Source organism: Mustela erminea, chromosome 5, assembly GCF_009829155.1.
Source record: "Mustela erminea isolate mMusErm1 chromosome 5, mMusErm1.Pri, whole genome shotgun sequence".
Lineage (NCBI taxonomy): Eukaryota > Metazoa > Chordata > Mammalia > Carnivora > Mustelidae > Mustela > Mustela erminea.
In genome coordinates, this window is record NC_045618.1 from 71,805,941 (window position 1) to 71,907,313 (window position 101,373).

The 101,373-nt window shown below is 45.8% G+C and overlaps 1 protein-coding gene across 1 annotated transcript; it reads right to left on the bottom strand.

The window, feature by feature from the left end:
* Positions 1-6,417: 6,417 nt before the first annotated feature.
* Positions 6,418-99,594, bottom strand: MYO5C (myosin VC). Its single transcript, XM_032343752.1, has 41 exons — positions 99,362-99,594; positions 87,660-87,770; positions 82,484-82,649; positions 81,754-81,898; positions 78,638-78,794; positions 76,915-77,058; positions 75,659-75,740; positions 74,172-74,279; positions 70,233-70,339; positions 66,927-67,192; positions 63,102-63,183; positions 61,379-61,519; positions 59,360-59,485; positions 57,056-57,139; positions 54,991-55,125; positions 54,455-54,552; positions 53,232-53,318; positions 52,705-52,816; positions 51,716-51,927; positions 49,595-49,760; positions 49,159-49,305; positions 47,595-47,759; positions 46,271-46,364; positions 43,459-43,522; positions 41,015-41,195; positions 39,111-39,204; positions 38,737-38,800; positions 38,571-38,651; positions 37,310-37,490; positions 35,602-35,695; positions 35,089-35,152; positions 33,856-34,024; positions 30,172-30,259; positions 27,284-27,382; positions 25,678-25,832; positions 24,154-24,243; positions 20,869-21,019; positions 19,540-19,822; positions 10,358-10,532; positions 9,858-9,938; positions 6,418-7,849 (listed from the first exon to the last, which is right to left on the bottom strand). Exons 1-41 carry the CDS (start codon positions 99,386-99,388, stop codon positions 7,697-7,699), a joined length of 5,229 nt encoding a protein of 1,742 aa, XP_032199643.1. The 5' UTR covers positions 99,389-99,594; the 3' UTR covers positions 6,418-7,696.
* Positions 99,595-101,373: the final 1,779 nt, after the last annotated feature.

Consider the following 101,373-nt stretch of genomic DNA (forward strand, 5'->3'; position numbering starts at 1 on the left):
ACTTGAGCTTCTGTGGATCTTTGCTAATCATTCACATGGGGATCTTAACATCTACCGTAACAGGAGAAATCACCAGGGGATTTATGAAAGGCAGTGCATAAAGCTTAGCTCAAGGCTGGAATATAATGGCTGTGAAGCTGCGCTGTGAGTGGCTGTGGGGGCAGCAGCAGCAGCAGCAGCGGGAAGGAGGGGCGGGGGATGAGGCTGGAGATGTGGGAAATGCAGAAGTGAGCCTATGGCCACATTTAAGGCAGAACGGGATGAAGGCCTTACATAAAGCAATGGTGTAGGATGGTTTCGGGCCATGCTTGAGAAGAGGGAGCTAGACTTGCTGACGTGGGGGGATAAGGAGAGGGAGAGGTCCATGAAGCCTGCTGGGTTTCTGTTTGGGAGGCTAGGTGTTGCGGTGTCACTGCTGGAGATGAGGACGAGGACCTTAAGGGCGGCAGGGGACAACCATCACAGCCGAGCCAATTTAAGAGATGTTTCAAAGAGTGGACCACATCAAGGTTCAAAGAAATGAGCCCCTGAGTATAAGGAGGTTTGGGCCACTGGTCTGAACATTTCAACAAAGCCAAATTGGAGAGGAATGTATTTGTAGGGCAGGTGGCAGTGGGGACACCTCAAAGGGGAAATGTCTGCCATGCAGAGGTCACCCTGGGACTGGATGAAGAATGGGGAGAATGAACTGGGGTGAACTCCTACGGCAAAGGGGCAGCTGATAGTAGTTCTTGAGATCTCTATGTGACAGAGAAGGAGAGGGCCATCCCGTAAGGATGAGAGATCAGAAGAGAGCCAGCCACCGACCACCACGGAGCGCTTGGCCCTGACTGCTCACAGCCACCCCAGGAAGGAAGCAGATATCCGTGTGGTAGCTGAGGAAATAACTCGGGATTAAGTAAATTCGAGGTCAGCAGTGGAGCCTGAATCTGTGTGTAGCAGGACTCCACAACCCTTCTCGTGAAGCTGGCGCAGTCAGGATGCTCTGCCTTTTCATAAAATATGAGTTAAAGAAGGCTGCCCCTTGGAGCCTAGCCTTTGGTGAGGATGCAGTAATGCTGTCCCCCACTGCCCAGGCCTGCCAGTCCCAAGGTCATGCTGAGGACTCCAAGTAATAGCATTAGGAACGTGAGCCATGGTTTTTTCAACAAGGGAGCAACGTCATGCAAGCGGATTATTCCAGCATTTGTGCTTTCAGAAGTAGGTCAGAGAGAGAATGCACAGCAGGAAAATCAACTAGGGTAAGAGGTTGTTATCGTGATCTGGGGAAGAGGAAATGAGCTCTGGATAGAGCTGGGGGAATGGAAGATGAGAGGAACTGTGGGAACTGAGTGGAGAAGGAATCCCAGGATGGCTAGGAGTTGCGAGAGAGCAAGAAGAAGGGAAGGAAAGAAAATGCCAGTATTCCAAATCTGGGGAGAGACACTGTTCTCCTTCCCAGACTGAATTTTAAACTTTTTCAAATGATAAGGCTATACATGTTTATTAGAACTGGAAACAGAAGGACAGGAAGAAGGAAAATTAATCACATGCCTGCCCTATACTAACAAACTGATTGCTGTTAACATTTTGTTTTCTTCTAGTGTTTTCATGAACATATGTTTACACTTTAAAAAAATCAGAATTGTATGCAATACATAATTTTGAACTTTAGTTGTTTGCTTACTAGTGTTTTTGTCTACATGTGCCATCGCGTATTCTTAGAAAACATCATTTTCTCACGGAGACCATAAGCTTTGAGACATATCAACCCTAAATCATTTCACATGGCTAGCATTTTGGATCTGATTGGTTAAGCATGGGCAAGCTACAAACTACATTTGATATATTACAGTATTGAAAACTATAAATATTATACATGGGCATTGTGAGTCTGGAAAAATCAAAAAGGCATAAGGAAGAAGACAATCACCTATAATTCCACTGCCCGGAAAGACTCCTGGTCCGTATTTTGGCATATGCAAGAGTAGATTTTATATTTTTTATATACTGATGTTTTTCATTTAGCATTTATATCATGGCCAGATTTAATTGTAGTGCGTTCTACCATCCTTATTGTCAATAATCCTTTTTATAATTAGGGAACTTTTAACAGCTAGAACAAATGCTTCACTGAGCATTTGACAAGATAAAAATGTCCCATTTTAACAAGCCTTGGCATGAAGTTGTTCTGCAGTAGTCCACAGAACTTCTCAGACCTACCCCTAAGCCCAAGCCAAACACAAAATTTCCTTGATATGTTTCATCTAAATAAATAATTTAAAAATTACCCCCCAAAAATCCACCACCTCATATTTATTTTTAAGAGTTCAGACCTTGGGGCACCTGAGTGGCTCAGTTGGTTAAGCGTCCGCCTTTGGATCAGGTCATGATCCCAGGGTTGTGGATTGAGGCCAGTGTTGGGCTCCATGCTCTGCAGGAAGCCTGCTTCTCCCTCTCTCACTCCCCCTGCTTGTGTTCCCTCTCTCACTGTGTCTCTTTCTGTCAGATAAGAAAATAAAATCTTAACAAATAAATAAAAGTAAAAGACTGCAAACCAAAGACAGAAAGACAGGCGTGAAAGTCCCTACGACTTGCTCTGTGTTCTCTCCCCATATTTAGAATTGCTGCATATTCTTCTAGACTTTTTTGACATCATAGTTAAAACTTGTGAGTTACACAAATATGGCTATTAGCTATTTGCTTTTTTAATCCAATTTATTCTGTTAGTCCTTACAGATCTGTTTTTTGATAATAGTTTTAATATTACTCTATACCATGTAGTATCATGATTTATTAAACCAACCTCTTATTATTGGATATATAAGATATCTCCAGTTTTTACTTTTAGAATAATGCTTCACTGACCCAGTTGAAAATGGGTAAAGAGCCCCACATGCTTTGCTGCTGGGAATGTAAAATGGTGCGGCTGCTGAGGAAACCGGTTGGCAGTTACATAAAGGGTTGAACATAGTAGTCACTGTATCACCTAGCAAATCCACTCGTAGGTTCATGTGCCCATGATAACTGAAAATACATGCTCACATGAAAACTTACACATGAATGTTTATAGCAGCATTTAAGCTCAAAGTGCAAACAACTCAAATCCGTCAACCGATAAATGGGTAAACAAAATGTGGTATATCCATACAGTAGAATGTTATCTGACAATAGGAAAGAATGAAATTCTGATCCATATTACAACATGGATGAACCTTGAGCCCATTCTGCTAAGTGAAATAAGTCAGACACAAAAGGCCACTAACTGCCACTCAATTTCTATGAAATGTCCAGGATAGGCAAATCTGTACAGACGGAAGGTAAGTGAGAGGTTGCCCGTAAGTAGAAGAATGGGGTGTGATTGCCTAGTGGGTATGGCGTTTCTTGTCTGGGGTGAGGGAAGTGCTGTAGAATTAGATAATGCATATCATTGTGTATATACTAAAAACCACTGAAATGTATGCTTTAAAATGCTAAGTTTTGGGGTGTCTGGGTGGCTCAGTCAGTTAAGCATCTGACTTTTGATTTCAGCTCAGGTTCTGATCTCAGGGTGGTGGAATCAAGCCCCACATCAGACTCTGTGCTCAGTAGGGAGTCTACTTGAGATTCTCTGTCCCTCTCCTTCTGACCTTCCCCACTGTGTGCCCCCTTTCTCAATCCCTTTAAAATAAATAAAAATTTAAAATAGATAAAATGCTGAGTTTTATGTTATGTGCATTATCTCCTTAAAAATTAGTTTTTAAATACAAGACTCTGAACAGATATTTCACAAATGCAGACATTCATATGCTCACTAAACATATAATGCTCAATATCATTAGTCATGTAAGAAATGTAAATGAGAACCACATTGCTATACCAATGTTTATGTACTGGAATACCTAAAATGCAAAAGACTGACCATTTGAAGTGTGGGCAAGGTGTGGTGAAGTGGTCTTGTCGACGGGAATATAAATTGGTATGTCCACTTTGGAAAACTGGTTGATAAGACCTACTAAAGCTACACATATATATAACCTGGGAGCTGGCACTTCCACTCCTGGATGTATACTCATCAGAAACAAATACTTCTATTCTCAAAGAAAAAAAAAAGAAAAGAAAAGAAAAGAAAAACTAATTTCATAGCAGCTTTATTCACAATAACTCCAAACTGGAAAAACCCAAATGTTCATCAACAGATTAGATAACCTGTGATGTGTAATAAAAAGAATAAACTTTTGACACACATGACAATGTAGATAAATTACACAGACTTATGACTATATGATGTTTGTATCAAAACATCTTCCTATTTCAGGAGCACTGGGTGGCTTGGTTGGTTGCTCAACCAACTCTTGGTTTTGGCTCAGGACATGGTTTCGGGGTCTTGGGATCCAACCCAGTAAAGAGCTCCAAGCTCAGCAGGTGGGGACGCTGAGGGGGGTGGGTCTGCTTGGGATTCTCTTTCTCTCTCTCTCCCTCTGCACCTCTTCCCCACTACTCCTCCCCATGGCTCATGTGCCCACGTGTTTTCGCTAAAATGAATAAATTTTTTTTAAAGATTTTTAAAAAGATTTTATTTATTTATTTGACAGAGAGAGAGAGCACAAGCAGAGGGAGTGACAGGAAGAGGGAGAGGGAGAAGCAGTCTCCCCCACTAAGCAGGAAACCCGATGTGGGGCTTGATGCCAGGACTCTGGGATCGTGACCTGGGACGAAGGCAGATGCTTGACTGACTGACCCACCCAGGTGCCCTTTAAAAGATTTTATTTATTTGGCAGACGGAGATCACAGGTAGGCAGAGCGGCAGGCAGAGGCAGAGAGAGAAGCAGGCTCGTCACTAAGCAGAGAGCCCGAAGCGGGCCTCAGTCCCATGGCCCTGAGATCACGACCCAAATCAAAGGCAGATGCTTAGTCGACGGAGCCAGGCAGGCGCCTGAAAATGAACAAATCTTTAAAACAACAACAACAACAGTCTTCCTCTTCCATAAGCTGCATTCTGAGGCTTATACTGACATGTAAAGTGTTACCTGGATCAATTTTTAAAGCTGATTGTATGACTTTACAGATGCCTGGTTTTTTCCACCCGAATCCAACACTAAATATATTTTTAAAACAAAACACCTTTCTATTATTTCAAAAGAAACGCATATGGGTCGTAGAACAATTAGAAGATGCAGATTACCCACCACTACCGCAGTTCACCTGCGCTCCCTCCTCATGAACGCCCAGTCAACACCTTGGTGCGTGCACACAGAACACGTACGTGAACATGCAGGAAAACCCGAGTATGCTAATATATGGTTAGCACATACCTACCTTCCACAGAGTCAGCACTCGGAGCGCCCAGCTGAGAAGTCAGAGTTGTAGCTCCAAGGTGAAGGCGAGAAAGCAGAAGCTGTACCTCTAATCTCCTTATCTGGGTGTCGTGGCTCAGAGGCTTTGACCCTTCCCACGGGCAGTCACTGCCCGTGGCAAACTTCTGCCCATCCACAGCAGATGCCCTTGAAACTTCTGCTGACCTGCTTCTTGAGCCCAGTTCTCTGACCTCTGCAGGAGGCAGCCTGGGCAGGCTGGAGCCTCATGAATGCATGGTCTGCTCCACCGAGCCATGCTGACATTCGCCCCAACTGTCATCAGCAACTTCCGCCTGCTTGGTCCTCATCCCACCAGCTCCTCTCATCTCGGAAGTTCTGCCCACCATCAGATTTGTGGGACGGATGGAGAGGTGGGAGGTGTGCCCTTCCCCTCCCCCATGCATACATTTCTCAGCCCTGCAGGCCCCCTTGTCTTGTTCCCAGACAAGATCTGCTCCTTCCCAAGGCTGACCCCCAGTCCTGCTCTGTAATAGGACCTTGCTCCTGCAGCTCTGTCCCATCTTGCCAGCATTAACATGAGCGCGGGGAAGAATAAGATGTGGACCTGCTCTCCAGGAGCTTCCTGGACACTGTCACTGGCCGATAGCCCAGGGGGAGTGTTGCAAAACAGTCACAAACCCTGACCTATGGGAACCAAAAGGGAAGGGTGATGAGGAGCAGAGAAAGGCACGGAGAAGGGCACAGGTACTGATCAGAAACCCAGCCAAGTGTCTGCCAATGGCTCCTCAATTCCCTCACCATTTGGGAGCCCATGGAGACAGCCTGAGCCAGGATTTAGGGCATATTTGCTTTCCCTCTAAAAATGTTTATATATATTTTACAGGGTATTATGAATCCATAAAAAGATATCAACATCTTCAAGTATACAATCCTTAAAAAAAGGCACAAACCTTGTGCACCTAAGAAAAATGTAGTCTCCTAGCAATTGAAAGAACCTGACCCGGGACGCCTGGGTGGCTCAGTCCTGTAAGTGCCCGACTCTCAGCCTCACCTCAGGTCTTGATCTCAGGGTTGTGAGTCTGGGCCCCAAGCTGGGTGTGGAGCCTCAAAACAAAACAAAAACCAAACCTGACCCAATTCATTTGGTAATTTATTTTATTGATTAAAATACTTAAAAGTTCTACTTTTCATTTCTTCCTATACAATGTATCTAAATGAACTAAATCATTTATAATATGAAAAGACATAATCACCTATCAGGGCGACATTGCTTCATCATCATATATTATTTCCACCCCTAAGATATATGTCCGTGTTAAAGAATCACAGCCACAGCCTGGGAATCTGTCAGAAGCCGAGGGCTGGTTAGGATCCTCGGAACGGCGCCCAGGAGCACTGGGGCCACTGGCCATATAGGCTAGCAGGGCTGGTCAAATGACATTGTGTGCTCTGAAAGGAAGGAAAGAAAAGGTTTGGGGGAGGTGTGTGTGTGTGGGGGTGGGGTGGACAAGGGATAGTCCGTTTCCACAAAACTTGGGAAATGCTGGTTTCTCCTAAGGAGGAACTGACATAATTCTTCAGTTATTTTTATGGGAAAATTTTTAAGAACATATTTGAATGCTGAAAAGATAGAGAAAATCATTTAAGTTGCCTTTTAAGCTTAGTTTTTAAAAACGTTAAATGAACTATGAGAAAGTATGGCAAGTGTGTTGGCAGATAATAGTTAAAGAAATGTTCTTTCAGAAGAGATGATAAATGGGCATGAATTAATTTTACTAATAGATTCGTTTTAGAATATATGTATATAAAATACTTCATATGATTCATCTCAGATTGAATATTCTCTTACAAACTAGAGGAACCTGAAATTACAAATGTTTTTGCGTGCAGGATCATTTTTAATAAAAAGTGAATGAACCCCAACCCCCCGACCTCGGGGCAGGAGGCCTGGGGTCAGAGGACTTTTGACAGGATCTTGTGGCCAAATGGGATTATTTCCTGGAGGACGCAGCCCTGGACCCCAGCTGCGGCTTCATAAATGTACCAGGGCCTCACAAAAACATTAGAAAACTTAGGAGACACAGGGCTCCCGGATCCTATGGCCTCTGGGCGGGGGAGCCCTGTCCCAAGACAGATCTAGAAAATACGGGCCTTCCGGGAATCCTAGTAAAAGCTGGCTGTGCTTCTGAAGGTAGACGTGGCCTTTCCAACCCCAGCTAGTGTGTGTTAATTCTTACAGAATGACAGTGGTGACACCATCACCGGGAGCAAGAGAAGATGTGGCCCATCTTGGAGAATTCTTACGTTCTTCCTTACATCACATTCCAAAGCATTTCCAGTTCCAATAATAAACCACATCCCTCATATTCGCTCTTCATGTAGCCTCTGAGGGAAAAGTACACTTACTCTCTTTTCTCCTGCTATAACCTATTGAGAAAGCCTAGCTTAAAACTGCTGGGGATCTGGATCATTTCCAGAGCATGTGGAGAGGGGGTAAAAGGAAATGTAACTTGAAAGAGATATTTTGTATCCAACATCAGCTGGGATGAATCCGCCCGGTTATTTAGGAGAGCCTGAAATTAAAACCAGAGGAAAAATGAATAAAGAAACCAGTGCATTCTGCTTTATGATTGTCTAGAAGTCTAGAGAGAGGAAAACACAACTCCACCATCGCTGAAAAGCTCCTTTCAAAATCATGTCAGCGAATGCACAAAAAAGCCTTTTAACAACACATTCCCTTGGTGAAATGATCTATGCAGGATTTCCAATCAGCTCTCATGAATATTTACTTACGTGCTCTGTTTCACCTCAGAAGTTAATTTCCCACAGGATGGACTGACTGTAAATGGATCTGTTTTCTATTCTTACTCATTCTTGTGGCATAATTCTAAGGCCAGACAAGAGTAGATCTATAGTATTAAATCTTTCTAACAGTTACCCTTTTTTATAATTCAGTAGTTTGTAAACTTTTTTTTTTATCTCAACACCCCTTTATACTCTTTAAAGATTACTGAAGACCCCAAAGAGTTTTGTGCATATGGGTAGAACTATTGATATTTACTATATTAGTAATTAAAACAACAATTTAAAATATTAATTCATTAGAGTAACAAGAACAAACCCAATGCATGTAAACATTTATTGAAAAGTAACTATTTTTTAAAACAAAAAAAATAGTAGGAAGTTGTATTGTATTGTATTTTTGTAAATCTTTTTAATGTCTGACTTAATGATAGGTAAAATCTCTCACATCCGCTTCTGCATTCAACCTACAGTGAATAGAGGTTGAAAGTAGAGGAAAGTAGAGGTTGAAGTAGAGAAAGAAAAGTCTGCTTCACACATACATACTTGGAAAAAGGAAGCCTTTGCAGATCCCCTGAAAAGGTCTCAAGGACCTACAGGATCCTTGAATCAAACTTTGAGAAATGATACCTTAGTTGATTGGGGAAGACACTTTAGGGATTAAAATAAGAAAAGTGGGTATACATTATTCCATTCAGCCTCTGCTCCCTTGCACAGCACTGATAAGAAGACTGATAATAAGCCAGACATGTTGAAGGAACACAGCAGGTAAATCATGGTTTTAGAGGCTAAAATGTGCCTGGGTGCCTCAGTTGGCTAAGCGTCTGCCTTCAGCTCAGGTCATGAACACAGGGTCCTGGGATTGAGCCCCACATTGGGCTTCCTGTTCAGTGGGAAGCCTCCTTCTCCCTCTCTCTCTGCTGCTCCCCTTGCTTGTGCTTTCTCAAATAAATAAATTAAATATTTTAAAATAAAATTTTAAAAAATTCAAAAATTAAAAAAAAGAATAAAATGGGTATTTGACAGGGAAAATTCCTGCTGCTTTAAAAGTTTTTTTTAATTATTATTAACATATAATGTATTATTTGCTTCAGGGGTACAGGACTGTGAATCGTTAGTCTTACACAATTCACAGCACTCGCCATAGCACATACCCTCCCCAGTGTCCATCACCCGGCCACCCCATCCCTTCCACCCCCTCCCCTCCTGCAACCCTCAGTTTGTTTCCTGAGATTGAGAGTCTCTTACGGTTTGTCTCTCTCCCTGGTCCCATCTTCTTCATTTTCCCCTCCTTTCCCCCCTATGATACCCTGCTCTGCCTCTCAAATTCCTCATATCAAAGATATCATGATAATTGTCTTTCTTTGATTTACTCATTTTGCTTAGCATAATACCCTCTAGTTCCATCCACGTTGTTGCAAATGGTAAGATTTTGGGTTTTTGATGGCTGCATAATATTCCATTATATATATACATCACATCTTCTTTATCCATTCCTGCTGCTTTTGCTAAGTGCCTTTTGTTTGCATGTTTGGTAAATGTGCTTTAATCTTAGATTTCTATAACATTAATTCAATATTCAATATTCAATTATTCATTCATTCATTTAATGTATATACTCCATGCCCACTGTGGATCCAATGTGGGGCCTGAACTCACAACCCTCAGATCAAGACCTGAGCTGAGATCAAGAGTTGGACATTTAACTGACTGAGCCACCCGGGTGTCCCCTCAATTTCTTATACTGAAAATTAAAAGGTACATCCTTAAGGATCTTACCTGTACTTTACGAACAAAAGATGGAGTCACTCTTTTTTCAAAGTCATCTATAGGTGTGTATGAATTAAGGATCTTTATGATCTGCAAACAGCACATAAGATGGTGTTAGACCATGAAAAAGGACAAGACTGTCCACGAAATAACGATTCTGATGGCTTGGGAACTGTTGGGAACCACATGTAGTTCTTCGATACTGTAAAGTGCCTCTAAGAACCATGTGTTCTGGCCTCCTTCCTTAACCCCTCCCCTCCCCCCATACATACACGTTTGTGAGTTCAGAGGGCAGGGAATGTATCATAGGCACTTTTCTGTTTTTAAGTCCTAAGTTAGTATTAAATAAATGCATATTAGATAAGAGGGTGAACCTTGGAGATAAGTGTGCACCCCAAAGAGCACACCGAGACTCAGACACACCCTGTGGCTGGCTAAGCCAGAAAGGGTGACACCAATCACACAATCTGTTTTTGAAGATCAGGGACACACTCAGCAAGCTTGGTCACCTGCACAGCAGACAGTGAGGTACAGCGTTCATAGATCTCCTTGGCATCGCTGTCTGTGGTCTTCTTGACCTGAAGCAACCAGGCTGCCTGAGAGAGAGGTTCCAAAGTTTCCTTGGCCAAGCTGTTCTGCAAATTCTTATCTTTAAGCCATTCTTCTAAGTAGCTGATGTTGCACCTGGAGTAAAAGCCAGAAAAACAGTGAATAGTGGGTGATCTGTTGAGAACACTTCAGGGGAGGATGCCAAATCCCACAGTGTGTCCTGAGAAGGTATCTGAGTTCACTGAGAGCTTTAGGACCATGGTCCAGCCGTTTCTTCATTTGTAACATGAGGGGGTTGGACCAAATGATTAGCTCTCATGATCCGTGGTTCTAAGGATCTTGATGGTCTGGGGTGAGGGCCATAGCAGCTCTAAACTTTGGGGGAAATCTGAGCAAAAAGTGGTGACGGCAATAATTTACAAAATGATCTATTAAAATAAGCTTAATAATGGATTTGAAAATCTACTAAAGGAAAAAATCATAGTGATATTTGAAGACCTTGCACTGGTATAAAAAACTGCTTTCTTTTCCTAAATTGGCAGAAAATTTTCAATTGGTAGAACGCTTTCATTCGGTCCACTGGGGTTTTTATTCTTGTTTCTGTCACTAATTATCATAAGTTTATAAGGTAAGAGGTATGGGTTTTAGTCCCACCAGTCTACTTTGTGAGTTTGGAAAGTTACTCAACCTCTATGGGTGAGTGAGAGTGTTGAGAACCCCCATTTATTGCTAGTGGGAATGTAAAATGGTAGAGCTGCTAAGAAAAACAGGTTGACAGTTCCCCAAAGTGTTAAACATAGAACTGCCATATGACCCAGCAATTCCACTCTTGGATATATACTCAAGAGAACTGAGAGCATGTCCACATAAAATATCGTGCATACATGTTCACTGCAGCGTAGCCAAAAAATCAAAACAACCCAAAACAACCCACAAATTGTGGTATGTCCATACAGTGGGATGTTATTCAGCAATAAAAAGGAATGAGGTATTGATACATGCTACCACATGGATGATCTTTGAGAATATTATGCTAAGGGAAAGAAGTCAGTCACAAAAGACAACACATTTTATGGTTCCATTTATAAAAGTGTCCAGAACAAGCAAACCTACAGAGAAAGAAAATATATTTGTGCTTGCCTTGCCTGAGGGAGAGGGGACTATGGAGGTGGGATATGGTAGCAGATGAGTGCTGGTGCTAATGGGTATAAGAATTCTTTTTAGAGTGATGGAAATGTTTTAAAATTACATTATGGTGATTGTACAACTCTGTAAATATACCAAAACCCATTGAACTATACAAATATAGTTTATAGAGTAGATAAAATTTACAATATGTAAATTATCTATCAATGAAGCTGGTTTTAAAAATTGAATTTGGGGGCTCCTGGCTGGCTCTACTGGAAGAGCGTGCAACTTTTGATCTTGGGATCATGGGTTCAAGTTCCACGTTGGGTATGGAAATTACTTAAATAAATAAACCTTTAAAAAAATGAGTGTTGAGGGCGCCTGGGTGCTCAGTGGGTTAAGCCGATGCCTTCGGCTCAGGTCATGATCTCAGGGTCCTGGGGTCAAGCCCCACATCGATCTCTCTGCTCAGCGGGAGCCTGCTACCTCCTCTCTCTCTGCCTGCCTCTCTGCCTACTTGTGATCTCTCTCTGTCAAATAAATAATAAAATCTTAAAAAAAAAAATGAGTGTTGAACCAGGTGATCTCTAAGGGCATTCCTAGCTTGCACCTTCTAAATTAGCAACTCCCTACGTGGGTCTTCTCTTGACTATAACACTGCGACAATAATGCGGAGTCGGTATATTCCAAAGGGATGTAATGAGTGTGAGATACTATTTCTTGTACTGGTTTCCTGCCTTTTTTCCACTGGCAATTTGGTTCCACTAGTTTGAGTTCTCATTACAATGGATTCCTATTGGGCTTCCCATCTTATCCCTTCTAATTCGTCCTACTTAATCCTGCCACAGTCCCTCCTTAATATGGATGTTGAGCATGTTAATTCTCCCACTAAAAAATCAGTGGTGGAACATAATCCAGTAATTATACCCAAAGTATTGGGTAAATACAGGGTATTTACCCAAAGAAAATGAAAATGCTAATTCAAAAAGATATATGTACCCCTATGTTTATTGTAGCATTATTTATAATAGTCAAGATATGGAAGCAACCCTGGTGTCTATCAATAGAGGAAGAGATGAGGAAGGTGTGGTGTAGCTATACAATAGACTACTACTCAGCCATAAAAAAGAATGAGGTCTTGCCATTTGCAATAACATGGATTGCCCTAGAGGGTATAGGCTGAGTGAAATAAGTCTGTTGAGGAAAGACCAGTAACGTATGATTTCATTCACATGTGAAACTTAAGAAACTAGACAAAGGGAAAAAGAAACCAAAAACCAGATTCTTAAATACAGAGAACAACCTGGTGGTTGCCAGAGGGAGACTGGTGGGAGGATGGGTGAAATAGATAAAAGGAATTATGAGCACACTTATCCTGATGAGCACTGACTGATGTACAGAATTGCTGAATCATGCTTTTGTGTACCTGAAACTAACATAACACCGTATGTTGATTATTCATCAGGTTTTGAGAAAAGCGGAAAAATCAGTGGTGGAGTTCTTGTTCTAAGCAAGAACATACTCCACTTTGCCCTCCCATTGAATGCAGCTGTAAAAGCTTGATGGAATGCCTGAAGCAGCTACTTGAGGACTCTGGAAAGTAAATAGTACTAGGTAGGTTGGGGAAGAAGACCAGGATTTGAAGTATTGACAAATGGGTAGTGAATTTACTAGTTTTTTTCTGTCTACTATTCATTAGCCTGACCTCAAAGGAGCCTGAAACTCAGCAGTGGGTACTGATGGCAATAAAGTCTTCCAGTCAGAGGCCTCTAGGTCTGTGTTGAGGAGCTGAAAAAAATGGTCTTAAAGCTCTTTAGAAAGGATAGAAGTCCTCTGCTTTTCTTCTTTCTACTTTTTCTTTCTTCTTTTTGTGCTTCAGCCCCAAACAATTTCATTGTGGTAGCAGTGTGGCCATGGGGTCCAGTAGGAAGCTAAAACTCTGAGGGAGGAAAACCTTCTCCAAATGGAGCAACTGTGGTTCAAGAGAATGGGGTGAACCCCCATTATTCATTTCTGCCACCACTTGGTCTCAGACGAAGATATTTGTAGCAAGTACACCACACAGTGAGTTAAGTAAACCCCCAGTTTTCTGTCTAGAGGACCAAAGAGGGGATTCTCGGGGATCTGGAAAGTATCAGGGGTGTTTTGGAGATGGAGGAGCTTGGGAAAACAACCCTTTAAAGTTGTTCATGAACTCCTTGGTGCAACCTTGGGCCCATGCACGGATCTGACCCTCAACAGCACACATAGGCTTTGAGGACTAAACAATGGGACAGAGCACCACCCAAGTTTCAGACTGACCATGGCGTGTCACACGTGAGACAGAACCAAACAGCATAACAAAAGCTTTGAGAACTGACACAGGGGTCACAAGTTACAAATGATGGTCAGAACTCGCAGCCTGAACTCAAATGGGTTATCTGATAAAAATATCAACATTCTCCATAAGACTGAAAGACCCAAAGTCTCAGTATAATACTAGAAGTGTCCAGGAGATGATTCAAAATTACTTGGCATATGAAGAACCAAGAAAGTCTCAATTTACATCAAACAAGAAAATCAATAGATGTTAATTCTGAAATGACACAGAGATTTAAAGAAGCTATCATAAAAATGCTCCAAAAAGTAAAGACAAACTCTCTTGAAATAAATGAAACAATAGAAAGTCTCAGAAAAGAAAAGGATGATACAAAGAAAAACCAAACAAAAACTTTACAACTGAAAAATATAATAACAAAAATAAAAGAATTCTTCTAATGGGTTCAACAGCAGAATAGAGATGCCAGAGGAAACAGTCAGTCAAGAGAGAGAATTCGGGGGTGCCTGGGTGGCTCAGTGGGTTAAAGCCTCTGCCTTCGGCTCAGGTCATGATCCCAGGGTCCTGGGATTGAGCCCCACATCGGGCTCTCTGCTCAGCAGGGAGCCTGCTTCTTCCTCTCTCTTTGCCTGCCTCTCTGCCTGCCCCTCTGCCTACTTGTGATCTCTGTCTGTCAAATAAATAAAATCTTAAAAAAAGAGAGAGAGAGAGAGAATTCGATCTAAAGAATGAAAACAGAGGGAAAATAAATTAAATAAACAACTTTAGGGACCCATGGGACCATAATGAAAGGCTTAGCATTCATGTTATTGAAGTTCCAGGGGAAAGGAGAAATTATGATGCAGACAAAATATTTGAAGAAATGGCTGAAAAGGGGGCACCTGGCTGCCTCAGTTGGTTAAGCATCTGCCTTCAGCTCAGGTCATGATCCCAGGGTCCTGGGATTGAGTTCCACATAGGGCTTCCTGCTCAGTGGGGAGCCTGCTTCTCTCTCTCCCTCTTCCTCTGCTGTTCTTTCGCTTTCTCTGTCTCTTTCAAATAAAAAAATAAAATCTTAAAAAAAAAAAAAGGAAAGAAATGACTGAAAAGGTCCCAGATTTAGTGAGATGTGCAAGCTTACAGATTCAAAAAGCTCAGGGAATTTCAAAGAGGTTAAACTCAAAGAAATCCACACCCAGACACATCCTAATTAAACTGTGGAAAATCAAAGACCAAAAAATCTTGAACGCAATCTGAGAAAAACTGTGCATTACTTGTAGGGAAAAGCAATTCAAATATCCTTGCATTTCTCGTCAGAAACCATGGAAAAATGTTTCACATTTTTAAAGTGATGAAAAAAAATGGAATGCAAACAAAAATTCTATATCTCACCAAAATATACTTCAGGAATGAAAGTGAAATGAAGACATTTTCAGGTGAAAGAAAACTAAGTATTGGCACTGAACTTGCTGTGTAAGGATTACCAAAAGAATGCCTTCAGGCAGAAAGGAAATGGAATCAAAATGAGATTTGGGGGAAAAAATAAGACTTGCTACATTAGGAATGAAGGAGTAACAGAAACGGAGTAAACATGTGGGCAAATATAATAGACAGTTCTTCTATTGAGTTTCTTAAAATATATTAGCTGGTTTAAAATGAAAATTATAACATTATCTGGCAGAGTTTTTGATGTCCGTAGATACAATACATAAGACAACTATAACATAAAGGGGAAAGGTGCCTATGTGATGGTAAGCATCTTATATTTCACTTGACATGGTTAAGATAATGATTCTAAATAGACTAAAAGGGGCACCTGCGTGGCTCAGTCAGTTAAGCATCTGAATCTTGATTTCACTCAGGTCTTGATCTCAGGGTGGTGAGTTCAAGCCCCATGTTGGGCATGGAGCTTACTTCGAAATAACTAACTAAATAGACTGATAATTCAGTATATATTCTTTAATTCCTAGAACAAACACTAAAAAATACAAAGATAGAGTAAAAACACAGTAGATAAATGTTTTAGAGGGGGGAGGGGCAGAAGGAGAGAGAGAGATAGAATGTTTTAAGCAGACTCCATGCCCAGCATAGAATAGAACCTGAATACCTGAATACCCGAAACTCTGTATCTACTGAACAACGCCTCCCTCTTCCTCTCTCTCCTCAGTCCTGGGCAACAATCATTCTATATTCTGTTTCCAAGGGTGTGACTGACAGAATACATTTGAAAGGATCATATGGAATTAAACCAAAAGTCAGTAATAGAAAGGGAGCAAGAAAGTCTCTGAAAGCTTGTAACTTTTTTTTTTTTAAAGATTTTATTTATTTGCTGAGAGAGAGGGATAGAGAGAGCATGAATGGTAGGGAGGGGGAGAGGGAGAGACAGAAATAGACACACAGGGCTTGATCCCAGGACCCCAAGATCATGACCTGGGCTGAAGGCAGAGGCTTAACTGACTGGGCCACCCAGATGCCCTTGAACAACATACTTCTAAGTAGTCCACAGGTCAAAGAGTAAGACTCCAAGAAAACTAGAAACTATTTTCAATTTAAAAAAAAAAATGAAAAACAACGTCTCGGAATTTGTGGGATAAAGTTAGTGCTTAAAGAGAAATTTTTGGCATTAAATGCTTATGTTAGAAAAGAGAGGTCTCGAAGTCAATAACCAATGCTTCTACCTTAAGAAACAAGAAAAAAAAAGAGCAAAAATACATCCAAAGCAAGCAGAAGGAATGATATAATAAAGACAGTAACAGAAATCAATTAAATTTTCTAAAAAAGAGAAAAATCAATGAAAGCCAAAGCTGGTTATTTGAAAGGATCAGTAAAATTGATAAACAACCCCTGGCAAGACAGATCAAGATAAAAAGAGAAGACACAGATCACCAATTCAGGAATGGAAGTGGGGGGATATCACTCCAAATTCTGCAGAAAGTAAAATAATATGGAAATATTATTTGTAGCTCCATGCACATAAACTCAACAACTTAGATGAAGGGCACTGATTCCTTAAAGAAGCTCATCGAAGATGAGATATATAACCTGAATACTCCTACGGCTATTGAAGAATTTGAATTCAGAGTTTAAAGCCTTCTGGGAAAAAAAAAAAGCCAAAAAGCCTGTCGTGGCTGCGACCACTGAGGGACTGACACGTGCGTTGCTCAGGCCCGCGTTCCACTTTCTTGATGTAACCAACCTGGCCCTCCATTCGAAGGGAGCTATTAATACCCTACCAGCAGTTTTCTGTCATGAAGCTTGTGGTCATTCCTCTAAGCCTGGGTCTGCTGAAATTCTGCCTGTGCTTTCAGACCCAAACCAATGCCTTTCCCGTTCTTCCCCAGGTCCCTTAGTCCAGCAAGCCATGCATGTCCTTGGGCACATTACTCTGGTCCCTGACAGAACTGTCTGTCTCCACGTGCCCTGTGAAGGCTTTCACCGAAGATCGCTGGACAAAGCAGCCACAGCGAAACTCGCTGCAAAAATGCTACTGCAGAGACTGTGGGATAAAGTTCCATGTGAAACCTTATTTTTTATAACTCATGACTAGGAACAAAAAAATAATTGGGAAAATATTTACCTCTTCCCTGGGAACACCTGGCTTACCATACTCATGAGACCAGACAGCTGACCATGTTTGGCTTTTTGTCCCATCAGCCAGGAAGCCCAGAAACAGTTTTCAGGCGACTCTGTCCAATGTTTATGGTTTTTCCCCTTTGTTCTTGATCTTCTACTTGTATTCAGGCTTTATTATTTTGTGGCTTGTGTGTTTTCATTGTAAAGCCACCTCAAATCCTCATGGGCCTTGCTCATGGCAGGAGCTTAATAAATACCTGAATAAACGAGCCTCTGTGAAATGCATGTGTTCCTTAGAGCACTACACCATAAGGGAATTACTTCTCAGATGGTCGCTGTCAACTGGTGAACCAAGAAAGCACTGAGCACCTATGGGGACAGATGTGGCCTCTCCTCTGAGCAGCTGTCATGGGATCCAGGCGCATCCATCTTGCTTATGACTGTCCTCACTCGTGGAGAACCCACAGAAGGAAAGAGAATTGCTTAGCCAGGGCTCTAATGACACGTTTAAGTTTATGGGTTTCCTCTAAATAGGGTTGAATCCTACCTCAGAGGCCCACAGGGCTTCTGCCTGGAGCTTGGGAAAAAAATAGAACCTTTTCCTTTCCCAAGGAAGAGAAGAAGATCCACAAAGCCCTTCAGAATCCTCTTTCTTATCTGAAAACCACAATCTGGTGTCATAGGAATCTGCCAGCCTGGTTTGTGGGAATGTCTAAGTTCAAGTTTCATTAATGCTAACACGGTTTAATAGATGCCTTGTTTACTTCTTGGCTCAAGAGGCTTCCTTTGCTCCCTACCCTGACATCACTGTCGTCAACACGATCTCAGCTTCTCATGCCACATATATGTATCAAATCCCTGTGCAAATCATAGAAATCGTAACTATATACCCTATTTCTAGTCACTCGATAGTGCTAACTCTAACAAGAGTTCAGGGTTTGTGTTTCCTCAACTAAGAGATCAGGAAAAGTTGACACACCTCAAAACTGTGTCTCACCATGTCCTCAGAACATTGGTCCTGCTGCTCCCCAAACAAACCCCTGCTGAATCTAGACAGAGCTTCCTCCTAGAGCCTGAGGGAGGCTCCTCATTCAGCTCTCCCTCTGTGCCTTTGCCTGCCTCATTTCCCCTGCCTGGAATGTTCTTCTCCCTGTTGGATCACTCAGTGCATAGCTCTCGGGTCTCACTTGTCTATCCACCACGATCTCTCTTCTCTGCATCCTTGTTTGTGACTTCACCATAATTGCCTTGAATGGTTATTTGACTATTTTGAGGTTCTGGAGGGCAGGGATCTAGCTGCTCTTTCCTTCATTTCCCGTGTCCTCAGCTGCCAACACTGCGAGTCACAGAGGTGGCAGTCAGTAAACGCCAGTTGAGTGTCTGACAAGCACCCAGTGCCAGGATTTAAAATACACAGTTACTAGTTACTAGTCTTTAACCACCAAAGGAAGGCCCTGGGCCTGACTGCCAAGCTAGCTTGGTGCAGAGTGATGACCGGGGGTTGGGGCTACCACCAGACCACAGACCTCCTCAAGTTTCTAAGAGTCCTCTTGCTCACCCCTACCCCAGCAGCACAGCTCACACGGAGGGGCAGCAGACATTAAGAATGTAAGGGCCTACTTAGCCAGAGGGAGCCATTTTGTGTTTATGCAGTGAACTTAGATTGACCCTGCACCTCCCAGAGGAACTTACTTGCAAAGCCCAGATACAAGGGTGGGTCAGGCCAGGTGGAGACATTCAATCAGTGGGGCATGCATATATCTACTAGGGTAAATTGAAATTCAATTGGCCACCTGTGTGTGACCTAATATGACTGTGCAGTTTATTCTGTGTGTTGCTGATGTAGCATGACTATGCAGGTTTTTTTGTGTGTTGCAATCTCATTGGCCACTTGTGTATAGCCAGGCTCAACCACCTCTATAAAAGTTAGTCTGTGAGGCTGGGAGGGGTCGCCTCTTTGTAAGAGACAGCCCCGACCCGTTGGTTTGGCCCCAACCGGTTGGTTTGATTCTCGATGCTTGGTACGAAATAAAGCTTTGCTTGACCTTCGCTTTGTTATCAGTCTCGCTCCTTTGATTATGGACCCTAACAAAGGGCATTCTTTCCAGCTGCCTCTGGGTACGGGTAAAGGCTTATGGATTTTACCTGATCTGCATCCCTTTTCTGCAGGAGCACATGTCTTTGCGCAGGAAGAGGCTGTTCAGGGTGACGGCCCCAATCAAGAAGAAGAGCTGCTTCACGGCCTGCCTCACCAGCTCAGGGTCCAGGCCATTCTGGCACATGGTGCTGTAGAAGTAGCTCAGCTGCTGCAGGACGGAGGTCATCGTGTAGGCGTCCGTGTCATCTATGCTGGAGGACCGCTTCCGGAAGCCGGTGGGCTTCAGGCCGGAAATGCCCTGCAGGCTCTCGTATTCCAGCATGCCCTGCACTAGAGAGAACACAAGCATGTCTCGCTCACACAGTGGGCACGACCAGAGAACGTTTTCCATGGCTCTCCTGGGTCTGTTCCAGGAGGTGGCACATTTTCTGCAGGAGTTAGCAGTGGACACAGCTGTGATAGGGGAAGCGAGAAGATCAAGGACTGGGGAGCCCCAGAGGGAGGAGGTGCATGGCTCTTTACAACAGCTTGGAGTCCTTCTTCTTTCAACTTCACAGGAGAGGGAGCAGGTTAACATGATAACTGATGGTCTGGAACCATTTAAAGTCAGAGTATTTAAATTTCAGAAAACTGAAGAAAATATACAAGAATTTGAGTGGGACTTTAGGATTTCAAAAATGCTTAGTGATGACCTAGGATTAGCTACATAAGTAGTAGCAGGTCTCCCTAGTCTTATCCTTCAGGGTGAATCACCATTATAGGCAGGAAACTAAGAACTATGTACTTTTTTTTAAAGATTTTTAAAATTTATTTGACAGAGAGATCACAAGCAGGCAGAGAGGCAGACAGAGAGGGAGAAGCAGGCTCCCCGCTGAGCAGAGAGCCCGATGCGGGGCTCGATCCCAGGACCCTGAGATCATGACCTGAGCCAAAGGCAGTGGCTTAACCCACTGAGCCACCCAGGCACCCCAAGAACTATGTACTTTTATATAGGTCATCATTTCAAGAAATTAAAAAGAATTAAAAAGTAGACATTTACATAATTAAATTTTTCTGGGTTTAAAATTATATTCTTTGTCATTGCATAGCTTATACTGGATTTATTTCATTATTTTATTTTTTAAAAAGATTTTATTTCTATATTACAGAGAGAGATAGTGAAAGAAGGAACACAAGCAAGGGAGAGCCAGAGAGGGAGAAGCAGGCTCCCTGCTGAGTGGAGAGCCCGACACAGGGCTCGATCCCAGGACCCTGGGATCATGACCTGAGCCAAAGGCAGAGGCTTAACAACTGAGCCACCCAGGCACCCCTGGATTTCTTTTTTTAAGGTCTCAGGGTGACCATAAATATTTTTTGGTCATTGATTCTTTTCTTACCTATTATTGGTTGAATGTTGTTTTCCATTACAACAATGAACTGATGATAGATTCGTATCGCCACATCACTAAGAATCTGCCTGTATTCTGAGAGGTCAAAATTGTTCAAGCAATTCTTATTCTGATGTGGACTATTAAGCTTCATGAATTCCTGAAAGTAATGTGAGCATATAAATATTAGAATGATACAGACATGTAGGAAATTAAATCACTACCTCTATTAGGGACAGTCCAATAAGCGTCTATACTTTAAAACCCAGCGTCTGATTGTATGAAATGAGCTCTGCATGTCTGTGGTGCCGCTTACTCTCTATAACTGTCGCCATATTGCCTCCTCACCCTACAAATAGGCACCCCCCACCCCCTGCCCTGCACCTATACCATACAGTGCAGAACAAATCCCATGGAAGCTCATCAAAAAAGACGGCAAAGCCACAAAGGAAACACACACCTGTAAGAGGCCAGGAGATGCAATACAAGAGATTTATGACTTAATTATTATAGAGCACAGATCAACCTGAAATATTTTAAAATGTGTGTTATGGACTAAATATTTATGATGTCGGAGCCCTCTCCTCCAGTGTGGCTATATTTGAAGATGGAGCCTGTGACCAGGTTATTCAGATCAAATGAGGTCCTTAGTATGAGGCCCTAATCTGATAGGGTTAGTGTCCCTTTAAGAAGAGACATTAGGGGGCACCTGGGTGGCTCAGTCAGTTAAGCATCTGCCTTAGGCTAGGGTCATGATCCCAGGGTTCCAGGATCCATATGGGGGGGGGGGGTCCCTGCTCAGCAGGGAGCCTGCTTCTCCCTCTCCAGCTCCCCTGTGCTTGTGTTCCCTCTCTCACTGTCTTTGTCATAAATAAATAAAATATTAAAAAAAAAATAAAAGAAGAAGAAGAAGAGACACTAGGAAGCTCAATCTGTCTTCTTCCACACCTCGTGCCCCAAGGAGAGGCTGTGGGAGGGCGCAGCAGTGAGAAGAAGCCATCCACACGCCAGAACAGAGCTCTCAGCAGGAACTAGCCATGCTGGTAGGCTGGTTGAGGGTCAGACTTTGGGCCCCTAGAACTGTGAGAAAGTACATTTCTGTGGTTTAAAAGCCTTCTAGTCTGTGGTATTTTGTGATAACAGCCCAACCAGATTAATATGATATATCCAACATGTTCAAAGAGGTAAAAGAAAAAGAAAGCATTAAGAAGAGGATATAATGATAAGAGGCAGAGGTGAAAAAGAACCATTGAAATAGAAATGAAAATATGGCAATTAAAAAAACATTCAAACAGGGAAAAGAATGCTGTATACATGGCGGAGGGGGCAAAGAAAGGGTCAAAAGATAAATGGTGTCGAATAATATCCTCTTCCATTAATGTCTCATACATGCCAGTTTGTCTTAAATGGACTGGGCTGTGCCCCCAGCTCCTTTTGTTATTCATTTTAGTCAGAGATTGGATTATCTTTACTTACTTTTCTTCTTGTTCTATAGTACTAGTAGAGTTACTTTTATATTTTATTTTACTCTTCCTTCATTGGGACAATTAGTTATCCACCCAGAAGAAGGTATAAGGTAATTATCTCACACATCATGGGATAAATAATCACACCAGTTCTAGATAGATAAAAGCATAACTGTGAGCTCTAAATTTGAATTATAGAAGTTTAGAAGAAAGTAAGAGAAGTTCATGGTCTCAGGCAGGGAAGAATTTCCTGAAGACACTAAAACACATATCATAAAAGAGTAGGATTGGTATACCAAAATTCAGAAATTGTGTATAATGGACTCCATAAAAAAAATTATAAGACAAACCATGGTTTATTCATGATATATAAAGATCTCCTACAAATCAGTCAGAAAAAAAATTGTCTCTAAAGAAAATGGAGACTTGATGTCAGTAGACAATTTGAACAGAAACCCAAATGACCAATGAGCACATGGAGTGACTCCTTTTTTTTTTCTTAAGATTTTATTTACTTATTTGACAGACGGAGCTCACAATTAGGCAGAGAGGCAGACAGAGAGAGAGAGAGAGGAGGAAGCAAGCTTCCTGCTGAGCAGAGAGCCCGACACAGGGCTCGATCCCAGGACCCCAGGATCATGACCCAAGCCAAAGGCTGAGGCTTTTTAACCCACTGAGCCACCCAGGTGCCCCTCTCTCTTTTTTTTTTTTTTAAAGAAAAGATTTATTTTATTAAAATATTTATTTTACTTATTTTAGAGAACATGGGAGTAGGGAAAAGGGCAGGAGAGAGAAAGAAAATCTCCAACAGACTCCCGGTTGAGCATGGAGCCCTACGTGGGCTTCATCTCTTAACTCGGAGATCATGACCTGAGTGGAAACCAAGAGTCAGACGCTCAACAACTGAGCTACCCAGGTGCCCCTCCATGGAGTGAGTCCTCACCTCACTAGTGATCAAGTAATTGCAAATTAAGTCAACAAGGTATTATTTTATACCAATGAGATTGGTAAATAATTAAAATGCCTGTCAATATCAAGTGTTGGTGAAGGGATGACACTGGAAACTTCATACACAGCTGCTGGGACCATTAATGGTACAAACATCTGAGAGAGCAGTGAAAACCCTAAAAACTACCTTATTATTTTAGGTCAGTGACATTTTAGTCTGTGAACACTTGAAGGTGGAGAATTCCTTTCTGTTGGGAGCAGAGCTGGAATGGCAAAGAATGTACATACAGATTGTGGAGGAATGATCAGAATCCTGCAGAGAAAAGAGCTCCAAAGAAATAGTCATGTTAGTCTAAAGATTGGATTTTAGAGCCATGATACTGAAAACTTCAGAATGTCACAACCAGAAACAAACTTAAAAATCATCTTACTTTATTATTATGATGATGCTTTTATTAATTATTATTATTTTTAGGATTTTATTTATTTGAGAGAAGGGGGGGGGGCAGAGGAGAGGGAGAAGCAGACTCCCTGCTGAACAGGGCTCATTCCAGGACTGAGGGATGGTGACCTAAGCCGAAAGCTTATCTGACTGAACTACCCAGGGACCCTGGCCTCATTAATTTAAAACTCAAGGAAAACTGAGACCTAGTATCATGCCCAAGGTCCAGGCCTCTTGCTAAGTCTTTCTGACTGTGACTTCTGTCTGACCAGTGATGTGAAGTTGGCCTCCTGGTTGAGAAGGAGACTGGGAAGCCATCTGGAGCAGAGGCTACCCCTGGAGCTGGGGATGTCCCCAATTGCTGTGGTGAGCTCTTGCTCATGAGGAAGTTAGAGACCAGCAGTCTGCACAGAACACAGAACAGGCAAGTGTCCCTACCTCTTCTCCACTGTACTGCTTCAGGCAGTTGAGGAAATGACACGTATTGGAAAGCCAAAAAGACAGCATCTCAAAATCGTTTACATGTTCCTTAAAAACAAAAACAAACAAACAAACCAACCAAGAAAGACAAAGTTGGATCTGGTGACTCCTGGTGCCTTTGAGCCAAGATCACATGAATCTTACCAATTTGGTCAATCCATGGCTTTTGATCAGAATGAATTCTTCTTTTATTCACCAAAGACTTTACTCAATTTATACTATAATGATAAGCTTTTATGTTTATTTAGCAGGTTCTGGTTTGCAAAGTATTTCTGATGAGGAAACTTCCTGGTAAAGTTAAGTCGGGATCCTCGCTTTCCAGAGCTCACGTTCTGACTGGGAAGAACGTTCGTAACATCACATACGCAAGACATAATTAAATGGGTGCTGAGCTCCTGCACAGTGGCCCCAGACTAGACTCCAAACGCTCAGGATGCAAGGATGCTGGTGAAAAGAGGGCAGCTGAGAAAGTCTCCTACGAGCGGGGAAAATGCTGTCCTTGAAAGAAAGGGCTGGAGAGACAAGAGCTCAGGATTGAGGACTCTGCTGGGGAGAGTAGCTCTGCTTGTGGGGCAGCGGGAAGAGGCACAGAGAAGGTTAAGAGGTACCGTGGTCAGAGGTAAGTGGAAAACTGGGGAAGTCCCGGGATTTGAAGGACAAAGTAGGAGTGTTTCAGAGAGGAGGGCCTAGTGGTTCCATCCACGGGAGGAGGATAGAAAAGAAGGGAAAACCATTGGATTTAGCAAGAGCAATCATTGGTGATCTTTCTGTGGAGTGACAGGAGCAGAAGCCAGACTGCCGGAACCGGGGGAGCCTGCTAGTGTGAGCACCTCGGCAGTCGGGGCGGGGGTGGATGGAAAAGCATAGAGACTGTGGGGTATGTGGGCAGGTCCTGGCCACTCACAAAGGCAGAGGCCAGGGAGTCACTGGGGAAACGGAGACAGGAGATGCTGGTGGGAAAGGATTTATACTCTTCATGCCTGCATCTTTTAGTTTCTAAATATTTAAATATTCCAGAGCAGCACAATGAGGCAAATACTGTGTGCCTATAGCCTAGAAATGCACATGTGCCCTAAAACCCATGGGTGCCCCTTCCAAGAGCCCTCTGGTGGCTCTCGTGAATACAGCGACCAGGAAGCACTCAACAACAGACAAGTGTTAATTCTCTACTCCTAACTCCTGCTGAATGATGAATCCTCACAGCAGGGGAATCTCACCTCCTGAGCAGGTAGTGGTGATGGGGCTGGTGATTATCAGGTTGTAGCCTCGGAGGTAAGGCCTTAAGGTCTATGTGCTAATCTTTAGCCTTGGGGATCCCTGACCGAGCTTGTCTTTTCCAGACAGCTTGGCTTCTTTCCTTGGGTGGGCCTCGGACTTGTCTGAGGAATCCCGTGGCTCACCAAACACGAGAGGTGAAGGACGGCCCAAGGATGAATCCCTAAAATATTCTTAAAGTAACCAAAATACCAAGGCAGTTCCTACCTTAACCACCTGCTTGATGCCATTGATGGTGCTGTTCATGAGGGACTTGACCATACCGGCATCATTCCGAGAGTCCGCGTAGCGCACACACATGAACAGGATGTGAGCCGGCAGCCCTGGGATCATGTTCACCACCACGCCACGGGGCTTCAAGTCTGGAACAGACAGAGCTGATGAGGACTATGGCTGATAGTCAGCTCTCCCCATCAGCTCTCCCCATACAGCCCAGGCCTTGTTTGCTTTTCTGTACTGGATACAGTGCCTGAATGCATGAGGAATTCAGTCTAACAAAAATATACAGGTACCACCTGTTCCTCTTACTTCTCATTTGCTAAGTACTTTCTCTTTCTTAAAAGGCTGAAATTCAGACAGAATTTGCGCTTCTCCCTGGCCTGGAGACCCTAGACTTCAGACCTCCAATATAAGGGAGGAGACCCACGTCCGTACCCCCGACTCCAGCCCCTAATGAGGAGGTGGGATATGATCTCAGGGACCACATGCACCCCTTGAATCGGGAAAATAGACACACAATAATCCTGCAGAGAAGGCTTTGCTGGCCTTAAGCAGAAGAGAATGGCAGGGGGAGAGAGGGGGGAGTAAAGGGAAGAGAGAAACTTTATAGAATGAACTCAGGTGAGCAAACAAGAACCTTCCCATGGCTGCATTAAGACAGGGAACGAAGAGGCCCTATAGCTGTGCACCTGTGAGGGTAGAAAGGAAAGGGTCCTGGGGCTCATGCGCTCTCTGTGGGGATGGGGGTGTCACTTAGAAGAGGAAGTTAGGCTACACATCAGTTTTCTACTTTAAGATCTGAGATCAGCTGATAGAAAGTCAGTTTTCTCCCTCCCACTGGAAAACCATGTGATTTTCTTGGTGAAGACAGTCTATTAAGATTGGTTCTAAGACCACCAGCCCTTGAGTATGTATGCTGGCATATTCCTGTAACAGAGGTGGGCTGGGAAGCCTGTATCACATTGCCTACAAATAAAATTCTCAGTGGAAATCAAAAGGAACAGGGAGCCACATTACTTTCCCCATACCTCCTGTACTAAGACACAAAAATGAGAGGCTGTGTCTTCTATCTGGATACTATGATTAGACTTTGGAAGGGGTAATGGCAGCACTTCTTCTTCTTCTTCTTCTTCTTCTTCTTCTTCTTCTTCTTCTTTTTTTCACAAGTAGGCAGAGAGGCAGGCGGGGGTGGGGTGGGGAAAGCAGGCTCCCTGCCAAGCAGAGAGCCCGATGTGGGACTCGATCCCAGGACCCTGAGATCATGACCTGAGCCAAAGGCAGAGGCTTAACCCACTGAACCACCCAGGTGCCAGGGAAGCACTTCTTAACTGAGGGCAATTCTGGCTCCCTTGGGATGTTTGGCAATGTCTGGAGATGTTTTCATTGTCATGACTAGGGGTTGTTACTGGTTTCCAGAGGGTAGGAATCAAGGATGCTACTTAATATCCTATAGTGCACAGCCCCCCACAACGACCAATTATCTGGTTGCCAGTGTGGAGGTTGAAAAACCCTGGGCTAGGAGAAGCAGCGGCCCCCACCCAGGATGGGAGCAATGAGTGAAGGAGTGGACATTCAGAGTTCCAGGTCTCACTACCAAGAATGAGATTTTGGATGAGCTTGTCCTCATCTTCCGTCTTGTACTCCAGCATTCCAAGGTACTCCCTGGGTCCTGAGGACAAGTGGCCATCATTGCCTATAGGCAGAGGCAAACAATCAGTTAAATTCACAGAAACAGCTTCTACTGTCTTTATATATAGCCTACTCTGTCTCTCTCCACCCCATTCTGACTGGCTGGCACATGAACACGTGTGGCTTTCAGATAAATGAAACTTGACTAATCCTGAAGAGCTCCTCTGGTAGTGAGTCATGTCTGCGAGTCTATCCATGAGTACTGCTGCTGCTGAGAAGCTGGAGTTATCCTTGAAGAGAGCCTCATGAGAGCCAGCATGAATCCAGCACCATGCAGATAAGAAAGCCAACCAAAATATTGCTTCTCTCACAGCCACAGTCAAGAAAACAAGATTCATGGAACAGTTGGTGAGCAAAGTACCGAACGGCATGATCCCAAGGGGATCTGTATTGGTTTTCTATGTGCTGTAACAATTTACCACAAAGTTAGTGACTTAAAATACCACAGATTTTCCCAGAAGACTGAAATGGACCTCTCCTATAGGACTGAAATCAAAGTGTCAGCAGAATTGAGTTCTGGAAGCTCTGGGGGAGAATCCGTTTCGTACCTTTTTCAGTTTCTGGAGGCTGTCTATACCCCCCAGCTTATGGCTGTAACACTCTGACCTCTGCTTCTGTTACCACGTCCCCCTCTTTCTCTGCTTCCATTGTCATATCACCTTCTTTCACTCTGGCATGCCTGCCACCCTCTTATAAGGTCTCTTGTGATTGCACTGGGTCCCCTAGATAACCCAGGGTAATCTCCCCATTGCAAGATCCTTAATTTAATCACGTTGGCAAAACCCCTTTTGCCTTGTAAGTAACACAGTTACAGGCCCTGGGCTTTGGGGTGTTGACATCTTTGTGTGTGCCAGAGTCTGCCCTCTGGTCACCAAAGATTCATGTCCATTCTGAGAGGAGATGTGATGACAGAAACAGAGGTTAGAGAGTCAGAAAGAGTCTGACGATGCTATGCTGTTGAATTTGAAGATGGAGGAAGGGACCCATGAGCCAAGAAATGTGGGTGGCCTCCAAAAGCTGAGAAGGCAAGGGAAAATCTTCTCCCCTAAAGCCTCAAGAAGAAACATAGCCCTGATGACATATTGATTGTAACTCTCTGAAAACCATTTTGGACTTCTAACTTCCAAAACCTTAAGATGATAAATTTGTGTTGTGTTAAGCCGCTAATCTGATGCTGACTTGTTACAGCAGCTGTAGGAAATACAGGGGCTATAAGAACTCTTATAGAAGGGGATGGAACAAATGAAGGAGGCAGCACAGCAGTTAGGCCAAGAAGAAGGAGAAGGGTCCGGTGGGTGGAAAACAAGGTGGTGCAGGTAACAAGTCACCAGAACTTTCTTATTATTGTATGAGACTTTCTCCTGCTAATATACTAGCCCTGTTTCCTTGGATACTAATCAAGGTAGAATGTCAACAGTCTTACTAAGCAATACTGTTTATGTTAAGAATGGCGTCTGATTGGTACCCTGCATCTGGACCTGGAAGAATAAGAAAGGAAGCCGAACTATCCGATAAGCCCATTATACTCTGGGTATTCTTGAGTGTGCTGACTTGTATCTGGGCATGTTCCTTGCAGGGACTCTGGAAGCAAATGGCACCGATGGAGCGTTCAGAAGATGTTGGCTTCCTACCAAGAGTCATGTGGCCGAGCCTAGAAGCAGATGCTACAGCCCATTAGGCCCTCAGGTGACTAGACCTCTGCTGACGACTTGATGGCCCTCAGAGCCCTAGAGCTAAGTTGCTCCTGCATTCTTGACTCTCAGAAACTCTGCATTGCTATGTGTGTGTTGTTTAAAGTTCCTAAATTTGGGGATAAGTTTGTTGTATGACAATAGATAACTAATACAGGAAGGGAAGCTAATGTACTCCACTTTAGCCCCATGGATTTGGAGGAGGTAGTAGAAAGGCCAAGGAAGTAGTCTTGGAGGCAAAGAGGGGCCGGGACTCAGGAGCAGAAGTGAGGAGTGGGAGGTGGATTTTGGAAATCCTGGTGTTGAGGTGGTAGTTTATTCATTCTTTCCAACAACAGGGACTTGGGAAGGGCAGACATGGTCCCTGCCCTCATGGGGCAGACTGACATTTACCATTAATGACTGAAGGAGAAAGATCCTCATGTTGGTGGTGGGAATTTTGAGACTGAGGTGAGAGTGGGGTAAATAACAGTGAAGGAGGTCTTCAAAGAAATGAATAGAGAAAAAAGAACAGACAGTTAGAGATACAGCCTTTGCTATCCAGGTTGGGAGGAAGAGGAAGCAATATGGAAGCAGGATCAAGAGAGCAGAAGAGAGAAGTCAGAAAAGTTCAGTGTTCAGAAGCAGACGGAAGGTCATGAGGGCATTCAAAGTGAGAAGTTCAGTCAATGTTCGGGACTCCTGTCTAGCTTCTCAATTCTCTACTTCTTTCTTGTAACAGAAATGGAGGTCTTGATCCTGTATAACTGGGAGAGGAAGAGAATTTCAAAGCAGTTATACTGGAAACTTGTTCACAGTTTCATTTTTACCAGGGAAGAGTTAATAGCAGATGAGATTAGAAGTATTCGTTATGGGATGTCCCTTACAATTCCATGAGTGCATCTGCAGTTATCTGCAATTATAGCTGATGAGCTATCCTCTGACCCAAAGGATCTTTCCATTGGCCCATCACTGAGCCCTAAACTGCTCCCTCACAAACTGCCCCATTTGAGAATCGTTCCTTTGACTCTCAAAGACTCTGGACCACTTCAGGAAACAAACAATGCTTGTTGACCTTATCTGAGAGTTCAAAAGGCAGGAAAGGGAATGTTATTTTTCCTACCCTTTTCAATCGTCTTGGTTAGAGTCTTGACTTGATCTTGTAGCTTTTTAATCATTCTGTCCTTCATGTCTAACTCTTCTTCAAGATCCTACAGAAATCAAAAGAAACAAAGACATTTGCTTCGAAGCATTTTAATCTGTGTTTTGGTAACAGCTTCATTAACATACCACCCAATTCACTTTGAAGGACACATCTGGTTGTTTTCTAAAGTCAGCTAGACAACCATCACCATCATCTAATTCTGGAACATTTTTGTCACACCAGAAAGAAACGTGTAACTTGTTCCCCTAGTCCCTTCCAGGCCTTGGCAATCACTGATCTACTTTCTGACTCTGTATTATTTGCCTCTTCTGGACACTTAACATAAGTGGAATCATAAAATGTGTGGCCTTTTGTGTCTGGCTTCTTTCACTTAGCAAATGTGTTCAAGTTTCATCAGTTTCTTTCTTTCTTTCTTTCTTTTTTTTTTTTTTAAGATTTTATTTATTTATTTGACAGACAGAGATCACAAGTAGGCATAGAGGCAGGCAGAGAGAGAGGGAGAAGCAAGCTCCTGGCTGAGCAGAGAGCCCGATGCGGAACTCGATCCAAGTACCCTGAGACCATGACCTGAGCTGAAGACAGAGGTTTTAACCCCCTGAGCCACCCAGGTGCCCCAATTTCATCAGTTTCAAGTATGTATCAGCCCTTCATTCCTTTTTGTGACTGAATAATATCCCAGTGTATAGATAAGGCATATTTATCTTGATCTACTTTTCCCTTAATGAGGTAATGCCCATAGTAAAGAATTGAAAAATACAAATGTGTGAAAACAGGTTCTCTGGATATCAGAAACTGGAGGCAGAAAAATTGTACAGATTTGGGTCCTGGCTTTGCGTTTCCTTCCTGATAAGGAGGTGCCCTTTCTCATGCAGAATTTGGCTCAGGAACCAGCAGAGCCCTGGATGCCTACAGATATTTCTTAGAAAGGACAGAGTGTGGTAGGTTCTTCCTGAATTCTGGGGGTTTTGGCTCGGAAAGGATTCAGGCTTGAGATCCAGCAGTGCCTGGCACGCAGCTGATGGGCCCCTGGGGAGTCTTGGCACTAAGGAAAAATGCTGTTTCTACGCTGTGACCACCTCTCTCCTGCTGCGGTTCTGGGTCTCTGGCTAAACATGTTAGGAACATTTTTTGGCTTTACAAGTGGGGGTGTGGGTACAGTTACCTCCCTCCTGCCTCAGTCCATCCTAAGGTAATTCTAATAATAACAGTCACTAGTCGATGAGAACCAGGAGGAAACCACTGTTCATGTTTTGATTTATTTCATTCCTTTCTTTTGTCCTAATATGGCACAAACAAATTTTATGAAATTGGGGTCATTACTGCATATAAAGTTTTAAACTCTGTATTTTTCTCTCATTATATTGAAGACACTTTCCCATGTCATTGGCCATATATGCCATCTGTCATTTTAACACCTAATTCATAGGATATACAACAATTTGTTCTATCCACTATTGTTGGATATGTATCCGTTTGCTATAATTAATAACATTATGATGAACACTCTGAACAAAAATCTTTATTCACATACCTAATTTCTTAGGATAGTAAGATATTAGAAATTGCATGACTGAGTCAAAAAGAATGTGATTCCCAAGGTTCGTGATACTTCTTTCCAAATCACCCCTGAGAAAGTTGATGCCAATTTCTATTCCCGGAAATCACGTGTGAGGGTGCCCCCTGCAAGGCGTTTTCAGCAGTACCATAAGATCTCTATTACTTGAGGGGCAACAATAACATCTAGTTTTAATTTTTCATTTCTTTGATAAATAGTGAGATGATCACTAAAAGTTTTTTTTCCTTTTTTTAAAGAAGGATTTTTCTTTGACTCAAAAATCATGTCTTGGGCCAAATTGTGTCTCCTCAAAAAATTCATGTCTACTTAGAACCACAGAACATAACCTTATTTAGAAACAAAGTCTTTACAGTTGCAATTACACTAAGGATCAAGATGAGGTAATCTAGATTAGGGTGGGTCCTAAATCCAGTGAGATTCTCCTTCTAATAGAAAAGGACACAGAGAGCTGCATGAAGGCTCAGGCAGAGTTCGGAGTTATGCTGCCCCAAACACAGGAATGCTGGGAGCCACCCGCAGCGGGAAGACACAAGGCGGGATTCTGCCCTAGAGATTTCGGAGGAGCATGGCCCCGTTTCACCCTGAATGGACTTCTGCCCTTCACAACTGTGAGAACAAATTTTTGGTGTTTTAAGCCAGCCATTTTGTGCTAATCTGTTATGGCTGCTCTAGGAAGCTAGTATGATGAAGTTCCTTTGTGAGCAAAATCCACCCCTTTATATAGAAATTACATTCTTTTGTTGTATATGAATACAACACCGAGGTTACTCACTGGCTCCAGCGTACGCGGTTGGAGGGAACGTGCAGCTGTGAGTGTTGCCCGGCTCTGGCACCGTGGCCCGGCACTGCCTGGGAACAGAGCCAGGCACACCGAGGGCTCCTGAGGAGGGGCGCTGATTGGGCTTCACTGCCCCCTCTGATGCTGGAGCATCAGAAACAAACTCCTACAAACCCCACACAGCTCAGGGCCTGAGCTGCACGCCCACAGGGAGGGAGTGGACGGTCACGTGGGGCAAGATGCGCAATACCCACGACCCCCCATCTGCCCTCTCCCTGACTACCGGCTCCGGCTCAGGCCCCAGGGACAGAGGCTCCAGCACAGAAGGCAGGACCACCTCTCCCAAAAGCTCAGCAGCCAGTTGCTTATCTGCCATGACCCGAGGAGGTGACTCTCTGAGAAAGTTGTATCCCCCTCAGAAAAAGACAGATATCGTCTAGGTGCCCAGACTGGAATTTGTTACTTTCTGTTGAATGGTAAGCTCTGTGGATTCCTTTGGATATAATTACTCATCAAAGTTAAATCCTGATCCTGCAAAATAGGGTTTTACCCTATTGTGGTTTTCCTGTGAGATAAGAAATGGGGGGGGGGGGGCTGACAACAGGGTGCGGGGCCTGTGGGCCTGTCCAGGCTGCCGACCACTACCTGGTGAGCCCTTTCCCATTCACTGTCTTGGAGGCTGCCAGGCCAGGAAGGGGCCTGAGCATGTCCACCTCCTAGGAAAGTGCCCCATCTGCCACTATGGTGCTTCCCAGTCCTATGGGTTTCACACACCAATCACATCTCCAGAGAATTGCTGGGGACTGACTTAGAGTTGCCTAATTTCATTTTGACCAGGGCATTTATAATTTGATGAAGATTTGAACAATTTAAAACGTTTGCCATCTACCATCTTGATCATTTCATAGAAGAACATTTTGACTTGAAAAACTGTAGGAAGGCATACCCCCAAAGCAAGCGTGGCCCTTTAATGGGGAAAAGCTTGCTGTAGACCAGAACATCATCATCTCAGATGGGTGCCATCCCTGGGACAGCACTCATCTCTCCTCTTGTTGTCCCTTTACTCTATTGGACACTTTCCTGGTGCGGCCCATGAAAGTCCCCAAGGCTCCCTAGAAGAAGCCCACAACTTGGAGACCACTCGTGTGCTGAGGTAAGGACACAGAGTGCTCTGACGGAAGCGGCTTTTGGTCTGTAGTTGTTCATCATGTGCTTTAGGTGGCATGTCCCCCTACTTTCAGTGACATCTGCACACAGTCCTTTATCAACAAACTGGGAGAATTCTCACTCTGTTTTCCATAGTTAGACGAGACGCTTCCTGCCGGAAGGTACTCCTGACTTCACTCTCAGTTTCAAATCGTTTCTTCAAGTGCTCGCTGGCCTCCTGCATTTCTTGTATCTTACTGATCAGCTTCTCTTTCTCTTTGGTGTGTATTTCATTTTGGGCCTCTAGGGTCCTGAGAAAAAGATAAAGGAAATTTTGGCATCAGTTTGACCGTCATGGAGAAGTCACTTGTCATAGCCAACACTGATTATTTCCAAAGACAGAAAAATACTTGGGCCAATTGATGTGTAAAGTGAGTAGTACCTAAATAGGAAAGTCTTTGAGGTGGGGGTGGGGGTGGGGGTGGGGGTAGGGGTGAAGATCAGGGCTGGCTGGGTGTGGAGCTGCCCACGGTTGCCTCAGTCTCCTTAACTTGATAAGAGATTCCTGCCTCCACTCTGACAAAGGATGCTGATGGCTGCCCCAGGACACCCACATCCACTCACACCCTTATGACCAAAAGTCCAGTGATTAGTTCCTATGTGAATGGCCTGGGGGCCAGACTCTCAAAAACCCAGGGAGAAGAGAAGTAGAGATCCAAGACTGTCTCGCCACTTTCCTACTATTTGGGATCCTCATTTCACCACCATCCTACCAATAAAGTCACATGACTAAAATCCTCCCTAGGACATAGGGCATCCGTGCACGGCTCTGAAAGGTAAGTGTGTCAGCCTGTTGGCGGCAAAACATCCCCCCCCACCCCCCCACCCCCCCTACCCCCCCTGCAAGGCTCCGCCTCAGCACCAGGCCCTCTACGGGTCAATTTGCATATCTGGGGGGATTATCCGTAAAGACTCTCAGTCACATGGATTTCAAGCCTGACCCTGCTCTGAGAAAATCTGTTCTCTCCCACACAATCTTATTTCAGCAGTGTTTTGAACAGACGATCCATGTTCTAAGGGCATAAAAGGTGAAAATTATGTCCCCACTGCTGGGCACCAGCCATCCGGTTACCCACCCTGGAACAAGCAATGTCTTGATTCCTGTATGTTCTGTCAGGTGTGTTTGTGTGTGTGTGTATGTGTGTGGTGTATACATATGTGTTTCTTTCCTTCACATATGAATGGTAATCGATCATCTATCTTAATCAGCACCTTGCTTTTCTGGCTTTATAACATATCTTGGTTTCTCCCACAATTTCAGAAAAGAAAGCATTGCATGAGCATGAGCTCAAAGAGTAGACACGTTAACACTTACTCTCTTTGTGTTCCTTCTTCTTCTCGATTGCGGTTCAACTGATTAGACAATTCTTCCAGTCTGCCTGTAGTGGGAAGAACTGTCTTTACTTTGGGGTCACATTTTGATTTACATTGGGTCTTGCTTTGAAACAGTCCTAAGCTGTTTCCTGCTTGAGATTAGGTTTTGTTTGGTCTGAACAATGTTTAAAAATTTTCAAAGCCATTATTCCAAAATTGTGATATTCCCCATAAAAATCTGGCTTTCTGGCTTTTCTTTAAAGATAGGGATATCAAGCAACACTGGGGCCAGTATTCCCACTTGGCAACAATCAACGGAGCTTGGAAGCCACTGCACCTCTAAATGTCTTGCCCCTTACAGTCCCCTCCACTCAGCCCACTTCTCACATTTATGTCACCTGGCTGGGCCCCTGGAGAACCAGAGTCTGAGATGCTGGGGTACAATGACTTCTCTGTCATTTCCTGGACACAGGAATCCATTTTCTAAAAGCTGTTTCGTGACAGTTTCAGTTACCTTTCATGCTTTCCGTTTGTTCATTCAGGCGGATTTCCAGATCATGCTTCTGTTTCTCCAGTTCTGAAATCTGCTGTTTAAAGTCTGGGATCATCTTTAGAGAAGAATTAGAAATATTTGAATATGAAATGCTTTTGTCTGTGAGCTTCAAAATCTCGGAGCTTCTCGGAAGCAAACTAGACCATGTAGGTGTCTAACCCCAGGGAGCATATGTCGGGTTCGGTTGTGTAGGAGGGCCAGCCAAGGCATTAACCTGGTTTGGCATTACAATTTTTTACCTCAAGATCTAGAGAGTCACAAGCAACACCAGCGTGTCGGAGGGAGTGGCTCTCACACAGCTACACCCGTGATATCACCGAGCTCTCCCGGAGGAGAAGGAAGTACCCTGTCTGGGAGGCCGTGTGGGGGCTCTGCTGTGATGAGTCAGTCTCTTCAGCCCCAGCCCAGAAAGGTCATATCCTCATCTAGGAACACGAAAATCATCTCAAAGAGGTCTGCCTGAGCCCTGTGAATTCTAGGTGGGGTGCCGCTCTGTTAGTGGAGGTCTGGAATGATCTAGTATGTTTCATGATCCTCTGTCCTTGTCTGTCTGTGTATTTCTATAAATGTCACTCACATCCACCCTCGGTCAGGTAAATAGCTTTTCTGTCATCCAAGTGTATGAAAACACGTGTGCCTCTGAAGTACATGTGAAGAATACTGGTTTGTGCATTTGGATGCCTGTTTCTGCAATGTTCCTCAGTAAAGGTTCATCAAAGAATAAACAAAGACATGAAGGCCCTTAACCACTGCTGCACACATCTGCTGTGCCTAGAGCCACATCTCACTTGTGACACAGCCCGGAGATGTCCTAATACTCTCAGGTTAGGCAGAAGAGAAGGAAATGGTAAGAAAGCTGAGACGGGGTAACCTAAGAGGTGGGTTCTTAGGAAAGCAAGGTATCCTGGAAGGTGGCAGAACAAAGAGCAAGGAGGAAGACGGACTGATTAACATCACCTAATGTTGCTGAGAGATAAGATGGGGGTGAAAAGGAACACTTTGGGCTCAGCCGTGTGCAGGCAGACTTGGTCAGTGGTTGGGGCTTAGGACAGAATGGCGTGGCTGTGGGGGAGTTGGGAGGTGAGTGCAATAATCCATTAGGTGACCACTGAGAAGCCTGGCCAGCTCCCCACAGAGAAATGGGGTGGTGGCTACAGATGATGTGGGGTTAAGAAAGGGATATTCTTTGAGTCAGGAGATTCCTCCAGGATTTCTCCAAGGCTGAGGCATGGATGAGACAAACACTGGGGTGGGGTGGGGGCAGGGAACAGGTGTCACGGAAGAGAGAAGTCCTTGAGAAAATGAGATGAGAAGCACAAGCAGAGGGACAGACCTGAACACATGCCCCACTCCAGAGTCATCCCTCTACCTTAGCGTTTTTTGTCACTTTCCAAGAGGTTAGGGCTAGACTTAAAAAACACAGATTTACAAAATACAGGTGTACACCACAGAATTGGGACCCATCCCCTGGTAAATAAATCCACTCTCAAATCAAAGTGCTCTCCAGCCCAGGGTAACTTGATAGTTGTATCTTTGGACCCAGCTATTTCACTTCTAGAAAACATAATTCTGATCCATCGTTTACTGCCAAGAAACTGAATTTTATCCCACTGTTAAATGACATCTCTAGAGTAATGGCCACCCCCGGGGCCCACGGCTAAGCCTGTACCATGTTCTCCGATGTTAGCCTGGTGACTTCATGACGGATACTTTCATTGATGTCAGTCTCTTCTCTAAATAATTTCTGCAGGTGGTTGATCTCTTGACTTAGGTGCACCACTTTGAAGTTCAAAGCTTCGATCTCCTTTTCATAGGAGTCCTTCTGGGACTGGAAATGGCTCTCCAACACGCTGTCGGAGGAGGGGGGCAAGAAGTGAACCACATGGTCCTTGTTCTGCTGGGCTGCTGACTGTGAGCATGGACGTGCGCAGCAGTTAGGAAAATTCACAGTGAGCGCTATGTTAAGGACGCAAAGTTTATGTGTACACACATAGTGACAGGTTACGGAACTTCGTATGGAGAATTATAAAATCCTTCTAGCCAGTTGGGAAGCATTATGTGGCATTAATATACAGCTAATGGTAAAAAAATTTTAGACATTATTAAAATTACATGTTATTAGTTTAAGAATATGTTTGGTATGCAACTATAGTAAATATTCATTAAGTATGCATGTGTCAGACTCAGAATGTACAGCACCAACAGTGAACCCTGACGTAAACTACTGACTCAGGGTGATAATGACGGATCAATGTAAGTTCATCAAGTTTAACAAACGTACCACTCTGGTGGGGGTTACCAACACTGGTGTTGTTGGGGAGGGGAGGGAAATCTCTGAGAAATCTCTATACTTTCTGCTAAACTTTGCCATGGACCTGAAATTGCTTTAAAAGATAAAGTTTGCAGGGCCCCTGGGTGGTTCAGTGAGTTAAAGCCTCTGCCTTCAGCTCAGGTCATGATCTCAGGGTCCTGGGATTGAGCTCCACATTGGGGTCCCTGCTCAGCGGGGAGCCTGCTCCCCCCACCCCCATCTCTGCTTGCCTCTCTGTCTACTTGTGATCTTTGTCTATCAAAAAAATAAAAAATAAATAAATAAATAAAAGATAAAGTTTGCAAATAAAAGATTACAGCAAATTTCTTAAATTTAAACATAGTTATATCTCTATGGCAACACTGGCTACCTTATTTGATATCATCTGTTTTCCCTGTACAGATTATAGGTTTTACGACTCAGGAGTTTATCCTATAAAAAGATTGTTTTTTATTATTAAGCTCATTACTTAATTCTTGAAATACTTCCAGTGATTATTAGATCATTCCACTACTCCACTCCAAATTTCTTTTGTGTCAAATCTATGGAAGGTAAACTTTTGACTTTCTAATATTTATTATCTCTGAAAATCAAAAAGAACTCCGGGAGAGTTTCTTACTGTGTTGCTTTCTTTAGTCCTTCATAAGCAAACCAAAGTTCTCCATCCTCATTTAAATGTTCCAAATCTTCCAACGAGAGCCTGGAAAATAAGGGGAGTAAGAAAAGCAATCATCTCACTCATGTGCAAAGTGATTCTAAAGGTTTGGTAACGCAAAAATGATTACCTGCTTCTAACATCTTCAATGTCATAACTTTCAAGAAGTTGTTTGGTGATCTCGGACATCTTTTCTGAGAGGAAAAGGCAGAGCTGGTATAAATGACATTTCTGCATGATTTCTCTTCTCCCAGTCCCTTTTTTGGTCCCACTTTTCTAGATTTCACACAGCTAACCATACCATCAGCTAACTTAGCAGCTGTTCAGCCAATCAACTAACCAACCTACCAGCTATGACATCAACCAGCTATTCAACTTGCCACTTGTCCAACCAACCAGCAAACCAACTGGGCTCATCATACCAGAGGATACATTTCCTTAGCGGTGACGCCCGTGGTAAACTGGGTCTGCGCCCGTAGGCTCAGTGACTCTTATTTTTCTTACCTCTCATTTCCCGTTTCTGTGACTGCACGTGTTTCTCCACATCTATCTTCTGTGTCTGAAGTAGCTCTATCTCCTTTTCAAACTCAGAGATTGTCTGTATCACGGCAGTGACGGTATCGGGTAAAGAAGAAGTAGACATTATGGCTTATACCAGACAAAGAGAATACGAACACGGTATCGTGCATCTACCCAAGACAGCCTCACCCAGCTAGCATCTTGTTAAATCATCACTGCCCACACATTGTGGCCTTGAAGTATGTTTCACTGCTCAAAATGTGGCTACTTATTCCCAGATGTAGTCAGTTATAGCAATAGAATTGGTTTTCTTACTACATAAACGGAAAAATAGCTTCTTACTTCAAGGTTGGGCTGGGCTGGCCTGGGGAGGAAGGGGGCCCAAGAGGAGTAAAACCTAAGGGGTTAAATTCTCTTTCACTGGTACGATGAACTCTTGGGGCAGAGCCAAGGATACCCGGGAGGCTGGGAGTTGGCCGAGGAGGAGCAGAGGTTGTGGGGAAGAGGCTGTATTCTGTCTTTATTACATTGTGAGGCCAGACTGAGTAAGGGTCACAGGTGTGAGGGATTGTAGCTCTGGGAGATATGCAGCGGGAAATAACCCTGCCTTGATATTTTCTCAGTTTGTCTAAGTGTTTGAGGGCCATAGCCCCAGTTTCCTCAGAGGGTGAGGAGAAAGATCCAACTGACATTTACCAATCACTTCACATACATGACCTCTTCCTTATAATAGGCCCCTCGGTGATGGAGTAATAATTTACAGATGAGAAAACTGGGGTGACAGAGGGGAAATGGCATGCTCAGGGCCACACAGGGAAGCTGATGGGGCCCCAGGACTGTCCAATCCAAAAGCCCTGCTCTTGGTAACGTTTTGACAAATGTTCCAAGTCATAGATGTGCTTACTTCCAGACTGATGATGTTTATTTTCTGTGAAAATCAGATGAATCTTAATATACCACATCAGAGGGTTTGGGCCATGTTTCCTACCAAAGAAGAAGTGAGTGACAAATAGTGGGGTCTCACTCAAGGGCAGCCCTATGATGTCCCAAGATACAGACTAGGCAGAGGACACAACTCCCAGGGATTGATGCGAGCCTCATGTGGCTGCTAAGAGTGAAGCAGTCAGAGCAATACGTGGTCTTCCCCGATCCCACGGTCCAAACTCTTCCTTCTCAACGACAGGAAACTGGGACCCAGAGGATGTGGACAGCTCTCTTGTCAAGAGGTGACCTAGATGGGATTCCTACAGTTTCTTCTAAGCCATGCGTGGCTATTCCACGACCATTACAGCAAACATTTGCATAATCTTAACAACATTCTACCAACACGCATTTCACTTATTTAGTGGAAGCTTAAAAGCTTTCCAAACTCACACTGAGATATTTTGCACTAAAGAACACAGGGGCACTTGGGTATGTGTTTTCTGGTGTAGGGAAGGAATTCAGTTAAGCCTCGACTGTCCAAGCAGGGATCACTGCTTTTGTGGATTTTCTGATAACAATTTAAAACATTCTGATAATAAGGTATTTTAATTTTAAGACAGGTGTTTATAGAACTATAACAACATGATGGAATGTAGAAGAAGGGTTCACATCAATTTATCATTTAATCTGGAAGTGTTCTCTAGGTCAGCATATTTGAATAACTTCACTTAATTTCAAAAGAGTTAGAAAGCTGACTTTTAAAATATGAAAACTAATGACTGGTGAGTCAAAGGCAACTTGGGGGTTCCTCCTTAGAAGAACTGAAGGGATCAGGATCCTTTAGATTTTGGCCTTATTCAGATGCTCTTAGCTACCTGACCCCATGGGACTGTGGAAGTGCCCCCTCCGTGCAGCTCACACGGCACAGCCAGGGAGCTCATCTGCAGGCGGGAAGCCCCTTCTACCTTTGCCTGCTTTCTCAGTTGGGCCACCTCCCCCTTTAAGCCATCGGAGGTGACCCGTTCTTCCTCTAGCTGGTGCTGCAGGTGCGTTTTCTCCGCTCTGAGAGCTTGAATGTCTTCTTTCAAAGACCAGATCTGCTTCTCGTAGTCTTGTGTTTTCAGTTCAAAACTTTTTTCAAGAAGTCTAGACGCCAAAAAAAAAAAAAAAGAAATGAGTAATTGAGAATTTCTCTAAAGTCTTTACCATGAATTAGAACAAGACATCATTTTGAAAGTAATGAGAAGAGACTCGGAAAGGAGACAAGTTAATTAGGATCCACTGTGACCGTTCCAACAGACAATGGCCTTACTTTTAGCTGCCAGTTTCCTGTCCCCTTATGTTAGGGAAGCTTCTTACACCTTCTGATCTGAGAAATGTAGCTCTACTCTGATCACACAGAGGAGACATAGGGTAGGGAGGCTAAACTCCAAGACTCAGCAGTGGTGCGATACTCCATTCCTGAAGCCACCCTAGCTCCGTAGGGTTCCCTGTGGTCTCTTGGAGGGGCCCTTCCCTTCTCAAAGACCTTGGCACAGTCTGCCATGCCCTGGCCCCTGCTGTGTTCCAAGGATCCTGGAACTCAAGGATTCCAAGGATCCTGGCTAGGTCCTAAATAATTTAATACAGCCATTTAACATGTCAGAGGGCCAGCCCTTCAATGTTCTACAATAACCTGCAGCAAATCCAGGTGCCTAAAAGTCCGTGGAAATCCAATTCCTGGGACGCCTGGGTGGCTCAGTGGGTTAAGCATCCACCTTTGGCTCAGATCACAATCTCAAGGTCTTGGGACTGAGTCCCAAATCGGGTTTCTTGTTCAGTGGGGAGCCTGCTTCCCCCTCTGCCCCACCCCCTACTTTTTTCTCTCTCTCTCTCTCTGACAAATAAAATCTTAAAAAAAAAAGAAAGAAAGAAAAAAAAGAAAGAAATCCAATTCCTTGTGAGATGATTGCTCTATTAAATATGGGGTGACTGACCAAGAAAATAACCAAAGAGAGACATGACCTAGACCAGCCCAATGTAGCCCAGAGGGTCCAGTCAGAACGGAAGTAGTCCCAAGGGCTCCACGAGTTTATGAAATCATCGCTCTACTGGCCAAGCTCTCATCTCTGCTTGTTTTATGACCAGCTTCCGTAACACAAAGCGAGAACCCCCAGGAGGAGAATCACATTCCCAGTAGGTTTGTGTTTCATTTCCTTTCACAGATATTAACAAACTTCTTAACTTTGTTCTCCGGTGTTTCAAAAAACCACAGTGCTCCTAAGAAGACAGTAGAGCACTTGTAAAGGAGCAAACAGCAGCCAGACGTCCATGCTGAAAGGATCGCAGACTTGTACCTATGCGGGCTGGGAGCCACCCACAGGCTGCGGGCATCTGGGCGCCCCTCATGGGTTGTGACAGGGGCTAAAATGTCCCCAGTCAGCTGAAAGGACCAGTCCATGCTACCGGTGGGAGCTGATGAAGATGGTGAAGAACTTGAAGTGACCTGGCCTCAGCCTGCCTCTCCAAACCCCCTCTCCAAATGATTGCTCCACCTGCCCTCGTGCACAGTGTAGGCCAAAAACTGAGCTCCTTTCCTGGAGTTGAGTGTTCACAGACAAATAAAATTTTCAAGGTGAAGAACCCAATCTCCCTATTCTAAAACTCACATAGGATTGTGAAACACGTATCTGGTAACTCTTGGAGCTCTTGGGTACGTTCCCGCCACTAACGATTTGGCATCCTGCTCCTTACTAAGACTCAGGCTCCTCTGCCAACCAAGCGGGGAAGGCATATGTCCTTCCACCCAGCTTTGAGCCTTCCAGCCCCCAAATGAAACATGCCAAGGATATTTTGTCTCTCCCCAACACCCTGCCACATATCCCTACTTTAAGATCTAAGAGCTCTGAGTTGACTCTCTAAGAAAGGAAAGTGTAGACTGCAGCCTTTGCAGATTAGCAGGGTGTTTGATACTGAGCTAGGGCAGGTGGGGCTGGCAGAGTACAAGGTCATGGGGACCTGCCTCAACTATTGTGAGGTGGGTTCCACCCCTATTGACTGAGGCAAGAGTCAAGTTAACAGACACAACAGACAGGGGAGGGAGGCAGGCTTATTTCCTAGGCAATAATTTTACTTCTTGGACTTGATGGAAGCTGAAAGGGATGGCCGTGTCTGAACTTCTGTCTTAGCCATGAAGGGAAAGTGGGAAATTCCTGGGGGTCCACTGCCCACCGCTGAAGGACGGGAGATGGGCCTGAAAGGTGCACCCTGGGGGCCTCGGCTCTCACACATCGGAGTCCCTCACTTCCTACAAATATTCACCTCCCCGCTTTCCTGGATCTGTGACCTGCTATCAGCAAGCTGAGAAGCAAAATATAAAACAGGAGAGAGAGAAGGAAGCAGTAACTTGAAGGCAAACCAGATTACATACATTCTCTGTTCTTGCTCTTTTTGCACATCATCAAAGAGCTGCTTGGTGAGGTCGTCCATCTTTTCTGTGAAGAGAGAACGCCCTTGGAAATATGTCTGCACCCAGTACCTCGAAGGCGTCATGTCACACGTAAGAAAGCGTGGCTGTGAGAACAATCATGGGCTACTTGGGATGAGTAGGACTGAAGATGGGAGGGTTACGGCCACTTTTTATAATTTAGAAATTAGAAATGCAGGCAAGAAGGGGAAATAATAATTCTCACAAACTGGTCATGCTGGAAATGTGTGAATAGTTTCATTCATAGTACTTTTTCGGTCTGGGTATTACTTGTTTAAAAAGGCATAATTGGCTTTGAGACGATATATATGACTATTAAAAGCACACAGACACCCTCTGGGAAGGAAAATGGTCAGTTTATGATGGGGTTTCAGTCTTGATACTGTCAACGCTTCAGACTGGAGAATACCTTGTTGTGGAGAGGGGGCCGTCCTGTGCAGTGACCACCCAAACTGTCTCTGACGGAGGCCATATGTCCCCTGGCAGGGAGAGGGGAGCCAAAGTGGTTCTCTTGGCTCACCATAACCAAGAAAACGATTAAGTGTCTGTCTTCATCTGGGGAAGAGGAAGTCTGACAAAGCTGCTGTTGCCTTTCAGCACAAGAGTCTCCAACAACAAACGGTAGGTTGAGGCAACACTGGGCAGCCGGAAGCCACGTACATTCTGAAGCTGTGACAGTCCTGGGTTCGCAACACATCCACACACGACAGGTGCCTTGAAAATGGGGTAACCCATCAAAGCCTGACATCTCTATCTGTACTTCGTTGACATCCCATCTTTGACTTCTACCTCACTTCTGAATCCTGCCCCAGAGGGGAGCCCCAGGAGGAGGTGATGAAAGCTACCCTGAATTATTTGATTAAAAGAAAGAAAGAAAGAAAGAAAGAAAACAAAAAAACAAGGGCGCCTGGGTGGCTCAGTGGGTTAAGCCGCTGCCTTCGGCTCAGGTCATGATCTCAGGGTCCTGGGATCGAGTCCCTCATCGGGCTCTCTGCTCGACGGGGAGCCCGCTTCCTCCTCTCTCTCTCTCTCTGCCTGCCTCTCTGCCTACTTGTGATCTCTCTCTGTCAAATAAATAAATAAAATCTTTTAAAAAAAAACAAACAGTATTCAAATGAGGTATCAAATGTCCCTGAATCAAAAGGACTGCCTCAGAATGTCATGATTCAGCCAGAAGATACTAGAAAAATGTTTAAGCTCTAATTTAGAAGCCAGCATATTTGATATAATTTCAATTTTTACTTCACTCACAGAATCAGCTTTCGTTCTGGTGCTTACTAAAACTTAGACCATTTGCCAAGGGATGAAAAAGCTGCCTGAGCGTGACTTTCTTCCTGGGAGCCATGGATGGTGTCCATGTTGGAATTTCAAAAAGGGGAAATGTGTGGTAACATCCCTTAGTCACAGGTCCCAGGGTAAGCGAAGGCTGGTGCTTTTCACACAACACTGTTTGCCACATGTAGAGAGACCCATAGGATAAGCACTTTATGAACACTGGGTTTGAAAGTTTTCAGGCACTTTTTGGAAGGAAATATAAAATTATGGACCCAAACATGTCAGTGCTGTCAAATATGTACTTCTCAGGACACATTTGTAGGAATTTAAATGTCCTTATGGGAAAAATCACTTAGAGTTAGAAGAAAGAGCAAAATATACCCAGGAGCCGTATATCGTAATTAAAAAAAACAGAGGTAGGCAAGCCCTTCCCTCATTCAGGTTTGCTCTGACCACATGTGCCCATCAACACCTACATCATGGTCCTCAGAGACCTAGTGGACACCACAGGTCATCTGGAGCAGGAGGACACTCCCGGGCTTGGCAGCCCCTTTCTTGCTCAGCTAGTCAGGACTCGGGGTGTTTATTTCCTCCTCCTGACACATGTTTCTCCACACGCTGACCAGCACCCCCGGGCTCCTCTGGACCCTGGTGTATCCACTGCCTGCTAGGCTTCCGGTGTGTGCCAGATCCTCAGGCCTGAGCTACCAAGGCCCTGCTGCCCCGTCAGGGCTCGCAGAGAAGAGCTCTGGACAGTACAGAGAAGCAAGTGTGGTCATTTCCGCCATCTGGACGGGAACCATCAGGTTCCCATTCTCATTGGGATTGTGCAAGTGCCTACAGGTAGCCTCTGAGTGAGACAGAGCTAGGCTCAGGGTGCCTGTTTCATGCCCCTGAATGAAGGGAATACCACTGGTTCCAAGTGGCTGTGTCAGAAATCTCAAGGGGGCTACTCAAGGGCTCAGCAGGGCCTTCCCTCACAGCCAGGGCAGGAGCCGGGGGAAGTGACTGCTTACACCAAGTCATTCAGACAGATCTGAAATCTGACTACAGACTCTCGGCCAGCAGCAGCATTACTGCAGTGTTACCCTGCCTGTGCATCATATCGCCACAAAGGTGTCAAAAAGACCCACGTCTGAACCATCCCGGCCGCACCACGCACAGACACCACCTCCTGATGGAAGGGTTCCAGGCTGACAGCCCAGCCATCTGCATTTTGCAAACGGCCCAGGCGGTTCTGAGACAGGGATTGCTGTGCCATCGGACAAAAGATGGGAATGCAACAGAAGAATCTGTAGGGTAACGTTACCACAACTTAAGTATGGTTGCTCCTTGCCAAGCAAAAAGCATTCTCATTTCACTGGGAATGCATCACAGATTCCTGATTCTACCTAAAACTCAGTTCACGCCAACAGATATTTCCCGAACGCCTGGACAGGTGAGCACGTGAGAGCACGCCTCGGGCTACCGTGGGCTCTACCTTTCAGCTCTTCAGTCTTCTCTTGAAGCTGCAGCTCCATTTGCTCCTTTTGTATTTCCAGTTCTGAGTTATGCTTCTGAAGCTTCGCCAGTTTCTAGGGAAGGGAAGAAAAAAAGCTTTTTTAAAAAACTCACTTTAAGTTTTGTCACCACAGCCTTTCTTGGTGAAAGGCTGCATTTTTGCCCATCCATCCTTCTGTCCATTCATCTGTCTGTCCGTCTCAGCTCCTATCCATGGCTGATAGCTGGCGCCAGCCCCCTGCTGCGTTCCATCTCACACAGGGGACCTGTGTGACTTCAAGCAGACACGGTTCTCAACCTGGCCAGGCAATGGCTGAAGTCAAGGAGCAATCACCAAATCCAAGGTTTCCTCAAAGTAAGAAAATGCCTCTATCCTTTTCTGGAAGCTTCTCAATAGCCAAGGTATGCATATATTTAATAGGCTGACAATAATTTATGATACAAAGTGGAACCACATTTTGAGAGTATTATTACTCAGGAAGAATGTGTGATCGGGACAGAAGCTCTATTATCTTAGCTTCTCCTAGTAAAGTATCTGTTGAATCGTGCTGATGGCTGCTGACAGGCAGTGCATGCCATGAGAGGGGGCCCTGGGGCTCCAGGCTGCCCCAAACCTGGGTGCCGTAGGACTTTGGAAAGTACAGGAGAGTGGAGGGTAATAAACACCACTGCTTCAGAGAACGGCAGCTCACAGTTGTGCAGGTCTCCATGGTAGGCACATGGCTAAATGATTTCATCTGACAACTTTATCCTTACAAGGACTCTGTCAGTCCCTTTTTGTTACTCCCATCTTACATCAGAGAGGGTAGGGGACTTGCCCAATGTTGCCCAACCCGATGGCAGCAAAGACGAGATCTAAGCCGGAGACATCTGATCTCTGTCTACTGCTCATTTTACTCGACTACAGAGATGAAAACCTGCCCCAAACTTTGCACTGCTGTTCTGGGGAAGATGCTTCAGGGCATGCTCCAGAAGGACAAATGACAGGGGACCAAGATCCTCATTGAAGAGAGGTAAGCATCTAGCCAGAGTTCCTTTGCTTTAAAAGGGCTTTCATAACTTCACATTAGTTGAAAAAAAAGGAAACCTCATGTTGCATGTCTTGAAGCACGAGCCTCCTCCCCTTCCCCCAGATTCTAGGCCTTTGATCTCCTCCCCTGAAAGGTAGACCTCCCTTTGTTGATGGACGCCAATAGCAAAATCTGATCTGTTCTGCAGAAATCTGCTTTGTGGGAAAATGCTGTCCCGTGACCTCTTGCCCAAAAGGACTCGCATGGATTTCCATAATCACGACCAGCACAGACCTCTTCCATGGCAGCCTTGTATTTCTTCCCCTTCTCCTCATAACTGTGCCTGTGGGCAGCTGCTTTGTCCAGCTCGGATTCCAGTTTCTGAATCTTCTCCGTGTCACCGGCCCGAAGAGCGGCGAGGCTGGTCAGCTTCTCTACCAGCCCATGGTTCTCTTTGTTCTAGAGGAAAAAACAGCAGATATTTGGGGGTTTATCCAAAATAAAGAAGCAATTCCATTTGCCTCTCACAACATTTGACATGGCATCTAGATCTATCAGGGCTTTATCTACACTGATCACAGTTTTAGTTACAATGGCACGTATGAGTGTCTTCATCCCACAGCAAATAGCAAGGCAGATGTGGTCAGGCACACTTCCTGAGCTGATGGCACTCTGAGTGCAGGACCAGCCCAATCCTGGAGCTCTAAGACAACCCTAATGCTATGGAATACACTGTGTCCCCTGCTGCCCCCAAAGTCACATGTTACAGTCCTAATACCCAACACCTCGGAATATATAGAGATAGGATCTTTAAAGACAAAATTAAGGCAAAATGAGGTCATATCGGTGGGCCCTAATCCAGTACAATAGGTGTCCCTATAAGAAGAGATTAGGACACAGACACTGCAAGTCAAGAAGGGACAACTCAGTAGAGACCAACTCTGCCAATACTTTGATCTTGGCCTTCTAGCCTCCAGAACTGTGACAAAAGAAATGTCTGTTGTGTAGGCCACACAGGCTGTGGGTGTTTGTTATGGCAGCCCCAGCAAACGAACATGCCCAGGGTGGAGCCCTGGCAGTGTCAGGACCCCCACAGGCCCTCCTCCCAGCTGTCGCTGCAGCCTTTTGGTACTGGTCTGCGCAGGACCCGGAAGGCGCAGGCCTGCCGCACAAGAGCACAATAAGGAGAAACTGCATCCAAACTTCAAGGGGTTTTTTGCACATTTATCCATTTGCTAAGGACTCCTAAGCCTCTGTTCGTGGCTAAGTTTTAAGTTTCCCCTAGGAGAATCTCGGTATTGTTTGGGACAGGCCCAGAAGTGAGTTTTACAGATCTGGACGCTGCGTATGACACAGCCCTTCCCCACTGACTAAGAGCATGTGGATTTTTGTTTCCCACCAGGGGAGATGGTATGAGAGGTCTCCCCAAAATAGGCAGGGCTGCAGTTAGACCATATAGACCTTTGGGCAAATTAGAAAGGAGCAACTTCTCCGAGCCAACACAGTCCTAAGGGAGCATGGCTTGGCATGTGGACATCTTTGTACAGGTGAGAAAAAAGCACTCCTGTTTCAAGGCAGCTTTGTACCAGGACACATGTGTTGGCAAAAGCAAAGTTAGCCTGGATTTCAGCCCCACTTACACTCTTCAGCAGCTGACCTTGCACAGTGTACAACCTATACAATTGCATGGAGCAGCCTTTTACAGTGTACTTCTGTTTTCTGAATAAGGTGGTCCACATAATCTATCTGAACTTCCTAACATGGGCATAAATCTTAACAGCATTAGCTAAGGAATTGGCCCAGGACAAAATAAATCAGTTGGAAAAATACATATGAAAGATACATTATGAACACCTACCTGGTCTTCTAGCTTTTTCTGCAAATGCTGGACCCTGTAAGTGAGCTGAATGTTGAGCACAAATCGTCGGATACTCTGGAATCTGCGTCGGGCCAGCCATGCCCGTGCGTATTTCTGTAGGATCACAGCCTTGTGTTCCTCCAGCATCTTTAAAACAAGATTTTTTGAAACACAGATTGGTTCCCCACTGTTTCTCTTATCAACTCCTCTAACATTGAGAGACACAACTATTAAAATATTCTCACAGCGTAAAATACAAATTTCTTATAATTAACCCACAGAGTCCTATTATACCTAGACTTCTGAAAAAATGACCAAGCTGACCTGTAGCGGACATGTACGAACACTAAGATACCAGCACTCCTCTCTATGAAGGTCTTCCTGCAGAAAAAGACCATCTGACTATGACTAAGAAAGTGCAGGGTCTCAGCCGTACCTTTCGGTATCTCCTCCTTGCCAGGAGTCCTCGGGTGTAGGCCTGGATGGTGATGGCAGCCACACGGATCAGCTGGTACAAACTGCGGACAAGATACCCACGACAGTACTTCTGAATGATGATGGCGGCCCATGCTTCTTTCAAGGCTGTTGCCGTAACAGCTTTCCTTGGTTAAAAACAATGCAGAGTGAACCTGTTATCCACAGAGCCCTGGTTTCCCTGGCACAGTGATGAGCTGGTGCAGCATTTTCTCCCCCCACTGAGGAATAGTCAAATGTTTTGTAAATCTACCGTTAAACTCTAGAACTCATTGAGTCTAAGGCCTGCTGGAAGTCAGTCTCCTCAGCTTCCGTTCACCCTGATCTGAACGTGGGCCTGCTCCAGGCCAGGGGAACAACGTGGCAACTTGCACACTCCCCACATTCAGGCTGGTCAGTTCACGGTTGCTCACATATGTGAGAAGAAAAGGGGGCTTTGGCAGTGTACTTGCTCATTCAGCCTGGTGGGGAATCATGGAGCAGCTCTAGATCAGGGCTTGGCAAACTACAGTCTAGGGACCAATTCTGCAGCCTGCTACCTATTATTGTCCAGTGTTATGGGGACACCGCCACACCTGTCATCTGTATTTTATCCGTGCCTAGCAACAGCAAAGTTGGAGAGTTGTGAGAAACTGTCTGGCCCCCAAAGTCTGAATATTCGGCTCTTCCAGAAAAAGCTTGTCAACTCCTGTCTAAAGGATCAGAGGTGAAGACAAAGCTCTTCCCTTCAGGGCTGACAACCTCATGTTGCAGACTTATGAATGGCCAGGGGGGATAAGAGGAAAAATAAAGTAATGACTAAAAGATCTATAAGAGAGATCTTATAGAACTATCATTCTGCTTGTGAGCCAGCCATTGATGGAGAAGTAGGATTTCTGGAGACAGTGAAGGCTAGAAAAAGCATTTCAAGCTAAGGACCAGTGAACATATGGAGGCCTAAGCAATGCTAGAAATATTCAGAAGAAGAGAATTTGTCTGGAGCTGGCAGAATATAAGATACATGTAAAAATTAGTGAGGTTAGAAAAATAGAGACCATGTGTTATTGAAAAATGTAGTTATTGAATACCCATTGTAGTGTATGAAAGCAGGGTCCAGGCTCTCCCAGAGCTTCCATTCTCATGAATGCATCTAGGCCATGGGGGGCCTTGAATGCCATGCCAAAGACTGAGTGTAGGAAACAGGGGTCACTGGAGGGCTCCCACAGACTCTGCTTCCAGAAGACAGACAGCAGGGGGAGGCTGTGCTGTGGGACCAGGAGGCAAGGGGTGGTGGAGGCCTCATGCAGGACAGGGGATGGGAACAGAATGAAGGGACAGGCACGAGAGGTAAGCAGGGGTAGAACTGTCAGGCCGCTGTGATTCCTAAACAGAAAGGGGGCCTGACCTGGGGAAGAAGATAACCCTGGCTTTTCCTGCCCTGAAGACAGCTGCTGTTGCCTGACTCAGAGGCACAGGAGGGCAAGCTTGACTATGTATATATGTAAGATGGTCACCTGGGGTGGGGTGGCAAAACCAGCTCAGGTAGAGGTCAGGTCCCGTGACACTGCCTGATCCTTAAACAGCTGCCTTCTCCGCTCCCCTCATGGCATGCTAAGGACAGAGGCAGTGCCCATGCACACTAGCACATGCTGCTGTTGGGAAGGATACCCTCTCACTAGCCAACTTGGCATGGCCTCTGGGAAGCACTCAGTGAGGAGCAGGATTGGTGGAACTGCCCCCCAACTCAGCCATCCCCTTGGGAGGTGCTCAAGTTTGCTGGCAGAGCCTTGCCATGGATCCCCTCGGGTACTGTCGGCACCCCCACTCTCTGCAGGTAGGTTGGTCAGTGGCTACTCACAGCATTTATGGAGGGACCCTGACTGCCTTTGGCATTTTCGCTTCCCGTGGAAAAGGGGCCCCGTCCCTATACCTGGTCTCACTTCAAAACCCTGATCAGAGCTTCAGGGTCCTAGAGGTCACCTCTGCTGTGGGAACAGTAGGCAGAGTTAGCACTCCCTGCCCCAAGGGTGTGACCTTCTCATCTCCAGGCTCACGGCCCCCTTCCCCTCTGACCCACCCCCTGGCTTCCTCTGCTCTGGTGTACCTCACGGTCTGCTGACCCCGGAAGTACTGCTGGATGGTCAGAGCAGCTTGTCTTTCTCGGAGGAACTTTTTTCTCTGGAGCCAGCCACGGATGTGCTTTTGTATCACAACACAACTCTGCCTGAGCTTATCCAGTCGGAGTTTCTCTAAATAGGCCACTTGTCCTGCTCTGAAGAAAATTTTGGTTTTACCAAACTGGTACTGATTAGAATCCTGGAAGAGAAAAATGATAGAATCAGAAATAAAAATCTTTCAGAGTTTCTAGAGTGTTTGGAAAAGATGTTTAGAGATTCAAAGATGCCAAAACATTGTTATTTTGACGCATCTGCTCCTTGACAGAAAGCAGAAAAATTCTAATCAGGACCTCAAAATTTATTTTTTGAGAAGTCTGTTTAAAGCCACTGGGGGAAGAAATGGACTTGAGGTCCAGGGGTCCATCTGTGGGGTGAGAGCGGTGAGTGAATGTTCGGTGATTCTCAGTTGGGCTGTTGGGAAGCTTCAGCTTCTCTCAACAAGAGAGCAGAGCCTGGAAAGGTCTGATTTCTATCTTCATTTTGGTTTGCCTTCACCGCCCCCTTTCCTGGCCATGGTACCTCTGTCTTCACTGCCTTCCCACAACTCACTGCTGCAGCAATGACCAAATCCACACGGGGTGCCCTGTCTGGGACCCTCCTGGGTCAGAGACTTCTCAGTTGACCATGTGATACAAGCCAGGCCCATCGGAGCTCCTTTGATGGTGGAAAGACAATGTAGGAAGACTTTGAGGGAGGCTGGGGTTCAAGTCTGGGTCCCTAATGGTGACTCCTACTCTCAAGAGATGATGCCCCCGTGAGTGTGTCTGCTCTGACCTCAGCACCCAAACACATGGGGCATATTTTCTTCCTTGGCATTCATGACAATGCAGTTCTGAGACAGGCGGGTATGGAAACACACCCTGGAGATAGGCAGCGCGGTAAGAGCTTGTCACTCCCGGAGTTGAGAGAGACTGACCTGGATGAGCCTGTGTAAAACCACTTTGCACACCTCCTTTTTATCACGGAACGAAAGCTCCTGTTTGGTCATGAGCACACCATAGCGACTATAGAATTCGGTGTACGTCCACCTGCAAAGTCAAAGGGGATCTAAGGAAGCGTGGCAGCGAGGAGGCATGGCCCATCTGCGGTTCCCACTGCTGATGGGGTGGTAGAGTCAGTCCTGGGATGACAGCACTGACCTTTGACCTCATCCTGCGTGGTCCCCATACCGTATTTCTGCTAACACTCTGCCCCAACAATTGTGCTCTCCTCCCCCAGGAGCAGTGCAGAGGCGGCAGGTGGAGTTCATCAGCCACAGAAACAGGTGATGGGGTGGCAGTGGCCCCTGTCCCACGCACCGCCTGTCAGTGGCCCTCTTCTGGTCTTCCCTTAGGGGCATCTTCTGCAGGTATCTGACAAAAACACCTGGCAGGCCCTCCCTTGGTTCTCAGCAGACCTGAAGTTGGACCTTCCTCCCCCCCAGCACATGGCATGACCACGAACCTGGATGGGTAGCTCTGCGCACTGATGCGAATCGTCTCTAAGACGCCGCAGGCTCGCAGCTGCTGAGCAATCCTTCTGGAGTCGAACCTGAAAGAAGACGTGAGTCAGGAGATGGGTTAAGCCATGGTGACGGACAAACGTGCCTCGGAGCAGTGCCGTGGAGCCACCTGGGCGGGGGCTCTGGGGAGCCGGGTGGGCCTCTGCGCTCCCCACGCTGGCCCCCAACAGCCACTCCATGGACCCCCAGAAAACAGCAGCTCTGCCGGCCTTCCGGAAGCTGACTGAGGTCTCGGAGAAATGAGCAACGGAGTCTGACGGTGGAAACAGGGAGGCGGCTTTGTGGGGAGAGGGCCTTTGGTTCAGCTTTGCAGGACAAGCAGAGTGGAGGAAATGTTCCCGCCCGCCCCCTCCGAGTGTCCATTTGACGCTAGAATTCCCTTGAAGGGACAGGGACACCGACCAGCTGAGGTCTGAGCGTCTGGTGGTCTCCCCAGACACTGGCCACCTCCAGGATGGGCCACATCCCTCAGACACCTCTCAGCTCTAGTCAGCTCAAAGAGACTCTGCAACGTCCACTCCTGAGCCTGGGGCTTTCCCAGGGGCTCCAGACAGCAAGCTGCACGTCTCATGCCATGTTGGAGGGGGAAACCTCTGTTCCTCTACCACCTTTCTTTCAAAAATCAAATTTTCTTTTTTACTGAGGTCTAACTGACAGGCAGCATCACAGTCATAGCTCGGAGGTGTGCAACATAGTGACCTGGTGTTTGTACACGCTGTGAAACGGTCCCACTCACCTCCTCCATAGTTACAACAGTTTCTTTCCTGTGAGGAGGGCTTTTAAGACCTACACTGTTAGCAACTTTCCAACACACAATATAGTATTATTAACTATAATACCATTATAGTTAATAGTTAAAATATAACTATTAGTGACTATGCTGTACACAAATCCTTCCTATAAGCAAGGAGCTGCTCTGGCTTTCCCAGCGGCATGAGCTTCATTTGTGGGCTATTCTTGGAAAGCTGGTCCCTTTGCTTTGGCCTGGAGACAAGCCCCCTGAGAGGGGCCGTACTGGCTTACGGTGCATGTGAAGGACCGAGTTGTTCTGAATTGTTAAAAAGCTAGAAACAGTAAACTTCAAGAGAATTATAAGCAAAATTTCCAACATTGTGACAGAAATGGCCTCCTGGGTGTTTTCACTCTGCTGCATAGAAACACTTACTCGAAGGGTAATTTCTCATCGTTTGGCTTGATGCATCGCACATAGTGGGGTGTGGTCGCATTGAGGGTTTCCATGAGCAAATACAGAGAGCTGCGGAACTAGGAGACAAGGTCAGAGATAAAAATGTCATGCTTAAGTCAAGGCCAAAAAAAAAAAAAAAAAAGGCCTAATCTTTGAAAATTAAGAAGGAGAAAAGTTAACTTCATGCATTAACAAATTATGAAAGCTTTCAAACCATGACTGTGATGATTACTAGCAGGTCCTATACTCTGGAAAGAATGCTGCTCCATCCAATTTTCCCAAACAGCAGGGAACTCAGTAAGTCATGTCACTGTGTGAACACGTGGTTTGCTCAGGTGTGTACAGCCTTGGAGGCTGAGATGTGATGACGATGATCTGTGGCCTTTCTTTGCACTTACATACATAGTAGATGTGAAGCAGCTCAGTGCCCGTATCCAGGCCTGGATTGCGGGCCCTACAACTGCCTGGCTCCCCGTAGGGCCTGGCCCCCTCGCCCTCAGTTACTTTCGGAGTACCTTGTTCCCCACTGTGGTCCGGAACTGCTTGTTGTTTGGCTTGATGACTGGCTTTGCAGATTTAACTGTGATCGCTGACCTGAAAGGGGAAGGAGGAACCGCACTTTCTTGAAAAAAGCTGGCGCAGAGTTGGAACTGGAAGAAACAGAGAGGATTTCAATGTCCAAAGGTGTTCACTCTCAGTCGTCAGCTGATACGAACCACAAAGAACGGTCACAACAGGTCTGTGTAAAGTGAGGTTAGCAGTCTGTAATGTCTACAGTCAGATCTGAAACCCACAAGAGGCCGCTCCTCCCTCAGGGTGACTCAGGGCTTCTTTCCAGGAACGTGAGCAGAGAGAAATCCGTGCGGATGTCGCCGTGGGTCCGTGGGTCCGTATGCTGTTTCCACACCTGGAATCTCCTCCCTCACGTTTTCATCCCTGTACATTTAAGTTCTACCCATTATTTGAGATTCTGTTAAAATATTGTCTGGCTCCACCCCTTCATCTGCTTAGAATAAGGTTAAAAAAAAAAAATCTGTGTCCTAACTCAGATTAATTCTAATTTCTTCTAAATAAGATAATCTTCTTCTAAGATGCTCGTTACTTTCCACCAAACATCAATTACTTCTTTGTCTTACCTTCTCAGAGGGAAATTCATTTTTTTCCCCTTTCAAATCAGACATTGACAGTCTCCTTTGGAGGAGACTCCCTGTATTCCTCCCCACCCCCGCCCCCCGTGAAACCAGTGGGTCTGAACGTGCCACACCTCTGAGAGGCTTTGTGCTGAGCTGGGACACCCATCTGTGCTTTCTCGTGACCCGCATCCATCTTCTAGAATGGACCCGGGGGTACACTTGGGGGCGAGTAAGAAATTGGTGAATTAAATCAACTAATTTTGTACACGAGATGCAGGCCATTTCCACACTGAATTCTCTAACATAAATCGGTTTTAATAACCGAAGTTGACATGCTGGGGACTTATTTATGATTGTTCGGGGAAGCCCTCATGCTCATTCGGGACCTGGTCAGAACGCTTGAATAAGAACAGAGGACTGGGGATCTTTTAAAAGAGGAAAATAATAAATATGATCTAACCAAATATTCACACAATGAAGGTTCATGTATGGCTTATTCTTAGTCTCAAATGTTAATAAGGAAATGTTTGAAGAGGAAGAGAAAAATCCAGAAGTCATTCCTTTGAGGACACTATTCCTCATACGGAACTGTGGATTTGAGGAGCTCACGCATCGGAGCCAGCACCGCTTTCCCTGGGTCACCCTCCTTCTGTCTTGCCCTGGTTTCCTTTGGATGCTTAGCACCACCTGCCATTGCTACTTATGTGGTTACGGTCTGTCCCTCCACAAGGACGGGAACTGACTGCCTTGTTCACTGCTGTGTCTGGAATCTAGGACCAGTGCTTGGCACATGGTAGTGCTATAGAAATATTTGTGAATGAATGAATCAAATGTAAACTGTGGTCCTTTAACTGGCTATATGTTAGCTATTCTTCCTCTCTGGCTTCCCACACATTTTGATTTTTTTTTTTTTTAAAGAGACGTGGTCTCGCTCTGCTGCCCAGCCTGGAGTGTAGTGGCTATTCACAGGTGCGATCCCACTACTGATCAGCTCGGGAGTTCTGACCTGCTCCATTTCTGACCTGGGCCAGTTCACCCGTCCTTAGGCAACCCGGTGGTCCCCCGCTCCCAGGAGGTCACCATATTGATGCCGACCTTAGTGCAGACACCCGATCGGCATAGCGCGCTACAGCCCAGAACTCCTGGGCTCAAGTGATCCTCCTGCCTCAGCCTCCCGAGTAGCTGGGACTATAGGCATGTGCCACCGTGCCCGGCTTGATTTCTGATTTTATATCTAGTGGATATTTATTTGGATGCTTTCAGAAGCCTGATACATATTTCAGTCCCAATTCTTAAAACAGTTATTTCTTCTCAGTCTGAGCTACAGTTTGCCACTGCAAGACAGTACACACACCCACATACTTCTTACTCTTTCCTGATGCACATCTAGGTCCATGTCAAGTTATATAGCAAATAACATTAATTACCCCCTTAGAAACTTACAAACCTTGCTCGCTCTCATGATTTCAACCAGCATGTCATAGACGGTATCTCTGTTCTTTTCAAGGAAACCTTCACATTTATATTCTACCTACGCGGAGAAAGGATTTAATTATTTCCAAAGAAACAAAAGCAGACAGCATCTAAGTACCATGGGGTTTTTCTTTTTCCTTTTAAACAATGATGAATGAAGGGGCTAAAAAGGCAAGCCTTTAAAAAGAGATTCAGTTTCGTTTATCACAGAAAACCATTTATATAAAACTTTGGGATCTGGGAATACGTCAGCTGATGGAAAGAGCCAGGCTCTTGCACTGCCTGGATTTCTTACTAGTCACTGATCACACTGTATACACCTGTTGGTTCCTTCTAGCCACAGGTGACCAGTCATTTCTGCAGCGGGTGCAGTTAATACACACAGTTCGACGAAGAACTGGCTTGGGGTTCGCTTTACCTTTGAAGCCATCTGGAGGAGGAAACTATCTCAGTGTGGTCCTTTGGGTTCAAACAGAAATATTTTCCTAAAGCAACATTAATATGGTAGAGAGGAAAGAAAAACTGACCATTTGACCACAAAGTCTTTGAGGGCCACCAAAACGCTTAGAGTTTGGTTAGGGGGGTAAATGTGTGCACTACTTCAGTCTGGTTTAGGGAAACTCCCTGCGGCCCTTTCAGAACCATAAGGCTTCTTAAATCCCTTGAACATATCCACGGTGGTTGCTTAAACATTCAAACCCAAATAGTTTATGCCTCTGGGTTACATGGTTATATGATACATATTTTTCATAAATTAGAAAATATGTTCAAAGTACAATTTTCATGACTGTGCAAAAACAGGCTTTTGGGGATGCTGGAATCTGGGGGCAGAGAGGGTGTTCACAGACCCCTGAGCAAATACTCTGCTTTGTCTCCTTAAGGGAGGCAGCATCCTTGCTGGGCAGAGTTTGGATTAAGAACTAGGAACACTGGCTGTGTTCAAACACTCCCTTGTGAATGGAGACCTTGGGTTGTTGCATAAATTCTTCCAGGCTGGTGGTGTGAGCCACTGGCTTAAACGGACAAAGGTTTAACAATGTAATAAGACCATCTGTGGGGACAGTGTCACAGCCACCTCTGTCGGGAGCTCTGGGAACTGTGGGAAGATGCACTGACTTGCTACATCTAAGTGCAGCCGTTTCACTTTCAAAATGATTATATTTCCCTGGCTAATTAAACAGGGTACCTAAGCTAACCTTACAGTGTATGTGGTTTTTTCCCACCAACCTGCAATCCACCCCAAATGCTGCTTTTAAGAGGGACTTCCTGGAAGTGCCAGGGAGAAGGAATTAAATGTGCAGAAACCAAGTATGGTGAAGAGGGTCTTGAAGTCAATCCCATATATCTGATACCTTTTTGCTCCCCTTCCCCTTTCTCCCATGGGATCCTAGCTGTGGAACTGCAGAAGACAACCACTAGAAAATACAACCTGAGATATTATCATTCATTTCATATGCATCCCTTCAGGAATCAAAAATGCTAGCAGGTTTTTACAGTGCTCCTCTAGCCCGCAAAATCATTACAACTTTCCAGCTTGTTGCCCCCTGCCCTGCCCTCTCAGGCACCATGAGCACACTCTGACCCCAGCACTAGCACTGGTCCCGTGATGCCCAGGCACTGGCCAGGCCCCAGGAGTGACACCCAACCAGCAAATGCTCTGAGGGCGGGAGTTTCCTTAGGGAGTGAAAACAAGAGGAGAACATATGTTTATGGCAAGTGGTTATGGTGATTTTTCTTTTTTTTCCCTATTTCCTAAGCTTTCTGTAATGTGATTTTTAAATAACTTTTTCTTTTTATTAAAGTAATGTCTCATAAAAAAAACAGATCAATAAAGAAGAAAATAAAGATAATCTAGAAAATGCAACATCTTGAGCCAGCCCGTTATCAGTGTAATAAACATATTACAACTTAATGAAAAAGGAAAGCCTCAAAAAAGGTCCAGCTTTCATTATTGAAAACAATTATGCTGTCTTGATTTTAACCGTTTCATAGAGGAAACAAACGGATAAGAGATTCATGAATATCCAAGAAACCTAAAATCAGAAATGAGGTCCACTAGCCACACGTTTATCTTTAAAGCACTGCAGTTGAAACTCGTATTTTGCGACGAAAACAAGTTAAAAATTGTTAGACACGCGCGCATGTCTCCTTCATCAGGGCAAGGCACCAAGACCGAGTGTGACTTGAGTCTGGCCAGAGAAGCCCCTGCCTGCCCACAGCATCTAGGAAGCCTCTCCAGCTCCAACGCAGACGGCACCGCCCCAGACTCTCCCTGTACCTTGTCAGCAAAGTGCCGGATGATGAAAGATGCACTTGACATCCTGGGTTTCTCAAAGAAAGAGTTCTTGTTGACAAAATTATTATACAGCTTTTGAAGCCAGTTTTCATCAGTTCCATGTGGTAACTGCAAGAGAAAAGGAAACCAGAGAGTGAGAAAACTAGAGCTGAAAGATTAATAGGGGCACAAAAAAAATACTAATTCTGACAAGCCATGGTGAGCGGACAACTCAGAGTGAGCTACTTACAGACGTTTTTATTTTTTATTATTTTTTTTAATTTTATTTATTTATTTGAGAGAGAGACAGTGAGAGAGAGCATGAGAGGCGAGAAGGTCAGAGGGAGAAGCAGACTCCTCATGGAGCTGGGAGCCTGATGCAGAACTCGATCTCAGGGCTCCGGGACCGTGACCTGAGTCGAAGGCAGTTGCTTAACCAGCTGAGCCACCCAGGCGCCCTGGGGCTCGTTTTTATAACGCAGCTCTAGGCACACATCTGTCCTTGATCCTAACAACCTTTGCAGTGCCACTTATACAGACCTATCAATGCCCTTGTAGAAAAACAAAATGTTATGAACTGGAAGGAAATGGACATAGCATAAAACTCAAGAATGAAGAAATTTATTTTTGCAAAATTGGCAGTATTCCTATTATTTCCACCCAAAGAAGTCTAAAGTTTCAGGGCAAAAAGAGCATAGATTTTATTACGTGAATAAAATCTTGCTTGATTTCTTGATTAATTCTTCTTGCTTGAATGGGGAAAGACTGGTCCCTAAATGTAACCCTCCCCACTTCACCCCTACCTCAGGAAAAGAGCTTTCCTTCATTTTATAGCCTAGTTAGTAACTACTTCCTCAAAGAAAACTAGTTGCAAAACTTGTTCTTGATACTGGTGATATGGAAGTGATCAGTGATATTTGACCCAAACTCAGCGAATTAAATCCCCCATTGTGTCCAAAAGACTCCTGCAGGCTTCTTTGTGACACGGGTTGCCTAGTGAACGTCTGTGTAGAGTAGGTACAAATATCTCCTAGAGGCTGCCTTGGCCTGGGCACCCTGCCCTCACTAGATCGATCCAGAATGCTTAGCCCTGCTGCCAGCCCTTTAATCTTGGATTACTGGTTGCTACCCAGGTGGGACTAGAGAGGAGAATCTGTGAGAAAAAGCATGGAATTGAGAATTCCAGGGAGAAAAGGCCAGTTAATCTTCAACATTATGATGTATTTTTTAAAATAAATTTATGTTTAAAAATCGTGATACAACATTTAAAAAAATTAATTAATTACTTTTATTTCAAGCCACTAAATTTTGAAAAAAATTATTTATTTTTTAAATTTGAGTTTTCATTGGTGAACATGCAGTGCGATGTTGATTTCTAGAGTAGAATTCAGTGATTCATCACTTACATACAACACCCCACAACACATTCTTTAAGCCAAAAAATGAGTACTGTCCTGGGGATTATTTGTCCCTGTGGTCCCACAAGAGCCACTGCTAGGCTGGCCCACCGTAAATGTACTCTTCCTACAGGGAAATAACAACAGGAGAACTAGAGGCCTCTTCTCTTGAATTGTATGGTGTTGATTTTTCAGCTACCCCTCCCAATGATGATTCACAGGAATGAGGAAATAAAAGAAAATTCAATTCTTATTAGTCATTAACAACTGGTGTGAGGTCACCTGCTATTTTCACATCCATTCTAAATACGCCTTGGACAGCCTTAAAGAGCTCCTCCTTGGTGGACATGACCTGAGAGGTTATGCATGTATAGCCCAATAGTGTCTTGTATAATAGTGTATAGCCCTATACATGGTGAGGGTAGAAGGCTCAGCTGGCTCTCTGGGGTTCCTGCCATGGACTACTATCCCAGCATTAATGTCCAACCAGTTGGGTAAGACATCAGGAATTTACATACACACACACACACGCACACACACACACACACACACACACACAAACCCAGTTTGTAATATTCTTATTTGTCACTACGCAGAAGTTAAACAAAAAATTTTTTTAAGTTACCAAGCATTCTTCATCCAGTAACTCCAAAATACCCATTTTGGCTTCGATCAGGTCAATAACTGGTTGGTTGTCATAAAAATCTATCAGAGTCCAAGGGATATCTTCCTTCATGTATTCTTCTTGTTCAAGTTTAAAGACATGCTGGAAATCCAGAAGTTAATAGAGAAAACAAAACAGAACATTAAAGAGTGCTTTAAAAGTCCAGGTCATAAGCACTTGGGAAACACAGAGACCTGACTGGTTCGCAATGTTTAGGGAAGACCCTGAGGTGCAGGCCACCGTCCTTACCCATGACCGATGCTGCAGAGTTCCTAATGTGACCCTCCAACCTGGTCTGAGTGGGACCCCACGACCCCAAAGTGGTCCTGCAACTCCTCCCTGCTCACAGCACTGCCGCCAGCCAAGACAGGTGCAGCCTCTCTGGCTGGGTGGGAGCCAGCCTGCCTGAGAATGCTGGCCGTGGGGCCGGTGTGAGAGGCCAACAACATGGAGAGCTCCGTTCACTACTTGTTCAGGCCATACGGGTATGAGGGAGGCTTCCCGGAGGACTGGCCCAGGCTCATCCCGGCTGCAGGGGGCAAGAGGGGAGGGGCAGCGAGGAGAAAGCCTCCCACAGAAGAATCCCTGTGTCAGCTGGGAAGCCCAATGGGAGGTTGAGAAACATGGCTCTCTTAGAGGCCAGAGAGTACAGCAGAGATGGGGCCGAGAGGAATGCAAAGGATGATGGGGTGACTTCAAGGGCGTGATGAAGCCTATCTACTAGGAATAAACTTTACTCATAGTTATTAAATGCTAAACTTCCAGGGAATCCTTGAGATTACGTACATAACGTACATTTGCAATGGGATGAAATTTAATGTTATACATGGATTAATTCCAAAGTGAGGAAAAGGAAAGAAAAGAAACATTTACTGGGTGTGATTCAGTGTTAGGCCTAGTCCTCACAACAATATCAGACCGGCAGGTACCAGTGACCATTTTTCCCAAAGAGGAAACTGAGGCTCTGAGCATAAGGTCCCAGAGGAAGAAGGTGGGAGAGCAGAGATTCAAACCCAGTTCCCTTTGAATAAACGTCCATGCTCTCCATGATGTCACACTATTTTTTTTTTTTCTTCAGGAATGTTTTAGGAGAAGCTGAATTTCAAAAGACAAGCAAGAATTTTCCAGGTGAAGAAGAAGGGATGGGGAAGTGACAGGAGCCAGTGGGTTATGGCACAGAGGCTTGCAAGGCCGTGGGGCCTTCAGGAAACTCAATCATTTGGTCCGGCTGCACAGAGGGTCTGTGAACAAGCTGGGGTAGTGATGGACTGTGGCCAAGCAGCTGGCCAGGGGGCTAGAATACGAGGAATAGACTGGGAAGGTGTAATTTCAGGATGTGGCCACATGGTGGTGCTGTGAGCTGGCATGGGGCTCCTGCACTGCGTGGGGGATCTGAGAACCGGTGGATAGGAAGGGCTGAGAGCACTAGTTTCAAGAAGGCAGAAAAGTCAGGGGCGCCTGGCTGGCTCAGTGGGTTAAAGCCTCTGCCTTCAGCTCAGGTCATGATCCCAGAATCCTGGGATTGAGGCCTGCATTAGGCTCTCTGCTCAGCACGGAGCCTGCTTCTCTCTGCCTGCCTCTCTGCCTACTTGTGACCTCTGTCTGTCAAATAAATAAATAAAACCTTTAAAATTAAAAAAAAAAAAAAGAAGAAGAAGAAGAACAAGGCAGAAAAGTCACTTACCAGGTTAAACTGCTGTTGCAGCTTCTCATTAGCATAATTGATGCAAAACTGTTCAAAGCTGTTCACATCAAAGGTTTCAAAACTGAAATATGGTTTAAACAAGTTAAAACATACTTGCAGAGCATATGCATCTGTTTTTAGGTAAGTACTTTTTTGACAAACTTCACAGTTTAAAAGTTTGCTGCTTTCGGCCAGTTTTAAATATGCCCCCAAAGCTTCTGGTTTTACTATCCCAGCAGTTGATAAATCATTTCCAGGCCGTGGGGGAAGGATTCTGGTGTGTACAAAACACCTGCCCTGAGGCAGGCTGGTGCTGATCGGCTCTATGATTTGCTTCACACAACAGCACCCAGACTCCATTACCCTCTTTGTTGGTGAGGGACTAAGGCTCTGAGAGGTTAGGAAGCGTGCTTGAGGTCACACAGCTCTTATCAGACTCAGCCGTGAGCTTGCCTGACGATGACAGCTGTGCTTTCAGGGAAAGGCAAGGCTGTTTTCCTGTCTTCCCATTCTGTTGAAGGCACAGTTCTGCCTCCCCAAGGCCTGGATTCAGTTCTTGGAGGACAAAGGCAAGGTCGTCTAAGAGCCCAGAGCCCAGCACACCTCATCAGGTTTTTCAGACTTGAAACACTTGTGTCCAGAGTTGCAAAGTCAAGACCTTGAAGGAGGCGAGCAGGGACAGAAACGGGAAGTGGACTGGAGACCACACCAGAGGGAGCTTACACTGCAGGGAGCCTTTCAGCCTCCATCTCAGCAGAGGGACCATGATCAGCACACAGGTCTGAATGGGAGACCGCTTGATTTCCAAGAGGAGCTGGAAATCTGGACTCGTATGTGAATTCTCCTCTCACTCTGGAAGACGTGGTGTTGGCTGAGCAGAGCACAGCAAGGCCTTCTGACCGCAGCCACGAGACTGCTCCTGCCAGGAGGAAGCTGAGTGCCCCAGGGGCTTGGGGTGGATGCTCAAGATCTCACTTGACCCTAACACAGCCCTAGGTCAGGAACAGCAGGACACCCCCCCCCCACCACCACCACCATCACACTTGAGGGCCAGAGGCCAACAGCACCAAGGGGTGCCAGATGCATCATTTGACCCCAGGCCTCAGTTAATCCTCTAATTCTGAGTGGTTCCTGCCAGCTCCAGCCACAGATTACCTGAGAGTGGCACTTGACTGAGCCAGGCTGTCTCATGTTAGAATTCCAGGGCAGGGCAAGGGCCTGGACTGGGCTCTAGACAGTTCTAGGGTGACACAAAGCAGGAGCAGAGCCCACGCAGTTTGGGCCAGGGGAGAGTCCAAAGGGCCTCGTGGTGCCCCACAGCTCACAGCCAGGGCCAAAGGCGAGGCTTTCTAGAGCGGGAGTGGAATATCAAATACCAGTGATTATCGCCTTGTCCTTTTACACACTCCCTCTCTCAAAAATGGGCCCTCAGATCTGAAGTTCAAAACCCATGGAAAGACCCGAATCTGTGACCTGAAATGCCAGAAGCACATGGGCTATGAGACCACTTCACGTGTGAGTGGTACTCATGGTTCTAAAGATGCCATTTGATCTTCCTAATGACCCCGTGAGGGAGACCCCAGCTTACGGAGGCAGAAACCGAGGCTTGGAGGGGTCTTGTGACTTCCTCAGAGCCACACATCCGGAGCTGCTGCACTCCCTCCCAGGGTCCCGAGCCCCAGCCTCTGAACTTGCCCACTCTGGGTCCATAGCATGTAGACCCTGACGGGCTGGGGAGCCTCAACTCTGCGTGCTGCTCTGAGCAGAAACCTCAAGGCTCCCAGCTTCGGCAGTCATCACTTTCAGTGCTGGCCACTTGTCCTTTGAGGCTGCTGTATTTCCAGATCAGACTGAGCTCAGTTCTCTCAAACGCTGCCTGGCGTGCCTGAGCAAGGGCCTGAACAAGGACCTGGCGTGCCTGAGCAGCAGGGACTCGGTGGCGGCGCACGGGGAAAGGCGGGACAGGGTCCGCCCCTGCGGCAGCACTGCCCCTCAGAGGGGAGCTTGTGTTTTTAGAGTGGACCCTTAATTCACAGGTGGCAGCAAGCATGCTACTTGTATTATCTCCGAAGTGGATTTTAATGTTAAAAATTTAGGCTAAGACCAAAGTCCTTATAAATTTAGTTACTGCCTCAGGTTTGTTCACATAACCAAAACCTTAAGATAAGATAAGATTCCTTATCGCAGGGGTCTGCAGGCTCCGTTCATCGTCCTCCTGCCCGCCACGGCCCTCGCTCCCTGCCGCTTGTCCTCAGCTGCCCTCCTCTCCCCCAGCCCCTGCGGACCTCCGGCCCACCCACCAGCTTAGCTGCTCATTCCCATCCCAAGAAGCTTCCCAATCTCTAATTACCCGCCTGCCTTCTCCACTAAAATTTAAGTTCCAAGAGGGCAGGGGCCATGTGCCTATTCTGCTCCCCAATCACACCCCTCACATGCCTGGCACTTAAACATGTGTGGGATGAATGGAATCAACTACCCTTAAAGGACTATTTATTTTTAAGACATTTAAAAGCACAGAAAAGAAGAGAATGCTACAGCAATCCCCTAATTCTTCCACAATAAAAGAAAACATTGTTAAACAAGACTGTTTCTTTTTAAGTCTACTGAGAGTCTATGGCCACTCATCCTCTTTTTAGCACAAGACAAGGTAAATCATTCACTAGACTATCCCTGTAATGGATCAGTGTATTAGAACTGTTGACACACGCTATTAATTGGGAGTCACATGCATTAACTCAGACTCTAAATCAAACAAAGCACCTCCCCGGAGGCACGGCCTCACATAGTACAGCTATGGGAAAGCCCAGTCTCCGCACTGGGGTAAAAGTTCCACAGCGTCCTCACAGCCCATCTGCTCCCTCCGTCCCCCAGCAGGCCTCCGTGGGGGCGCCCTGAGCCGGTTCTCTTCTCTCTATGGGGAGGAGCTCAGAGGGTAAGAGGGAACACTCCCCAAGCCAGGGGGGAGGGCCCTCTGCGGTGCCCTCAATGGAATGACTGGCCCTCTCCCTCACTGAGAAACCGGGACCCGCCCTGGGAGGGGCGAGGGAGGGGTTGGGGGTTTGAGGCCAGTTACCACAAACAAAAAGCCCGAGCCCTCCGGCCCTCAGAGCTCGCCTCCATGCTGGCCTGTCCTCACTAACGCTCTAAGGATTCTACAGGCCTCTTGGGCCTGCGTCTGGCCCTGGATTTAGAAAAGGAGGATAGGGCAAAGAGTAGGAAGAGCAACCCCAGTGTGGTGGGAATGCGGCCCCCAACGGTCTGAGAACAGCTGGAGCAGGGCCGGTCTGAGAATGGAAGGAAGCTCCGAGGTGTACAAGGCTGGTGGCTCAGATGCCCGGCTTTGAGTCTGCCTTGGACCCTGGCAGCCTGGGCAAGGTGCGGGACCTCTGGGACGGTCCCCACGCCCTTTGCTACCAGAAAGGTGTGTCAGGGCTCCGCCCTCCTCGGGACCTCCAAGGGGAAACTGACATGGGCTCTCCCACCAGCAGAGACACCCAGGACCCGTTTCGGCCTGCAAGCCTCGGTTGTTTCCCCTCTGTCTGAGAAGTCGGGGAGCAAGTGCACAGTGATCAGCCAGCACCGTGGTCAGCAGGCCGTGAGCTCTGGCTGCTGGCTGCTGGTAATTCGGCATTTACGTCATATGCTCTAAGTGAAACACACCACAGCCCAGGGGGCTGTACTTAACATCCACGCTTGCAAACGTAGAGAACACCACTCTTCTGATCATGTGAAACACAAAAAAAGAAACCGGAACAAAACGATCTAAAAATAATGGCCATTTGACATTTAAATGAGGAAAGACAGGCTCACAGAAGAGAATCTTACCCATAAATGTCCAAAACACCAATAAAAGTGTGCTGCTTGCCTGAAAACTGCAACGCTTGGTTAATTCTCTCCACAATGAAGTCGAACAGGTGAGCGTAGATCTTCTTGGCCAGTGCGTCCCTAGCGGTGACTGCCTGGGGCCTGGTCATGGGCTTCACCACTGTCTCGGAGGTTGTGACGATTCTGCGACTGCAGAGCCACTGGGCAACTTTGGCCCTCTCCAGGCCCAGGAGCTCGCAGAACACCTTCAGGTGCCTGTCCTCCTCCTTCAAACACAAGCACAAGCCCCATCAGGGCCGTCTGGCCATCGAACCCAGCACCAGCCCACCCGGCCGGGGCTCTGGGGCCTCCACCTGGGCCTGTGCCAGGGACAAGGATGAGCTGGCATGAGAATGACCGGGCCCAGCCAGCCAGGCAGGCCTGGGAGGACAGCAGGAGGGCTACAGGGCTACAGCATCAAGGTATGGTTGGGATGACACCAGGCAGTCAGGGGCCTCGTCCCACCCAGGTTGTCATTCTGGCCAAAGAGCGTCCACAGTGAGCCACGCCACGGAAGCAATCCTCCCCTTCCTGGGCATGCGGACACGGCCTCAAGGCCCCTCTCTTCCCTTGGCAACATGCCCAGACCACGTGTCCCTACCTGTGTGGTCAGGGTTTGCGTGGGGGGGGGGGTGTCCAGCCCCGAGGTACCTAGATGTCATCATGAGAGAACCTGACAATGGGGCTCCCTTAACCGAGCTGGCTTCCCAGTGGACAGGAGGAATGTGTGCAAGGCTTTTCCTGGACCCATAAAGTGAATCTTGCTTTTGTCCCAGCTGCTCCGCTGGTCAGAGACAAGGAAAGGTCTGTTCCCGTCTGTCTTGAGCCAGCATGGACAAGGAGTCCTTGTCACCTGACAAGGGGATGTGACCCTTGTGAGTGAGCACTACCATCCCCCTTGGGCAAGGGAACTTCCTTGGTGTGCTAATCTTCAGAGGTCATCACGGCCGATGGGAAAACTACGTGGCTGCGCTTGAAAAGCATCAGGTTACAGAGGAGCAAACAATCTAGAAAGTTCTGCTGCCTCCTTGCTGTCCACCCACACCCCTTCCAACCAACATCGCAGTAACACAAAGCTTGTATTCACCTGTCTGACTACTGGGGAGCAGACTGGTAGAACCATAGCTTTCTTCCTTCTAAGAAGGAACTAAACCATCAGAATCAGAAACATTGAGCTACAGGTGCTGCTACAGGCGGAAAGGAGAGGGACAGGAATTCTTAAAAAGATGGCTTCTTCCAGATTGGGTCTGCCCAACATTTCAAGTTTCTGATGCAAATGAATGGTATGAATGTTCCAAAGATAGGATCACTAGTTACAGAACTGGTGATTTGCTATGAAGATTCTACATCTTTTTCAGAGACTTTGTCTCCTCAGGGTGATAGACAAAGGATTTTTATTCTATGAGTTTTAACTCCTCCTCCAAAATACTACCTTCATAGCAAACTTTATGGGACAGAGATCAGTGCAAGGGAATTTGTTGGGAAGATATCATATCTTTAGTCCATGGAGTTTGAGAAGAGCAAGGGCAGAAGCCCATTTATCATAGGTCGATGAGAAGGCACAGAGGGAGGCCCACCACCACATGCACACCAGGCTCCTACCCAGCCCTGCCATCCCCTCTTCCAGAACCTTCCAGTTCTGTGCCAACTGACTGGGTGAGGGCTGGACACTGGAGGCATGGGACGGGCACTTAGTGTGAGAGCTTGAGGAGAGGGAGGAGAATTACTTCCTGGTCACAAGACAACAGGACTGAAGCCTAGAGCCCCAAACCACACATCCCACCTACTGTTTGGCTCTCTCTCCTCTACGCAGCAGGTACCAGAGAGCTCAAAAATGACCATGTGCCAAATTATGAGCTGTTCCCCTGAGTGTTTTGAGGGAGGACTGGAAAATAGACATTGTTATATTATGAATTGACCACTTCCTCCCAAAATTTGTATGTTGAAGCCCTAGCCTCCAATGTGATGGTATTTGGAGTGGGGCCTTTCGGGGGTGATTAGCTTCAGATGAGGTCATGAGGGGTGGGGCCCTCATGATAGGATTAGTGCCCTTCTAAGAAGAGGAAGAGACCAGAGCCCTCTGTGTCCCTCTCTCTGCCATGAGGACCCCGCAAGCATGGGGCTGTCTGCCAGCAGGAAGAGCGACTGCACAAAGAGCTCACCCATGCTGCACCCTGATCTTGGACTTCCAGCCTCTAGGACTGGGAGAGGAAAAACTTCTGTTGTGGCAGCCACCCAGCCTGCGGTATTTTGTCACGGCCTTCGGAGTTGACAAGATAGACATGTATATACAAAGCTTAAAAGGTCAGGCGACCTTGCAGTTCATAGAAGCATTTTTCATTGTGTGCTATTTTCTCCTTTATGCAGATTTTCATGAGAAGAACCAAAGACATACCCCTACTAAGGGTCACTTTTCATAATTTGTCAAAGTGGCCCACATAGACACTTACCCTGTGTTCGTTAAATCAAGAAATCACAGAACTGACATGGGAATATATTTCTAGAGGAGAGTCCGCCCCCCTGGGGCTTCATGTGGGCAGGTGTCGGGGGGGGGTGTCCTTTCTGCTCCAAATACCCAGTGCTCTGAGGGCCCTATATGACCTCACCCTCTCCCCTGCCCACCCCCCGCCACATTCTCTGGCCTCAGAAACCACCACTGCTTTTATTCATTCCTCTTTGGATATGAATTTGTCAAGTAACAGCTCCTGCCTGAGGGTCTCTGCACCGCTGTCCCCTCTCCCTTGAATGTTCTTTCCTCCAGTACAGGCACAGTTCACTTTCTCATCTTTAGGTCTCTGCCCACTGCCCCCATACCCATGAGGCTTTTACTGAGTGCTCTACACAAGAGGCACAGCCCCTCTGTATCCTCGACTCTGCTTCTTTCTCCCTGCTCATGGCCACCACCAAGCCTGTAACCAGTGAGCGTGTCTCCTCTCTTCCACTTCCTACCCCCAGACCGTAAGCCCCACGAAGAGCTTCTGGTTTGGTTTTGTTCATTGCTGTTTCTCCAAAGCCTGCAACAGGGCTTGGCACGTAGCCGGTACTTAGTAAATATTTACTGAATTAAAGAAAACCACAGAGAGAACACATCTTCTCCTCTACTGTTGAAGGGGCGGCTACCCACGGACCCTTGCTTCCTTGCTCCTGACAACTGGTCTGTCCGGCGGGCCCAGTGTGCCTGGTGCTAAAATGCAGAAGCGGAGTAACCATGAGACACTCTGCTGGTGACCCTCTGACCACAGGAAGGGGAAACAAAGCAGCGCTTACACTGACAGAAGACCTCTCGTGGCCCACCGCTGTGATCTGCACGTTGCCCAGATGTAGGATGGCCGCTAGGATCTTAAAAATGTCCATCTGAAAATCCTCCTTGAAACCTGAAAAAACAAATGTCCAAATTAGGAATACTGCATCTCTTCCCTGACTTCATCACTAGTAGGATAAGCACCTGAATTCTTTCAAGACACTCTAGTACCATCATTGCTGAGAGCTGGCACGGGAGTGTGCAGCGGCCCCCAGAGGGCCTCTGGTTCGCCATTCTTGACAGTTTGACCAGCAACGACACAATATGTGAATTTGACAGCCCACTAGGTTTCCCCTTTTGCCATCGCTGCTGTAAGTGTAATGCAAAAATTCATACCCAAATCACCATTTCATGTTAGGTTCCTGGGCAAATCAGCTCTCATTTATTCTATGTGTTGCACTTCCTTTATTTTTATTGTGGTTTTTTTTCCCCCCCTTTTTGGTTCACAAGTTCCTTGAACTATTTTTTTTAATTTTAATTTTTATATTTTCATTTATTTATTTTTGAAGATTCTAGTAATTTATTTGACAGAGAAAAAGAGAGAGCACAAGCAAGGGGAGCAACAGGCAGAGGGAGAAGAAGCAGGCTCCCCAAGGACCAGGAGGCCCGATGTGGGACTCGATCCCGGGAGCCTGGGATCATGACTTGAGCCCAAGGTAGATGCTCCTACTGAGCACGGAGCCTGACGTGGGCCTCAGTTCTGGGACCCTGAGACCATGACCTGAATGGAAATCAAGAGTCAGCTGCTCAACCGACTGAGTCACCCAGGTGCCACCCTAAACTGCTTTAGACATTATCTCCTAATCCTTACCACATCCCTAATAGCTATGGAGGGCCTCTTCAAAGATGGTCCCCAGGGCACCACCCTCCTAGAGTTCATGCCCTGTGCAGTTCCCTCACCATGGGTTATGTATGAGTCTGAGTTTTTGACCATTATCACATGGCGGTAGTGACGTGGCCTTACTTCTGAAGCTGGTTCATAAAAAATCTTACACATCCCACCTAAGCCTACTGTAACTCGCTCTGGGAGAAGGGAGCTACAACATGGTACACACCATTTACCCTGAGACCAGTGTGCTGTGAGGAAGTCTGTGTGGAGAGAGAGATGCCTGTCCAGTCCCTGGTGCTTGTAACCGTACCAGTCCATGTGAGAAAACAAGCCCTCAGAGAGGATGGGGTCTCTACTACTGTCAAAGAGTAGTCCCCAACTGACAAGCATCCAGCTGAGCCCAGTCATCCCAGAATCACCCCAAATAATAATGATCCATCATTTTAGGCCATTAAGATTTGGGGAAACAGCAAAAGATGATTGGAACAACTGAGTATTTTCATTACTGTCCCAGTAATCAAATGGGGAAACTGATGCCCAGAGAAAATAACTGAGCTCTGGAAGGCCAGAGGCTGATCTTAGGATAAACAAAAAAAACATATTGGAGCAAATACATGACGATAGATTATTTAGTACTAAATTGCGAGATTGAATGGCCAAGACAAAGGCCATCAGAGGCGAGTTCACTGGGCTAGCATCTTGAGGTAACAGACTTCATTGAAAGTAAGCAGGGCAGATTCCTTCATATCCCTGGCATTCTGCCCACTAAGGGAAGGAGAGGGGAGCAGGCCCCAACCCCTTTCCACCCCTGCCACTTCACACACCACAGTGGGCAGCCAACACCACTAATAGCCACAAGAGACAGTAGACTGTTTTACTCTACTTCCCCACAAAACTTTGGGGGGCTTTGTCAAAACTCTAGGCCAGGGGTGCAAGGCTGGGCCAGGGGAAGCAAGCCAGGTGCCTGGGGACAACCCTACATTTGTGCCACCCTGAGAGTGAATGCCTGAATTCCTCCTTCAAGTTCATGCCCTAGTCACCTCTCCTGCCTCACACTTAGTCCTGGCCCGGCTGCTGTGGACATCTGTGAGAATAATCTAATTTGCGTGAGACCATGAAAAAAATTGCTGCTGCTGCTCTGGCAGGATTAAGAAAGGTTTCATGGAAAAGGGGATGGTTTTGCTCAAAGGATGGCTAGGGCTTGAACAATAGGGAATAGAGACTGAGGGCAGGCCGTCATACTGAGCAAGCACCTACTACGTGCCCAGTCTGGTACCAGGGGCTCGCACACACATTTCCTTACCAGTTATTATGGGAGCCCTGTGGGTAAGGAATATGGCCATTCTACAGATCAGGAAGCTGAGTCTCAGAAAGGGCAACCTCCTTAGAGTCCTGCCAATTAGGTTTTAAGTCGTGTTTATTTGACCTCAAAGCCTACTCTATTTCTCTTGTATAATTTTTGCGTGAGGTGAAATATTATAGAGGCAGGAGGGAGTGTCGGAAGGGGAGAGATGGGCAGGAGGACAGGGCATGTGGACCAAGGGCCCACCAGGGCCCACCAGAGCTAGGCTGCCTACCAGAAGTAATACATGGTATTATTTCTCAGGAGAGTACATTATAGATACAGTAATGACTTCAACTACTTTAAGAAAATGGTAATCAGTACCAAAAGTGCTTATCTCATTATGATACACTATTTAACTTGCCCTTCTCCTTAAAGGGGTTTGGAAGGGCGGGGTGGGGGGCATCTGGGTGGTTCAGTCAGTTAAGCATCCTATCCTTGATCTCGGCTCAGGTGTTGATCTCAGGGTCATGAGTTTTAGCCCTGCATTGGGCTTGAGACCCACCGTGGAGCCTATTCAAAAAAAGAAAGGAAGGAAGAAAGAAAGCAAACAAACAAGAGAAAAGAAAGAAAAAAAAAAACAAGCAATTTTGGAAGGGGCAGAATCAGATGATAATTCTGCTTAGGAAATCAACCAGTTTTCTTTCTCAACTACCCAAATGTTTCATTCTCAATTACCCTTAAGGGTAATGTTGCCTATTACTCTGATATATTTAACCTCAAATTCTTTGCCTTTTACATTTAAATATAGTCACCAAAACCACAGCAATGAAAATAACTTGGTGAAACAAATATTTTCTATAAGAAGTAAAAATAGTCTGTGGTCTCACACTGATCCAAAGCTTTGACTGACAGTAATGTGTTAGTGTCTACACTAATACACTATAGGAAAGTAAATGATCATTTTCATCAACGCCATTAGGTAGACACTTCCCAAATGTGAGCTCCATGTGGGAAAAGCAAGGGGAAGAAAGACCAAGCAATGCAAAATTTTGTTTTCTGTATAAAATTGTGGTAAGAAGGGTGCCAGGGTGGCTCAGTTGGTTGAGCGCCTGACTCTTGATTTCAGCTCAGGTCATGATCTCAGGTCACGACTGGGGAGCCCTGTGTCAGGCTCCACGCTCAGCAGGCAGTCTGCTTGGAATTCTCCTCTCCCTCTGCTCCCCACCAACCCCGCAACCTCCTGTTTATGCTCTCTCAAACTCTCTCTCTCTCTCAAAAAAAAGAAGTGAGTCTTCTCCGTCCCCTTACTCTAAAATGGGGGAAATACTAGTGTCTACCTCATAAAGTGCTTGTAAATTGAGCAAGCTAGTACAGGTAATGAAGTGCTTGGGATGCCTGGTAAGTTCCATGTAAGTGTCTGCTATTTTATTGGGCCAGGTAGGGTCAACGTGACCCCACCCCAGTCTGAGCACCAGTCTCCTCTGAAGTCAGCCCCAAGGAGCTTAAGAGCACCCCCTGGGCAGACAGCCCCCACTGCTCACTGCAAACCAGCCCCACTGCAGGTGAACGCATCAATATCTACATCTTTTAAGGGAAAAGCACCAGTCTTGTCCACTTGGCATCAAATATATCCTGATCGGCTCATCCTAAGATTAGAATTTATTAGGAGTCTTCAGAACACACACCTTCTGGGCATCCTGGCCTTTCATTTTGTTTTTTGTTGTTCTTGTTGTTGTTCTTGTTGTTTTAAAGAGAAAATGGCCAAACGTTGGCTAGGGTATTTCCACTTACCCAGCAGCGTGAAGGTCTTCCGCGTCTCCACCATGTCTGCCCTGTCATTCACGCCCTCGATGACTGTGCTGCCTCCCATTCTTGTGTAGTTAAATTCTTCTGCACTCCCTGCAACCAAAAGATGGTTACGTGTGTGACACAGAAATTTGTGACACAGAAGCAAGACAGAAAGCTCACACATAATACACTAGAATAAGCACTTGACTCACATCACTCCATTAATTCTGTGGGAGTCTATGTGACAGATGCAGAAGCCAAGTCCAGGGAAGTGAAGTGTGTTGCTGAAGGCGCCAGAGCCAAGGGGAGGGCAAGAGTCTGAACAGGGGCCTGTCTGACCACAAAGCTCCTGGGTTTTGCTCCCGTATCTCACTCTACTAAATAGCTTTACTGAGGATTACCCACCACAGAATAAACTGTCCATGGTTAAGATGTAGACTTTGGTGAGTTTTGATATATGTACGCCCTAACAGAACCAGCACCACGGTCAAGAGATTAACCACACGCACAGCTAATACCTCAACAGTAGGTGGGCCTACTGACAGCTCTTCCAAATTCACTATTCACATCCTGTTCTGCAGAAGGCATGGGAGTTACCTTCATACAAAATCTAAGGAACTTTAGCTTCTTTACAAGTGCAAGCAACTTCTCCAAGATCAGAGTGTGTGCGTTCAACTCCCACACACCGCACAATTCTATCCACCAACCCAGCACAAGCAACCAAGGGAAGAGAGCTGTGACAGCACAGCAGTCGAGCTGTTTGCGAGACAGGACAAAGAGTTCTGCTGTCCCTGTGGTTTGATTAGTTGGAACGACAAACAATAATGACCCATCATGATGAATAATGAGTCATCAAGTCAAATGATGACAGAGACACTCTGTCTCAGAAGACAGGGAAATATGTCATGCATATTGGAAAATAACCATCCGAGGAAGTTCAGATAAAGAAAAGTTTAGGGATTTGAAAACACCAAGTCCCAGGGGTCAGGAGATCTTATTCACGTGACTCTAGCTAGATGACCATCATCACCCATGAGCTTTGGGAAAAAACCCTGGAGTTTAAAGGTCTCCTCTCCTGGACCTACCCTGCCCCTCAACCCATCATCTTAGTTAGATGCATCAATTCTACCCCTAAAACCCAAGGGCCTGTTTTGGACAGAGTATTTTTTAAATGATATTACTATAAGAAGAAAGCAAACTTGGGGCACCTGGGTGGCTCAGTCGGTTAATCGTCAGCCTTTGGCTCAAATTATGATCCCAGGGCCTTGGGATCAAACCCTCTATCTGGCTCCTGCTCAGCAGGGAGTCTGCTTCTCCCTCTTCCTCTGCCTGCCACTCCCCCTACTTGTGCTCACTCTCTTTCTCTCTCTCAAATAAAGAGAATCTTTAAAAAAAAAAAAAGAGAGAGAGAGAGAAAGAAAAAGAAATCAACCTGGAATTTAAGTCCCTATATAAAAGAGAGACATGTCCATGCATTATATAACACGTACCCAATTTAAGATGTTTAAATTCCGACTGCTGGGCAGATGCACAAAGCTGATAAAAAATGTGGTAATTTCGTTCATTTTCCGACTGTAAAATAAAGGAAAGTCTTGAAATTACACCAGCTCTTTACAAGTAAAAATATGAGGCTCTTAATGGAGGGATCTTAGATGGCTAACCTGGATTGACAATTCTGCTCTTAGGGACACTGACAATCTACCCGTTTTTTTTTACTTTGGTCAGTAGCACTGTGACCCAACCTGTTCCCCCTCTGCTGGCTCAAGACCACCTTCCAGATAAGGACCCCAGAAAAAATGTTATTAAGTGAAAACACCCTGTGAAATGAGAATAATGTAATTTGAACCAGTTGAAATTTTTTTTTTATATTTATTTATTTGACAGACAAGAGATCACAAGTAGGCAGAGAGTCAGGCAGAGAGAGAGAGGAGGAAGCAGGCTCCCCGCCGAGCAGAGAGCCCAATACAGGGGTCGATCCCAGGACCCCGGGATTATGACCCGGCCGAAGGCAGAGGCTTTAACCCACTGAGCCACCCAGGCGCTCCTGTACCAGTTGAAATTTTTAAGATACTCCTTGTAATAAATACCACGCTTACTGTTACTCTCTTGGACCAAAATTATGGACTTTTCTCCATTTTACTGACAGAAAAGCCTTTCTCTTAAACACCCCCACTAACTGTAAGCCCATTCCCTTCTTGGTCAGGAAAGCTGGTCTAAACAGCTTTGTCTGTTTCAAGAAGTTTTTGTGTTCTGAAAAGATGAACTTGTTTGTGAAACTCGAAGGATCCAAAATTATTCCCTTCGGTGGATTCATATCACTCCACTGATATTGCATCCATCTGTCAATTATTTTTTGTTTTTAAGAAGCAGAAAGAAGGGGCGCCTGGGTGGCTCAGTGTGTTAAAGCCTTTGCCTTTGGCTCATGTCATGATCCCAGGGTCCTGGGATGGACCCGCCCACCCACCCCCACCCCCGCATCCGGCTCTCTGCTTGGCAGGGAGCCTGCTTTCTCCTCTCTCTCTCTCTCTCTCTCTCTCTCTCTCTGCCTACTTGTGATCTCTATCAAATAAATAAAATCTTAAAGAAAAAAAAAGGCAGAAAGAAAAAAAGCCAAAAGGCAGATGAAAGATAGGAAATTCGATTCTTCAAGTCACAGAGCAATACAGGTGGTCTAATGAGTATGTAAGTGCGAACCGTGCTCTGAAAGTTGGGAAAAAGGATATTTAACGGCTGTTTGTATCCTTACCTGAAAGACGACTCTGGATTTCTCCAGCAGGTACGTCCTCATGTTGGCTCCTATAATCTGATTCCTCTCGTCAAAGCTGATCTCTGTGTATTTCCCAAACCGACTGCTGTTGTCGTTGCGGGTCGTCTTGGCGTTTCCCACCGCCTGCAGAACACAGGTCCCTCAATAACGTTACAAAGGTCTTTGCATCCGCACTATTGGAGCAGTTTCAATAAATCCAGTCCTGCGTGCTGGGGAGGGGTCTGACTAGCAGAGGGAGGTTGGGGCGGAGGGACTAGGGGAAGAGGAGGAAAGCAGTGCAAAGCTCGTGGGGAGCAGGACGTGTCCTCGGCTGTTCAGAGCTCTCCTCTCCTGCTGAGACACTGGGCAGGATCAGCTGGACCACGGGCTCTGGTGTTACATGGCCCCAGGCTCCTTCTCCGCTATCTGTATAATGCTAGAACATCTCTAGCATTATTTCATCTCGCCAAGGCTCAGTTTCTTTATCTGTAGTGTGGGAATAATCTGCATCTTGCAGAGTGGGGAGGATGACCTAAGACAACATAAAGTGCCTCGACACATCCACGCTCTGAATATTACAGATGCTCGATTCAAAGAACACGTCCTTCAACTTGGTTTCTATTCTTATCTCATCACTTCCCTACTCAGACCTTCCACTCAACCAAAAAACTGTGCTCTCTCATCCTTTCCACGCTCTGGGCAAGGCTTTTGCTTTTTACTTCTGCTCTTGAATTCTGTTTCTCCTCTACCCATCCCTTCCCCCGTCCCTGAGCACTCTCCATCTGGAATACTCTTCTCATGCACACAAACTAATCCTCCTGCCCAGGTCATCATGCTTTCTGATGACACATCTACTGAGTCCCTATGGGCCACGTGCTTGGGTGGCAAAGGTGAGCCAAGTGGACAGGGTCCTGCCTCTCTGGAGCTTGCCATCTACTGGGCAAGATCGATCCTAAACAAATAATCACATAAATTCATCCACTGGGCAGTGCCTCTGGACAACTTTACTACTGCTCTCTTAGATTGTGATCTATGTTTCCACTTAACTTTAAAGTATGTTTATGTTAGAGAAGTCTTAAGACTTGGGGACTGGGTCTTATACTTTTCCATCACCTCCTGTATTATCTGACACAATGGCTTGAACAAAATACATGGTCTGATAAATATGTATTCATAATTCTGATTTAAGAAGACAGAGAGAGGATGTCTAAGAATCTAATGGCCTTAATTGTTTTGCTGTGCTTCCAAATAAATTGAAGTCAATCCTTTTCCCATTTTGCAAAGCAGCCAGAATTGGTCTTTGGACATCCCCTGAGCCTTTCAGACGCCCCTTCTCCCTTGAGGGCAGGCTCCTTCTTCCTGAGTGCCTGCATGGCTGGCCTTGCCCACACCTCTGCCCTCCTTAGCATTGTGTGAATGGATTAGCTCTCGGCAGGGGAGAAGGAAGGGTCTTGATATGTAGCATTTGCCAATTTGTAAGGTGCATATATTCCCACCATGACTGATGTCAAACTACCAAAGGTTTAACAGTTGGCTTGCAAAATAATTCCTGAATATTTACCAATCAGCTCGTGAAAGTTGGTGCACTTTCCTGCCCTCACTTCCATTGTCTTTAAAGGGGAGGGCTTGAGTTAGCCATGAAAACACATACACAAACCAACCCACCTTTCCATCACACACTGTCCCCTGTGACCCTGCTCCCCACCCCCCGCCAGCTGCATACCTCTGTTATGGGGTTTGACGCCAGAACCTTATCCTCCACGTGGGTGTTACTGCTGGACTTGCTGACGGTGGCAAAATACCTCATGGCGTAGCGAGCGGACACAGTCTTCCCGGCACCTGACTCCCCACTTACAATTATTGACTGATTTTTATTGTTTCTGAAGCAAATAAAAGGATTTTTAAAAATGCTCATTTCTTCCTATTAAAAAGGCAATATATACTCAGGAAGAAAAAATGCAGACAAGTGGAAAGAAGGCAAACTCTGTTTCATCACTCTAACTGTTTTTAATACTCCAGTGAATTTCCTTTTAGTCTCTTTTTCTATGGGATCAAGCTGAACACACAGCTGTTTCCTGCTCTGTCCCCCATGCTGAGGGTCCCCCAGACCACTCCTATGTCAGTGATCTGCTAGAGGACTCACAGGGTGCAGCGCATAGCCATCCTTATGGCTAAGACTTAGAGTGAAGAATACAAAGTAAATCTGCACATGGAAAGGGCACAGGGCAACAAATCCAGAGGAAGCCCTGCATGAACACTTAAATCTTTCAGCAGTGAGTTATGACAACCCATGGAAGTGCTGTCCACCAGGGAAGCTCTTCAGAGAGTCGGGGCCCAGGGTTTTCAGCAGGGGCTGGTCACATAGGCATCCTCAGCCGAGCACATACCAAAATTCAAGATGCTGAGAAGGAGAGCGGGAGCTCAGCATGAGCTCCATCATTTACGCAAACAATCCACGTACAGTGAGTCACTCTCATCAATTAGGCTGGGTGGGAAACTTCCTAAAATCCAAGCTCATTTAGGCTAGCCCTGGGCCAGCTTTGCAAGCAGGCCTCTGAAGACAGTTGTCTTGGGCCCAGGTCAACTCCTCTCTGTGTATCCCCACATAAACATAAGACATTTAAAGACATTATTTTGGAGAGCAACTATTCAAAATATGCTTGGGAACATACATGCTCAGTAAACCAATGTGTCCTACATATTTTAGAGATCTTAAAAAAATGCATTCAACTTTTCATATCGTAAGATGATGATAGAAATCTTCCTATCATGCTGGTCTAGGTATCCAGCATTGCTGATACACTACACACTGCACAAATGCTTTATAAGGATTCTCATTTAAGCCTTGGAAAAAAGTCTATGCCACATATACCCATTTTACAGAAGAGTACAATAGGGGTTCAGAAAGGTAAAATGACTTGACTCAGGACACAGAGTATGCAGCCTCCCTGTAAACACTGGGAGGACCTCAGAGATAGTGTTCCTGCCCAAAAAAGCAAGCCTCTGAGGAAGTGAGTGACAGACAGCCCCATTATCCCTTGGCCAGGTAGAACAGGGAGGGAGTTTTAAAGCCAGGCTCTTCTGAGTGCCAGTTTAGTATCAGCAAGTACAACATAAAACTACCTTATGTTCAGTACTGTTACAGGAAGCCCTCGAGAGAAAATGGGGTCTTTGATCTTGACCCTGGTTCAGCCCTATAGCTCCCATGAGCTCAGACTGCTGATACCCAGGAGCATCCCTGACCCATCAGGCTGGGAGCCATGAACTTCCATCACAGAGACCTACATCTCTGTGAACTCTGTGAACTACATGAACTTCCATCACAGAGACCTACATCTCTGTGAACTCTGTGAACTACATGAACTTCCATCACAGAGATCTACAGGGAGCAGGACAATCCCAGTACCATAGGTGTTTTGTAACTGGAAGGAATCTTGCTATATCAGAGACCAAAGTAGTTGGTCATTAATTGTTAAATCTCTACTCAACATTCATCCTTTTCTTCCTTGTTAGAGACTATGTCCCAACTTTTAGTGGGCACACCGCTGCCCATATGGAAGACTATATAACCCAGCTCTGCTTGTCACTAGGCATGGTCATGGGAGTAGGTCCTGTGAGCTGTGAGCAGAGGGGTTTTGTGGGGCTTCCCTCCATAAACAGGAGGGGCACACACTTCCCCTCTGACGCTTTGTCACACAGAGTATGGAGGAGACAGCTAAGTATTAGTGTGCCCTCAGGAGGGAAGTCTTACTCCAGGGACTGAAGATCTGGAAGGCATTGGGTCCCTGACGGCTGGTAGAGGTGGCATACTAGTCCCAGACCGTCCATCAGCCCATCAGCCTTTTCTGCAGGAGAGGACCACACACTCTACCTTGTTCACGCCACCATTCTTCCCCCTGATTATAAGCCATGAACCACAAATGGGTGCCCTCGGAGTGTCTGGTTCACAGATAAAGACAATAAGGCTAGGGGAGTGGAGAGGCTGTGCCCGGGATTATGTGGTAAATGGTTAGCAGGTCCAGGCCCTGTGCCTCAGGTTTGTGTTCACCAGGGCAAAGCTCGATGCACTTCACAGGGGCATTGCCAGACTTAAAGGAGATCACTGCCTGGAAAGTTCTTTTGAGAACCACAAAAGGGTCTACAAAGATAGGAAGGTGTTTCTATTCTTCATACTTTACAGATGAGGACATCGAAGCCAGAAGCCAAAAGACATTACGCGTGGAGTCAGAAACCCCGAGCACACATCCCAGCTCTGCTTGCTGGTGGCCTTGGGCGGGTGACCCCCAAACCTCAGCTTGTTGCCCAGGTGTCCCCATTGCAGGCCACTCTGAGGGGACCCTCGATGGTGTACGAGAATGAGTGCACGGGACCTGCTCCACGGGAGGCTTTTAATAAATGTTCGCCAGCAAAACGAAAACTCCACAGGGCCACACAGAACACAGGTGGCAAAATGAGGCTAAAGCTCTACATCTCCCACAGCTAAAACCTGTGCTCCTCTATCGTAAGATTTTGCTGGCCCAGATAGGAGGGAAAAGGTTTGCACATCTCACAGTGGAGAAATCAACATTCCTCCAACCAAACACACCACAAGCGAAGCATCTGACATTCCCAGATTGATAGGTTTGACTTTTGACTCCCTGGAAGAAGAAAAACCAGGAAACCTGGTCTAGACAGGTTACGCAGGCAGTCATTTGCTACTGGGTTATAGGTAGTCCATTCTACCACAGTCCCCTTTAACAAGACCAGTGCCAGAGGGTCCCCCTCCACAGTGAGGGCTCAGCATACACGAGGGCGGGGTGCTGGTCCAGAAGAAGGGAGCCCCACCCAGCAGGAGGCTACCTGGCCATCTGCTTGTATGCCTCTTCAGCCACGGCAAATATATGTGGGTCCATATCGCCCATGTTCTGCCCGCTGTAGGCGTGGATGATGGCATCTCCGTAGATCGGCAACTGCTTGTAAGGATTCATGGCCACCAAAATGATTCCTGGGGAAAGATGCCCGATGCAGTGCTGGGATTTTACTGTCACTTGCTTTTCCAGGTTCTTAGGAGCAAGCCCAGCTCTGCCAGTTATTAAGTGTGCCCTGTGACTTGGGGCAGGTCACATAACGCTCTGGATCTCAGGTCCCTGTGGATGCCACCCACATTTCTGGGTGACTGTCAGGGTTGGAGGAGATGACAGATGGGACTGCCCTAAAACTGAAAGCTCTTGCAATTCTCAATGTAAATATAATGATAACATCATTGCCCAGAGTAAGTCATAAATGTATTAAATCCAGTAAGAAACTCAAACACAAGCTTTATCCAGTTACAGCTTTCTTGGGAGTCTGATCTTAAGTCTTGCACAAGATTCTCCCCACCTGTAGACACTTCTGTTTACAACAGACTCTTGAAGATCAAATGTCTGTGCTTGTCAGACAAAAATCTGGGCAAATGTCTAGGTCCAAGTGTACCTTTTGGCAGAATTCGACATTTCTAATGTAAACATGATATAAAATGTACTCGGGACACCCTAGACAGCAAGCACGGTGTTTCTGGTCACGGCTGCTCTCTTAGAATTGCTCTCCTTACCACTGTAGGTGTAAATGAGTTTGGATTCTGCGAAGCGGACTCTGAGATTGTGGAGCACCGCGGGCTCGTGGAGATAGCTGAGGGCCGTGAGATCATTCTCGCCCACGAGGATGTCGGGGTTCCGAAGCGGAGGCAGGGATTCCGGATCAACGGAATAATCCAGCTCCTGTGGACAAAGACAGAATTAAAGTTCTAGAAGTGGAAGACTCTTGGTGTTTCTGAACTCCTGTTCTCCATCCTATCCATCCCCTTTTGGAGTGATCCCAGACACTCTGAAAAACATATGTATGTAGAGCAAAGAGAAAATCATCTCCATGACTGACTCTTCCGGAATGGGAGCCAGGGGACTAGGATATTGGCTGTGGGCCCAAGGGCAAGTCTCTCATCCTTTCTGGACCATTCCTCTCTCATCTGTGGAAAGACTGGCTGGAGCTACAAGACCTCGTTGAAGGGTCCGTGAGAGGTGACAGGGAAGCTACATGGGCAGGGACCTGGGCATGCCACCCCCAGCTCTACCACAGGGGGTCCACTTGTACGTGGGTTAGATGCTGAGCACGATGAACGTTTTGCTTGAAAACAGGGTCCTGCTGGGTGGTGAGAAGTGTCTGAAGGAGCCCATGTGGATGACGGTCTCTCTGAGAGGACGTGGGTGCTCTGACTCCCGTCTATTGCTGAACGCGGCCTGTTGCTGTCATCCTGGGTGTTGGCTGAGTAAGGCTGGGTAACTTGCTGGGGACGGTGTCTCCTGCACTGGATTTCACCCAGCATTCTGACAGCAGCTGCCTGAGCAGAACGAAGGAGAGTTTGGCAAGGCTTGTGGGGTCCATGATGAACACCTGCTCTAACTTTCTTCACTTTCATCTCACAGCCTGGGGAAGTGACTCGAGCAAGATCACCCAGCAAGCTTGTTTCCCTTCCATGTTCCTAGGCTGCCTGCCTTTCGATTCCTGGTCCTGAACCTGCTCCACACGATGACGATGACGTGCCTACCCCCCTCACAAGTGCCCACCATGCAGACCCTCTGCCAAGTATTCAGTCAGTGGTCCTCAAGACTGCCTTCCAAGGAGGCCACATCCACCCTAATTAACAGCTACGGAGGCAGCTTCAGAAAGGTTCCTCTCCTTGTCCAAGCTCACAGGGTTCTTACGGGCCTGGCTGGCTCTGAAGTCCGAGTCATGACTCCTCCCGTCCACATGGACAGGGCTTTGTCGGTGACTTGGTCGGGCTGTGTGGCCCGAGCAGCTCGGGACAATCCAGGCCAACTGGATTGAATCACAGCTGCCTGCTCTGTTTCCAGCGCAAATATATTTGTGGGTCGGCCCCAAGCAGAGTTATTATTTTTCCCTGTTTTATTGAGAAGTACCAGACACATATTATTGTATAATTTTAAGGGGTCCAACACAACGGTTTGATTTACATGTACTGTGAAATGATTAGCACAGTAGGTTCGGCTAACATCCATCACGTCATATCTATGTAATAAAAAAAGGAGAAAAGAAAGAAGAAAAAAAATGTTCTCCTTGTGATGAAAATTCTCAGGATTTCATTGATGTTTCCTCGTGGCATGGCCTTAGTCATCGTGCTGTGCACGACACCCCTAGGACTTATAGCTGGAAGTTTGTATCTTTTGGTCACGTTCCTCCCCTTCCCCATCCCTACCCCTGCCTCCGATAACCAGAAGTCCCATCTTTCTTTCTGAGTTTTATTGGTTTTTTTTGTTTTTTTGGTTTTTTTAGATTCCACATATAAGTGAGATCATAGTCTTTATCTTTCTCTGACTTATTTCACTCAGAATAATAATTTCAAGTTCCATCCACGTTGTCACAAATGTTAAGGTTTGTTTTTTAGGACTGAGGGATAGTCCACTGTACAGAAACACACAGACGACTTTTTTATCCGTTCATCTGTCGATGGACAGGCACCTAAGTAGTTTCCACATCTTCATGATTATGACTTATGCTGCTATAAATATGAGGTGCAGATTTCTTTTTGAGTTCGTGTCTTTGTTTCCTTTGGATATATTCCTAGAGGAGGAGCAGCTGGACCACAGGGGAGCGCCATTTTAAAATGTCTGCGGGGGCGGGGGGGAGCTGGGTGACTCAGTGGGTTAAGTGACTGCCTTCGGCTCAGGTCATGATCCTGGAGTCCCCGGATCGAGTCCCACATGGAACTTCCAGCTCCATGGGGCGTCTGCTTCTTCCCCTGACCTTCTCCCCCTCTCATTCTTACTCTCTCTCAAATAAATAAATAAAATCTTAAAAAAAAATAAAAATAAAAAATAAATTAAATGTCTGCGGGTTCTCCATTCTGTTTTCCATAGTGGCTGTACAATTTAGAGTCCCACTAGCAGGGCCCTTTTCGCCACATCCGCAACACATTTCTTACTATCTGTCCTTTTGATGATGGCCATGCTAGTAGGCACGAGAATATATAGATGGTGGTTTTGATTTGCATTTCCCTAATGATTACTCATGTCGAGCCCCTTTTCAAGTGTCTGTTGGTCATCTGGGTGTCTTCCTCAGAAAAATGTCTATTTAGGTCCTTTGCCCATTTTTAGTTTTTTGTTTGTTTGGTTGGTTTGGGTTTTTTTGTTTTGTTTTGTTTCTATTGAGTTTTAAGAATTCTTTTTCAGCAATATTGATTTTTATTTTTATTTTTTAAAACTTAAAAAAATTTTTATATTAGTTTCAGAGGTAGAGTTCAGTGACTCGTCAGTTGCAGTGCTCATTACATCATGTGCCCTCCTTAATGCCCATCACCCGATTAACCATCCCCCCACCACTCCCCTCCAGTGACCCTCAGTTTGTTTTCTACAGTTAGGAGTCTCTTATGATTTGGCTCCCTCTCAATTTTCATCTTACTTTCCTTCTCTTCCCCTATGTGCATCTGTTTGGTTTCTTAAATTCCACAGATGAGTATATTTTGGATAATACCCCCTTATCAGATATACGGTTTGCAAATATTTTTTCCCCTTCTGTAGGTTGTCTTTTCACCTTATGGATAGTTTCTTTCGCTGGGCAGAGGTTTTTTAGTTTGATGTAGTCACACCAGCTTATATTTTCATTTTGTTGCTTGTGCTTTAGGTATCAAATCAAAAAACATCACGAAGACTCATGTCAAGGGGCTTTATTCCTATGTTCTCTTCTAGTGTCGTGGTTTCAGGTCTTACATTGAAATCTTTAATTCATGTTGTGTTAATTTTTGTGAGTGAGGAAAGATAAGGGCCAAGTAGAATATTCTTAATCTACACTTTTTTTAAAAAAAGATTTTATTTATTTACTTGACAGACAGAGATCACAAGTAGGCAGAGAGGCAGGCAGAGAGACAGAGGAGGAAGCAGGCTCCCCAATGTAGGACTCGATCCCAGGGCCCTGGGATCATGGCCTGAGCTGAAGACAGAGGCTTTAACCCACTGAGCCACCCCGGCACCCCAATCTACACATTTTTATTTTGAGAATAAAATTAAGAAAAATGCTGCTCACATATGATTTTTTTTTCCCTGAGTTTTTCTGTTACCATTTTAAATCAATAACTTCCTTTCCAAGTTCAGCTGCTGCATGTGTGTGTGTGTGCATGAGTGTGTGTATGTGTGTGTATGAGAGACAGAGAGAAAAAGAGGAGAGTCTTGGGGAAGGGCCGTATGTAAAGAACATTAGACGAACAGTTGGAGGAACAAAACAGACTTTGTCCTTCATGGAAGAGAGGAAGGATTAAGCCAAGGAGCAGTCTGGCTGGCTGCCCTCTTACCTGCCTCTCCTGGGCTCATGTTCAGAGCCAGGAATGTCGCCATCGGAAGCCCTGCTGATATGAGTAAAGCAGCAAGTCATGAGATTTGTCCTCCCAAGCCGCACGCTCCCTAATGAGAACCTGCACCGCACACGGGATGTGCTCAACAAGGCTGCAAGGAGCCACTGGTGGGAAAGGGCAGGTTCCATGCGGATACAGCATCCTCCTGCCGGTCTCTTGAGTTTGCACGTGCATGTGCATGTGTGTGCACGTGTGCGCGCGCACACACGGATCACCTCATTTGATCTGCAACAAACCTGTCACTACCGTGCTGTTAGGAAATCCAATTTGCATATGAAGAAACCCAAGGGCTCAGGGTTATAGACTTAGAGAGTGGCCACAGCAGGCTTTGAATCCGGAGCATGATTCTTGAGGGAGTGCCCTTAACGGCTATGCTCACATGCTCATCTCCCTTCCCAGGATCTCAGGAAACAGCTCACAAATCCACAATAGTCTCATTGTAAATATTGTGTCCTGTCTCTACAGAGACCTTGTGCATGACTCAAAATTTCCAACATTTTAATATTCATATGATATTCTCTGCACCAACTCTAATACCCAGATGGAACACGAATCCTTTGCCCAGCACTGTATCTAGGGACTTGAAGCTAAAAAGTAAGGTCACCTAACTATGGATCCAGTGGGAGTGTCATTACAGCTATGGGGTATGGCGGCAAAGGACAGCTCACGATGGATACTTAAAGTCATGGTAAAATCTGCTGGAGCTGACAATCAAAAGACATAGCCGACCTTTGGGAGGACCTGCTCGCAGGCACCCCGGAGCACAGGAGCCACCGCTGACGTGATCCAGCTGCACGGACAGGCTCCTCACAACATCACGCGGAGCTGGCATTCCGTTCCTGCCCCACCTCCCATCACGTCCCCAATCACCCTGCCACATGAACCCCTGGAGGTCCCAGTGCTTGTCTGTTTCTACCACCCATGGACGGATTTTACTCCTTTTTGTTCTTCTCCCATCCCTCCGTCCCCCTTCCTAGTTTCTATCTCCATCCTCTATTTCTCTTCCTCTTCCCATCGTGATGTTTGGGCTCAGAGCACCTCCCTCCAAGTTTCTCATCTTTGCTCACGCTCTATGCTGAGACCCATTAAATCAAACCGGCAGGTCATTCTTCAGTGTTCTCCCCACCATGCTGGATCCCTGGGGATGCAGCACAGGACAGAGACCTGCATCCTGTGTCTTGCTCCAGAGAGAGGCCCTGGTGACACAGGGCCCTTGATGCTTTCATTAGGGCAATGTCGGGCATGTGGCACAAACAGGAGGGGATCACAGCACCCCTGGCTACTCCCACGGGACCACGGGTCGCCCTCTACATGTGGCCCAGCTACCCCTTTACACGTTGTGGCAGCCACGGCCAGCAAGGACCCTCACCGTTCCATCCTCCAGCAAGAGTCTCAGGACTTTGTCACCAACTCTGTAGTCTTTTGCTATTTCAGCAGACTTCCAAACTTCTTCAGGATCAGGAATCCATATCCTGTTGTACTGAACAACAGAATAAAACAGCCTTAATTTCAGAACTTTGAAAACAAAAACACAGATCATAAGATAATTAGACTCAGGGAGATTTCTTTCCGTCTGCTCAGTCGGTGCCTTCTTCAGGAATACTTTTACCTAACCGTCGCTTATGAGGTAGTCTTCAGTGTGTCTGTGAGGACCCACACCTAGTTGCTTCATTTTTATAGGCAACGGAATTCCCAAAGCATCCTAAACATACTTTGAAAACTGAGAGCCTGGGACTAGAAAGAAAATCATGAGTCCCTTCATGGGAAGATCTGAGCGCTGTCTATGAGAGTTGAAACAGAGGGATTTGGTTCATCACTGATGGGCTGTGGGTCTCTGGGCCAGACACTTAACTTCCTGTGCCTCATTTTTCTCATCCATAAAGTGGGTACAATACCTACTTCACATTTGCTGGGAGGTTAAATTAGGCTGTGTAGTTGAAAGCACTCTGCCAGATGCTATGGAAGTATTGCTAGAGTAGTGTTACCTCAGTCTTAACTGCACTGGAGGATAGCCAAGGATTCCCACTGTGGGAAATGTGGAAGGCCAGCTGCGGCTGCTGGGCTCCACTCCCAACAGGCGATTGTCTTTAGGCAGAATCTCATTGCTGCATTGAATTCTGTCTCTACCTGTCCCCCTCCAATTCATATCTCAAAGCCCTAATCTCCAATGAGACTGAATTTGGAGATAACGTCTTTAAGTGGTAATGAAGGTTAAATGCGGTAAAAAGGCTCTGATCTGATGGGATTAGCGTCCTTGTAGGAAGAGACACCCGAGAGCTCCCACTGCACTCTCTGTCCACCTGCATGCGCCAAAAAGGCCACAAGAGTACACATGGGGAAAGCCACTGTCTGCACACTCGGACTTCTCAGCCTCCATAACCGTGACAACATAAGCATCTGCTGTTTAAGCACCACCCAGCCCACAGGCTACTTAAGGCAGCCCTAGCAGACTGAACTGTGTGTCTAATACTCACACTAGCAAGCTGGGAAGGAGACAGGCTCACTCTCCAGAACCCACCGGTAGCACCTGAATGCTGCTCAAGATAGAGACAAGGGGGCTTCCATGTCTGTCACATGGTTAATTCCTCTCTTCCTGTCGGCAGCATCCACGGACTACTCTTACTCCTCCTCCCAGACCCCACATCTCACACTACCCTGCAGAGCTGTTCATCTCTTTATCCATTCATCTATTCGTTCATTCGATTGACACTTGCTAATAAGCATCTATTATGTGTATGCGCTGGGTTGCTAAGAAGGAAAGGCATTTGCTCTCAGTCACCACGGTCCTCCCGCTAACCCAGCCAGCCTCTGACCCAGAGCCGCAGGTGCAAATGTGCATATTTGCATTCCTCTGCTCCTCGGGCCACTGGTCGACCGCTGCCATCTGACTGAGGAAATACTCCTTTGTGTTGAAAGACTGTACCTTCAGGAGTTTTGAGTTACAAAAAGATTCCGAGCAATAAAATCATGGCGTTTTGATTTTCCTCGGTACGGTTCTACATAATTTCTACAATTTGCATGTTTTACTTTTATAATCAGAATAATCTTTAAAGGCAAATATCAAAATACAGGTCCACAAAAAAACATGTACATGAATCTTGATAGTAACTTTATTCATACTGGCCAAAAACTGGAAACAAACTAGATGTCCATTAATATGAATTAAAATACAAATACAAATAAAAAAACATGAATTAAAAGACAAATGAAACTGTGGTACATTCACACAATTGAATACTATTTACCAGTAGGAAGAATCAATTACTGATACAAGCAAGAATGTAGACGGATCTCCAAATCGTGAGGCAGAACTAAAGAAACATCCACCTGTGAGTATGTTCTGTCGCAATCCCTTTGAAGTGCGAGGACAGGTAAAACTAAGGTAAGGGGTGGAGTCAGAGCAGTAGTTGCCTCTGTGGGTAGGTGGTGCTGGGAAGTGAGTGGGAAGGCCCTCAAGGGAATGTTCTGGGGGTGATGGCAACATTCTATGCCTTGATGGGGTTTGGGTTACCCAGGTGGTAAGCACTTTTCAAACCTCACAGAACACAGACCTAAGACTGGTGTTTCACTGTTTGAAAATCTTACACAAAGAACTAAACAAATATGAAACTCTTAACAATAGACACACTAATATATTTAGGACGACATGTTCTGAGGCATGTGATTTACTCTAAAATGCTTCAACAAGTAAGAGGGTCTGAGGACTAGACAGAAGGATAGGAAGATGGATAGACATATAACAAATATGGTGAAACGTTCGTGGAAGAATCAGGTGGTAGGACAGATGGTCACTATAAAGTCCTTCCAACTTTATTGTATGCTAAAAATCGTTTGATGTTGGAAGAAATAAAGAAAAGTAAGAAACAAATTTCAGAATGCCAGTACTAGATTGGGGCAAAGTTGATTAAGGAGCACATCCATTTACCTATTAGTTAATAATAAATTGGCTTATTTAAGCAAAGAAATATATATGTATCTCAGTGGCTGGATATCAGTCCTGAGTCCCTAGTTTATTTGGTTTGCTTTAATTCTTGACAGCTAGGAGGGAGCCTGCAGGAGCTTGCTGAAATGAGTCACAGGATGGGTAAGATTTCAGACACAGGAACAGAGAAGACGGAAGAATGACCTGGAGGGCAATGATACACACTCAGATACACATGTCCATGCAAACATGGACAGACGTCTCATAAACACACAGGCACACACCCCCCTCCACACATACTTGTTTCCACATGCTACCATTTCCTACCTCGGGTTTGCTATCAAAAACACTGCTAACCTTGTAAGTGAAATCATTAACGTCATATCCCCATGCATCAAGAGTTGGCCACTGTAGAATTTTATTTCATTTCATTCTATTATTTTTTTAAGTGGTCTCCAAGCCAAGCATGGAGCCCAAAGCAGGGCTCAGACTCACACCTCTGAGATCAAGACCTGAGCTGAGATCAAGAGTCGGACCCTCAACCGACTAAGCCACCCCGCCACTAGAGAATTTTAGAACTGAAAGGGTCCTGGGAGATCATCTACTTCAAGTTGTTTGTCAAAGCTCTTTTTAAAGCCACAGAAGGCTTGCTTCAGATGAAATGGGGCCAGCCTCCCACGTGAGACAGGTACAGCGGAGGCGGTCCTGAGGAGGCTCTGAGCTGGGCGCCGCAGCTGACATCCCACGGAAGCCAGGAGTTCTGAGAAGGAATGTTAAAGTCACTGAGCCAGTCTACGCCTTCTGTTTTACTGACCCCAAACTCTAAGCTCAGGGAGGCCAGTAATTCACCGAACACCACACAAAGTCACGAAAGCCAGGACTTCATGGAGCCAGGGCCTGTGACTCCTACTTTGAACTACTCAGTATATGAACGAGTTCATATAAAGTTCATTATATGATCTGGCTTTGAGAAGAATCTCGAGCTCTCAGGCAGGGCACCTGGGTGGCTCAGTCGGTGAAGCATATGCCTTCAGCCCTGGTCATGATCTCCAGGTCCTGGGATCACGTCCCACCTCGGGCTCCGTGCTCAGAAGGGAGCCTGCTTCTCTCTCTCCCTTTGCCCTTCCTCCCGATCACTTTGTTTCTCAAATAAATAAAAATATTTTTAAAAAAATAAAAAAAAGAAAAGAAAAGAATCTTGAGCTTTCACCTGCAACCATCTACTTGAGAGTGCACACGCTGATTAGTTTCACTGGCTTATTTTGGCCAAAAGCAGTATTAAATGGAAGGCAGTATTAGGACCCTGGAACAATTTGCTTCCCTTGTGGAAGAAACACAAATGGTGTCGATGGCCCCTGACTCCCCAGGCCGCCCACACCTGCCAGGCCTGGTGCCTCCGCCAAGCAATGCTGCCAGTCATTGAAGGCCCCGTGGCTGCAACCCAGCCTGGTAAGTAAACATGACAAAGTTTACCCAGTTCCGTGTCAGTTACACCCTTGGGTCTCTCCCTCCTTCCTCACATTCTTTGACCCACAAAGCCAGGCCTTAACGCTTTAACCCGGAGGAAGAGCTCACTTTGCAGTGCTTAGGCAAACAAACAGCAGCCTGTGCAAACAATGTGACCGGCTCTCATGTGATCTCCCCGGTGTGACTCCTTCCTGCGGAGCAGGAGCCTCCAGACTCAGACTGCTGCCAAGCCCGCCAGGGACAGGCCTGCTATGGGACCGGGGAGCAGGGAGGCCCACCTTCCGTGTCCTGCCTGCAAACACTCTCCCATGGAGGGATACCGTGTGTCCCCTAACTTCCAAGCCAAGGGAGGCGTGACAATGAGGGAAAGCCTTCAGGAGCACGACCCTTGGGAAGTGATACGTCCCAGGGAACATGCGGAATCCCCCACCCCACATGCTCAGCTGAGGAGAGGGCATCTTGTCTCCTTGCCTGCCTACTGGAAGGCATCTGCAGCTGTTGGCCACAAAAAGGACTGACGACCTGACATGGAATAGGGGACACCACAAGCTTCCTTCCCAGCAGCTCTCTGGACGGGAAGGAAATCTCCACATTCTCAGTCAACCAGGCCAGAGCAGCGATACTATGTTCCCTCTCTTCCCCTTCCCTTGTCCCTCCAAGCCCTTCCCAGGCTCCCCAGCATCCCCTCTGTCTCCCAGTGTCCTTTCCAGGCCCTCCTCCTGACAGGCTTTCTCTAGAGTGTCCTCAATTCCCACAGCTTTGGCAACTGCCCTGGTACCTGTCCACCAGAGACCTCCAGCCTAGATCTCTCAACAGGTCTAGAGCACATTTCCAGTGGTCTCCAGATGCCAGCCCCTAAATGTCCTCAGACGCTCACAAATTCCAAGCTCTAATGATCATTACACACCCGGCCAAACCCACTCATCACCCTCAGTTCTATTGACCGTCTGGTCAGAAACTTGGGACCCCCAAGTCCCAAGTCCCAAGTGCTGGACCCCCTTTCCTCCTTCCACCCCCAACAACCAAATGGTCCTCAGGTGCTGGAAAGCCTACATCTTAAACAAGTCTCACCTAAAAATAAAATAAAATAAAATAAAAAAAACAAGTCTCACCTGTCTGTCCCATCCACCCTCCACTGCCATAACCATCGATGAACTCCCTGCTCCCAGCCTCCACCAATCTTCCCCTGACAGATGCCACAGTCTGCCAAGGGCTTCCTCAACGAGGCGGAACACCAGGTTTCTGTGGCTGTACAGATTGCCTCATCCACAGCTGAATCAGAATTTCCATGGGTGGGGTCCAACAAGATGAAAGCTTTGAGACCCCCCACTCCCTTGTTGATTCTGATGAACAGCCAGACGTGGGGAGCCACTGTCCTGGACCATCTGCCTACTCAGGCTTTTTTCCCTCTTCAGTCCACCTTCTGCCAGCTGTCACCATTAGCAGTTTCTAGAACATTCCAAGCCCTTCTTTGGCTCTCTTCCTTCTACCACCAGTTCTACTCCTCTTCTCGCTGCCAGTGAGCAAACTGCTCTCAGATTTCAAGATTCAGCTCACAACTCCTGTCCTTGGCAGCACTTACCCTGTCAACCCTCTACCCCACTGGCACTTGAGCCTCAAGAGTCTCATCTTTGTACCCTGGAACCTGACACAATGACTTCCCCACTCCATAAACATCTACTGTACAAAAATTCAAATTCCCAGTTTAGTTGCACCAATTAAACACTAAACTTTGGAGGTGCCTGTGTGTCTCAGTTGGTTGAGCCTCTGCCTTCAGCTCAGGTCATGATCCCAGAGTCCTGAGACTGAGCCCGCATCAGGGCTACCTGCTTGTGGTAGGAGGGCACCTGCTTCTCCCGCTGCCTCTGCCTGCTCTTCCCCCTGCTTTGTGTGTGCTCTTTCTCTCTCTGTCAAATAAATACAATCTTTAAAAAAAAAAAAAAAAAAGACTAAGCTTGGTATTTTAGTTTTTACATCTTTTTTTTTTTTTTACTCTTTTGAAGTACCCATATATAATACAATGGATAAATCTAATTTTCCAGAGTTGTTAATGATACATAGAAATCTAAAAGCTTCTTAAAATAGCCAAATGGAAAGTCATTAGACTGAAATTTGACCTTACTTTAGAGACCTTGAACTGCTTCTCCTGACCTTGCATGTCTGAGTTCCAGCAAAACTTCCCTGAAGATATCTTGTGAGTTCCTCATACAGAAGCAAGAGAAATAGATGACTGAAGGATAATATAATCTGTGAATCTGTGGCAAAACCAATTATAACCTGAGTCTTGATTAATGAGCCAGAACAATTTAAGAAAGATCTCTAGAGCCATGCCATAGAGCTCTCTGCCTCACCAACCATTTACCACTTTCACCAATATCTTAGATGAAGAAACAAAAAAAGGCAAAGCCCACACACACGTAGATCATATGCTCAGCTATGAAGTGGATGGACTTCCCATGAGTCCTCTGAGAGAAAGGGAAGAAGAGGAGGAAGATGGTGAAAGTGGTTAAACCACAGTTGTGGTAGTGGAAGGTATTAAGAACACAGGTTTTTGATGTCCATCAACAGATCAATGGATAAAGAGGATGTGGTATACATGTATAATGGAATACTATGCAGCCATCAAAAGAAATGAAATCTTGCCATTTGTGACGATATGGTTAAGAACAAAGTTTTTAAATCTGGCCTCCTCCTCCACTTCTATGCAACTTTCGGCAATTTACTCAATCTGAGCCATTTGTAAAATTGGGATAACAACGTCTACATATAACATTGTTGACTCAGATGAAAGAAGGCACATAAAGTAGTGAGCATGGCATCTGGCACATGAGAAGTGTTCCATGACTGCGAGATAAAAGCAACCATCATCATCTTCTTCATGCTCACAGCTCTTTCTGAAAACAGAAAAACTTATGGATGCATGCACACAAAATGCTTATTGAGACCCACCATTCCCTGTTCTCTAGAAACTCTCGGCCAATAGGGGAACACAGAGTTAATAAGCACTTACAAGCGGGGGGCCTGGGTGGCTCAGTCAGTTAAGCATCTGCCTTCGGCTCAGGTCACGATCCCATGGTCTTGGGATCAAGTCCCACATCAGGCTCCCTGTTCAGTGAGGAGTCTGCTTCTCCCTCTACTTCTACTCCCTGCCTGCTCATGCTCATTCTCTCAAATAAATTATTAAAATCTTAAAAAAAAAAGAGTGGGCACTTGGGTGACTCAGTAGTTGAACCTCTGCCTTTGGCTCAGGTCATGCTCCCAGGGTCCTAGGATGGAACTCTGCCTCCAGCTCGCTACTCGGCAGGAAGCCTGCTTCTCCCTCTCTGGCTCCTCCTGCTTGTGTTCCCTCTCTCACTGTGTCTCTCTCTCTGTGTCAAATAAATAAATAAAATCTTTTTTTAAAAAAAATGAGTGCTTACAAGTCAAAATGAAAGGTGCCCAGAAGTGGAGCTGGTTATAAAGATTTCTCACAGGAGAAACTCCTCCTAGGTATCTCAAAGTCTTTGGTGCACTTGTGTATAGGATCAATTCCTTAATTTCTCTTTCTTCTGTCTCATTGTTAGTGTATAGAAATGAAATTGACTTCTGTGCATTGATTTTATACCCTGACACTGTGCTGAATTCTTGAATGAGTTCTAGCAATTTTTAGATGGAATCTTTGGGGTTTTCAACGTAGAGTATCATGTTGTCTGCAGAGCCAAAGTGTGACTTCTTCTTTGCTGATTTGGATACCTTTTATTTCTTTTTGAAATATTACCATTTGCAACAACACAGATAGAACCAGAGGGTATTATGCTAAGCAAAATAAGTCAATCAGGGAAAGACAATCGTCAATAGGATTTCACTCCTATGTGGAAGTTAAGAAACAAGACAGAGGATCATAAGGGAAGGGAGGGAAGAATGAAATCAGTTGAAATCAGAGAGAGAGAGACAAACTGTAAGAGACTCTTAACTGTAAGAAACAAACTGAGTGTTGCTGGAAAAGGAGGGGGATGTGGAGATGGGGTAACTGAGTGATGGGCATTCAGGAGGCATGTGATGTAATGAGCACTGGGTGTTATATGTAACTTAAGAATCACTAAATTCTACTTCTGAAACTACAAAAAAAAAAGTGTGTGTGGGGGGAGGCACTGTCAAATTGGATTTGGAAGGTGAGGCGCTGCTGAGCAAAGCAGTCATTTCAGGCGGAGAGAGCCCTGCAAGCTAAGGCGTAGAGTGTCGAATGGGCAGGAGTGCAGCAAGGGCTGCCAGAAGTTTGCAGCAGGAGCTGAGCAGTGGGGAAGATGCAGAGGCAGGACCTTGAGGCTGGTCAGTGAGTCTCAGAGTGACAGGAGCTTCCAGAGGGTTCGAAGAGTGAATGGCCAAACCGGTTTCTCTCAAAGAGAAATGCTCTCAACATTTCTAAGGCATGTTGCCAAATAGCTTTTGAAAAGAGAAGGGTCATTTTACACTTCCTCCAGTAGGAATTGTTACTCTCAGCACACTTCCTCCCAGGAGTCCCCTCTTTCTCAGAACCTCTCTCCCTGTGGCTCCCATGCCAGCTCTCCCACCTCCTCCTCCTTATCACGGCTCCATCTTGGGCAACCTCTGAATAGTTTTGTTCCTCTGTGAACTGTCTTGGCTCTCTTCTCTCCCTTGGCAAGGCTCTCACTGCCTGGGCTTCAATTCCTACTTTGGGGCAGAAGACTCTGGTGCAAGCTCCCCACCAACCTCTCTAATCACCCAGGGCACTGGCCCCAGGAAACCCCTTCATCGCCTCAAGCCCTGCAGGGACAAAGTCTGCCTCCTGAGTTCCTAAGCTCACCTCCCCCTGGTAGGCCTCAGTGTGTTCACGGCACCCCATGCTCTCAATCATCCAGACCCTGAAATCCACGTCATCCCTGGTTCCTCCCTTGACCCAGTCCATTCCTATCATCACCTACTTCCACACACGCTCTGGATTCTGCCTGCGTTCACCCTGTCCAATATGGCAGCCCTAATTCTCTCCCTGATACTTAGGATGACCTGAAAATCCAGCCCCCTGAGACCCATGGGTACGACTGGCATACTCCACTTCCTCAAAAACAGCCCTGGTCCCGTCTTCCCATGCTCAAAATCTGCACCAGAGTCTAAAGCTCTGACCTAACTCTTCAGCCACGTGACCCTCTCTTCTCAGCTCTATCACCAGCAGGCTCCTCCATCCCTGCAGGGCTTTAGCAAACTGAATTATTCGACATGTCTCATTTCTTTCTTTCATTTTTTTTTTTTAAAGATTTTATTTATTTATTTGACAGAGAGAAATCACAAGTAGATGGAGAGGCAGGCAGAGAGAGAGAGGGGGAAGCAGGCTCCCCGCTGAGCAGAGAGCCCGATGCGGAACTTGATCCCAGGACCCTGAGACCATGACCCGAGCCGAAGGCAGCAGCTTAACCCACTGAGCCACCCAGGCGCCCCACGACATGTCTCATTTCTATCACTTAAAAAAAAAAATCTTTCTAACCTCCCCCAAGCACAATGTTTTAATCAGAAAGTACTAAACAAATGTTTTATGGCTGATAATATATCAGTCTTCAAGGCATATGCCAGAAGGAAGATTCAACTGGGGGCAGGCAGGTGTGAAGTGTGACTTGAGCGAACGGGGTAGCCTGCAGATCAGGGGTGGTATGGCTGTCACCCACGGAGAGCCACCTCCGCCCTGTCACCCTGCTGCAGTGTCACTATTTGCCGCTGGGTGCAGAAATGGGGTTCAGGGGGCGCCTGGGTGGCTCAATGGATTAAGCTGCTGCCTTCGGCTCAGGTCATGATCTCAGTGTCCTGGGATCAAGCCCCACATCGGGCTCTCTGCTCAGCAGGGAGCCTGCTTCCCCCTCTGTCTCTGCCTGCCTCTCTGCCTACTTGTGATCTCTCTCTGTCAAATAAAATAAATTAAAAAAAAAAAAGAAATGGGGGTTCAGACTGCTTTAAAATGTTGTGTGGCTTAAACTGTGCAGAGAAGCAGCATTCCTGGGACATAAAAATGGCCAAGGGTCCCCGGACATGAATGTCGACTTAGGCCAACCCTGTGTACTGGCCTTCAAGGACAAATGGTTAGATCCGTGGACTTGGGGAATGTTGCAGGAAGTGATGGGGAAGCAAGGGAGAGGGCTTAGATTTTGTTCCCATTCAGGAAAACTCATTAACAAACACGCTGTCTAAAACCTAAACAGCTATAAAAACTTCCACCTCTGCAATTAACCTTATGGGGACTGACTAACCACCTGGAAAGGAACAGGCAACTTTGGGACAAAGGTGCCTATTTGGATAAAAGTGAGAAGGGATGGCCCTCAGTGCTCCTTCTGGCTCTGGGAATCTCAGATTCTCTATCCATCCAAGCTCTTCTCTAGAAAACTCTTCCATATCAGTTTTCCTATATTATGCCTGCTACCTAGTTGGTATTTAAAAATATTTGTGGTGTAAGGCACTTGATGATACAGAAGCTTACACTTGCGTATTTTTGTTTCTAAAAAATCAGTTATCTAAAATAAGTTAATCAACAGTTTTCTGTACTCCAAAATATCTTCCAAGCATTGTTTTTTTTCCAGAATTTTCTTTTACCTCCAGTAAGCTGAGGGCCTCAGAAGCCCTGCTGGATATCTGAGGGCTCACATGCTCAGCGGTAAACTCTTCTGGAATAATGGAGGTTCAAACAGTGCCCATTTAGAACTCTAGTTAATGGAAATGTGTTAGAGGGCACAGTAATTTTTGGATGGTTTGTACTTGTATTATTAATTCAGCATAGTAGAAGAAAAAACCATTGAAACAATGATTTATAACTATCGTTTGTATCTATAGCAAAGTGTCTTTTAAAATATAAACCCGAGGGGATATGTCAGGGGGAAATGGATAGATTCTAGTCTTAGCCATCGGAATACCAGCAACCATAGAGTCTACTCCGCTGGGGTGTGAGAGGATCCGACTTTATGGCTATTCAAAAATCTTTTTTTTCAAATTATTTTTTATCCAAATAATTAGCCAAGCTCGTCTCAGGAGATCCTGGGTGCCAGAACGCTATCTTTCTATATAATGGGTGGAGCCCTCAGCCTTGGGATAGACATAGTTTGCAAGAAATGCTCTAGAGTGACTCCCAGAATCAGCATGTACGTGAAAGATGCTTTATAAATTGTAAAGCAATGTGTGTGAGGTGAAGAGCCCGTGGCCTCTGGATTCACAGAAGCCCTCAACCCCTACGGATGAAGCTTGCCTCATAACGCCCAGGCAGCTGTCACTTAGGACTTGAACTTAAATGCACATGCAGGCATTTCTGAAGACTCAGGAATTCTAGAGAGCATTCTGAATTCTGTAGTCCTAAGCTTCTTGTTCAGGGGCTCCGAGGAGGGTCAGGAAGATTATGGATACTATTAATCGCCGGGGTCTGAGATTTCTATGTCCCCGTGGGCAACTCTGATTCCACCTGTGGCTCCGGAGGAGGGGCGGAGAGGCGCGGGGGACAGGGGTCGCGCGCGATCCCTGGGCACCGGGAAGCTCGGGTCGGGGAAGGCAGCCCCTCGCACTTGGTCTTCCCATCCCGAGTGCTGCCGGTCGCCAGGCCCTCCGCGGCGCTTCCTTGTGGCGAGCGCTCCAGGTGCGCAGGTGTGGCCTGGGCGCCAGGTACAGTCAGCGTTAGCGCCGGCCACCTTCCCTCCCGCGGGCCCGCCCTTAGGTACCTGCGTGTACAGCGCGGCCACAGCCATGGTCGAGACAGGCCAGGACAGCTCGAGGGCCGTGAAGCTTCGAGGCTCGGGGGCCGGGCGGGAGGCTTCGAGGCCCGGGGACGAGTGACCGTCAGCGCGGCCGGCGCGTAAATCAGCGCTGGGCCATCTTGCCGGGGCAGTTTTCCAGCGGCGGTCTACTCACCTTCCCCTGGTGTAGCGGCCTCGGGAGGAGAGCAGCCGCCGATTGGTCGTTCCCGGCCAGCCTGGCGGGTCCGCGTCGCGATTGGCTGGGGCGGGGGCTGCGGGCAGGGAGCGAGCCTCCTCCTGGCCAGCGCTGTGCGGTCCAGTGGGTCCACCTGGCGGGGGTGCTGAGCCGTCCGCCCAGGCTGGATTACCCCCCCTCAGGGGTCGGAAACAGGTAAGTTTTGAGACCCTCCCCATCCGAGTTTTGGCTTCCTTAGTTAGCAGCGTTTAGTGGAAAGCGCAGAGGATATGATCATGGCCACAGAAAGTCCAAGAGAATCAACAAATTATTAGAGCTGGTAAGAGAGTTCAGCCAGGTGACCGTATTCAAAATCAAATATAAAAATGAGTAATCTTCCTTTGTGTGAGGAATAATTATTCAGAAAATCTGACAGAAAGTATGATGGAAAATAAGACATTTACCACATCAATGAACATATAAAGTGTCCGGAGATCACACTAACAAAAATACACTTGGCCTTTGTGGGGAAAATGTTTAAATTTCTCTACAAGGACATAAAAAGAAGGGGGGGGGTAAATGCCATTTTCGTGGATGGGAATATTTAAAATTGTACAGGTGTCAATTCTATCCAGATTAATAATATAATGTATAAGCCTAACATAATTGGAATAAAAATCCTAGGGGGACTTTTGGAAAATTGTGTAATGATTCTATATTTTATATGAAATAAAATTTATGTAGAACCAAGACAATCTTCAAAACAAAAACCAAAGAAGTGAGATTTGCCCTATTATATATTAAAGGATATCACAAAGCCATCATCATTATAACACTGGCGTTGGAATGGAATGCGACAGAAGGGAGTCCACCAGCAGGACCCCATATTATATGGTGGCCTTAAGGATCAGAGTGGGAAAGAAAAGATTATTTAATAGATGGGCCTATTGTGTGTGTGGTGGGGGAAGCAAATCTATACAAACGCTGTATCCCCCCAAAAAACTCCAGGCAGATTCACAATCAAAACTTAAAGGTAAAACCATAATGTTTGTTTTAAGATTTTTTTTTTTTTTTGAGAGACAGAGAGTCCAGGAAAGGGGAGAAGAGCAGAGGCAGAGGGAGAAGCAGACTCCTTGCTGAACAGAGAGCGGATCATGGGACTTGAGCCCAGGACCCTGAGATCATGACCTGAGCCAAAGACAGATGCTTAACCAACTGAACCACCCAGGCATCCCAAACCATAACATTCTTAAGAAAAAAAAGAAGGGTACCAGCTTTTAAATGTTAGGTTAGGAAAGAATGTCTTAAGATACAAGGTAGCAAAATCATAGGGAGAAAAAATGATGAATTTGAGGTCATCAAAAGGAAAGATTTGGGTTCAGTGAAAAACACCATTCTTAGAGAAAGGCAACAGTCTGGGAAATACATTTGCAACCTAAACAACCAAGAAATGATTAATATCTATAATATTAATCTAAGACACATTTGAAACTACTGTAAATTAGTTTAAAAAAAGACAGTAAGTCCAATTTTTAAAATTGACCAAGAAAATTAATAGGCAATTTGCACATGAGAACACTCTAATAACTGGTTAACACATAAAGAGATGTCATCCTTATTAGTAACCAGAGAAATACAAATGAAAACAAGGAGATATCACTGTATAGTCATCAAACAAAAATATTTGGAATGGACAGCATCAAATGCTGCCTTGGATGTGAGAAAATCACTTTTTGCTCACACAACTGGTGGGAATTATAGTGATACTGTCATTCTAGACAGCAATCTGAGAATACTTACTGAAAATAGGTTTAGGCAGACA

Excerpts from the sequence above, each read along its gene's own strand:
- MYO5C (XM_032343752.1), bottom strand. The coding sequence starts at position 99,388 with ATGGCTGTGGCCGCGCTGTACACGCAG. Across the intron at positions 61,520-63,101 it reads TGCAACAGCAGTTTAACCTG|CATGTCTTTAAACTTGAACA; the intron begins GTAAGTGACTTT and ends CTGGATTTCCAG. Across the intron at positions 35,696-37,309 it reads GGCTAACATCGGAGAACATG|ATGATCCCAGACTTTAAACA; the intron begins GTACAGGCTTAG and ends TCTTCTCTAAAG.